Source organism: Eschrichtius robustus, chromosome 6, assembly GCF_028021215.1.
Source record: "Eschrichtius robustus isolate mEscRob2 chromosome 6, mEscRob2.pri, whole genome shotgun sequence".
Lineage (NCBI taxonomy): Eukaryota > Metazoa > Chordata > Mammalia > Artiodactyla > Eschrichtiidae > Eschrichtius > Eschrichtius robustus.
Genome location: NC_090829.1, coordinates 50,445,846 through 50,590,024, shown reverse-complemented (window position 1 = coordinate 50,590,024; position 144,179 = coordinate 50,445,846). Strand labels below are relative to the sequence as shown.

General features: G+C 42.4%; 1 protein-coding gene across 1 annotated transcript; it reads left to right on the top strand.

Annotated features, from left to right (window-relative positions):
• The first annotated feature begins 63,930 nt into the window (after positions 1-63,930).
• On the top strand, positions 63,931-132,454 carry SLC7A14 (solute carrier family 7 member 14). The gene is made up of 7 exons (XM_068547409.1): positions 63,931-64,234; positions 92,453-92,689; positions 94,284-94,501; positions 103,413-103,559; positions 106,113-106,321; positions 108,506-109,383; positions 132,132-132,454. The coding sequence occupies exons 1-7, from the start codon at positions 63,931-63,933 to the stop codon at positions 132,452-132,454; spliced, it is 2,316 nt and encodes a 771-aa protein (XP_068403510.1).
• The last annotated feature ends 11,725 nt before the right edge of the window (positions 132,455-144,179 follow it).

Genomic DNA, 144,179 nt, shown 5'->3' with positions numbered 1-144,179 from the left:
GGTCATAGAGATAGTGTATGGCATTACTGAATTCCAAATCCAGTGCTCTGTTATCCCCAAACTCCTCCTACAGATGATCCACATCTGACTGACATCCTTTGTAGAATGAGGATAAATAGATAATATTTCAAAGGAGAGAGAGGTAGAGAGGGAGTGAGAGGGAATACAATAATATATTCCTACTCTAATGGGCTTTGTTGAAGTTGCCTCCCCCATATCCAGCTCCCCTTCCTTGGTAACCACCCAATTCCCCCATATAACTGAGGGGAAAATAATTTCAAGTCTGGCTTCAGGGGTAGAATATTAATTGGCATAATCCAAACATCTGGTTAAAGCTTTGGTCAGAAGGGGTCATATGAAAGGGCTCATAGGAAAGAAAGGCTTGCTCTCTCCTTCTGGATAGCATATGATGCAGATGTGGAGCCTGGAGCCATTGCAGCCATTTTGACACCATGAGAAGAAGCCCTTTCTGATGACTGTGTTAAGCCACTGAATCAAACAAATCTTGAACTCTTGAACCATATATATAATATGATAGATCAATCGAGCTATCTATCTATCCATCCTTGTCCTAAAAAAGATCTAAGGCAGACATAGAGTTATAAGAGCCATAAATTTCCTTTATTTTCAAGTCAGTTTGAGTTGGGCTTTCCTTTACTTGCAACCAAATGCATCCTCACTGATACATACATGCATACATTTATACATTCTTGGGTAAAAATGAAGTACCCAGTGCTCAGTGGCAGCTCCAACTAAGCCACCCCAACTCCAATGCTTTTGAACATAAATAACTTGGAGCCTGGACCATTGCCTTCTGTCACTTTTCAGATTGACAGCTGGAAGCAATTTGCCAGTCTTCTTCCTTCAAGCAGCCCTTTCCTCTGCTAGTTTCTTTTGGCACTAAAATAAAAGATATTTTCACCAAGTCAAAGTTAATTAGCACATTTAACATCTTCATTAAGAGTTTTTGAGTCCAGCAAGGTGACAGGTGGAGCTAAAGGGAGCTGGGAATCAGGTATGATATTTTGACAATTAATGACAAGAAGACTGATGTCTGGTAGCTGAGGTCATTGAGTAATTAACTACTGTTGATAGCATCTCAGAGCTAATGAGATAGTATGTTGGGGGAAAAACTTGCTAAGGTGTACAGCACTGAACAAATGCAAAGAGGTACTTTTAAGAACAAATTTAATCACTATTATCATTGTCAATATGGCAGTTCTTAAGGGTATAAAAAATCAGGCAATGCATTTTTCATCTTTATTTAAAAACAACGTTAATGGGGTCAGACAAAAATTTCTAGGCACAAGACCATGAATATTATGAGACATATTTAGGGATCTGATCACTGAAGACTGCATTTCCCCAAGTATGTTCTACTGAATAGTAACTTTAAGAAGAAAGGATTCTTTGAGCAATAAATTTTGGGAAATGCTCCACTGTTTTCACCTGCCTAGAATCTATTTTTCTCCTAATAACAGTGTCTTATCCCCACCCCCAGTCCATGTGGCTTATGTGGTACTAACCTCACCTCCCAGAACTATGGTGATCACAGGGCATAGACCAGTCAATTATCACCTTCCATTTCCCTGAACATAGTAATTAATTAATAAATGAGTAAATGACCTCAGTCAGTCCAGTGAGAGTCAGCCCTGGGACTTGTGCGGGAACTATTAGAAAAGAGATACTCTCCTTCTACTGGGGTTGTTAAGCTGGTAAAAAAGTGAGTCTGGGGGGACTTCCCTGGCAGTCCAGTGGTTAAGACTCCACGCTTCCAATGCAGGGGGTGTGGATTTGATCCCTTGTCGGGGAGCTAAGATCCCACATGCCTTGCGGCCAAAAAACCAAAACATAAAACAAAAGCAATATTGTAACACATTGAGTAAAGACTTTAAAAAAAAAAAGTGAGCCTGGGGCCACTGGTGGCCATTTGCCACCCTTGAGGAGAGAGTTTGGCTGAGGATGAAGCTAGCTCAGATACAAACAGAACTGACAGATGATGACAGACACCTCGTGATGTTCTCTCAGCACCTGGACCCAGCTGTGCCTGAAGTCCCTACCTTTTCATTTAGAAAGTCATTCACAGGGAAGACTGAAAAGGCCACGTCACAGCCACATTCTCCTTATTGCCCACTCAATGTCAGATCACAGCAAGCTAGCCAAACTGCTGGACGCCAACTTCCCCTCACCTCTGCCTAGTATTCATACACATACACGATCCAAAAAAAATCTCTCAGTTCTACTCAGCAACTCAGTTTTAGGCAGTTCTGTTTTTCCTCTTTTCCTTTATCACAAAGGCCCAGCTTGGTCACCATGCACATAGCCAGCTCTTGGGAAATATTTATTTGATGTTCGTTTAATAAATTCTCCTCAGGGCAGCTATTCTGAAGTTCTCCTTGAAAACTCACACCTCAGATTCTACCACTAATTTGGTTATTCAGAGTTTATTTGACTTAGTCAACAAATGACTGATATCTATGACCTCCTTGAACCCTACCTAGTCAGCACTCAATAAATGTTAGCCATTATAATTTTAATTTTTAAACATCTGGCCTTCTTGATCAGGCTGAAATCACTGCTCCGCACCCCCCCGCCCCCGCAAAAAAAGATGCTTTTTTACTTGCACCTTCCCCATTTAGTTCAAATAAACAGTTCCTCCAACATCTCTCCTAAACCCACCTAAGTCCCATCACGGGAGGCGTCAGGGCATAGCAATCATTCCCACATCTCACATCACTAAGGTTATTTTATGCCCCCCGCCACATAAACACAATATGTACAACTGCAGATTTCTTTATCTTGTAATTCACTTACCTGACATGGAAGAAAGCCTAATTCTTGAAAGATTTCATGCTATTCCCTTGGCTAGACACAGACCTTTCTCAAAGCCAGAGGTCACATCACCTTCCTGAATAGGGCAAACATTCTCTTGTTGCTCTCCTTCACACTGACACTTTTTCTCTTGTTTTATGAAGATTCCTAACCAGCCAAAAGCATTGGCATGTGTGAGATGGCACAAGTTTTATGCAGAGTTCATTTAGTAAAGAACCAGGGACGTTAAAGCCACTTAGAGAATTCAAAGGAGATGGGCACTTGTTTTTTAAACCAGCCATTGTCAGCATCTATTCTGGACAAAACAATTAAAGTCTTTAAGCTATTGTGAGATGGGATTAAGTTTGCCTCATTTCCCATTATAGCTTAAAGTAGTTCTTCTGATGATATGTTAATTGGTACAAATGTCTCCTAGACTAACCGTAGTGAGAAGAGCAGCAGCTGATTCAGCCAGGGTAGGGGGCTTGAGGTGCAGGGAGCAGGTGGGAAGGTATCAGCACTGTTACTGCACAGCCGTCATCATCCGCATCACCATATCTCCACATCAGAAGATGGAGAGCCCAGAGAACAGAAAGAAAAGCTCAAGACTGGAAACAGACCTCATGAATGAAGCAAACCTATGCAGTTACTCATCAGGACAGGGTACGAATAAAGGGAGCCATCCTTATTTCTCACAACAGTGTTTTTAGACATTACATCAGTGCCTCCTGTTTGGTCACCATTTTAACAGATGCCCAAGCCTCTACTGAACGCGCATATATAAACAGAGATCAAATTAAGAAAACAATTCAGTGTATATCCTCTGCAATAACACAGGGCTTGCCTAGATAATTAAAAGTGGGGCCTGTAGGGTCAGAACCTAGAAAGCAGTGAGCTCGTGTCTGGTTCAGGACTAGATCCAAGAGGCCGAGCCATGTTTCAAGATCTGGAAGTTCAGTGGTAGTTGCTCTAAACCACATGGAGAAGGTGTCCCAGACCAAGCTGCACACAGACCCAACAGCCAGGGCGAGAGTGAGTGGCCAGTCTGAAGACAGAGGGCTGCAGGAACGGGGATGACTGAATCTTCCAAGCAGGACATATACTGATTCTTGCCTTGAATCATCTTAAAGGCCCTCCTGGTACCTGACATGGACAATGAGACAAAAACCTTATTGCGAGGATAATTAAACACAACAACATTTTGTGGAAGGAGGGGGAGGCGGGAGCCAGTGAACTCTCCCTCCCTGGGATTCTGAAAACAGACATCTGTGGTTGAGGGTTTAAGCCTTCCCCAGCTGGGACTGGGAAGAGACAGAAACTGGAGCTTCATTCCCATTTCTAAATTGTCTTATCACCTTCATCTAATGTATTGGAATGCTTTATAGAGTCTTTGGTCTTCTTAAGAGCTTTAAGAAATAAGTAAATGGAATGAAATATTCTCATTTTCTAAAAGTCATTGAATTAAACAGGAGAAAGCTTATACACAGCAGGTGAATACATATCTTTAAAAGACTGACAATAAAATAATCACTGTTTTACGTGACGGATGCTTACTCAGAGGGTAGTGATTTGCCTGCCCATCTCACGAAGGGAATCTGCTGTGGACAAAATTGATTATACACGACCAGTATAATCCATGCTCCACTTGGTGGCAATAGCATGAGCTGTTGAGACTGGAGTGAGCTAACAATCCCATTAGTGTGAGCGCCATTCCTCTCCCTCCAATTCTCTCTGGTGCTTATTGACATTTTTGTTCTGTATGCAAAGCTGCTGCTGTAGCTGCTGCCTTGGCAGGCACTGCTTCTGTCAGCAACGTGGCCTTTCCTATGCACAAGGGTGGCTAAAAAGACCACCCCTGGACCCATAGTCATCCCTACGTTACCTATTGTTGTAGTGGGTCATTGGTTGGTGGCAATGGCAACAAAATGAAGTCTGCTACTGTCTGGGGCTTGGGAACCCTGCCGGTGGACCCAGGGACTCTTCATTCAGCGTAAGCTGTTCCCCTTCTCAGTGCTGCATTGGGTACGGCTGCTCAGCAGGCCCGTTCCCCAGCTGTCCCCAGGAGAACCCCATGACTCCTGGTGCATTGACTTGAGTCTCTGGAAGAGCTCTTAGCGGAAATCTGCTCCCATTCCCTCATGTTTCTGAAGAACAAATGGAGGCTCAGAACAGGAACCTACCATGGCTGAACTCACTCAGGTAGGTAGAGGGATCTTCTTATCGCTAATAACACTAAGACCAGACATTGACATTGAGCAACTACATGTGGTGGGCACTTTATGTATGTGATTTCCAGTCTTCCCCACAACTCTGCAGTTAGGCATTATTACCCCCTTTTACAGGTTGGAATACCAAGTCTCAGAGAACTTGAATGATTTGCCAAATACCACATCACTAATAAGCGGTTGAGTTTGGATACAAACCTAGGTCTGTCTGACTCCAGAGTCCCTGCTCCTTCCTACCTTGATCTGAACGGTACATGGGACAATTCTAGCCCCCATCACTCTCAGGCTCCAGAGCAAGACTTCCCAACACCCACACAGACCTTAACTATTACATCCTCCCCTCAATGGCTTCAGAAGCTTGGTCTCCCAGGCGTACTGTATAACCCCACATAGTAGCCACTATGGAATCAGGATGTCTCAGCTGTTTGTGTGCACGTGCCTACTACAACCAAGGAATTCCAATGTCAGTGTGAACAGGTAGTCCATTCTTCAGGACCAGTCGTGCCTTGCTTTGTGAGAGTGACTTTCTTAGACTTCCTGGGAGATTCTAGGCTTACAGTCTGGCATCGATCCTAGTTTACCCTCTGTGTTGATCTTGACAAGTTATATAAGCCCTCTGAGCCTCTGTTTCCTTGAGTGTAAAACAGGCCAATAACAACCTGAATGTTATGAGGACAAAATCATGTAAATATCCTAATACAGGGCCTAACATTTAGTAGGCCCTGAAGAAATGGTTGTTTCATCTCCTTTCCCTTGCTCCTCTTTTTCTCTACTCCTCTCTCTCTCCCAGTCACCATGGCCACTTTCCCTGACTTGGCCTATCTCTTTTGATGCCCCTGCTATCACCAAAGTTTCCTGGCATCCTGCATTCCCTCTGCCATTATACTGCCTTTTCCTTCTATATGATACAGAAGGACTAGGGGGCGGGGAGGAGGTGGGCTAACAGTGGCCCCATGGCCTGGGAACAGTGGATATGGGAGATCCTGAGAAGAGAGAAAAGACTGAGATAACAGAATCAAGGATTGTTAGTGACAGAAAAACTATTTATTTGGTAGAGATTTTTAGTGTTCACTGTAACTGATTCTACTCTTATTCCAGGAAGATGGAAGTATTCTTCTTCTCCACTTCCTGCTTGTAACTACCATTGAGTGGTGCCATGTTCTGGCCGATGGGTTGTGGGCAATAGTGACATGCATCACTTCCAAGCCAGAGCATTTAGTTGATGGTACAAGGTCCTCCAGCTTTGGTCCTGCCTGCCAAGGTCAACTCTGATGTATCATGTTGAGATGGGGCATCATAACATGGAATAAAGTGATTTACACGGAGCAGAACCCACAGTCGTCCACAGTGGAGACATAATGTGAACAATAAGTATTGTTATTTTAAGCTACTGAGAGTTTGGGTGTGACTGTTACCACAGAATAACCTGTAGAACACAGCAGTCCGAACCTTGACTTTCATGTCATAGCCCCTTGAAAAACAGTTTTTGAGGGCCCTAGCAGCAAGTCAGTGACCACACAGATCTTTTGGAAGAGAACCTAAGTAACTTTAGGTTATTTACAACCCCCAAGTCCTCACTTTTCTCATCTATAAAATAAGCGTTGGCATATCCCAAAATGTGGGACACATACCATCACTGGTACTTTGTTTTTTGTTTTTTTTTAAGAGATATGCTCCCTGTACATTCACAGTAATTATTTTGGAATCTAGTCTTTGTTTTCAGATTCCTGGGGGATATTTTTCTTTTTTTTTTTTTTTAAATTTTTATTTATTTATTTATTTATGGCTGCATTGGGTCTTCGTTGCTGTGCGAGGGCTTTCTCTTGTTGCAGCAAGTGGGGGCCACTCTTCATCGCGATGCGCGGGCCTCTCACTATCGCGGCCTCTCCCGTTGTGGAGCACAGGCTCCAGACGCGCAGGCTCAGTAGTTGTGGCTCACGGGCCTAGTTGCTCCGTGGCATGTGGGATCTTCCCAGACCAGGGCTCGAACCCGTGTCCCCTGCATTGGCAGGCAGATTCTCAACCACTGCGCCACCAGGGAAGCCCCATCACTGGTACTTTGGATCCTTGCTACTCAACAGGTGATCCAAGAACCGGCAGCACCAGCATCACTGAGATTGTGTTAGAAATGCAACTCCCTGGGTCCCACCCCAGACCTACTGAATCCAATTCTGCATATTTAACAAGATCCCCATATGATTCCTATGCACGTTAAAATTGGGAGAAATACTGATTTAAATGGTACTAGGATTCAGCACTAAATGACCTATAATCACACAGTGAAAAATTATCCTCTTCCACTTGGCTTTCAACGTTTCTGATTCCTTCATGGAGAAAGTCTCAGTTTGATGCGAATATATCTTTAACACCTCTTTAACAGTTGCTAATTTTCTTCTTCTTTTTTTTTTAATATTCATTTATTTGGTTACACCGGGTCTTAGTTGCAGCACGTGCGCTCCTTCGTTGCGGCATGCATGTGGGTTATAGCTCCCTGACCAGGGATCGAACCCAGGACCCTGCACTGGGAGTGCGGAGTCTTATCCACTGAGCCACCAGGGAAGTCCCCTAATTTTCTTCTTCTCATAAAGAGAAAGCAAGCCTCAGGTTCCTGGGCAGGCAATAGTATTTAGCTTGACCATAGGAGCAGTGTTTTATTTTCACTGTTCTTACTTAATTGATTATCTTGTCTATATGGCAACTGATGCCAGTTTTCTATTTAAAGTAGTGATAGCAACATCTTTAAAATAAATTAAGTGGAAAAGTGAGTGTATTTAAAGAAAATGTATAATAATTGGGAAGAAGTGTTTGCTTTAGTGTTTCCTTTCATGTCAGGGAACTCCATTGGTTTGACACTCCTGCCTTCTTTCCACAGCTTCATCATTAAGGAACTTTACTCATGCCGCAGGGTGTTGGGGTGAGGAGAGTTGCTGTATCTCTCTGTAAATTTGGGAGGAATGAAAAGAGCATGCTCAGGTCAGCATCCCCCTTCTTCCTCTTGGAATTTAAATACCCAGAGGATAATTACTCATAGATAATTTGCTTATAAATTCCCAGTCCAATTGTTAGAATTCTAGCAGCAGGTTATTTATTTACTATATCTTTATTGTGTGCCTGTGATATACTGGGTTCTGGTTCTGTCTTTTCTTCTCCTTTTGCTGCCCAGAAGCAACCTCTCCATTTAGAGGGCTCTTGACCAGCCTCTGGCCAGGCTGTCACAGTGGTGTTTTTGGTTTCTCAGCTTCTGAATCTGCTTAGAGGCAAAAGTCAGGGGCATTGATGAGCTTGGGATCCTTCTAGAAGAAAGCATCAGGTATTCGTCGTCATGAATCATGAGACAAAAACAGGTAATGGTCGTTAAGGCGTCTGGCCAATCTCCTGGTGGCCTAACCATAATCCATCCATGTGGGTCAATCATGAAGGATTTTATGATTACCCTGCTAATAATGTAGACTTTTCATAAAAGGCCTTGGGTAAGAGGGCACTGCCCCTTCCTTGGAAAGTAATAACTTGTGTGTTTAGGCCCCTGCATTTGCTTTTGTCAGTTCTCTACCACTCAACTAAAGTGGCACCCTTCGCTCCTTGTTATATCGCTCTATTTTGTTTTCATCATGGTACTTATCTCCACTTTTCTGTTTACTTGATTAGGGTCTGATCCACTAGGTCTGATCCATTAGGGTCTCCCTCCACTAGACTATAAGCTCAAGGAGAGCAGGAACCATTCTGTGTTGTTCATGACTATATCTCATGTGTCTAGAATACACTGAGTAAATGAATCGAAAGTCCCACATTCCAATTGCTGGAAAAAGAAAACTGGATGTGTACTTTCAAGACCTAATTAGCAGTCACTCTGCAGTATCATTGCTCAACCCTGGAACTGAGATACGCATTAATGGTTCCTGCTGTGTGTGGCTCTAAATGCTCCACTACATTTTTACCTACTGCATTTCTATTCATTGGTTCAGTAATGCTCTGCCTACAGCTGGAAACTGTCTGCAGTGTCTCATAAAGGCAGCAGTCAACAGGCAAAAGATAAGCGCTTGTAAGTAAAGGAGTAGGACCCAAGGGAAACCTTATCAAGAAATCGTTGTTAAGGTGTAACTTTCTATTGCAATCTATGCAAGATCTGTCCCCTAAGCTCCTTTTTCTGCCCTGTGCTGGTAAAAGTGACTTGGACATTGAAAACTGGTTTGAAAAAATTATTCAGAGTCCCAGAGCAACTTCTGGTGAAACTGTCCAAATTTTTCTGAAATTTACTCTCATCCAAGTAACTGCTCATAAAGGTACAATTTTTGAGGCAAAATTAAATTATTTCATGCTTATTCTTCCATTTCTCATGTTTCCTCATGACAACACAGAGGTAGGTAGGAGTCAGAGGTAGCATTTTACCAACCCTGGACAATTTTTTTTTAATGATATGTATAGGAGCATGAGTTGGCACCTTCTGGTCTTTTGGTGTCGCTAAATATAAAGAGATCCAAACTGACACTTTCTGAAGAATATTAAAAGGAAGTAAACCAGGAAAATGGACTAGAATCTGCTTACAGGTGGGAGAGCTCCTCAGGAGTTCCTGGTTTGTGTGAAGATTTCACTGGGTTTATTGGCAGTGGACTGGAGATTCTTATCACCATTCAAGGTGCTGATGATTAACCAGAAATTGCTCCTGGATGCTGAATATTTTTTTCTTTGAAATGAAACCCATTTTGAATTTCTAACCCAAATCAGTTTTACCTGCGAAAGTCAGAAAAGTGTAAACCCTCTGTCCTGAAATACAGGCACAAACTTATCTTAGATATTAAATACTCATAACCACTGTGATTGTGGCTGGTGTTGTTCTAATAATGAAAAGCCAGGAAAAAATGAGATTTAATCCAGAAATCCATCAAAGAAGACAGCGAAAATGAAAATACAGTGCTTGAAACACCACACCCCTTGAATTACATGCACACACACAGACTTACAGAAAAACACTGACACTTTAGTAGCTGCCCATTCCATGACAAATCCCAACTTCCTATCTCTTCATGACCGTAATGCATCTGGACTAGAATAAATTCAGGGTTTTCTTCAGTCTATAATGTTAATAGCTTGCATTTATTCGCTCTTTACCTTTCACGGTATGGCTTCTCATACTTTATCCCATTTGAACATTACAACAAGCTCATGGAGAAGGCAGACAGATGTTCTATTCTCATTGTAAAGCTGAGACTCTGAGAGCTTGAGTGACTTGCCAAAGATCATACAATAAGCAACTGGCAGAGACTGCATTAAGGCTCCAAACTTCTGATTCTTTAACTCTATGCCTGTCCTGAAATGTTTCATAGCTTCTTGGGTATCCCAGGAGATCTGATATACCCTGCAGAACTCTCATAAGCTCAAATTATGGGAATGTCTCAAGACTTCAGACCTGGATGCTGGTCCAAGGCAATAATAAGCTTAAGCTAGGTGGACTTTCCCAGACTGTCCTGGCACTGATTAGTCATTTTTCTGGGGAGAACCCAGGTCCTCTGAGCTAGAACCCACAACCTAAAGGTACACTTGAACTGCTCCATCCTAGGAGGGAAGTGTCAGACAGCCAGTATTCTTCTCAAACAGAAGCCCAGTGAATTTGTTTCCAAGGATGGAGAGTTACATCTCATCAGATCCCATGTATTTTGAGGGCTTGGACCAAAGATGCAAGAATTCATGTAGGTACTTTCCATCTAAATCAGTCTATTCAATGCATGTTAAATAATTCATTCTCTGATGGGCCAAACATGCCTGGGTTTGTACCATCTAGTCCTCATCCTTTTGAGACATAACATAGTTCTCATCCTAACAGAGCCAATGAAAAAATACAAGCCCCGTCTATATCTTGTCCCCACTCAGACGTTATCTGTCTAGGCTGAATGCACAGATACTCCCTTCTAAGTTTACAAAAGATACTTCCTTTCTACTGGCGCAAATCACAATCTCCTTGTTTTCCCAAATTTATTTTAACAGAGACAGGGGAAGGACTCTCATTTATTGAGTTCTAAATATGTGTCTAGCCCTGAGATAGGCAATTTTAAGAATATTATCATTTTTAAATTCTCATAATAGCTCTCTGAGGAGGTCATTTCACAGATGAGAGAAGAAAGGTTAGTAGAAGTTAGATACCCCCAGGGTCACATAGACCGAAATTCCTGGTCAGTCTTCAAATCTCAAATCCTCGATTTTTCTACTCATAAGATGGTGAGAATCCAAAGATAACCTTGGCCTACTTGAGCTTTGGACAAGGAAGAAGGTCTTGTCTTTTTTAGGAGGGGGGAGGGGAAATAAATCTCTCCCATCCTTTCTTTTCAGTAATGCTAAGGGAGGTGGAAGAAGTTTAAGAGCAGCAAGGGCTCCGTGAAGAAGCGAGGAAGCTTTCAGAGGGCAGGAAGCGGGTCTGGGTAGCCAATGCCAAGTCCAGCAGAGGTGGAGCTTCTGGCAGAGTCTGTGCATTCGCAACACACCGATACTGCAGAGTCCTGCCTGGCCCTTTCCCCGGACAGAGAGCTGCTGGCATCTCTTGACCCTCGGCCTCATATAGCCTGAGATACTGGAAGCGGCACCTGGAGGCTCAGTAGGCCAGGCAGGAGTTGACAGAAAGCGCGCGTGTGCGTGTGCGTGTGCGTTTGGGGGGGAGGGGGACGTCTGGTGAGAGGCTTCGGCTCAATAACGTAAGGGGTTGGGCAGCCCACGTGACTCCAGGAGGGCGGAGACCAGCTAGCTGGAGGGAGGACTGACAGGCCGCGGGGAGGGTGCGGGGTAGACGGGGCAATCTGCATAACTGGGGAGCTGTTCCGCAGCAGCGGCTGCCTGCTGCCTTCCTTTGGCGCCACCACCGAGCATCGCAGGAGGCAGGGCCGGGCGCTGTAAGTGCGGACCGCCAGCCATCAGCCCCGGCAGCCAGGTCATCGCCTCCAGCCCTCCGGTGAGTGAACGTCCCCCTTCGCCGCGGTCTGTCCGCCTCCGTGCCCTCTGCATCCCACCTGGACCCCCGCGCATGGGAATGATTGCCTCTGGTTGAATGAACCAGGGAGCCGGAGCCGCCGGGAGGGGGGAAGCAGGAAAATGGCGCGGAGGCTGAGGCGCGCCCTCGGGGAAGGGGTCTCCTGTAAGAAGGAAGGAGGCGAGTCGGGGTCTCTCCGGCTCTGGCCCAGAATGTGGCCTGGACAGCATCCGGGGTAGGGGGACGCCGGGCTCCAACTCGCAGGGCTACCAGGCGGGGCTGGGACGAATGCAGCTCCGGCACGGTGGGAGACAGAGGCTTAGGAGGGAGCCGCGAGCTGCGTCCGGGCCCCCCCGGGTCTCCACCGACGCCGGGCTCGTCCTGTCCCCCCATGCCTTGCACACACCGGGCTCGCACAGCTCGGTTCTCGGCCTCGGAAAGAGCCCACGGAGAGGAAGAGACGCTTTTCCGGCCGAAGCCCGAGGGGAGAGCAGGGACAGACAACGTCTGCCCTTTTACCAGAGAGCAAACTCTTCAAAGGGACTCTAGCTGAGCCCGGTGACCTGACCAGGCCAGTGCGCTCTCAGGAGCATCTGTCCCCAGAGAGCGGTGACACGCCAGGGGCGACGAGGAGGACGTGATGGGTGAAGTGTCCAGGGAAGCTCCCTGGCCAGAGGGGACAACCCTGGGGAGAGGATTCTCACCTGCAACTAAGACTCCTCTCTTCCCCCATGCCAAAGCACATCAGTGTCCTAGGAATCCAGAGGGCCAGAGTAGGGCAGTGTGGCCTTGCGGGACGCAGCCCCCAACCTCCTTCTCGCTCTTGAGTCACCCCCCCCCCCACACACACACACACAGGTATTTTGCTTTGTGATTGAACAGTAAGATAGAAGTCGCCAAATGACTAGAAGCGAAGTGAAGGCGGAGGAAAGATGCGGGAATGCTGGAACAGTAGAGCTCTCGCCGGCTCCCGGCGCTCCCCACCCCACCACCTGTGCCAGACTCGGTTCACTGAGGTCTTGAACTGAGAGGCGCAAAGGAACCGGCTCTTGGGAGGGATTCTCACCGAAGTGGCGGGGCCGGTCACTGGCCAGAGTTGACCAAGAAACACAGAATGATAACCCACCTCCTCTCCCCCCACCCACCCACCCCGACCAGAGTCCCCTCCAGGAAGGGGTCCGGGAGAACGCCAAGCGGCAGGATAGCACCAGTCAGGAGCCTGGACCACAGAGAGGATGGCGGGGAGGGGCGCTGTCCGCGGTGCTGAAAGTTCTCCGAGGCAGGGAGATAATCGTGCCAGGGGACTGGCGGCTCACCGCTTGCCAACATTTCTCCAAAGCAGAAACTGCGTTAGAACCACGTAAAGGGGGTCAGGTGGAGCAAGCGACCTAGAGAGATGGGTAAAGGTGCTATGCATTGCCTGGTGCTCTGCCTTCCCCCGGACCCCGCTTGTTAGGAGATTTTCCCCACTCCTGGGTAGAGGAGCAAGGAGCGGGTGTCACTCCAGGATCCAGCTTTGTGGTCTGCGAATGGGAAAGAATGTGACGCCTCGTTCTGTTTTCTCTGCCTGCGCTGTGAATCTTCCTGTTGGTAAAGCGTTGGAAACACAGTTAGGGTTGCTGTTCTGGTAAACACTTCTGTGGCTTTCAAGAACCAGAGAACTGTGAGATAGCACAAAGGAAAAGGCTTCATCAATGGAGAGACCGGGCTTTCTATTCCTGGCCAAAGTTTTTTCTCTCTTCAGCACCCTTCTCTCCCCACCACACGTTATTTACATCCTCTAGATATAGGTCTCTAAGCAGCCCGGTGTGTTTCTTTGATGAGTCTTTTACATTATGGGCTAGATGAGGAAGGAACTAAGCCAATTTAGGGAGGCCACGATAAGAGAATATTTACTAAAAACCTACTATCTGCTGAATCATATTATCTCATTTAAGCTTTACAATAGCTGCTAACCATAAGTTTCACAAAGTTAAGAAAACTGAAGTTACGTATGTCAAATCCAGAGCTTGGATTCAAATTCAAGTCTGCTTAACTCTGAAGTGCAAGCTATTTTCAGGCCTTCATTTTGGCATTTGGCTTTGGATAGCTGTTACTGGAGAATATAGCAAGAGTCTGTCAAAAGTAGAGGGCCTGCTTTTTTTTTTTCACACACACTACTCTCTCTTCCAAGCCTTTCCTCTTTAATCTGTTCACCCACCCACTGTCACTCACTCCCACCATACCAACTGCTTTTGTGCATGCTGCTTGAGACACCACTGTTCACACAACTTGAGCTTCAGGATAACAGAAACACATTAGACGACTAAAACAGCAGGCTTTCCTGAAAGAACAGCAGGGCTTCGGGGAATCTGGAGGATTAGAGCCCACTTGCGCTTTCATATTTAGAATTACACCCTTGAGTTAGAGGGCTGGAATAATCTTCAAAATCATTAAGCATCATTGTTTTACAAAAAGGAGAATTTGGGAACCACAAGATGGTTATTAGTCTAAGTCAGAAAACTGAAAGGTTAGGATTGGAATCCAGTTGACCTGACTCCAAGGCCAGTGCCCTTTCCACTACCCCCATGGTGCCTCAAATATTCTTCCATGCCTTCTTTGATTATCTTTGACAAGAACATCAGCATGAGTGAACTATACTCAGTAATTATAAACACTTAAAATACAAGCAGTCCTCACTTCTACTTTTTCTTCCTATTCTTTCCCCTTTGGTCTCACTATTCCAGTGTTGTCTGACCCAACATAACTGAGATACCTGACCCACCTTCCTCAGTAACTGTTCTCCCTATAGCAACAAATTGCAAATGGGGAAGATGGTGTGGCATTTCTTTGCTTGCCTTTATGTTGTCTATATTTCCTCTTCTATGATCTACTCTCAACAAATAATTTTGCCTAAATCAGTTACCCTTAGCATCTTCCTATGTTCTCAAAGGTACTTGGAAGAGGCCTCAAAAAGATCTAGGCAGAAATAACTGATCATCATAAGTGCTGATATCTATCAAATGCTAGCCACTATGCTAAGTCCTTTCATAACTCATTTCATTGAATTTCCACAATTCAGTCAAGTAGATAATTTCATTAGAGATGGTCCTAGAGTTCTAGTCTACTCTAACATACACTGGACCTGATACTCTATTCATTTTTGCTTGCTTCTCTTTCAGCCCACAGTAAAATCTCACCTTCATTAATTGGATTTTTATAGCCCTAGTAATCACACTGGAAAAATGTAATTTTTATATTGAACTGGATAGTTCTAGCCTGCTCCAATATGTAGAATTTAGAAATTCAAATCCAAATTCAATTCAAATGGCACTGTTCTGCTCTTTTGTCTCTTAATATTTATCACAACATATTCCTCCCATTTGTTATCCTTTACTTAGAGATCCCTTTATGTCTTCCCAGTGCTATTACTGACATTCTGCTTCAAACCCCCTATAGAAGCAATTAAGGCATAACTCATAATTAAATGCATAACTTCTATTATACCCTCACTGGGCGATCCTGCAAGGGTGCTGTTGCTGGGTTGCTCGACCCCATGAACCATAATCTTACACTGTCTAGAACCACTCTATCCAATATGGTAGTCGTTAGCCACATTAAGTTGTTTACATTTTAGTTAGTTAAAATTTACACATTAAAAATTCAGTTCCTTAATTACAATAGCCATATTTCAAGTGCTCAGTAAAACCGTATGTGGCTAATGACTGCCTTATTGGACAGTGCAGATACAGAAAACTGCAGAGAGTTCTACTGGACAATGTTGCTTTGGAAAGTGCTAAAATCATCCTCACAGCAACTGAGAACGTCAAACTGGGAATAAAGATTTGGGACTCTGTTTTGAAACATTTGCCATGAGAGGAGAAAAAGCTACTTGTGCCTAGGACATCCCCCAAAGCCCAAAGATGCTCAAGACAATAAGGCTAGCAAGGAGGACACGTCTCACTGAAGGAGCTGGTGACCTCTGGAGTTTGCTTCACATAGATTCCATTTTACCATAAAGTAAAGTAAAACGTTCCATTTTACTGTCTTACTGGTTTCCTGAATTCCAACTTAGAAATAACCTAGTGGTTCGTATTCAAAATTCAAGTTTATATAAACTTGATATATATATATATATATATATATATATATATATATATATATCTTATATATGATATATGTATATATTTGTCTTAAGATAGATAGATAAACAAATCTTAACAAAGTCTTAACAAAGGAATGGTAACTTGTAAGATACTCTGCCAGAGAAATAGCTGAGATATACTCTTAGCCTGATGCTGGTCAAGCATGCCACTCTCAGCCAGTTGTTGCATATGTAATTTTATCACTAAAGGGGAACTTAGGGAGATTGTCAACTCTGGTCTCTAGCAGATCATGCTGGCTTTAATTATAAATATCATTTTGGGAGGAACCATGGCTTATTCATTTCATGGGAACTGTGTATCTCTTGAAAGGGCTTGGATTTTGCAAGGGAGAAAATATTTTACCTCGGAACTGAAAAGAGTTTAATTTTCACTGTTTTTAGCTTGAGGGATTTAACTGATTTTACATCCCAAGAAGTAAATAGAACTGACAATGTAGCTTTGAAACTCTCGCTGGTAGTATACAATCATTCACTTAATCCATAAAGTAATTGAGGAGTGTCCTGTATTAGCACAGAAATGCTGTGGTCACAGGTGTTGCAACTCCTATAGCCTGGCACATGGGTGCTCAGTAATATTTGTTGAATTCAGACCATTGTTCCAGGTCTGTTCATGCCATACCCTCATCTAGCCAAGAAATGAGTATTCCCTGCGGCATTTTCCTTCAGCAAATAAAACAGGAGACAAACACAGAACATCAAATCTTACCCTGACAACCACCCTCCTAGCCCCTCTAGGGGCACAGGTAGTGATGGCCAAGACAGACTGCTACTGAGAACTGTGCCTTGCTGTCCTCTTCCAGGGAACAAGGGACACATCAGCCCAAAGGCCTTGCATTTCACTATGATGAGGCAATTTCAGAAACTTAATGCTTAAATGGAATTGTATGCTATTTTTCACTTTTACCTTAAAGAGATATTTATTTCCTTGAGAAAGTATTTGATTGGCCTTCAAGATTGTTGCAGGCAATTACTCTTATTACTAAATTCAGAGGGAGCTTAGCTTAAAATGAAAACACATATATTGATCAGAGGAGAGCTGATGATATCACAGTCTGGCAGGTCATAGAATATTATCCTTTTCCAGGAATAATTGGGCCTCCCTTTAAAAGTTTTAACTGGTGATTACTGACAAAAGTGAAAGAAAAATAGATCATTCTATTCTAGCAAGTCAATAAGCAAATACCTGGAATTAACTGATTCTCATTTGCCAAAGGCAAAATATTCCAACCCAATAAACTGTCCTACAAATGAGCAAGCTGGTTTCCATGGCCTGTTTATTTTTTAAATTGTTTTTTTCCCTTTGTTTGTTTTTCAAATAATTAGCAAATTAAAAAACAATTGCATCCAGGTGTTTGAACATTCTGATGACAAAATGTTTCTCATAATTGTAAAGACTTGATCGTTCATTAGAGAAAATATTTATACAATATATTATTGTGCCAATATTTTGTAACAATCACACAGCCCAACTGTCTTATTTTGCAAACAGAGAAATCGAGGCTGAGAATGGTCACCCAAGTTAATAGCAGAGGCAGAATCAAGACTTGAGCCTTCTCTCTCAATCCACTGCTCTTTGCATCTTTTAACATCATGCATCTTTTCATTAGTCATGAAAAATTTTTTTTTTTTATCAATGAGCTTAGCCACCAAACTTTTACCAGAGCTGCTAAGAGTAGGAAAGTGAAGGTATTTGGATTTCAGATTATTTTCCTTGCACCCCCAGGTGAACTACTAGTCAAGGAAAATCAACAGGTAGAAATTTCATGGGTAGAACTATGAACCAGAAGAAAAGCATTCAAAACTTCAGAATCTTTGTTGCAAGAATTTGAGCAAGGATTTAACTCCTCTTACCTTCATCATCTTCATCTCTAAACCAAGACATTTGAATTAAATAGTGTTTCAGGTCCTTCAAGCTATAACATTCTATGGTTCTATGAAATGAGGCCAAAGACTTGAATATACTACCTCATTCAGCCCAAATAATCAAAAATAAATGAAGATTCTTATTTTTACATCATTATTTATTGGAAGCCCTGACATTTCATGCTGGTACTTCACAAAGTAACGACAATAATAACAATGATGATGATCATGATAGCTAATACTTATTTGCACTTACGCTGACCCTAAATGTTGGTAATGTTATTATCCCCTTTTTACAGATGAGAAAACTGGATCCCCAAGTAGTTAAATAACCTGCCCAAATTCATCCAGCTAACAAGTTTGTGCTTTTAAGCACCATGCGACACTGCGTCTTTGAAAACCAAATAATCGGTCTCTCAGATAACTGATGTGCATCATTTTTAGGCCACTTAACACACAAGCCCCTTCTCTGGGGAATTTTTACTTTACCTACATTTTCTGGCTAGAAGAGCAATCAAGAGGGTAAATAGAACTTCAGGTCTCTGGTTCTGATTAAACTATATAGGGATCTGCACTGTCTTTCTGCAAGATGGCTCTTGTCCTTTTTCAAGTTAATCAATTGTTTCAGTGGTTCAGTACTGAATGTTGGGCTTTGCACGATGCTGCTTTTCCCAGAATGTATGAATTGCCTGCGTTGCCAGAAATGAATGAATGTTGGTGTAGGATTCAGCACCTTCTATGGCTACAAATGTCAGCCTACCACATCTTCACTGTTCACTAGAGTTTTCTGGATTTGCCTCCAGGTTTTTTACTCAGAGTGACAATCTAGACAGCTTTTAAGGCAGAGATGGAGAGTTTCCAGAGTGCCATTTCCTGGTGGTGGACTTCGGTCAAAAGTAAGACTAACATTTTCAAAATCATGTGTGAAATTCATTTTCTTCTCATTAACCCTACCTTACCAAATTAGTCAAACAGAATATATCACAGTATCTATCTATCTCACTGTGGATTTTAACGTGCACTAAATCTGCTCCTCATATTACAAGAAGGGCCAATGAGATAGCACTTTTTAAAACTCCTTATAAACCATAAAGTCTTTACGAAAGAAAGGAACAGATTTTTCATCCTTTCAGTTCTTCTCAGTCAAAAATAACTCTCAAGTTGCTGATATCCAGTCCTGAACTAGAGTTGACGGCTAAATCAAAGTCTTTAGGGTTAAGAAGATCTTCGATCTAAGCTTGCATGTCTAGAAAATGGCATTTACAATATGGGAGGCCTCCTGGTTTCTTCTAAAATCAATGGTTCTCAAACTCAGGTGCTATCTCACTAAAGGGTATTTTTGTTTGTTTGTTTGTTTGTTTTAAAGATTGATTGATTGATTGATTGCTATGTTGGGTCTTCCTTTCTGTGCTAGGGCTTTCTCTAGTTGCGGCAAGTGGGGGCCACTCTTCATCGCGGTGCGCGGGCCTCTCACTATTGTGGCCTCTCTTGTTGCAGAGCACAGGCTCCAGACGCGCAGGCTCAGTAGTTGTGGCTCACGGGCCCAGTTGCTCCGCGGCATGTGGGATCTTCCCAGACCAGGGCTCGAACCCGTGTCCCCTGCATTGGCAGGCAGACTCTCAACCACTGCGCCACCAGGGAAGCCCAAGGGTATTTTTTTTATTGTTACATACACTGGGGGTGGGTGTTACTACTGGCTTTGGTGCGCTGGGATCAGGAATGCTGAATATCCTGCACTAGACAGGACAACCCCGCACAATAAAAAAGAATCCTACCTGAAATGCCCATAGCACTCCTCTTCCACTGAGAAATAGTGCTCAAGGTGAGATGCTGTTCATGCTTCCTAGTTCCCCAATTGATACAGAGAGAATTTACTTTTGGTATCCTTCCCCAGGTGAAATTCAGCCATACTCATGTGAAGTCTACAACAGCTCAGAAGCATTACTGGGATTCCAGTAATTTTATAGAGAAGTAAAATATAAGGTCAGAGATCAGTGGTTTTCAAACTGGCCCCCAGAAGTTTATATAAGAAGCCCCTTCCAACTTCTGCAGGTGCAAGAAGTCCCAGTAGGGTAATATGCCCATATTGCAAGGCCCAGACTAAAGGTCGGCATTTGAGGACCCAAAATTAGCGAATACAATTCTGAAAAACACCACCTTTGCAGTTCACTGGAGAAACACTGGGTTATGCTCTTACTTTATGAGAAGCATGGATCTAGCTAAGCACTGGCACAATCCCTGCCCTCAAGTCACCAACACTCCAGCAGTCAGACATGTAAACTCCACCAATTATCTATGCAATGTGACATATGCTATAACATGTTATGAAGGAGCCTCCAAAAAGAGACAAGGGAACGATTCACTTCCATAGAGAAATTACAATTGAACCATACTTTGAATGATATATAATATTTTCTCATGTGGATAAATGAGAGGAAAGGCTATTGTAGAAATGGGAATAGCGTAAGCAAATTCTAGAAGTATGAATGAAAATGATATATGTGCAGACTGATGTGGTTAAGTAGAGACCTGGCTAAGAATGGTGAAAGGTCATACTGGAAAGACTCTGAAGAAACTTTAATACAGCTGAGTGGATTTATTTATTCAGCCTGGAGTTTATCCTTTGAACAGGGTTTTTATGAATATTTTGGGAATATCATTGAATTCAGGGCTGGTTCATGGCAGATATCAGAATCACGAAGTCTAATCTCACAGCTGGAAGGAACCTCAGAAATCATCCCAGCCAGCCTTCTCCTTTCCCCATGTTTTACAGTTGAAGTAATTAAAACCCAGAGACATTAAGTGACTTGCTCAAGGTCAGCCAGCAAATTAGTGACAGGAGACAGGATAAAGACTAGAGCCTAGTCTATCCTCTTAGTTCATAACATTTTGCCCTGCTCTGTACTGCCTTCAGGAATTTTATTCATCATTGGAGCATAATCCAATGTAACACACAATGTGATTATTAAGTATTTATGAAGCTCCAAGTTTTCCATAGCTCACTATTAAGATATGGTTCCTTCATAACAGCCAAGTGAGAGATCAGATCCTGGGCTGCTTCTACATGAGAATATTCTCTTCAGAAACGCAGACAAGCAGCATGCCCAACACATGGGCATGGCATTCTTCCCCCGCCTCACACACCCTCCCCGCCTCTTCGTTTCAAACTGCCAGAGATTATAGAGGCACAGCCTGAACAGAAGGCATCTTAATCTCTGGTGATTCTGTAAATAATATGCTGTTCATGCTTGCATATAAATGATCACAGCCTCTCTATTTTCTAGATGAGGGAGCCTTCAGAAAGATGAAGTTGCCTGCACACAGAGCATGTCAGAGGTAGGATTTCAGGCTCCAGAGCACCATCCCTCTTTGTAGCAGGGTTAAATTTTTCACCCATCTGCACACTCCTAATAATTTATCCAGGCTTATGGTCTTAAATTTCACCTCATAGTCAAGTTAGTCTGTGCGTATTTAGGTTCTGAGATTGCTTATTTCCCACTTGCCTTTCTCTGGCCACCTGTCATCCCATATACATCCAATAGAGATCATCTAAACCAATCCACTCAATTTACAAGAGATGAAACTCTCTCTCTGAGAGCCAGAGAGGTGAAGCCACTTGCTCAAGGTTGCACAGCTAAAAGCAGCACTGTGAACAGACTAGATTCTCTGGCTCCCAGTCCCAGGCTTTTCCCTCCACACCAAGCCGCTGCTTTCCAACAGTAGGTAACAGAGCATCTTCCCACTCTCCACACCCCCCATTCGCTGACCACCCCCATAAGGATGGATGGAAATGACTGACTGCACTGTGCTCAGATGCTCATTCCAGGACCTTGTTTAGAATACCCACAACTTATTATCGCCCACATTGTATTGATCCATCTATCATATTAAGAAGCTGGTTATGGAGGGAGGACACTTTCTAGTCTAGAGGCTATAAATGATTAATGCCATTAAGGTAGAGATCACCACAGAAAACAGTGTGCCCAAGAAAAAAGAGGGCAGGGTCCATGGCTCCCATCATTTGATAATGGAGCAAAGTTCATCCCAAATTCATTGTAAATGGCAGGTTATTAGATTCATAATCCCAGCGACCAGATAATTGGGTAAATGGATAGATTTAAGCAAGATTGGTTAAAAAAGAGTAAGAAAGTAAAAAAAGAGAACTCCCAAACCATTTCTGCTTCAGGGGCAAGGTGTTTTGCCCGAATTGATCAGCACGGTACATTTAATTTAATGTACACAAGGCTTACAATGATAGGGTTTTTCTTTTTTAGAAAATCAATGAAATTCATATTTTCTATATAAATTCATTCTGAGAAATCATTTAAAGACAAAAACAGGTGGTGTTTCAGTAAAAATTGTGTTGAAAAGAGAATGAGGGAAGAAATCTAAGAACTGGCTTCTCATGTAGGGTTTCATAGGGTCATGATTGTCTCACAGTCTGACCAGTCTTATTACGTATAGAAACTTGATTTTATCAGTTCTATCAAAAGTCTTCTAGCTCTGAAGAATCAAGCCATAATTCCCAAATCCCAAGAGGCTGATGTGTTAACTAGATGCCAATATAGTCACTTGCAATGCAAGATGCTTGTGAGTGTTACCCAGGTCATTCCCATCCTGGTATTAGGATAGCAAAAAAACCGAATGAGATGACTTGCGAGCACATCAGGATCAATGGAGTTGGACAGGCAGTCTCATGAAACTTGCCATCCAGGCTGCAACAAGGACTAGAGAATTCTTCCAAATTCCACTCAAGAATACCTTTCAGGTTACTGGAATGTTGGGCCCTTCAAATAAAGGGTCTTGTTTCCCCTTTCCCTAGTGTTAGAGAAACTTTGGGAAATTATTTCAGCGGAAGGTAGAGACTTTATCTAGTTGCCATGCATCCCCCATCTTCTGTTAGGATATTATTTCATACACGTTATAACTTCCTAACTCATAGTCTATCTTATACTTGTTACAGGCTAGTCTTCTTTAGGGAGTTCTGGTAGGTGCCCCAGTTTAACCACCAGTCATGAATAAGCCATACTAGTGGTTGGGTTATTTCTGTAAGGGGCAAAACTCTTGTACTTTGTGCTGATTCTGTTTATTCCTCTCCAGAGGGTGCCATGATCTGACCTTGCTCTGAGAGCACCAGATCTGGTTTATCCTTGTCAGTAATCTTCATGTGTGGACCCTGACATTTGAAACTGTATTCATTAGTCACTCTTAACACAGAAAACATTCATGGGGTGACTATGACTCATCCACAAAATGCCAAAGGAATCAACTTTCAAAATGTTTTTTAAAAATCAGACACCATTGTTACCTCTGACAGAGGTCAAACAAACCATTTTAACTATTCTTATTCTCCCCTTGAGCAGACTAGTTATCCTAGTTCCAAGCAGGCACAAACTACAACAGACTGTTTGGGATTCATCTTAAGTTCTTTCCGAGTCACACAGACTTTTGACACACTTTCTATTCCAGCATCAGAACACAGAGGAAGACAATATCTGAATGAGTATAGACTGTCGTGCCAGAAATAAATTCCTAATATAGATGACTAAAACATGCCACCATAGAACTTAATGTCAAAATAGAAACAAGACTTCTCTATCTCAATACTGTCTTCATGACTAGCCTGTGTTCTTCTTTTCTGCCCCCGAGACTATTCCAAACTACAGTTGTAAATAAATACTACGGTGTCAACACAGTACATTAGGAATCTGGGGAGAACCTGTCAGTTGAGTTTTGTGAGGTTATCTCTTTATACCTGTGATTCCAATATGGCAAGTTACTGAGCGTTCTTAAAGTCAAGGATAATTACATGGCTACATCATAATACTTCCGATAATAGTAATAACAGCTCACATTTACTCATTTAATCCTATGATATAGGTATTATTATCCCAATTCTACATATGAGAATTATTGAATTTAAATGACTTGCCCAAGGTCTCATAGCCAGATTCAAACACTGTGCCCTCTGACACCAAAATCTTCCCCGTTCGTATTACTCATCCACAATTTTAAAATTCTCTCTGAAACAGACTAATCCTAATATAGCTTACATGAGTGCATGGATGATAAGACTGACTTTGCAGCTGTACCTTCATGGCCTTATGAGAGGATTAGACCCAGAGGTCCAAAGACTTAGTGTGGAACCTTGGGCAAGTCATACCTTTTCTAGGCCTCAGTCACTCCATCTAAGAAAGAGAAAAATAGTGGCTCTTTATTCATTTAGTCATTCACTCATTCAACAAAATATACTAAAAACTGAAGCTACAAAGGAGAAAAACACAGACTAGGAGCTGCTAATAAAAATAGGAACCCCTGTTCAGACTACTGTTGCTAAAATTAAAACAATACTAAGTCCCAAGTGCCATGGGTATGTGGCGGATTGCATTCAGGATTGATTGTTTTGGGTTAGTTTCTTAATCAGCAAAGTGATTTGAATTCTTCTCATGTAACTGTCAACTAAACAAAACTACAGGCCCAACTGACCAATGTAATGCAAGTTACTACTTACAAAAACAATGGCCTGGATCCTCAAGGTTCCTGTGAATGGTTTCTGAAGACAAATTTGTCCTAAACGGTCAGCGATGCACAATACATCTCTAGACTTAAAAGAAATTAATACCGTAGAACTTCAAAGTGCATTTTCATTTGCCTACAGGAACTCATTTCTTTCAGTGAAGGCTGAGATTATGTGATTACCCCAAAACAAGAACATAGTACAGGAAGACTAATAAGCTGTAATGGGAGAACTGATGGCAAAAGGGATATTTATTAAGCAAAACAGGATGGGGGATTTGAAAGAAAGGGAAGTAATTTGAAAGGCCATTTTGTTGTTCAGTTTAAGAAAATTCTAAAGGTTAATCTTGCTGATGGACTAGAGGATATTAAGAAAATGTTGAATGAGAGAGTAAAAAAGAAACTTAAGTCAACCAAGGAAATGGAGGGGAAGGAAATCGCATTCTTCCTAAAGTACTTTCTTTTCAAAGGAAAAGTTGGGGTCGGAGGCACGGGGGCATTTGCTGGGCAGTGAGAAGTGAGATGCATTTCCCTTCCCCCAGTCAAAGTCTTTAACAGTGTCCCAAGCTTGAGAGTAAGAGGTATATCTCACACAAATAAGCAGATGGCTCTTTCTCAGTTCTGAATCACTCAATTTGCCCCCAGTTTTCAGAAGTCACTTGCAAAAGGCATCGTCATGAAGCCATTAACTAATGATCCCCAATTCACTAAGCCTAGAAGCCTAATTTATATACAGGAAACTATTTGGACTTTTAAGGTAGTTTTCTCCTCTTAAGACAAGGGACATCAAGCCTTTCCCAGCACATGAACAAAACAAAACAAACACAAACTCAAAAATCAAGGGGGAATCACAGTCATTAGAAAATGAAGTAAATTTGGACTTCCCTGGTGGCGCAGTGGTTAAGAATCCATGTGCCAATGCAGGGGGACACGGGTTCAAGCCCTGGTCCGGGACTATCCCACATGCCGCGGAGCAACTAAGCCTGTGCGCCACAACTACTGAGCCCGCATGCCACAACTACTGAAGCCCACGCGCCTAGAGCCCGTGCTTCGCAACAAGAGAAACCACCACAATGAGAAGCCCATGCACCGCAACGAAGAGTAGCGCCCCCTCTCTGCAACTAGAGAAAGCCCGCACGCAGCAACGAAGACCCAATGCAGCCAAAAAATAAATATTAATTAATTAATTAATGTAAGAAAAAAAAGAAAATGAAGTAAATTTGCCAGCCTAATCTCACAGCTTAGTGTGTCTGCAGGGCCAGTTTCTAGTCAAAAAGTAGGGTAATACCAGTTTGTGAGTGGAATGTTAAAAGGTAACTTATGGCTTGACTGCATCACATCACTAAGGGTGATCCATTTTAACTTTGCTTTAAATGTTAAAGCAAAGGCTTCAGGGTTAGCTTTTTGTTGTTGTTTTTTTTTTAGTGAACTATAAGGCGGTCCTCGCCAGAATTTGTTTGTTGCTCAGCTGCTTGGAGTTTTTTGGAGAAGTGTTTCATTACAAGCTCGATGGCTATAAGATTAGTAAAACTCATCTGTCCCGGACCTTGAATGCTGAGCTAAGATTAGGCTTTAAGTCACACACAGTGGGAGTCCCCCAAGGTTTTCGTACAGTGAAGTTGTGACCAGAAGAGTGACAGAAGGTTCTGGCAACAGTGAGTGGGATAGATGAGTGAGACAGAGAGAGGGTGGAAATAGAAAAGTCAAGTCAGGAGATTAAACTGGGAAAAACGTACAAGAAAAAGAGCATTTCATAGCTGTAGAATCAGGGGCCGTTGTTGCCATTTCTTGGCTGGTGTGGAACCATGTCGCCTGGATCCTGAGATGAGCACAGCTCCCACAGGACTGGGGGGAGAGAGCGCCCTCTCTCCCAGGCGTCACACCTGACTTGTGGCCCCCCTTTCTCTCAGCTGACAGGAGCCCCTCTACACTTGTGGTGAAAGGGTTGGTGGGGACAGGCAGGAGTACAAAGAGGGGGAACACCAGATAAGCTTTGCCGGCCTGGAACCAAAGTGGTGCCGAGGAGGCACCATGAGGAAGTGAAGCAGGGGCGGTGGTTTCAAGTCTGCCTCTCTCCAGCTGTATGTGCCTCACCTAGCACAGGTCTCTTTGCTTTTCTGGGCCTGAGATGCCTCCTCTGTAAGACAGAAAGGCTACCATGGATGATTATCATGGTTCTTTCCAGCTTGAAAATTTATAACACCAGCAGCGTGTTATTAAAGATGCATTTCACAGACCATATTCAATTCAATTCAATTCCAGCGTGGACCACTGTACAAAATGCCAAAGCTCCAAAGGGCTTGATTTCCTCTGTTTATTTTTTCTCCCTCCGTTTCTTGTATTTTTCCATTATTTTTCTGACAGAGTCATTTTCCCCTGTTCCATTTGTTTCTTCATTTTCTGGTGGCAGCAGGGAAGGGGCTGTTTCAATAAGACAAGAAACTAAGATCATCTGTTTATTGACAAGACAAGGAGAAGCCAGGGCCTAACCAGCCAGCTCTTTTCCACATCGTTTTGCTGGTGACCCTCAGCCCAGCACCAGCAAGAAGAGGAAGTTGAACTCACCCTCCCTTCTGACTTATTTTTTTTTTATCACTGCTTTCTCTGCCAAGCTGCAGGCTTCCAGATGTTCTAGGCAACTCTCTCCCTCACTGCCTGCAAGCCAAGCAAGGTGATGGTTGTCACCCCCTTTACCCTAGGAAAAGTAATAGAGAGGAGTTTTTTACAAGTCTTGCTGTAGTTTAGATTGACAATAATTAATATGAACATGCACATGTACACACACAGTCCAGCCTCCTATCTGCAACTGCCTCTGTTTAAGCTTGGCTTCCTGAAATCCAGCCACTCAGCAGGGCCATGGAGGCCTCACTTCCAAGGAAAGGACCGGACACTGAATTAGTCACTTGTCTTTTAGTCCCTTGAGCTATTATTGCATTTGAGAGGCATCAGCTCCTTGTCTTGCTCATCTCAGCTGAAGCTGAGCTCAGCTAGGGTCTCCCCTATTTTGCTCCTCTACCCCACTGCCACCCCCAGCCCAGGGCTTCCAACCCACTACTTCGGTGTCTCACTTCCTATACCAGTCTGGTTAATATTCCAAGGGCAACTTCGTTATCTCAAAAGAAAGAGAACCAGGATGGTATAGGAAGTGAGAGTCTATTTCTCCTGCTCCTCATAGGCTAAGGAGACTTGAGAGTTCCTCCTAACAACCCAGGATTCTGCAATGAGAACCAGATTATCGGGTGGCTAGAAACATTTTAAAAATAAAAACTTGATACCCAAGAAAGGCCTATGTGGATCTACATAGGGCCCAAAGCTGGAGAGATAAGGAAAGATTTAGTTGCCAAAAAAGTTCTATGGGAAATATAAGTTACTATTAGAATTAGAGGAGGCAGTTGGTCCAGCCCTGTCTCCTAGAGTAATAACAATAATATCTGTATTTTAATCTAGTACATACCAGGCACTTCATATATTGAATACATTAACATGAATTAGCACAATAATCCTATAAGGTAGGCATTTCTATGTGCATTTTTTAGATAAAGAAATCAAGGCTCAGGGACTTCCCTGGCGGTCCAGTGGTTAAGACTCTGCACTCCCAATGCAGGGGGCACGGGTCCGGTCCCTAGTCGGGGAACTAAGATCCCGCGTGCCGAACAGTGCGGCAAAAAAAAAAGAAAGAAAAGAAAGGAAAAAGAAACCAAGGCTCAGAAAGACTATAAACTATAACAGGTGAGGCAGAGACTCTAACACAAATCTGTCTGACTTCAAAGACTATAGTCCATTACTTCTGCAAAAGGATAAACTGCTAAAACTTAAACTTGATGAAATAAAACCAAAGTCAGTGAACTGGAGACAGACCTCCTGGGTCCTGGGACTACTGCCTGTAACCAGCAGTGTGACCCTGGGCACATCTTTTAGGTTACACTTTCCTTGTCTATGAACTGAGTTTCGGATCCAATTATTTCTTCCAGCTCCAGCACCTGGGAGTGTGCTTTCTAGTCCCTGCATGTCTCTTTCACAGGAGCCAGCAGCTAAAATCTTATCTCAGCACAATAGATCTCTAACAACAGGAAGTGCCACTTCAGAGGCTCTGGAAATGACTCAGAAAATCATTCTGTTCTCCAAAGAGAACCTATAATTTATATGACTGTGATTACCCACTGGTCAGGGCCAGCCTAGGTAACATTCAGCGCTGTTTATTCCACCAGCATTCCACTCCACGGCATTCTGATGACATTGGAGAGAGGATCTGTGCTCCGTTTTTCATCACCCATGTGTTAAAGGGGATAGTGACTCAAAAATGAAACAGGGTAAAAGATCCATATTACAACCCACACGAACCTCTTATGTGAAAACCCATTATGAGAACATGTTAATGGTAGGTAGGGCTGGGGTTATTTATCAGCAAGGAGTCTTCATTTAATAAAAGGAATCACCAGGATTCCTAAATAGTGTATGTTTACAGTCTGTCAGAGATTGAACTTGACGGAGTGATAGATACTAAATCCAATGCTGACTGAATGCAGATCAAAACCAAAGTGGGAACGTGTGTTATTTAATGTGAAAATAAGATATCCTGTTTGCAAAACTTTGCTTTACACACAACCATTAGGAACCAGTATTTGCTGAACTAATGTGAGAGTACATTTGGTATGGCAGGAGCCCCACAGGTATGAATCTATGCAGCGGGGTGAGGGAAGGAGAATGGAAAGTGGAGGTAAGATGTGACGGAGCCCCATTTTTCTGCTTAGAAAGGCATCATGGCAGTAAATATTGCACTGACTTTTAAAAAAACTGGAAGGATGTTGCTGGAAGAGAGGATGATATATGGTGCAATTCTTTGAGTTAAACAACCAAAAATGAAGCTTCATCTAAGCCATCTAGAATATTAGTAGGGCTCCTTTGGTCAACATGTTAACAATTAAAGAGAGTTTGACAAGCAAAAACAATATTTCTTGTAGCAAGGCCGGCAACCAGACAGCCAGCATAAACAATGCCAGCATAAACAATATTTCCCAGGAGGAATCAGGAAATCTTATTACTGCCTCTGTGGTTTACCATGTCCTGACCCACAAACAACAATACATTATCAACAACACACTGTGGATAGCCTTTTAAAGTTTATGTCACTTTTCCACATGGCATTTATTATTTAATCCTCTTCACAACCCTGCAGGGTACACAGAGCGAATATACTATCTTCATTTTGTAGACAAAGAAACTGAGGTTCAGAAAGGTAGAATGACTTGTCTAAAGACACACAAGTTTTCTACAACAGATTAGTCTAATACCCTAGACTTCTGACTCAGTCCAGGGCTCTGTCCACAATACCCCAATAAGATCTGAGGCTTGGGTCACCCCCAACTATATCAGTTTAAGTGGAAAACAGCTTATATATTTTGTGTGAAGGTGCAGACATAGCAACTTCTCACACTGGGAAGTTTGTGAATCAGTTAACAAATATTTGTGGCAAGAAGTTTGCTAGGTTGTATATTAACCCTGAAAAAGACTAAAACATAGGTCATGTCCTCAGGGAGCTGACAGCTGTGGGGCCTGGACTGTGGAAGGGACTTGAGGCCACAAGATGTATTACCAGAAGTAATATTAGCATCAATTAAGGCTCAGAGAATGAAGAGGTGAGTCAGAAGAAAAAACTGGGAGAGTGAGGGGAAGAAGGGTTATAAGACCCAGGACAGGGCACTAACACTTAAGGACTTGGCTTTGAAGGCACATGAAGGAAGGACTGTAGATTTAGGCCCTCTGGAAGAGGGGACTTGAAACTGAGACCCCGACACAGATCTAGGACCTTCAAAGTACCTCATTCTCCGTGAAAGGAGAGACAAGAAAAATCCTACCCACTGCATCAATGATCATCAAGGGAGCTTGTCTCTGCCCAGAGTTCTGAATAGAGAACAAAAAAAGTCTTGCCTGAGAAATCAAAACTTCAGCCTTTCCACACAAGGATGGAGTCCAGATTCACACTGCTCACTCAGTATGAGAATCCCAAGGCTGGGAATTTAACATAAAAATTGGGCCACAAATACCCATGAGGCACCTGGCAGAAGAAAAATGCAAAACAACTCCGGAAGGATACTCCCACAACCCAGGCCAGACAGGATATCCTAGATAAAACAAGCTCCACTGAAGTTTGCTCACAATCAAAAATTTAAAAACAGATAAAGAAATACTCCCCCATGAGTCAGAATGAGTAAACACAAAGAACTGGAGGTTATCCCAAGAACCTAAGATAATAGAAAATCTGGAGGAGACTGAAATAAATGTGTTTAAAATAATTTAAAAACCAAAAGAGGGGCTTCCATGGTGGCGCAGTGGTTGAGAATCTGCCTGCTAATGCAGGGGACACAGGTTCGAGCCCTGGTCTGGGAAGATCCCACATGCCGCAGAGCAACTGGGCCCGTGAGCCACAACTACTGAGCCTGCGCGTCTGGAGCTGTGCTCCGCAACAAGAGAGGCCGCGACAGTGAGAGGCCCGCGCACCGCGATGAAGAGTGGCCCCCGCTTGCCGCAACTAGAGAAAGCCCTAGCACAGAAACGAAGACCCAACATAGCAATCAATCAATAAATAAATCTTTAAAAAAAAAAAAAAACAAACAAAAGAAAGTGGGGAGGGGACCACAAAGAAAGAACAAGATGTCATGAGAAAAAAAATAAATGAATTTGAAAAAGAACCAATTGAATTTTTAGAAGTGAAAATATGGTCACTGAAATTTAAAGCTTAAGGAAGAGATAACACATAGCTAGAGAGAGAATCGGTGAATTGAAAGATTTTAGGCAACTGCACAGGATGCAGTAGAGAAAGATAAAAGAGCTGGATATATGAAAACACCATTAGAGATGAGAAGAATGAAATGAGAAGGCCAAGCATTTATCAAGTAGGCATTTCAGAAAGAGAAATCAGAAAGAAAAAAATATATGTGTAGGCAACAATGTTTGAAAATGTAATGCCTCGGAATTTTCCAGAATTTCATAAAGATATGAATTCTCAGGTATAAGGATAGCCACCAGTTCTGAGCAGGGCAAATAAAAATAACGTCATACCTAGATACATGTGATAAACTTCAGAATGCCAAAGACAAGACAAAAAAATCCTAAATGTACACAGCAAGCATAAAGAGATTACCTAGAAAAGAACAACAGTGGACTCTAAGCATACTTTTCAATAGCAACAATAGAGACCAGAAGACAGCAGAATAATATGTTCAAAATGCTGAGGGAAAATAACTGTCAATTAGTATTCTATACACTTTTAGAGTAAGGCTGAAATAAAGACATTTTCCAACCAATATTAGGATACTTAATCACTCAGAGACCTTCAATAAAAGAACAACTAAAGAATATTCTTCTATGGCTTCCCTGGTGGTGCAGTGGTTAAGAATCTGCCTGCCAATGCAGGGGACACGGGTTTGAGCCCTGGTCTGGGAAGACCCCACATGCCATGGAGCAACTAAGCCCACGTGCCACAACTACTGAGCCTGTGCTCTAGAGCCCGTGAGCCACAACTACTGAAGCTCGTGTGCCTAGAGCCCATGCTCTGCAACAAGAGAAGCCACCGCAATGAGAAACCTGCGCACCACAACCAAGAGTAGCCCCCGCTCACCGCAACTAGAGAAAGCCTGCGTGCAGCAACGAAGACCCAACGCAGCCAAAAATAAAATTAATTAATTAATTATTTAAAAAAGGAACATTCTTCTAGAGGAAGAATATTGAGACCAGAGGAATAATGAGCAAAGAAAGAAATTGGAAACTTGTGGGTAAACCTAAAGAAACACCTCCCTGTCAAAAATAAATAAATAAACAAAAATAAAGGATAATGGCCAAGGCAGTGCAGACTTAGAAACAGGGTAGGAATATAATAGTAGCCAACAATTACACTGAAGAGTGAAGGAAATTAATATGAGCAAAAGGAGTTAAAGGCACTTGTTCCATGCAGAAAGTAGGGAAAGATATTGACTAGCTTCATATTTTAGGTCAATAAATTAAGGGTAACTAACAAAAATAATAGATGGTATATAATCAAATGAATAAAAAGGAAAATGTATTTTTTATTCATTTGATTAAAAAAGGGGTAAAGTGGAGAGCAAAAAAAAAAAAGACATGGTAAATACATAAGACAAAATAATACAGGGGAAATAAATCTAAATATTCCAGTAATCCAAAAATATCAACATATTAAATGAGTAACTTTAAGGTTCTAGGGTGGATTTTTAATATTTTATTTAAGGGATATACTTGAAAAACTAAAGACATAGAAAGGTCTAACATTAAGGGATAGAAAAATATAATCAATATTTTTCAAATACTAACCAAAAGAGGATGTTATAGCTCTGTTAGTATCATACAAAATAATTTTAGTATAAAATATAAACAAAAATGATAGTAACATAATGATAAAAGGAAAAACTTATCAGGAATATATAATAATTCTGAACCTGTATACCCCTAACAATATAACTTCAAAATATATAAAGCAAAAGTTGTCAAATGCATAAAATTCCCAAATGTGAAAAGCTATTAAAAAATTTTAGATGTAACATAGTAAATCAACAATACTTCCATAAAAAATTATTTGTTTTGAAAAATAATGTTTAGATAAACATATAAAATAAAATCTTTATTGTGTCAGAGTAAGGAAAGATTTCTTACATAAATCACACACACACACACACACAAAGCAGATCATAAGGGAAAATACTGATAAACTGACTACATTATCATTAAAGACTTCTGTACAAAAGACACTATTTAAAAAAAGACAAGTCACAGAGTCATTATAGCATTATGAGCTACATATGACATATTAGAATGCAGAGTGAATGTTAAGATAGAAAAGAACACTAGCTCTCATAGCTCATTTCTTTCTTGTAAGTGTAAGAATAAAAAAAAAAGTTTAGGGAACTGGCTGGTACTGTTTTTTACAGGTCAACACTACACAGTTAAATGTGTATGTGTACGTGTGTGTGTCTTTTCTGTTACGTACTGTTCTAGACACATGGTGAAAGTGGTTATATATGTGACTCAGGCAATATCAATGTGTAGGCGAAATAAAATAAGTCAAACAGATTAACTGAATATAATATTCCACTGGAAATTAAAAACACCATACAGCTATGCTCAGGATTTCCTTCTGTTATGGAGAAGAGCTGCAAATGCTAGGCCACTCCCTGCTCTTGGTATTGTTTTCCATAAACCAAAACTTTGGTCCATCATGTGTAGATTATGAGGGGCTCTGTGGAGAGGCAATGCTTGTTTTGTTTCTCAGGGAAGAGGCTCATCTCCCAGTTAGTTGACTTCTTTTGGTTTTTTAACATAGAAGTTGTTTTAACCAAAAAATTTTTGAGGAGCACAGCAGTACTGGATAAAGAAAACCCAATCCCCATAGCTCCTTTTTTTGGGGTAAAATTTCTCTCCTCAGTATTTTCACAAGAATTGGGAGACTGAAAGCATTATTCCAACTAAATTCTCTTTTGAAGCAAATTTTACGTTAGCTATCAGAGGTGGAGAGAAGCATCAAAGGAGGTCTACAGTTGCCATGATATTTTAGCACCTTCCATTTTAGATTCTGAAAACCATGCTTCATTGGAAAGAAAAATCTCTGTTTAATTGAGGATTCTGTCAGCAAAAGAAGTGCAAGAGCTGTAAGTCTCCTTGACACCACGATAAAATGAACATTTAACAAAAAAGAAAAGAAAGCCACAGACCTACAGAAGATACAGTCAATGCATTTAACTATCAAAGAATTAGTACAAATCACATGTATTTTAAAATTCCTACAGATGTATAAGAAAAGAAACAACAGCACAGTAGAAAATGGGCAATGATCAGGAACAAGCAATTCACAGAAAAGGAAACCCATGCGGTAAAACAAACAGACAAACAAAAACCATGAAAAGACCTACTTAACAAATTGAATAATCAGAGAAATGCTGAACACATTAAACCCACTGAAGGCTTTTCAAACCTATCATATAAGCAACAATTTTAAAGCCTGATAACACTAGGTGTTGGTGAGGATGTGCAGAAACAAGAAGTCTTGCACGTTTCTGATGGAAGTACCAACTTCTGCAACCATTTCAGAGAGCAATTTGGCGGCTCGCTAGTATCTAGTAAAGTTAAAGGTCCCCCCACTTTATACCCAGCAACCCAACCACACACGGAAGGAGACACACACTGAAAGGATGTTCCCTGCAGCATGTTTTGCATTCGTGAAAAAAGAGAAGCAACCAAACTGCCAGCATTAGGAGAATGAGTAAATAAATTAGTAGATTTGTACAGTAAGATATTACACCTGAGTGAAAATAGATTACCTAGACCTAGAGACAGATCAACCTCAAAATTAAAAATTTAAGTGAAAAAGCCAGTTGATACGATTTTTAAACATTTCAAACACAGACAACACAATAATCTATAAGAATACAACTTACGTGGTTAAAAAAAATGTTTAAAACATCCATGGGAATGATGTGTACTATCTCCAGGATAGTAGTCACCTCTATGGAGAAAGAGGGAAGAGATGAAATAGGAGAGTCTTAGCTATTAACTGGTACCTTTTATTTATTTTCAGAAAGAGAGATCTATAGCAAAATTGGTAAAATCTGTTAAATAGGAGTGGCTATCATATTGCTTTCTATACTTTTACGTATGTCTGAAATATTTCATAATTTAAATTTTTTTATGTTTTGTTTTAAAATTTGAGGCACTGTGCCTAGTCCCATATCAGAGCAGCAAGATGGCCTCACTGAGGTTGGGGGATTCGAGAAAAGTCCTCCTAACAATTCATGAAAGAGAGTGGAGGGGGAATTCCCTGGAGGTCCAGTGGTTAGGACTCTGCACTTCCAATGCAGGGGGTACAGGTTCGATCCCTGGTCGGAGAAATAAGATCCTGCATGCCCCGCAGCGCGGCCAAAAAAAAAAAAAATTGTCATAGAAAAGAATTCTCAAGTCCCAAGAGAAAATAATTTTTTAAAAAAGAGAGAGTGGAATTTTGGAGGTCACAGTCCTACAGAGAGAGATGAGGGATGAGACCATCGGGTACCCCAGGCAGGGCTCTCGCACACCTTGACCAGCCCAGTCCGATCCGTGTTTGTTTCTTCAGAGACTGGAGATCCCAGCAGCTACAGCCACAGGTGCTCTGTCATGGAAGGAAGTTCCTGGTCCCAGTGGATGACTCAGCCTGGCCAGAAAGTTGGCAGAGAATGAGCTGGTCCTTCTCACCTCTGAAATGCCAGTGGACTGAAAGGGTTCAGTTCGATTTGGTTGTTAATTACACACTGTGTGAGACTGGAATCTCACCTAATGAAGCCAACCATAGTCTGGCCTCCCAAATTCAAGAGGGGAGGGGGAGCGGGGGGAGAAACTCCGCATGTGTCAGTTGAATCTATTTGCTTGTTTTATAACCCAGGTATTAGAATTAGTAATTTTTTAAAAAAATCTGTGGCATTCAGCTAGAACAGGGATTAATCAATATCCCATTCTTGAATCAAGCAACCTAATGAGTGTTCAGGGGTGAAAAATTTTTTGCTAGAGAAAAGGAAGGAACAAAAAATTACTCTGTGAATGCTATGTCCCTTACATGAAAACAATTTTTAAACTGGTATAATGGTAGGCATGTTAAGGTGGTAGACTATAATCTTCTTCCTACTTTCTAAATTTTTTACAATGATAGTTATCAATTTTATAGTAACAAAGTTTTTAAGAAAAAAAGAGTAACATTGTATTTCTGAAATCAGAAATACAGTTCTACTGTATTTCTACTGATTGAGAGAAATAGATGTTTTCTGGTACCCAGAAGAGAATCTTACAATCACTTAAGAAATCAATTTGAATTAATGACATTCCACCTTTCTAAAAGAGAAAAGAATTACATTCTATCTTCTCCCCCTGAACAAATTTAAAAATTGAAACAACCCTTTGAAATCAAATGTTCTGTTTAAACAGGCCCTTTATCAGCATTAATACTAGCATTGGTAGGAACACATTAATTAGTAATTTTGTGAGGCACAAGTTTAGAAAGCACTGTATGTCACTTGTGGTTTTTACAAAACAGACTTTCATGCAATTAGACTCCTATATAAACCTCCCAGGACCGTCATTTAGCCAGGCAGTTACTAGCATGAAAATCAACAGTTCCCCAGAGAAAACCGTAATTCAAAAAAACACATGCACCCCAATGTTCACTGCAGCACTATTTACAATAGCCAGGTCATGGAAGCAACCCAAATGCTCATTGACAGATGAATGGATAAAGAAGATGTGGTACATATATACAATGGAATATTACTCAGCCATAAAAAGGAACAAAATTGGGTCATTTGTAGAGATGTGGATGGACCTAGAGACTGTCATACAGAATGAAGTAAGTCAGAAAGAGAAAAACAAATATCACATATTAATGCATATATGTGGAATCTAGAAAAATCGTACAGATGAACCTGTTTGCAGGGCAGAAATAGAGACACAGACATAGAGAACAAACATAGGGACACCAAGGGGGGAAAGGGGGAGTGGGATGAATTGGGAGATTGGGATTGACATATATATACTAATATGTATAAAACAGATACCTAATGAGAACATGCTGTATAGCACAGGGAACTCTAGTTCACTTCGCTGTACAGTAGAAACTAACAGCATTGTAAAACAACTATACCCCAATAAAAAAAAAAAAAGAAAGAAAGAAAGAAAATCAACAGCTCACATCCTTTAGCTGAACAGGGCCACACACAGGGAGAACTATTTATATCAGGACTAAGCACTATTATAAAAGGAAGGAATTGCCACCCCTTCTGCTTAGGTGTAAGGAGAAGCTTAAACAAGCCATTCTTATACTATAACCTTATATTTACAGCCAGTGAAAAAGCCCAGTCATTGAAATCCAACTTTGTAATTCTCCATTGAGAATGACATTATAGGAAAAACATCATGTTTAACTCTGTCATTTGACATTTTTCATTCCAAGTGGGTGTGTTCCCTATTTGAATTTCAGCCACACAGTCTTATTACTGACCTACTCATATCTACCATGGTGATCTGAAAATAAAACTGGCTATTTGCCCAGATACCTCAGTGTACAAAACACAGCAAGTTAGAAGTAGAATGGGGATTTAGAACTTGAGAATTGTAAATCTGAAAGGGAATGTAAGTAGTTAATCCCTCCCACCCTGCCTTTTTATTTTCTAAATTGAGAATACCAAGGTTCCCAGCAGTTCTGCCTGAATTGGGCTGGTGCAGTTTCCCAGTGACTTGAACACAGGACAAGGTAGTATGAGATGCCCTAGGGGAGCTCCTCCCTGTATTCCAGACTTATCCTTCTTGCCCCCATTGTGTAGTACAACCCAATTCCCCCTTGGCTGTCAGGACCAATCAGCCCAGCCAACACACTAACCCCCTTCCTTCCCTTTTGATTCAAAGACATGAATATTACCCAAGATTACAAAACTATTCAGTGGGAAAGAGAGAACTAGAATTCAGAATTCACTCTTGTCTCTCAACAGATAGTAATTAAACGGCATTTACTGATGCTTACTGTAAATCCTGCATTTTCTAAGCAAGTTCCTCGGAGCATCTCATCTAATCCCTACAATAGCACTTTTAGGGAAGATGCTATTATTACCCCCATCTTACAAAAGGAAAAACTCAAACCGAGATGTGGAGAGCTCAAGTTACAAGGTCACACAGCTGATCAGTGACAGAGCTGGGATTTGAATGGAGGTAGTCAGATGCCAGATCTCCACTCTTATCCTCTAGGTCTTACTACTTCCTTCCCATCTAGGTCTCCCAACCCAATGCCACTTCCACTACACAGGCTCAAAGGGGTCCTACCGCTTCATTTCCGGCCTCAGCACCCAGCACGGAGTCTGACACAGAATCGGCGCTTGGTTAGAGATTGATAAATAGGATTGAACTTCTCTAGGTAACAAAATTAGGCAACTCCAGAGGCACTGTTCTTAAAATCAATATGGAATTACATAACTCAGGAACAGTGACAAATTAAGGCTGATTGAAAACTTCCTGGCCTGAAGCCATGATATGATAAATCATAAAAGGTTTGGTTTGTGGGTTTGTTTGGGTTTGTTTCTTTAGTACTTCCAATGTGCCTGCACTGTACTAAGCACTTCACGTACATCATTTTATAGAATTGCTCACAACAACCCTGTAACGTAGGTGCTGTGATTATCCCCAGTTTGCGCAGCCTGCGGGGGCTGGAGTAACTTGCCCAAGACCATGCACTAGTATGGGGTAGAGACAAACTTTTAACACAGAAATGTTTCATTCCAAAGTGTGCACTTTTCTACTATAAATATAAAATATGTGTTAATCCAGCCATTTTGACTATTTTTTCCCATGTGGCGACTCACCATTTACTGTGCTGATGTTGAAAAAGAGGATTAATACCTTCCTTGAAGAGCAACCCTGTTATATCAAACTTGTGTGGCATCATCCAGGGCACTAAGTGATTCACTGAAATGTGCGTTACAAAAATAGCATGACAATTAAAACCCACCACTACAAGGAGCCCTACATATATTATCCCTTTTAGCCCTCACATCCAAGTAGGCATGATTAATAGTGTTTACAAAAGAAGACCTGAAATCCAGAGAGGCAAAGGTACTTTGCCCGAGGTCACACAGAGGAGCAACGGTAGCCAGAACTAAGGGAATGCAATCCTGCGGACTTCCCAACTTGGCATACTGCCTCCCGGCATCTAACCCCAGTCCTTATACAGGCTGCAGGCCGTTCTGAGCCCCATGGGACATTAGTTATCTACGTGAGAAATGGGCTGTGATCCCAACTATTTATGAATATCATATCTTAAATATATGTTGTTAGCTAAAGTTAGTTGTTGAAAGATACAAAAACTTTCGAATGGCATGCCTTAAAAGGTAATATAATTCAATGCTTCCATTTTACAGATCTGAAGAAACTGAGATCCAGGGAGGTGAACTGTCTTTTAATTCAACCAACAGTTACAGTACACCCACTTCGGGCAGAACTTTGTGCCAGCTCGCACAGGGTAGACACATGTTAGTAAAGGAGATAAAACAAATATGCCAATTATTAAAATAATAGGCAGAAGGGTTATAAGTAGCCATCCTCTAGGAATCTCTTCAAAGCAAATATAAAAATGTGGTCAAAAATGTATATGCAAGCAAGTTCATTTTGTATTATTTATAATAGTAAAAACTTGATAGAAACCTAAATGCCTAACAGTACCAACAATAGATGAATGATTACGTTAATTATGGCACAACTATATCATGAAACATTGAATAACCATTCAAATCATATTTTATAAGACTATTTAATGATCTGAGCAAATGTCCATAACTTAATAAGAGGTGAAAACAGCAGAATCCTATATTGTATGTACAGTTTGAGCATAATTTGGAACATTTTGCACCAAAATGTTAACAGTGGCTAATTCTACACAGTGGGATATGGGCAATTATTATTTTCCTCTTTATTCCTTACATTTTCAAAATTGTCTACAATGAGCAGGTATTACTTTCATAATTAGCTAAACAAGCAATATTTTTTCAAAGTGCTTGGCAACCTCTTCCAAGATTACTTTCCACTGGAGCCATCTGAGAGTAACACAAGAGTAGGCTGGAAAGGCAGACTTGGGCAAATAACCTGCTAAGGGCCTGAACTTCATTCCTTTTGCATCAGGACCCTGTTAAAGGTTTCTGAGCAAAAAGGTAATAACTAGGGCTGGGCTTTCGGAGCAGCGTCTGCCGTGGGGCAGAGGATAGAGAGGAAGGAATTGAAAGCAGAAGCCAGTCGGCTGTCAGAAGTGGTTAGGGCAGCCGTAGCTCATGAAGGCTGAAGTGCATGAGGACTGTGGGAAGGAGGGGAGCTGTGCCAGAGACACTGCACAGGATTAGTGCTGCCCGTTTGTGGAGAGGAAAATGCTGAACATCAGTTAAAATGCGGTTTCAACATGGCCCTTTGGACTTCGTACTAAATAAATGAAACATAGGCATAGAAGAGAAAATATCGAATCAATAAACCCTGACAAAAATCATTTCTCCTTAGCTTAAAAAGCCAGGAGCTGCCATCTGACTCATGGTTAATTTCGTTCCGGTCATTCTGAATTGTGTTATTGACGTCACGGCTGTGCAGTGCAACATGTAATACAATCAATACTCTAATTACTCCCAGCCATGCCAAGCACAGTCCTTGGACAGAGGAGAAGAGTTGGCAAACTCCTCACCATGTCTTGTTTACCCTCTTCTTGCTCTTGTCCTCTTTTTTTTTTTTTCTTTTTTAGCTCTGAAATCTGCAGTTTTCCCCAATGACTGACTATCAAAGTCACACCACGGAGGGGTTAAAAACACTGGAGGGAAAGTTACTGGAAGCATGTGCACCAGAATATTCACAGTGCCATCTGTAGGCAGTGGAATTCATGGTGATGGATGTTGTTTCTTTTTACTTAACCATATTTCTTAAGATTTTTCCAACTAGTGTGTATTAATTTTGGAATGAAAAAAAATCATTTAAAAATGTCAAATCATGCAAAAAAAAAAAAAACTTTTATCAGTGGCTTGGGCATCAGAGCAGTAGCAGGAGAACTGGTGTCCAGGGTTGACTCTAGTGCCAATGTTTGCAAATAAGTAATTTAAACACAGCAGCTGCCACTTCAGACAAACTTATTCTTCCAACTGTTCCCTGAACTCTGGCTGCTTTTAGGTCCCCAGAGCTTCCTCATCTCTCCATAGCCTCTAATTATTTTCCATCAGACATTTCCACTTTCCTTGAATAACTCACATGGGGCATTTGGGTATTAAACCACCTCTTTCCTAATGGAACCAAAAGGCTTTGCCCCATCATAGAATTTCTAGCATTTGGAAGACTTTCTATTGTTGTTGTTGATGATGATGATGATGATGATGATGATGATGATGATGAAGTTGATATTTTTACCTGGAAGCTTCCTTTTCTTACTCTCTTGAATTACACATATAGACCCCTGTCTATCTTCTCAAATAAAGGTATATGTGTTATATAAATAAGTGATAATAAATCTTTATGAGCTGCAAAGCTAAACAATGCCTCAGGAGAAACAGAGCAGTTAGTTTCCTGAGGAATAAGAACTTAGGGGAGTACCCTGAGAAAACCATAATTCAAAAAGAGTCATGTACCAAAATGTTCATTGCAGCTCTATTTATAATAGCCAGGACATGGAAGCAACCTAAGCATCCATCAACAGATGAATGGATAAAGAAGATGTGGCACATATATACAATGGAATATTACACAGCCATAAAAAGAAACGAAATTGAGTTATTTGTAGTGAGGTGGATGGACCTAGAGTCTGTCATACAGAGTGAAGTAAGTCAAAAAAAAAAAATGGTCATGAAGAACCTAGGGGCAAGATGGGAATAAAGACACAGACCTACTAGAGAATGGACTTGAGGATATGGGGAGGGGGAAGGGTAAGCTGGGACAAAGTGAGAGAGTGGCATGGACATATATACACTACCAAACGTAAAATAGATAGCTAGTGGGAAGCAGCCGCATAGCACAGGGAGATCAGCTCGGTGCTTTGTGACCACCTAGAGGGGTGGGATAGGGAGGGTGGGAGGGAGACACAAGAGGGAGGAGATATGGGGACATATGTATATGTATAACTGATTCATGTTGTTATAAAGCAGAAACTAACACACCATTGTAAAGCAATTATACTCCAATAAAGACGTTAAAAAAAAAAAAAAGAACTTAGGGGAGTACTGAGGATTCACTCTTGCAACAAAATTCACTGATCCCAACAGTGTACCAGGCAGTGTGCTTCGGACTGAAGTGGAACCAGAGATGCCAAGATGAACAAAGCCCAAAGTCCAAGCGTGTTCCTTGGGAACTCAAGGAAGGGCACCGCCAGCTGAAGAGGGGACCCACAAGGCTTCCAGAGGAGCTGATGGAGCTGGTTCTGGAAAAGGAATGTGATTTCCAAAGAGCTGTCAGTGTGCGCAACGGAGGGGCAGCGAGTAGTGGCAGGGCCAGTTCCGTAGGCCAGGTGGCGTACAGGACAGGGATCTGGAGGGTAATCGAGCTGATGAGCAATGCTGGAAGGCTTGAACTTCATTTCACAGAGCATAAGGAGCTATTAAAGGCTTTTGAGCAAGGAATAACCTGGAAAGACTCATATTTTAGCCACGTGGGAGATGGGCTGGAGAGGCAGAGAAGGAAAAAGGCTGAAGGTACAGAAGGTGCCTTTAGAGGAGTGGTTCTCAGTGGGAATATTGCTTCCTGAGGGGTACTCTAGAAATTTATGAGACATTTTAACTGTCAAAATGATTGGAGGGCACACTGGCATGCAGTTGGCAGGGGCTAATAATGCTAGATGTACTGCAATGGGCAGCATAGTCTCACAGAAGGAAGAACTGTCCTGCCTCTCACGTGACTTTCAAATGCCCCACTGGACAAACATACAGGTGAAAAACCTGTTGACAATTGTCTGAGCCCAGAACATAATACCATTTTACATGCAAATACTATGCATAAATTTTATATATGCCATAAAGACAGGCATACAGATCAATGGAACAGAATTGAGAGCCCAGAATTAAACCCTTACATTTATGGGCAAATGATTTTGACAAGGGTATCAAGACAACTCAATGAGGAAAGTATAGTCTTTTCAACAAATGGTGCCGGGGCAGCTGGATATCTGTATACAAAAGAATCTTACCTCAAACCATATACAAAAATTAACTCAGAATGGATCAAAGACCTAAATGCAAGAGTTGAAACTATAAAAGTCTTAGACAAAAACATAAGCATAAATGTTCATGACCTTGGATTAGGCAATAGTTTCTTAGACATGACACCAAAAGCATAAGCAATAAAAGAAAAGAATAGATAAATTAGACTACATCAAACCCAAAAACTTTTGCATTGTAAATTATACCATCAAGAAAGTAAAAAGACAGTCCACAGGATAGGAGGAAATATTTGCAAATTATATATCTGATAAAGATCTAGTATTCAGAATATATAAAGAACTCTGAGGTCTCAATAATAAAAAGACAAATATTCAATTTTAAAATGGACAAAGGATTTGAGTAGACATTTCTCTAAAGGAGATATGCAAACAGATAATAAGCACATGAAAAGATGTTCATTAGTTATTAAGGAAATGCAAATCAAAACCACAATGAAATATCAATTTATACTCTCTGGGATGGTGGTAGTAAAAAAGATGGACGATAACAAGTACTGATGAAGATGTGGAGAAACTGGAAACTTCCTGTGTGCTGGTGGGAAAGTAGAATGCTGCTGCTGCGTTGGAACACAGTCTGGCGGTTCCTCAAAATGTTAAACATAGAGTTGCCATATGACCCAGCAATTCCACTCCTAGTATATACCCAACAGACTTGAAAGCATATGTCCAGACAAAAATTTGCGCACAAATGTTCACAGCAACATTATTCCTAATAGCCAAAAAGTGTAAACAACCAAAATGGCATCAACCAATGAGTGGATAAACAAAATGTGGTATATCCATACCATGGACTATTATTCAACCACAAAAATTAATGAAGTTCTGATACATGATACAACATGGATGAACTCTGAAAACATTATAAGTGAAATTTATGACACAAAAGGCCACATATATTATTGCATTTATATGAAATACTTGAAAAAGGCAAATCCATAGAGACAGAAGGTAGATTCGTGGTTTCCAGGAGTTGGGGGAAGAGGCAATGAGGAGTTACTGCTCATGGGTATGGGTTTCTTTAGGGGGTGATAAAATGTTCTGAAATTAGACAACTGTGATGGGTATGCAACTAAAAACCACTGAATCATACATTTTAAAAATGAATTTTATGACAGGTGAGTTATACCTCAATTTTAAAAATTTATATGTGCTGAATTTTTCAGAAAGGCAACTAACATACAAATCAAGGGCAAGTGGTATTAGGTTTAATTTGGAAGTTTTCAGAAAATCACTTCACTCACAAACCCTCATCGGTAGTATTTGGATCACCAATAGCCCACAACTTTGTTACTTGTGGCTGTTGAGATCACCCTGGGCATAGATGCAAGTTTGAGTACTTCATTATGTTGTGCTTGAGCATTTACAGTTTGAAGAGCATTTTTATTATAAATTAATTGCCTTCTAGTTCTTCATACTACGAGGGCATTATATTGATTTTTCTTAAATAATGTTTGTGGGTTAATTATATTACCTATGAATTTCATGTCAGTATAGGAGTGGGTGTGACTCCCCATCACATTAATAATGTAATGTGTGCTATAAAGAAGCTGGCACTGAGGCTAATAGAATTGAGGACGTTGACCTGTTTTCAAATCAACCCCTCATTACACACATACCCAGTCACAACCATCATTTAATTATAGCCCAAGATCTTCCTCTTTTCTTCATTGAAGCCTTCACCCATTAGGCCTCTGCCCCTGCAATTAGAAGATTTCCTGTAAAAAGCTTAAATTGCTTTTCTATCTTTGCTCTCATTCAGACTCCCCATGCCTCCGTGGGTTTGGGGTAAGGTGATTTTTCCTGATTGATCTACATGTGCTTTCTCCCCTGCTCATGTTTTAAAGTATAGTGTGGAAGTGACCACAGGCACCATTGTTTATTCTCAAAGGATGTAATCTTCATGTCACTGTTCAAGCCACGTGCCTCTCTGTAGGATGTCAGGTGGGGATAACTGTTAGTATTCGTAATTTCTGAGATCCTAAATAAGTGTCACATTGGGGACATTTAAACCAATTTCCTCAGCTCTGGCTGAGTATAAAACCTGTAGAGGAACAGCCTGGAGAGGCAGAGAAGGGACAGAAAGCCAATGTCCAAATCTGGACCTAAGCTGTGCCATCATTCACAAGTCACTTTATGTCTCTAAACCTCTTTTTTTCATTTTTAGTTTAGGGATATTAATGCCTTACTTCCTGCCTTACAGACTTACAACAATTGAATGTGAAAATATTTACTAAGTGTTTTGCAAGGAATGTCAACTCATGTATCCATTCCTGTGTTGCCAGAAGTCCTGGCTTGGTGCTGGGGACACTACAGTGCCCAAGACAGACACAGCTCTGCCTTCATGGAACTCAGAGACTAAAAGGGACAAACTCTAATGAATAATGACACAATTAATTCATTTATTCCATGGAGTGTTCAAAAGGAGAAGTCTGGGGTGCTATAACAGCTTATAGAGGGGTGGATAGGACCAAACTCATTCACAGATCAGAAATGATGCTCAGGTGAGGGCTGGGGGTCAGTAGGAGCAACTTAACCAGAAGTTTCAAGAGTCTGGTCTGTGATTTTGTTTAAAATACAGATTCTTAGACCCCAACTCCCAGAGATGTGGAAAAGCCTGAGGAGCTCTGTTTGTGCTTTTGGTTTTTTGAGTTTCCTGGGTGATTTCTCATGTGCAGCCAGATGTGGGAACAACTGACCTCAGCAAAGAGTGGGGAGGATCAAAGCAGGTAAACAGAACAGCTACTGCAAAGGCCCAGAGGTGGGATTGAGTCTTGCTGCTAGACGCAGACCAACTGCACAGGCAGAGGCATTTTCTGGAAGCTTCTTAGAAATGCAGAATCTCGGGCACCATCTCAGACTTACTGAGGCAGAAACTGCATTTTAACAAGATGCCCAGGTGATATTTACATACATGTATGTAGCCAGGAGCACTGGGTAGGAGAAGGCAAGAACTCTGGCTTATATATCTTGGTATTGTTAGCACCCAGGACACATTAGACACTCTGTAAATGCAGCCTGAATCAAGTTTTACTGATGCAAATTTTTATTTTATGGGAACTGCCAATTTCAGAAGCTGTTAATACTGGCAGAAAGTGGGTACAGGCATATGATACTGAGGAGTGTGTAAAGTGCCACAATCTTTTGAAAGGACAATCTGGCAAAGGCACCAGAATGTAAAAGATGCATACCTAATTAACTTGGCAACTCCAGTTCTAGGAACTTAGGGCAAAGGATTATACGGAAATGTCTGCAAAATATACGTCCACTGTGGCATTGCTTATGAGAGGAAAATAATGAGAAGAGCTTCAATTTCTATTAAAAGAAGATTAAACTAATTGTTGAATATAGATGTTCCTCTGTGATGGAATTACATCCCAAGAAACCCATTATAAGTCGAAAATGCATTTAATACACCTAACCTACCAAAAATCACAGCTTAGCCTGTTGTAGCTTAAATGTGCTCAGAACACCGGACTTCCCTGGTGGCACAGTGGTTAAGAATCCGCCTGCCAGTGCAGGGAACACGGGTTTGTGCCCTGCTCCGGGAAGATCCCACATGCCGCAGAGCAACTAAGCCTGTGCGCCACAACTACTGAGCCTGCGCTCTAGAGCCCGCGAGCCACAACTACTGAGCCCACATGCCACAACTACTGAAGCCCGCGTGCCTAGAGCCCATGCTCTGCAACAAGAGGAGCCACTGCAGTGAGAAGCCCACGCACCTCAACGAAGAGGAGCCCCCGCTCACCACAACTAGGGAAAGCCCGCGTGCAGCAACGAAGACCCAACGCAGCCAAAAAAAAAAAAAATGTGCTCAGAACCCTTATATTAGCCTACAGTTGGGCAAAATAATCTAACACAAAGTCTATTTTGTAATAAAGTGTTGAATATCTCATGTAATTTATTGAGTACTGTACTAAAAGTGAAAAATAGAATGGTTGTGTGGGTTCAGAATGATTGTAAGTGTATCAGTTGTTTACACAGCAGCTGACTGCCACTGCCCAGCATCAAGAGACAGTATTGTACCACATACCGCTAACCCAGGAAAAGATCAAAATTCAAAAGTTGAAGTATGATTTCTACTGAATGTGTATCGCTTTCACACCATCATAAGTCAAACCATCGTAGGTTGGGGAATGTCTGTATACATAAAATGAGCAAATCTTTGCAGCTCTTTAAAATGATGTACATCTACATTAACCGTCTCGATATCTCTGATACACTAAGTGAAAGAAGATCACAAAACAGTGTCTCAATTTTGTAAAAATATATACATATGTGTGCATGCATGTGTGTGTGGTTAAAAAGAAATAGTAGTAGTTTTAACTTTTTTAGATCTCTTTAAATTGAGATTATAATAGGTATATATTGTTTTGTTTACAGGAGATGGAAAATATTATCACGTTCATAAAAGAAAACAAAACCCTCCACTTCAGAAAGTGGAACCGACTCTATCTGGCTTGTTGAGTCACCGCAGGAGATAGTGAGGAGGAGAAGGAGGAACAGGACAGGGTTCTGATGTCCTGAGGTTGCTGGTTGCTCCATCCAGGGTCTTAGTGCATTGGAATCACCAGGGATCCCCCCATATCACTGATGCCAGGTTCCCAACTCAGACCAATTAAATATAAATCTCTTGGGAGTGGAACTGGCTATTGTTAGGTTTTTTGTTTTTTTTTAATTTATTTATTATTTTATTTATTATTTTTATTTTTGGCTGTGTTGGGTCTTCGTTTCTGTGCGAGGGCTTTCTCTAGTTGCGGCAAGCGGGGGCCACTCTTCATCGCGGTGCGCGGGCCTCTCACTGTCGCGGCCTCTCTCGTTGCAGAGCACAGGCTCCAGAAGCGCAGGCTCAGTAGTTGTGGCTCACGGGCCTAGTTGCTCCACGGCATGTGGGATCTTCCCAGACCAGGGCTCGAACCCGTGTCCCCTGCATTGGCAGGCAGATTCTTAACCACCGCACCAGGGAAGCCCCTATTGTTAGTTTTTGAAGCTCCCCAGGTGACTCAAATTGTTCTAAAAGATTCTAAGGCTGAGAATGTCTGGGGGTCTAACATGAAAGACCAAGGAGATCTGTGTATCATCCACCTGCATGTGGTATTATTCACGGTGCTATAGCTCTCACCAACAATACTAGTCCAAGTCCAGCCTTTAGGCAGAAAAAAATGATTTGACAAGTAAAAGGCTGAACCAAATCACCTTCTAGAGACAGCTGAGTATCAGTGTGAGGGGCCCCCCTCTGATTGCTTTATTGGTGGACACACCAGGAAACAGCATGGTTTGACAGTGGAATTGCTCCAGGAGGTGGCTTGGAGGTCTGACTGGGAATAGAAAAAGCTTCTGTTTAAAAGTACAATGCTAGATTTCATATCTTGAGAAGTTATAAAATGCCTTATCCCTTTCTCCTTCTCTATTTGTACTACCACGTGAATTTGTTCCCTCTAAAGAAGTCAGTGGAAATGAGAACACTAATTGACGTCATTGCTCTGAATTTTTAAGTACCATCAGGTTGGCTGTAGTTGCATAACTCAGTCATCATTTGAGATCCACCGAGTCCAGGGTATGTCACAGGGGAACAGGAAGCATCAAGGAGACTCAAACACAGATGCCCTTCCTCCCCGTTCTTCAATGTCCTAAAAGAGTCCTCCTCAGTCTCTTCTCAAGCTGCTTTCCAACGAACTCCTACTTTCCAGGTCATTGGAAATACTGGCTTGCTCCTCCCCACCAGGAAACATTAGATTCTGCCTCCCGTCTGGGAGTTGGATGAGTCTTGTCTCCAGATAAGACAGCAATAGCATTTTGTGATCAGATGGGCAGACTGTTATCTGAAGAAGTCACAGCGTTTCTTCTCTACTGGTGCCAGAAAGGATTGCCTGGGTGCTTGAAGCCTGGGTACACTAGTATTTGAATTTGGGCTTTCTTTGTTGAATAGAGTTCTGTTTTGTCTGTTCATGCCCAATAGTTAAAGTGGGGTTTCCTATTTGCATAAGTTCTAAGTCACTAAAGTAACATAGAGGAAGGCAAATCAATGAAATGTTAATAGTTATTGAGAGATTACTGGGTACAAGACACGGTGCTTGGCTCACCATGGGTTAACATAAAGTTGGTTTATTCAAAACTATGCTTTAGAAACATGACAGTCTCCCAAACCATACATGATTGTCTATTTTTCTTTAATAATACTGTTAGCTAATGGGAACCTAATCGAAAGAAGCTTCTTTTTTAATTTTATTTATTTATTTATTTATTTATTTTTGGCTGTGTTGGGTCTTCGTTTCTGTGCGAGGGCTTTCTCTAGTTGCGGCAAGCGGGGGCCACTCTTCATCGCGGTGCGCGGGCCTCTCACTATTGCGGCCTCTCTTGTTGCGGAGCACAGCCTCCAGACGTGCAGGCTCAGTAGTTGTGGCTCACGGGCCTAGTTGCTCCGCCGCATGTGGGATCTTCCCAGACCAGGGCTCGAACCCGTGTCCCCTGCATTGGCAGGCAGATTCTCAACCACTGTGCCAACAGGGAAGCCCGAAAGAAGTTTTTGTTCTGTTTTGTTTTGGGGTGTTTTTCTTGGTGGGTGAGGAGTTCAAATTAAAGAGCAAAGCTGGAGGTAGATATAACTTTAGTACTTTTAACCAAAGACTGTTTTGATTTGGAGGCATATATTTTGTTACCAATGGTAAAAGAATTAGGGTGGGTTGAAAGGAGGAATAACCAAGAAGAAAGAGACAACAAAATAATAGTTTGAGGTAAGCCCTTAAGAATGTTAAGAATGAGTACACTACTTATTTCCAAGCTGTTCCAGTTTAGTCAATGAAACTCTACAGGGCCATGCCACATCCCCCAAACATGTAGCATGATGTTCTGTCTCAAAGTGCTGTTCTACTGTTACGGCATTAATAATGAAGGAAGGGAAAAAGAGACTCTTTGATAAGGGTGAAGGAAGAAAGATAGGCTTTCTGATCCGGTTTGGAAAGAGATGAAGAGCCAGGAGAGTGGATGGGGGTCAGAGGCGGGGGTGTATCTCTGGTGACCACAGCACGTGGTTTTAGAGGCTGGCAGCCTGGCTCTTCCATGTTCCAGCTTCAGAACCTTGGATAAATCCTCAGCTTTACTGACACTCACTGTCCTCTTCTGGAAAGGATACCACCACCTTTCTGATGTTTTTTGGAAGTTATTAAACACAGACTCTACACCTATGTTTTCCAGTATAATAGCCACTAACCACATGTGGCTATCTAAATTTAAATCATTAAAATTAAATAAAATTTTAAATTCAGTTCTTCAGCTGCACTAGCCACATTTCAAGCGCCCAATAGCCAAGTGAGGTTGTAACTACCATACCGGACATCACAAAGAACACTTCATCACCACAGGACTCTGCTGGACATTGCTGCTCCAGATGGGCCACTGCTCTGGAGATACAAATCCTGGGTTCAAATCCCATATCTGCCACTTGGTAGCTGTGTCACTTTGAATAAATGCCTTAACTGTTCTGTACCTCAGTTTCCTCATCTTTCATTTAGAGATGGTTAAAAATAAATCTCCCTCACCGGGCTGTTGTAAGAATAATATATATATAAATCAGTTACAATTGTGCCTGGTACATAGTAAGCATCATATAAGTGGTGCTATTCTATAAGTGAATTGTTACCCAAGATAGGATATGGGCAGCATCTGGCACATAGAAGGAGATGGGCAAATATTTCTACCTGACGTGCGATGAACAGAAAAGGCAGAGAGGGAAGACCCTCTTTTTTAAGCACTATGACTTGCATTTTAGACATATAACCATGTAACCTCCCCGTTTTTAGCCTCATGATAAACGACTCTCTTTTTTGTCTATTTTACCCTATATCCATTTGCAACAGAATGAAATCCAGAGTTCAAAATAACAAGGGGGCTGTTTTAATCTTTTTATGTGTCCCAAAGGGAGTTCATCCCTTTTTACTTGGAGATTTTCACTAACTAAATAGAATGCGGTCCTAGTCAGACCCAAACCACAGACAGGAAGAAATTACACTCTCAGCCCTTGCCTATGACAGGTGAGACCAATTAAGTGTTCTCAATACTGGGCTCTGAACAGAGAGGCTCATTTGTTGGGATACTCATCAGTTGTCAAAATATGACACAGAGTTTGACCCACCCTACCCCGCTTGGTGCTAGAGAGACTGTACTTCTTTATGTATCTCATTGATGCAGAATATACTGAAATGGGTCTTCTGGGGCTGGTTCTGAACACCAGACACCATGGCCTTCTCTTCTGGAGTAGACAGAGAAGAGTAGGTCACATCTGGGCTGGCGTCTTCCGGGGAAAGGGAGGAGGTCAAAGGCTCCAGGGCAGCAGGTCCACCAGCCTAGCTTGGAAAAGGGACTTTACACTTTCTACCAAGCTTCAGATCTCAGAGAGGGCAACAGTCTCAGACACATCAGTTCCAAGTACGGGTCAAGGTGCATGGATGACCAATAGTCCAGATGGACCTGAAAGTTTGTAAACCATCTAATCCTCTACCTCAAGGAATATTTTTATTCTTGTTTATATTTTTAAGTAGATTCTCCCATTTCTTTTTCATGTTGAATGAAAGGGTGTCTTTTCCCCTTCTAAATCACTCTTTCAGCCAAGACATTCCAGCATCATGGCATAATGGTTTCTTGATGTTGACTCACACTGACCAATACATGGTTACTTGTAAATATCATTCTATGATTCCATTTAATAGTAGACCCCATATTAAGGACTAAAAATGTACCAGCAGTGAGGATCTTCTAGAGGATGCATTCTTCCTTTTAAAATCCCATTACACTAAAGAAGAAGAAGAAAATCACAATAGCTTATTCCTAATAGGAGGTCATCATCAAGCTTGCACACTACACTACACTCAACCCATGGCTCTCACTGCTATAAGATGAAATAAGAGCGTTTGAGAAGGAGGATGTGAACAACAGTGTTGAATGCCTCTGACAGGCCAAGGGAGGGAGATGAGGGCTAGAATATGTCCATTGGATTTAGCAACACAGAAGCCACTGATTATTTCAGCAATGCAGTTTTGGTGGCAGGGAAGATACAGAAGGCAGAACAGAGAAGGCCAACGACTGACAAGATATGAAGAAGTGGAGACAGCCTGGAGGACAATAGCTAAAGTGTGGCAATATCTAAAGAGGGCACGGCAGTTTGGGGGAGGAGGGGTGTTTTTACTTGTTTGTTTGTTTTTTGGGTTTTTGTTTGTTTGTTTTTTTAACATCTTTATTGGAGTATAATTGCTTTACAATGGTGTGTTAGTTTCTGCTTTATAACAAAGTGAATCAGTTATACATATACATATGTTCCCATATCTCTTCCCTCTTGCATCTCCCTCCCTCCCACCCTCCCTATCCCACCCCTCTAGGTGGTCACAAAGCACAGAGCTGATCTCCCTGTGTTTGTTTTGTAAGATGAAACTATCGAGAATAATTCGAGTTCTTAGAACAGTCCAAGAAATTATCAGAATTAGCTGCCTTTGGGGGGTGGGGGATAGTCAACCCGGAAAGAAAGTAAACCAATCTAAGAGAAGCCAGGGTCATAGGGCTGAGGTATTTGCTTCGGGGGCAGATTCTATCTTCCTGTATTGGCCTGAGCTTTGTGTAGCAACTGGGAGAATCCTGACTCCAGGCTCCTGGTGATTCCAATCTGCTGTGTAAGGCTGATTCTGTAACCAAGTCAGAGCTCTCCTTGGAAATTCTCTCCAAATTTCTATCTATTTCCAAAATTCTATCTCCAAAGTGAAGAGTGATAATGATAATATTGGCTAATCTAATTCCATGAGGGAAACAGATCCTAAAACAGTTCCCCATAATGGAGATGCATGGAAACATAACTACAAAAACCGAGGATATATCTTCATTGCCAGGAACAGGAACAGGCTGTTCTGATGTTCAATTAAACATTTTTCCCTGATTAAAAAAAAGACACATGCTGACCACAGAAAAGATGAAAATAGAAATCATTCCTAATTCTACCACCTATTGATCCCTCCTTTTAACATTTTAGCACTCTGCCTTCAGAAGAGAATGAAATTAAATCGTACACTGTACAGTTTATATCCTTTATTTTTGTTATAGTTGTTTTAAGTTAATATATTCTGAGTAAATTGTTATGTCATTAAATATTATTTTAGAACAATATTTTATTGGATGCTTAAAATTTTATTCTTTGAATACCTCATAATCCATTTAACTCTGTCCCTATTTTTGGCATTTAGATTGTTTCCAATTTTTACCACTATAAATGATATTGCAGTGGCCCTTGAAAAAAAAAAACAGTACTTCTTTTGCACCTGATTATTTTCACATGATAGATTTATTTTCCAAAAACATTTATGTCAGCTCACACTCCCACCATCAGTGTACTGAAGTATCATTTCTTTGACCCATTTCTTTGATCCATATTACTGAATATTTGTATTTTCATTAACAGTTGCTATTTAATGTGCTCTATGAGGAATACATTTGAATTCAAGAACTTGCAGTTTACAAAAATTTTAACTCAACAGCTTGGAAGCAAGCACTTTTAAGTCAAATAGCTTGTAGGTTGGAAATTCATTTACAAGTCCCCAAATGGAATCTGGCATTCCTCTGTGAGTGAAGTGCTGTTGGCATTGAAATGTGCTCTCCCAGTTTTCAGATTTCCTAATGAACAGACATGCTGATAGTCAGGAAAGAAACCTGCCTCCAGAGAGGAGTTCTCTGGGCTGTGGATCCAGAGTATACCCCAAGGGCCTGCAGATCCACAAACCCTGAGTGGGTGCTATCTTCCAAGTAGACTCAGAAGCTAGAAATGAACAGTATACCCACAGGGCAAAGTGACCTCCATTTTTCAAAAACATATTAAATTCCAGGCTGTCAAAGTTCTCAACTATTTTCCTCCCAGATGAAGGAAAAAAAAAAAAAAAGCAATGAAGCAAACTAAAAATTATACCTTCTCTTCTATGGTGCATACTCTATAATGTATGAGATATTTACTGCTCTGATTGGGTAAAAGACTGTTTGAAGTCTCCAAGGAGCTATTGTACATGAACCATCTATATCAAAAAGTACAACTCTAAACTTAACTAGACGTAAATGTTTTAATGTTAAATATTTTAATATTATAATATTGTGGATTTTTAATTCAGTCTTCCCTTGACTTAATTAATATTAAAGGATCAAAAACACAGAAATGTTACTTGTTTATAACTAGGTAATATAGATAATTTGGTTTTCCAAAGGGATTTGTGAAGCCAGTCAATGAGTTTAATCATTTGTAAAATCTGAGACTTGAATTAAATGATTTCTGAGGTTTTGTGTTCTTTGATGTTATGCACAAAGGGTACTCAACAAAGGAAGTCATCTCACACTGTAATAAATGTCTCAAGAGAACACGGATTATTACAAACTCCTATTGTAAATTATATCTTTTATAAAGAAATATTTTATGCCAAATATTCTTTTTAGCTGTGGAAAAATCTTCAGTCTGCAAACAATTGTTGATTACCTACTGTTTGCCAGTCCCTGCTATGGTCCCTGGGGATTCAAGAAAGAATGAGACAGACAAATCCATACCTTCAAGGAGTTTACAGTCTAGAGAAAGGATACAGACAATGAAAACATAACTAAATAAATGTCAAGTAGGGATAAATTACTCAAAAATAAATGGATGGATAAATATATAAGTAGATGACAGATAGATAGATAGATAGATAGACGATAGAACTTGAGAGAAAGAGTCTGAAAGACCAGGGCTACTTTTAGCCCAGATGATCCTGGAGGGCTTCTCTCTGCAGAGGTGACATTTCAGCTAAGACCGGAATCAGGAGAAAAAGAAAGTCGTGCAAAGACCTGAGATAGGAGATTCCAGGTAGGGGAAATAAGTGCAAAGGCCCTGAAGCAACAGAGAATTTAGTGTGTTTCAAGAACGGAGAGGAGGTCAGTGGACCAAAAGGGAGGGTGGCAGGCAATGAACTCTGAGAGGAAGTAGACACCAGGTCACTTACAGCCCTGTAGGCCATTGTAAGGAACTTGGATTTTATTTTCTTTCCAAGACAAAACCATCCGGGGGGCTGTAAAGAGATCCAAGCCTTCAGGTGTATAACAATCTGCGGCAAGACACAACTTAACATATGCTGAGTTGGGGGAAATCAGAGAAGAGGAGCCCCAAGTGGTTAACATACATTTAATGACAGATGGGATATGAGCTGAGTGCCAAAAGAACATGAAAATACGGATAGCTTTGGGGAGGGAAAGAAGCAAGAAGCAAAGGCTAAGAAGTAAAATCTTGGTAGTCAGTGTTTACTTCATCATCATGCCTGTCTTCCTGGCCAGCCTGGGAGCTCCGAGAACAAGGGGGGCATCTTCTTCCTCTTTCTGTCTCTGCATCTTGCACACACGATGCCAGACATTTAGTAGGTGCTCTGAACCCATTAAAGGAGATGATGTGTATTGAAAACAGTACAAACCCGGAGCAGAGAGGGGTTGGGTATGTGGCGTCAGGCTTTGCTGAGAACCGAAAGTTCATGAGGCGTGTATAATAACCTACATCGATAAAATTAAGATTCTGTCCACTTGTCTGTTTATTGTTGTATCACATACAAACGGCCGTTATCAAAATTTGAAGGATCTGCTTGAAATTATCTGACTTAAAATGCAGACTCTTTAGAATAGTAGAAATTTCCTTTGGGGGCACTGGAATGAATCTCAGAGACAAGAATCTCCAGAATAACTGAATCAAAGTACAAAGAGGCCTGGGTATGGGTTAAGACACAGTGAATAGGGAACACAAAAGGAGTTTCAAATATGGGCTCCAAACCCAAAGGCACAAAGCTATCCAAATTGCACTTATGGATTTGTGAGGGAGCTTCTCATATGAGCAACTCTATTTAGCATATCCAGGGAGAGAAGCTGCAGGGATGTTATCTACTTAAGGATTTTCCTGAGCGACGCTGAGGAAGCCAGCTGGTTAACAATGAAAAGTGTTTATTAGACTCCTGCAAGACTCTTGCTTCTCCAAATTAGGATGAAGAAATTCCCACTGAAGCCAAGTTGACAGGAAAAGTTTTGAGGAACATTAAACACCCTCAGCTCCTTTAAAGGAACATTACCACATAGACAACTAGGTGAATGCCTCGTTATCCTTCGGGGATCATCCCAAGCCTGGCATGACTGTGATATCATACAAAGAAAATGCAGGCAGCTCTGTCCACCTTCTTAAATATGAAGCAGTAGGAAGAGCACTGGCGTGAGGTCAGGGGGAGGAAGGAGGGGAAGATGATGTCAGGTGGGGATATCCTCCCTGCCTGGGTGTTGGAGGAGGAAGTGACATATACATAAAACTGAATCACTTTGCTGTACACCTGAAACTAACACAACGTTGTAAATCAATTTAAAAAATAAATATATATTTTAAAATATATATCAGAAAAAAGATAGATGTCATTGTCTTAACATATTGAAATTTAGGATTGCTTGTTACTGCAGCAAAAGCTGATTAATGCAGTCAATAACTTTTTAGAAACAGGAAAAGAAATAGCAAGCTTTGTAAAGGAAGCCGAAATGATACCACCTCTTTTGCATAGCTATTCAGTTGTCATAGATTCAAATTCTCCTTTAAAAAACATTCCAAGCAAAACAAAGCCAGCTGTGTCTGAGACCTCACATACAATGTAAATGGGCTAGCACACTGATAAGTAACGCGGTAGGTGATCAAGAAATACCTCAAGTGGACTTGATCAATCAAACACTTAGCAAAGACATAACTGGGAAGATTGGCAATCTGAAAATCAGGAACCCTGGTTTTAAAGCCAGTTGTACATCTGAGTGAATTTGTCAGGCACCAGCATTGTATGATTTAGGAGGTTCATGCGTGCGCGTGCACACACACACACACACACACACACACACACACAGGGCCAGACTGATCAAAAGCATCTCCCTTACCACTCTGTTATGGTCCAAAAATGTCACCATGATAAACTGCAGCCTGCCCAAGAAGTACAAATCAGAATGTGATTGATCTAGAAGCCATACCATGTGAGACACTGCTGATCACTGAAGAAATTGAAGACGTTTAGTCTGGGGAAGACAAGACTCCAAGAGATATGTTAGTTGCCTTCAAAAACTTGAAGACTTTCCTATAAACAGATTAACCTTAATCAGTACAGATACAGAGAACAAAACTGGGGACAACAGGAGAAATTTACCAGGACACAGATCTCAATTCAATTTACTAGGGTGTTCTGTTCGGACGCCGCAGACCCTGGGATTCACATATATCTGACCTGTATCTGGCCATCCCGTGTAAAATCATAGTGACTGACAGGCAAGTGACTCCGCAGTTGGGATACGAACTTAGAGCCATAACTGGCAAGTTTGGAAGAAATAGAAGAGCAACAGAAGCCAGGACCTCAGCAGAGAATCTGCCATCAAAGACTGGCTGAGTGAGCCACAGTAAGCCACAAGCAAGAAAGTCAGAAGGAGGTCGTGCTTTCAGGGATAGGGTGGTGACTGTAGGTGAATCCACCATGCCCTAGCCACCTTTGTGTGTGTGCATTTTGGGCAGAAAAGTCAAGGGTGTAAAGGAATGAGAGCAGATATAACATCCAAAGGTCCAAGCAAATCGGCTGAGGACACCCCTTTAGATAACAAAACACGGGAGAGGAGAAAGCCCTTCCCTAAAAGCATGAAAAAGGCAAGCATGAACACCTAGGGGTGAAATACCAGGGTGTACAGTCTGCAGCCATAGAATCCAGGGGAGCTTCAGCAGAGAAGAGCCCTGGGTAAGGGCTGGGCAGTAGGCCAAAGACGCTCTGAGAGCTGCCTAGGGAGGTGGGAGGGGCTGTCAGCAGTCAGGGACAAAAAGACCTGGTCATCGGCCAGAGGAGGGTGATGCTGGCAGGCTGCCGCTTCCTGGCAGTCATGTATGCCAGACACTGTGCTAAAAGCTCCACACACATTAACTCCTTCGCTCCTAACCAGCCCTGCGAGCTAGTTAGTGCCCTTATTATCCCATTTTATAGATGGCAAAACTGAAGCATGGAGAGGCTCTTAGTGAGTAAGGGCAAAGCCAGACTTTGAACCCAGGGGACCTGGCTCTTGAATTAGGTTCTTAACCAGGAGCCAGGAGCTCAGCCCAGAGGAGAAGCAGCGGGGCTGGTGGGGAGGAGGGCTAGCACACAACCCAGGGTACAGGAGTTGGGGGCGGGGCCTCAGAAGCCTCCTTCAGATCCTGCAGTCACCTGGAGGGGCTCATCAAACCTGGCACTTTCAACTGCAACCTCCTTTTGCCTGGGGACATCGATTAGAAGAATTTTGTTGCAATCCTAACTGTTGAACCACGTGAAGGGGCAGCTTCCACCAGCCAACGTTCCTGCTGCTCCAGATGTTCCAGCAAAGGCTGGACACCAGCTCGTGGGAAGTGTCAGGAAGGGATTTCTGTAATCCCTTAGTGTATTTGCAAAATCAGGCAAGAGTGATTTGAGGCTGTTTACTGTTTTGTTAGCCTTCGTTTCCTTCCTCTCTTCACCTCCAAACGCCGGCTCCAACCTAATTCAACAATCCTACCTAGTCGGTGAACTTCCAAGCCATAATTATTTTCATCCTCACACAAACCTGCTCTTACTGTCATTATACTTGGAGCCCACTGAACCCTCAAGCATGCCGCCAGACACCACAATGATGACTCCCTTCTCCCAGGGGCCCTGCAAGCCTTCCTTAGCAATAGCTGTGAAGTATTTTGAGAAACTTGAATTAAAGTGCTAGAGAAAGCACAACACACATTTATTGCTCATCTTGGAAAGACAACAGCAAAAAGCTTCCAAAACTCTCTTTGATTAACATAATCTGGGGGTAATGAATATGGATATTGTCAATAGTCACTTAGAAGCATGTTTTCTTTTGTACATTTTGTTCTCTCCAGTAAATTTCCAACCAAGAAAGGAAATGCCCCAAGCCCCTGTTTGCACCAATAAAGCAATCACTCAGAGGAATTACATGGAGGGAATGCAGCCAGGAAGGAATTCTACCACCTTCAACCTTTATTCTAGTTGATTCTCTATGTTTTCACCATGATTTCTAATTATCTACCAAATTGAAATTGTCACATCCCTAACCAGCCTGGTTCTTTTCTCAGTGTCTCTGTGACAGTTTCTGAGGAAGGGCTGATCAGGACAAATATCCCAAAGGGTATCTCCAGATCCACAGTCACCGCCTGCAGAAGACTGCTGCTGAAGGGCCCAGTTTCCTGCCCAGGAAGAGAAACAGGAAGTACCTGTCGGCCTTGGGACCCCACGTGGAAAATGGCAATGGGTCAGTCAGGGTTCTCCAGAGAAAGAGAACCAATAGGATTTATACAGATACATATGAGGGGATTTCTTACATGAGGAATCGGCTCACATGTTATGGAGGCTAAGAAGTCCCATGACCAGCTGTCTGCAACCTGGAGAGCCAGGAAAGCTGGCGGTGTCATTCAGTCTGAGTCGGAAGGCCTGAAAGTCGGGAGGGGCAGGTGGTGTGAGTCCCGGTCTGAGTCTGAAAGCTCAAGAACCAGGAGCACCAGTGTCCGAGGAGAGGAGAAGATGGGTATCTCAGCTCAAGCAGAATCAGTGAATTCGCTCTTCCTCTGCCTTTTTGTTCTATTCAGGCCCCCAGCGGATCAGATGAAGCCCACCCATGCGGATGAGGGGATCTTCTCTACTCAGTCCACCGATTCAGATGCTAATCTCTTCCAGAGACTCTCTCGCAGACACACCCAGAAATAATGTTTTACCAGCTACTTGGCATCACTTAGCCCGGTCAGGCTGACAAGTAAAATTAACCATCACAGGCAGTATCTGGTTTTCTACACCAGCACTTTAGTCACTACTCACAGGGCAGTGGACCCTAACTAACCCTGCTGTGCTAGAATCACCTGGGGAGCTCTAAGGATCTAAGGAATCCCTACATCTATGCCACACCTCAGACCAATTAAATTGGGATTTCTGGGGCTGAGGCCAGGCACCATTGTTCCTGAAAGACCCCCAGGTAATTCCCCTGTGCAGCCAGGTTGGAGAACCATGGCTGCCCTCAGCAGCAGGTCCGCACCTCACTCCCCTCTGTACTGATACATCTGTCCTGGCACTGACGCATCATCGGGCGTGAGTCTTCAGTTAACTGCGCAGCAGCTACAATGAGCTTTTAAAAATGTAAATCGTATCATGTTGCCCACCTGAATAAAACCCTCCCATGGCTTCTCATGGCTCTTAGAGTAAACACGAACCCCTTGTTTTGGTTTGAGAGACCCTCAGCAGTCTGACCCTGTGCCCCTCAGGCAGGAAAGCCAGGAATAACAGCTTGGCAAGTGGAGCCAAGGCCCAGCTCTGCCCTTATGGGCTCCATGACTTTGGAGAAGTTAGTGGACCTCCCCGGTCTTCTCTGCCTCATCTGTAAATGCAGATTTAACTAGTTGACTCATGTAAAGCTCTTACGTGGTACCTGAATCCTCTTCGTCACACTGTCCCAGTGTCACTCAGTTCCCAGAGCAGGCCACCCCGTCTCCCCGCTGGCCCAGCTCTGCAAGACATTCTCCCCTGACACCTGGCATGACTGGCTGCTTCCCGTCACTCAGGAGCCAATGCTGTGACCACAGAGACCCTCTCGCCCTTTCATCACCCTGCTTGACTTCCTTTATAGCCTGTATTCATTTGCTAGGGCTGCTATAACAAAGTATCACAAACTGCAAGGCTTAAGTAACAGAAATTTATTGTCTGGAGTTCTGGAGGCTGGAAGTCTGCGATCAAGGTGTCAGCAGGGTTGGTTCCTTCTGAGGGCTGTGAGGAAGGCTCTGTTCCAGGGCTCTTTCCTAGCTTCTGGTGGTTTGCTGGCAATTCTTGGTGTTCCCTAGCTTGTAGATGCATCACCCTGATCTCTGCCTTCATCTTCACAGCTCGTTCTCCCTGTGTGTGTGGCTCTGTGTCCAAATTTCCTCTTTTTATAAGGGCACCAGTTGTATTGGGTTAGGGCCCCATCCTACTGCAATGTGACTTCATCTTAATTAATTATTCAGTACATCTGCAACGACTCTATTTCCAAACAACCTCACATTCTGAGGTACTGAGGATTAGAGCTTCAACATATAAATTTTGGGGGGACTCTACAACATACCCCTTATCCCTCTCTAGAATGATCTGGTTTTATTTTTCTATCTGTGTGTTGAATTGTCTTATCTATCTTCACTGAATGTTATTGTTGATACTGTCTGATTTTTCTGCAATGGCCATGCTACATACATTTGTAATATGAAAAATAAGAAAAGACAAGGTTTTCAGAAAAAAAAAAAAACCTTCTCCCTTGCATTGTGATTTGGGTGACCATCATCTCCAGTTCTAGACTGGAAACTCCACCAGAGCAGGGACCGTGTCTTTGCATCCCTGAGCCTAACATCATGCCTGGCACATAACGGATGTTCAGTACATGCCGGCTGGGTTGAAATTAAATAGATATGTACACTGATTTCCCCACAAGAGCTCAAGAGCGCAAGTAGAGCAGTTGTTCTTGCAGCCTTCCTGGTATACATTTTCTCACAAATCTGGAAATCTTAAAAAAAAAAATGCTGGCACTCTAGGCTTTTGAATGACTCTGGTATATACAGTGGCACTATCTAAATGTACTGATATCTAAGATGTCAAGAATTAACACACAGCATGAAGCAACACTGTCAAATTTAGGAGGAAATTAAAGCAGTAGGTCCATCACCCAACCCCTGTGAACCAAACTGCTACGTTTCACCTGATTCTTCTAATTAGGTTGTATCTACAAAGCTTTTAGAAGTGGACAAGTGTTACATTAAGTGCTAAGTGGTATTAATTAATAATATGGGTAGATTACACTGGCTGGAACTTGCCGTAAATGTAAATGTCCTAGGCTTATCAGCACAGTACTTTGAATCAATGTTCCAGATGTACTTTAAAAATTCTTTATAGAATTTTATGAAGCTTCTGGCTTCCAAAGAAAGTAACTTCATACAATCTTGGCATTTTCTAACTTGACAAAACTTTAGAAATCATCTAGTACAATAATTCTCAAGTCTATCAGACCCAGCACCTCATTTTTGTAATACATGTTTTGATACACCCCTCTTTAATATCCTAAAGCAAAATTCATGGGTAACCTGCCTGTATATAACATATTTCAGTATTTAAACACTCAGGCAAGTACAGCTGTCATCATGAGATGCTTGCACTATATGAAAAAGTACTGTAAACGTGCCAGTTTCAAATGGCAGGCTGTTACAGGTGTGCTGAATGGGTGGTGCAGCACCATGGGTTGCACTGAAAGGCTGTCTTGGTTTTCTAAAACAGTGATGAACTCCACTTAAGTTCAAAACTAAAGAATTTACAATCTTCCTTCAATTTATTCTATAATTGTCTTCCTGGAAAAGTCAAGGTACTTGTCTATTAAAACCCTCCAAAATAATCTCACGTGCTTATATGTAAAACTGAGTTAGGTTTTAGGTTCAGATCATCATAACCAGAATTTTCACCTACGAGAATGTCCGGGGCTTCCCTGGTGGCACAGTGGTTAAGAATCGGCCTGCCAATGCAGGGGACACGGGTTCGATCCCTGGTCCGGGAAGATCCCACATGCCGCAGAACAACTAAGCCCGTGGCCACAACTACTGAAGCCTGCGTGCATAGAGCCCATGCTCTACAACAAGAGAAGCCACTGCAATGAGAAGCCCATGCACCACAATGAAGAGTAGCCCCCGCTCACCACAGCCGGAGAAAAGCCTGCGCGCAGCAACGAAGACCCAACGCAGACAAAAATAAAACAAATTAATTAAAAAAAAAAAAAAGAATGTCCGATATCTGAAAATGGTACGACACCATCCCACACTTTTAAGATCTCTGGGGCCCACCAACCAAATGCCATGAACACTCCCCCTACCCCAACCTGTGAGAGCAAAAAAATTCTCAAAACATCTTCATTTCATCTGAGAACAAAGTTCCAAGACAATCCCTTGGGGTGGCACTGCCCCTCTTGAGAATCATAGATCTCACAAATCCTCACAAATGAGGATTTGTGTCCCCAGAGATTATGCCCAAGAATCACAGACCAAGTCTCGGCAGAGCCAGGCAAGAAGCACTTAGAGTTTGACAGAAGAGCATTTTCCACAGGCCAGGCATTGTCTTAAGCTCTTTTTAGACAAACACTAATTTAATTCTCACATCGACACAAGGCAGGAGGCTTGATTATCCCCACTATGCAGTAGAAACTGAAGCACAGAGATATGAAGTAACGTTCCTAAGGTCCCAGAACCGTAAGTAGCAGAGCCCTGACTCAGACCACCCTCTTCATAACGACTACGCCACACGGTGCAAACTACGGACTGTCATTTAGGACTGGAGGCAAGACAAAGGGGGAAATCCAACCCTCCTGCATTATAAATACACAGGTTAGGTCAGTTCTACCAGTTCAGTACACTGACCTCCATCCGTGCCTTCAAGCCATGGTTTGTTTCCCACTTGGTCTCATCTTCCTTTTTCTTGTGTTTTTCCTGCAGACATTCATTCCCAGGAGAAGGCTGCCCTGGGTCCCTCTCGACCTTTCCTAAAAGGGAGATCCCTGGTCACTAGATGAGTTCCAGAAGCATCCACTAAGGCCTCTGCAGCCCTCTGCCATCAGTTGACCTTCACCACAAGCCGTCTCGCTCAGGATGAGTGGCTTCCTCGCCTCCCTGGACCCCCGGCGAGTGCAGTGGGGGGCTGCCTGGTACGCCATGCACTCCAGGATCCTGCGCACCAAACCGGTGGAGTCCATGCTGGAGGGAACTGGGGCCACCACAGCACATGGCACCAAGCTAGCCCAGGTGCTCACCACCGTGGACCTCATCTCGCTCGGAGTCGGCAGCTGCGTGGGCACTGGGATGTACGTGGTGTCTGGCCTGGTGGCCAAGGAGATGGCAGGACCCGGCGTCATTGTGTCCTTCATCATCGCAGCCGTTGCATCCATATTGTCAGGTAAGCGTCTCGTGCAGGCGCAGGCCTGTGGAGAGCGCGCCTGCAGGCCTGTTCGTCCCACTCTCCTAGAGTATTTAGTGGTGAGATGAGCGAAGTGGCCATCATGCTCCCTTTTTGCCTTGACTACCAGGGAGTTCAGCGCTAGGTTTTGGCTCATTGTAGTGGCTTCCTTTTTCTTTGGTTTTTCGATCCAAATAAATATTCTGTTGCCTAGCCATTGCCCAACTTCTCATTCCCTGTCATGTCCTAATGGCTCTATTTTTATTCTGTCTCCCTTTCATGAGAAGATAGGTCAGTCCTTTCGTGGGGGGTGGATATAGCCAGGATATAAATAATAAATACTGGATAGGCAGAGTAGCAAAATGACAAGTCAGTAAATCTGATGTGATTGGGATTTGATGAGCCTCAAACTGGCATTGTGATCTCCAAGCAGGAGGAAACCGAGTTAGGAAATAAAGCCATTGTGAGAATCACAAAGCACCGTCTGCCACAGCACTTCAACAGACTGATATTCTGCAGAAGTAGCTCAGCTAGCCCCTTCTCTCTCCTTGAGAAAGAATCATAAAACTCGTTTGTTTGTTTTTTTTAAGGAAGTACCAGGACTTACATGGTGATGATAGTTTGTGAAATAGCTCTATTTCCTTTTCCTCTTTCCTCCTCTTCTCTTGAGTTGGAATCCACAGTATCTTCCCAGATGCTGGGGATGGGTCAATGGACACCTTGAAAAAGAAAGAAAAGGAAAACTTCCTGCTTCTTGATGGTTATACTGCAAAAGCATGAGGCTTTGCTGGGTTTGGGATTGGCAGATCACGTGGGTCAACTCATGTCTTGGCAGTGAATGTTGTGGCCTCTTCAAATGTTTCTGGAGAAGTAAAGATGCCAACTTACATTGGGAGTCCTGTGTACTAATGCACACCATCACAAGAAGAGTTCTACATTAGTATCGTACATCCAGACTAAACAGTCTTCATCCATGTGGGATGCACAGACTAGGGATACGTAACCAGAAAGTGCACTCGTTTATATCTGACATCGTTTTAATGTGATGAGGAAAATACTTCCAGAACCGATTTTATTTATCTCCTGTCATGGCTTATATCCTTGTTGGTCTTACCACTATCTTTTCCTGAAGTCATTCTCTAATATGCATGAATATCCTAATAATTGAGATTCCTGCAGAATAGAGGATTTTTTCCTTATAGATGAAAATAAATTATTCACATGAATAAATTCTGTGGATGCTTGAAATTCTATTAATATTAACCTGATTGCAATCATTTTCAAACTTGTTTGGCAAGGAAAGTATTTGGGGGAAGGTGCCAGATTCTTACTCACCGTAAATTTATAAATCTAAAAATGTTAGCACATAGAACAGAATAGCAGTGGTAAGACAAAAGACAGGCATGTAACCAGGGAGTCCTACAGAGGGCGTAGGGCAGACGGTTCAGAGTCCTGCCTGGTCAATGCAGACTGCACAATCCCCTCTAGATCCTATCCTATTAAGGCCCAGTCCCCCAAACCATGACAATTCCCACAAATGAATCACCCACATCTTATCCTTCAAGGTGCTTCATTACATTTAGAAATTAGAACAAGGCCCAGTCACATTCTGGGAGCCTGTCCCCCTGACATCGTGCTCATGGGCGCTGTGTAACCTAGACTGGGGATATGGAGGGAGTATTTACACCACAGAAGTTTGCAAATGCTATAAATCAGAGTTCGTTTGTTTGTTTGCTGTTTGTTTTCAGAGAGTGAGTTGTTAAACATTTACCAGCACATCACTGAACCAGCTCCACCGAAGGCCCTGGTACTGGCCAGTAATTGGTGCCTTCACCACGGCACCAGGTACCAAAAGAAAGCCCTGCTTCTGTCCCAGTAGGGGTGCCCCTCTCTGCACATGGGCTCACCCATAACACTTCTCTACACTTTGTAACTGACATCTCCCAGCTGAGGCCAGCCAGAATCCTCCTAGAGCCCCCAGCCAGGGACAGGACCAAAATAACTGTGCCAAAGTTAGCATTTTTATATCAGGTTTCTTCAACCAGGCCTCTCACTCTATGACCCTTTGTCATTAAACCAAGGAAAGTCCCCCTCCACCCTCTTCTTTCCACTCCCACACCATCATCTCCGTATAGCTTCTCTCTGGACCCAACTTCCCACTGCTTCTCCATGTCTGCACCTATCTCCAGCAATAACTGCTGCTTGGTTGCAAGAGTAGAATAAAGAAAAAGTTGGGATTGACTAAATTTAGCTTTTCCCAGGCAGAGAGAGAGGGGGAAAGAAGCAATGGGGCTAGGAATACTAGAAAAGGAAGAGGAAATACTGCTGGACCACACAACTTAGGTTGGATGAAAAGGGAAGTGAGAACATGAAGGTAGTGGTGATTTATGAGAAGTGGTAGGATCGATGAAGACTGGTGTTCTCAATGAGGTCAGGAAATCACTGAAGTAAAAACACTGAGAAAGTGAACTAGAAGATAGAAGTGAAGTTGAAGAGTAGGATGCTTGAAATTAAGATTTCAGAGTGGTAAAGTAATCAGTAACGATAAGTTTAGACTTGGAACCTGGCTCAGCCACGGACCAGCTGTGAGACCCTGAGCAAGTTCCATAACTTCTCTGAGCCTCAGTTTCTCCACCCTGAAAGTGGTGACAATAATACCTACTTCATAGAGCTGTTGTAAAGACTAAATGAGGTATCTGTAAAATGCCCATACAACACCTGGCACGTAGCACCTATTAAGTGGTTATTATTATTTTGTGCGAAACCCTATATTAGGAGCTTGCCATACGTCATCCCATTTAAGACTCATAATATCTCTTCAAAGTAGGTTTTATTATCTCCAGTTTTACATATGAGGAAACTGAAGTTTAAATAACAGAAGCTAGATTTGAATTTATTACGCCAGCAATATCTCTCAACCCTGACTATGAATTTAAATTACTTGGGGAATTTGCTTCTGAATAATGGATTGGGGGAGGGAGGCTCAGCTTTAGTGAGTTATAAGTACATACAGTAAAACTGACCCTTTTAAATATACAATTCTATGAGTTTTGACCAATACATACAATTGTGTAACCTCTAGTACCATCAAGATACAGAAGAGTTCCATCACCCCCCAAATAATTCCTTCATGTTACCTCTTTGTGATTTTCCCCTCCTGCCACCCCCAATCCCTGGCAACCAGAGACGTCTTCTGTCTCTATACTTTTGCCTTTTCCAGAATGTTATATAAATGGACTCATTCAGTACGTAACCTTTTGAGTTTAGTTTCTTTCACTTAGTATGATGCATCTAAGATTCATTCGTGTTACATGTTATCAGTGAGACGTTACACTTTATTTCTAAGTAGTATCCCACTGTATGGATATTCCACAGTTTGTTTTTTTTTCTTTTTAATTTGTTTTATTTTTTCTTTTTATTTTTTGGTTCTGTTGGGTCTTCGTTGCTGCGCACAGGCTTTTTCTAGTTGCGGTGAGCAGCGGCTACTCTTTGTTGCAGTGCGTGGGCTTCTCATTGCGGTCACTTCTCTTGTTGCAGAGCAGGGGCTCTAGGCATGCCGGCTTCAGTAGTTGTGGCACGCGGGCTCAGTAGTTGTGGCGCACAGGCTTAGTTGCTCCGCGGCATGTGGGATCTTCCCAGACCAGGGATCAAACCTGTGTCCCCTGCGTTGGCAGGTAGATTATTAACCACTGCACCACCAGGGAAGCCCCCCACAGTTTATTCATTTACTAGTTGAAGGACAACTGGGTTGATCCAGTCTGGGACCATTATGAATTAAGCCATTATAAATATGTGTACAGGTTTTTGTGTGAACACAAGTTGTCATTTCTCTTGAGTAAATACCTAGGAGTGGACTTGCTGGGTTGTGTGGCAAGTATATGTTTAACTTTATAATAAACTGCCAGAGCTTTTCCCGAAGTGGCTATATTATTTTTGATTCTCACCAGCTATACATGAGAGTTCCAGTTGCTCTGTTCCTTGCCAGCACGAAGAATTGTCAGGTGTGTTTTTCTGTGGTTGTTTTATTTGTTTGTTTGCCATTTTAGAAGGTGTATAGTGATATTTCAGTACGGTTGCAATTTGCATTTCCCTAATTATGAATATTTTGAGCATCTTTTTACGTATTTATTTGCTATGCAAATATATTCTTTGGTAAAGTGTTCAAATATTTTTCTCATTATTTAATTGGAGTCTTCATTTTCTTATTAACTTTTAAGACTTCTTTATATATTTTGGATACAAGTTCTTTATTAGATATATGGTTTTGCAAATATTTTCTCTCAGTTTGTGACTCATTTTAAAATTTTATTATAATTTCTGTTCATTTCTTTTTTAAAATACCGATGTTCAGGCTCTACGCCCTAGAGATTCTAATTCAGCTGGACTGGGGTACAGCCCAGGAACTGGCATTTTTTAAAAATTCCCCGGGGAATTCTAATATGCAGCCAGGGTTAAAAACTACTCCACTATAGGAACCAGGACCTACTTCTGGAATAGCCATGACCTACAAGAAGAGGAAACAGGAACTATTTGGCCAGCAGATTCTTCAGAGACTTTTGCCCTTGTGGCATCATCTCCCATGAGATGCAAACCAGCTTATAACATGAAACAAATCTAAGAGAGAGAGCCACTTTCTCTATAATTTGACAAGACCCAAAGTTACAAAAACTTCCCAGGGACTTCCCTGGTGGCGCAATGGTTAAGAATCCGCCTACCAATGCAAGGAACACGGGTTCAATCCCTGGTCCGGGAAGATCCCACATTCCGCGAAGCAACTAAGCCCCATGCACCACAAAAACTGGGCTCTGTGCTCTAGAGCCCGTGAGCCACAACTACTGAAGCCCACGCACCTTGAGCCCGTGCACCACAACAAGAGAAGCCACCGCAATGAGAAGCCCTCGTACCGCAACTAAGAGTAGCCCCCGCTTGCCACAAATAGAGAAAAGCCTGTGTGCAGCAACAAAGACCCAACGCAGTCAAAAATAAATAAAATTAAAAAAAAAAAAAGAAAACTTCCCAGGCTCCTCCTACCGTTCCTGCCCCAACACCACAACTGCCACAGCCCTATCACAGGTGGAGGGAAATTTATCAGAGGAAGCAGCCTGTGCTGTAACCTTTACCCTTGTCCAAAAGGTCTTATCTACTCTTGAATAGCTCAGCAGCCCACAACCAGACCCCGTGCCCATGCCAAACCTTAAAACCCTTTTGTATATACCAGACTGTATAAACCAGATAGGGGAAATGGTTTTTCTTCCTGGTTCCCACTGACAGCTTTGTTGCAAGATGAGGGATGGAAGGAGGGTAGTTTATAGAGGTTCTCTAGTTCACTGGCTTGGGATGAAACACAAAGCAAAGCCTCCGTGTCAGCGACACCTGGCTATTAAAAGTAATCTGCCCCAAGAGGCTCCTATGAACGGAACGTGAGTTGAGAAATAAAACTTGTTTATTTCCAGTTCTTTTAATATTAATAAAATTGAACCTCAAACAGAGTGTAGGTCTGAATGACTCCTAAGCTCTTGCACTGTCTACAACTACCCTTTCAGCCCATTTCTCAGGTGGTTTTGGTAAGGATTAAATGACAGTAAGCATGCATAGTATCAGTCCCCTGCCCAGTACACAATACCAGTAATTTTTATCATCTGCTCATGAGAAATAGTAGCAAAAATCTAATAAGATATGGTTTGGGAAAGCTGTATTGAGTACCTACCATATGCCAGTCCTGGAGCAATACCAAAAATAAATAAGAAATCGTCTCTACCTTAAAGGACCCATCATCTCCATTAATGGAGATGAATGCTAAACCTGATAAGTAATTATGGCAATAACAGTAATGATAATAATAATGATAGCAGCAGCTACCATTTACTGAGCACTTACTGTGTACCTAAAGAGTTCTAATTGCTTTACACATTATTTTACTCAATCTTCACAACAACCCCATGTGTAAGTGGTGTTATTTTCCTCATATTACAGATGAGAAAAAGGAGGCTTCTGAAACCTTTGGTAATTGGTTTAAGGCTCTTGTTTAAGAGGTGACAGAGCAAGGAATAGAGTGAAAGCAGTCTGACTCCAGAGCCCTCTCATGAACCACTCTGCTATTCTGCTACTGTATTAGCAGATTAGGATTAGGTTCAATTGATACAGCAGAAAACTAAAAATGAAAGATAATTTCACTTCTCTCTTGTATAAAACAAGTCTGGAGGGAGGCTGCTACTGTAGCTCTGCAGTCATAGGTAATGGGGCCCCTTGACCTTTCTGCTCTACCATCTGGATACCTGGCTTCCATCCTCAAGGTGACTGCAAGATCCACGATGGCTGCTGAAGCTCCAGTCAATTTGTCTGAGTTTTGGAAGGCAGGAAAGAAACAGGAAGTTGAGGCAGGTCATTTCCCACATTTCTGTCCCTTTTTAAAGAAGCTTTCTCATAAATCCTTTCCTATAACTTCCATTTATATTGCTTAAAACCTGAACACTTAAGATACAGCAAGTGAGATTGAGAAACGTAGTCTTCTGACCGGGTACATTGCCAACCCAAGTATTATAGGGGTTCTATTGGTGGGAAAGACAAGGAAAACTAGCTGTCACTGCCACATCTATAATCAATGCATAGCCCCTAAGCCCTCCAGTTTGCTGATGTCAAGTGGTTCTGAAACATTTAAGAAAAATTTGTTCTGATTCCCAGTAATGTACAATCAGAAAATCTAGAGTTTCCCTCAATAAACCTAGAGAGTTGTGAAGCTTACTTCCTCCTAGTTCCTCCAGCTCTGACTCTCTGCTTCCATAGAGTCTCTGTCTCCACTCCATGTTTCATCGGCTTCTGCCCTTTTCTTCACTTCATCATCCAACTAGATGATACCCAGCCCCTCCCGTCCTCCAAGTAACAGCAAGGTAAAGCTGTATGTGCAGTGAACTTTATGGAAAGTCTGGGCCAGAGATAGGCGATATAATGCAGTCCATCCCAGCAGACAGCAAGCTTACGATGGAATATCTCCAATTGGCTACTCCAATTCTCCCTGACTTTAGAGAATGTCCACAAACCCTCTGTTCTTCTTGACTTCAGCCTCCAGCCCCAATGATGGGCAGCCTTCCTCCTTTAAACTGACCTTCTACTCCCTCACCTGCTCACCGTCAAGCCCTAAAACTCTTGTTCGTATCTTATCCAGAGCAGTCTACATATCTTTCTATCGCCCTCCAAGTTCATCCTGGCCATTCTCCAAAGACTATCATCCCCTAACCAAAATGGTCCACCAGGATCATTCATTTAAACAAAGTGAGTTCTAGAAGGAGGGATTTGGGGGCCAGGGCAGGAAGGTTAGAGATCATTCTGTAGTCATTGAGAAGTTCAGTGGCGTGACCAGATCTGTCTTTTGGTAACACAGTGGGGAGAGAACAGAGGTGGGGAATCTGGCAGTGTGCATATTGTACAGAACAGGCAAGAGACTACGAGGCTCTAGGCCCTGAAGTGGGGGCGGACAGGAAGCCTGGGACGGAGAAGAGGATCTGGGCATGGCTGGATGAGGGAGGGTGAGGGAGAAGGATAGATGCTCTTTCTAGCTGAGAAAAGGCACATAATAAATGAGAATTTTTTGAGAAAATGTCATTTGAATAATGGATTTACAATACCATCCTGGTGAAAGAAAGTGAAGGCAGAAGCAGAAAACTCTAGAAAAGAGCCCCGCCACAGAACACCACGAGGTACAGTAAACTAATCTTTGTGTTCAGAACACTGCATACAGTGCTCTCGTGTAGCGCCTCCTCTCCATCCCCACCAAGCCAGTGGAAGGAGGGGTGATTTTAGTTCTGCCCTCAGATGAGAAGCCAGGAGGTCAGAGGTTAAAGTAACTTCCTGAGAAGCAGGCAGATATTTACTGGCAGAGCCAGAACTCAAATCTAAGACTGCAGGACTCCAAAATGCACGGTCCTCCATTTCAGCAAGCTGACTCTGAGATCTTTAAAGCAAAACACTCTTTCTCATTCGATGGGGATTAATAAATTGCAATGGATGAAACGGTCTAAAAGGCAGTAAAGGACCCTCACACCGAGTAGTATGTTTCTTGGCACTCTAAGTTTATTGTTCAGCACTGCGGTTGATCATTTGTATTTCCTGCCATCCTCACTTGCTCTTTAGCATCTTCTCAACCATCATTAGGTGAGCCCTGGTAACTGAATCCCTGGAGAGGTGGTAAGGAGTACAGAGCTCTTTCCCACAGACGAGGCTCCCAACTGCCTCCCTGGGCTTGTTCTGCAGACCTTCGCAAAGTTTAAGCAGAGTCTCCTCGTTCCAGTGTTCATCTCAGGTTGGATTTTCATGCCGAGGAAGATCGCTAAAGATTTAGGATCTATTTAGATAGTCTGGTGAGTTCCTTTGTTTTGTTTTTCAGAACAGACCATTTTCCCCTCCCCAAATTGAAGCCAGACCTGAGAGGTGACCACCAGAAGGGCTGGCCCTTCTGCAACCTATTTTCAATGACCTAAGATCACTCATTCATTCCACAAACTTGCATTTATTTGTTCCCCCAAACATATCTGAGAACTGCTCTTAACCACACTGGGGGGCGGGAGAGGCAGAAATGCAAAGTGGGTGAGAGGGTAGAGAGGAAATGCAAAGATGAACAAATTCAGGGCAGTCTTCAAGCTTCTTGAAAACTAGCTCTCCAAAATATTGTCCAAATACACAGCTGTAGGTTGAAATCTTAATAATGATGGCAGCTGCCCCTGATGTTTGTAAAGTCTCCAAGACATAAGTTAGTAAACACTCAATAAATGTTAGTCATTACTATTATTATTACTATTGTTTTCATTATCATTAGGCAAATTCTGTGCCCTGGGCACCATGCATATACTACCTCATTTAATCCTCTCAGCCTCCCTGGTAGGTGATAGTAGCTTTCCTGTAGTATGCCCAATCATAATAGCTAGGCCACTGAGCACTGATAACATGCCTGGCACTAGCTGAACACCAGCTGCACAGTCCTCTCAACAAATCCTACAAAATAAGTACCATTGTCAGATTCATTTTGCAGATGACAAAACTGAGGCTTGTGGGGGATGGGCGACTTGTCCGGGGCAACGAAGCAGTCAGCGGCAAAAGGCAAGTCTAAATTCGATTCTGCCTGCTCCAGAGACTGTTCCCCCCATGTTGCTCCATGCAGACACACCCCCTCAAAAATTTAAAAACTCGCCAGAGAGAATCGAATGAATCAAGGAAACCCTCATTCTTGTTAGGGTTTCAAAAGAGCCTGTAGCTCATTCTATGCCATTGATTAGGAGAGCACTTTTCTAGCTCAAAACTTCTGTAACCCAGGTCATGAAAATGACTTCTAAGCTCAGCGGCTTTCTGTCACCTGTCAGCAGTGAGAAGGGTGTTGTGAAGTGCATGTAGCTCTTCTATGTGGGGCTGGATTGACAGCCCTGTAGGAAGGATGTCAGTTACCAGTTCAGAAAAGGTGAGCGCAGTTTAATAGAAATATGCAAGTTTCTCAAATTGCTGATTGTGAAAATGAGTTTCCTCCAGCAAACCCAGGAGAAACTGGGCTTCTTTTACATCTTCTCCAGCACTTGCTGGGGTGGACAGTGCATACCGAGAGCCCCCAGCACGGCTGTGAGAGGGACTGACCGCCGGCCCTGGGCTCAGCATGGCAGGGTGCCGCAGAAGACAGGAAAGAACTCCGAGACAAAGGGCTTGGCATCGATCGATGCAAAGAAACAAGACAGGCACACGTGAAATAGTCATGAGAGCTGCAAGAGACAAAGGGCCTGGGTCAGAAGTCAGGACACTTGGGATCTAGTTCCAGCTCTGCCCCTCAGCAGCTCAGGACCCTGGAGCAAGTCATTCACGCCTCTCGACCTCAATTTCCTCCTATGCACCATGAAGAGTTCAGATTAGATTGCCTGTATGAGTTAGGGTGAAAAAGAGAACTCAGGGAGCGGAAAGATTTGTAAAGAAAGGTCCAATGCCTCAACTCCCCACACACACATCCCAACACCACGTAGCAGAGGAGCACCAGGTAGTATCAGAGCAATTAGTCCCAGAGCTGACCTACCTCACTTCAAGCCCTGCTCGGCCATTTACTACTTGTGCAACTTGAAAAATGTACTTAACCTAGACCTTCCCAAGCAGGTTGCCAAAAATTACAGGTGTGCCAAGGTACTGCTCCCTCAGCCCTCAGGGCAGCAGGAGGTGGCAGAGGCCCGAGGCTACTCACCGCTACCTGGGAACAGCCTCTTCCCTTTACACGTGACCTCCTTCCCACATCCGTACAAACGTCATTTTCTAGGTGTATTCTGTCAAGTGGAAAATACTGGGAAGTCCTGAGAACCTGTCTAGATCCTGGATTCATTCTCTGTAAATGGAAAATATTCTGTCAAGTGGAAAATATCGGGAAGTCTGAGAACCTGTCTAGCTCCTGGACTCATTCTCTGTAAATGGAATAATGATGGCCTCAGCATCATTACTATCTTGTGAGATTAAGATCGAGTATGTAAAGTGCTCAGTAGAGCTGGTGCACACAGTAAATGTTTAGTAATGTTTGCTCTTATTTTTATCACTACTACCACTACTGCTGGCCAGATCGCCAACCTAACAAGGCTAGGTTCGTTCTCAGTGCAAATGAGCAGGCCTTGGTTCAGATTCTGAAGCCCCTCAGCGCACACCTAGTAAAAGACTCAGACCCGCCTCCTACTCACCCTTTCTCCAGATAAACCCTGGGCAAAAAGCATACTTTTGTTCCTGAAGGTATTTGCCCAAGAGGAACTCTCATCTCTAGAGGGACAGTCCCCTTCAAACAAGCTGTGCTGCAAAACATACAAAAAAGCTGTGCCTCAAGAAACAAGTAAATAAGTACATAAGAGAATTACAAATTGTGGTAAGTGCTCCATGGAAATTAAACAGGGTACCAGTGCAAAGTACTCTCTCTCTCTCTGAACAAGTGATATTTAAGCAGCCTCCATTCTGCGCACTGAAACAGGGGCTAGAGGTGAGTCAGGCACAACAAGCAAGGATAACCGCCTGAGACAGGAGTGCTCATGGAAACTCATAGAGGAGTTATGCCTCGCACCAGCTCCTGCCCTCGGGGCTCTGGGGAAAGGCAGACTATGTGCAGAGTCTAACTGGCTGGCCACAGCAGCTCAGGAGCTCTGCATGTGCCAGCCAGCAGCTCTGAACACCCTGCCCCACTCGGTGCCCCTCCTCACACTGCCAGGTCACAGAGGCTGGTGCTAAAGGCCCATGGCCAGCCGAGTGAATCAGGGAGGCCACTGCCCCTACCCCGGAAAATTCCACCAGCCCTGGCAAGGGGGTGAGATCACCAAAGCAAAGGGGGTATGAAGAGAAAAGAACAAAGGGCAGAACTTTGTTAAATGGCTACAATCAGATGGAGATGGAGAAATCAAAAGCAATAATGGAGAAAGAAAAATGTAGGCAGAGGAGGAGGAGTGAAACTGAAGGAAGAACCTATTCTTACACATGGAACTGAAGAAGGTGTAAGCATTGGCATCCCAAGCTTCAGGGACGCTGATAAACGGCCTTTCCAGTTGACAGCCTGTGGATTGGAGCTGCCAATTTCTGGGGTACAGCATAGACAAACACCGTAATACAAAGGGTAGAGCTGGCATGGAGAAGACAGAACAGCAAGCAGTAAAGTGAAACTCTGATTTAACAACCCAAGAAATGCATTCATCCTAGACACAGTCTGTGCCTGTGCTTTATTGAGTGTCCATGGGTAGCTGTATGTGTGTGAAAAGCAATGATTTGCTAGCATGCATCACAAACATTTCATACTCTACTTCACCACTGGCCATATACATAGACCTGGCCCTCAAAGTCCCTTGCAAAGTAGTTGAAAACATATAAATATATGTATACATTTACATAAATATGTACGTATACACATACACACATAAATATATCTTTATATCCTATCAACTCTTCAGGAATTTCCTATTCTGTAATAAATTCAATAATAGTCCTTGGTTATTTATCTTGAGACTTTATTTACAAATACCCCAGTTTATAATCTCTGAGGCTTTGTAAAGAAAATAAACAATGCAATGAATTTCTCTTATGCATAAAACATAGATACAAATGCCTGCTCCTTTGCAAACACTTCTAAGCATGTTTTAATTATGAGAGCACTCGACACAATAAATCAGGTCAAGAGCACTCAGTGTTTTCCCTGGAGGGCATGCCTCTGTCCAGAAGCCACCAACATATCCAAGGGATTCACTGTTCCGTTCACTGGAGTTGTCTTGTAGAAAAGTCAGCTAAAATCCCACCATTGCTATTGCATTGGTAGGGGCTGTCCAGTTGGAAGCAATCCATTAGGACCATCTAGGTGAGAATCTAGGAAGAACAGTTACCCCAGATCCTGGTCAGCTGTGCCCCAGTACTGTTTACCATGCACACCATCCTTCCATCCTCATGGACCAGGAGGCAGCAACACTCACTCCTTAGAATACGAACTTCATACTTATGCCCTACAGAAGGCCAAACTCTTCTAGAGTTTGTGGGCTGGAGAGTAGAAAGGGCGAAGGAGAGGGAGGGAGGTGAAAGTGGTACGTGTTTGTATCCCAGGAGGGAGGACAACTATAATAGAAAGAATTAGGAGCTGTAACCAAATCCCCACACCCAGAAGATTCTAACAACTTCCTGAATCCTGAGTCTCTGGTCCTCCCTCTCTGCATGTTGGCCCATTTTGGAAAAAAGTCAAGATGGCACCCCTTTTAGGAGGGGTTTCTCATGTCTCTGGGAAGGTCCTCCACTGAGAGCAGATCCAGGCCCACGAGAGATTCTCTGGGTCTCACCCTCCTGGGCATCTGCCAAGAACGCAGCCTGTCCCAGTGGAACCTGGTCCCACGTGATTGTCAAATGGGCTGAGGAGGCCACACAAGGGCTCAAGTGTGTTCTCTTAGCACTCTCTTTTAGCCCTGCCCACTAAATGCTCAGGGCAAGGGAGTGATGGCCTGGTCCCCTCACAGAAGCTTCTTAGGACTGTCATCTCTGTCAGCGCGACTTTCCTCTGCTTCAGAAATGGGGGCGCTGCCTACTCCTGGAGAGATGAGCTGGAAAATCTTTGACTGGCTGTCACTTCAGTGCCTGCCCTCCTTGCCTTTCTGCACAAAGCCTTTTTGGCTCAGTCATCAGAGTCACCTGGACGAGGGGCAGTAGGTCTCATAAAGAAAGGCTGAACAAGAAAATGGGAACTTTCTCTTCACCCTCACAATTTCTAACAGGATTTGTGGAAAAGAACAGATGTTTCTAGATTAAAGATTAAGAACCTAGAAAGAAATTTTTCCAGGTTTTGATTTAGAAGTGAATCAAGCACACATAGGGCTTGGTCTAGATTCTAGATGACTTCTCTGCCAATGCTGAGTCTCTAAAACCTTCAGCCAACAATACTTGTTTCTAATCTCTTTTATCCCATCTACGAGGCAAAGGCTCCTGCAAAGACACTCCAGAAGCTACTGCTAAGTAAAGCTCTCTGATATCCTTTTCCTCAACTGTAATAACCGCCACAGCTCCCGCTGGAGGAGTGCCGGCCCGTGACAACCTGCACAGCAGGCATCGCCATCGCCAGTTTCCAGATGGAGAAACTAAGGGTCAGTGAATTGGGTGACTTGCTCAAAGCCACAGTTAGTAATAATTCTAGTTGCCATTTATCAAGCACTTACTGTGTGCAATGCACTGGGCAAAGTGATCTGTGTGCATTATCTCATTTAATTGTTATAAGCACTCTCTGGGTCTCTCTCCAGAGGCTGTGTGTCTTCTATGACACCTCACGGCTTCTCCTAAAGCAAAGAGGGGCTGCTGATGGAGGCCCCAACATTCCCTCGCAGCTTACCTGAGCATCAGATGAGGAGCCATGTACAACGGGCCTACCATAGGTAGATGCCCCAACACATGTGTCTTTCCCTTTTGTAACATCTTTTCCCCTGCAAGGCTCTCTTTGATGTTAACCCAAGGTCACCTACATAAAAATGTTATGAGCAGAAAAAAGGGCAGTTCTAGCCCACCTGCCACCTCAGCAATGAAGAGGGAACAATCTGGGCCAGAAGATGGACTCAGGAACAGCTAACCCTGTGAATTCTTCAGTTGAAAGCAACCATATGATCTTTATTATTATCATTACCATCTTCATTATCATTGATAAAGCAATAAAATGAATGTACACTAATGATGATATTAACAATAGCATGACCAGACAATATAATACTGGAATTCATCATGTTATGAAAACTGTACCTTCCAATAACCTCTAAAATATTTTCAAAGGGGAGATCTAGACAAGAGAGTAAACAGATAGTCTGGTCTTATTTCATAAGTAAATTAATAAACTTCCTTGACCTATTTTGGGGGTCACTTCTCTGACTATGAGGACAGCTTCTTTCCTTCCTGTTTATATGTTGATATATTGGTGCAGCAGGTTGGGGAACTTTCCAGTTCTCTGCTTCCTACCCAAATTTAATTGGAGGCCTGTCAGGTTCAGTAAGTAATAGTGTCACACACCCCCTGATTGAAGATGCCACCCATTCCCTAAACACAGGCTCTTACTGTCCACCTGGGACCCGCTTTGGCAGAAAAATTATGGCGTTCCCAGACAAACTGCTTTTCTTCCAGATGCATTTGTAAAAATTGCCTGGGCTTCACTGACAGGTGATGGAGTGACCAAGGTTACTCAGGTAGAAGAGACAGTCGAAGTGGGAGGGAGAGAGAGCCTGATGGATTACTCCCTGAAAAAGAAACCCACAATTTTCTTGGCTGATCAAGACCATTGGGAAAAGGACATTGGTGCAGGATCACAGGGGGCTGAATAGATGTTTCTCAGAATCCAGCAACGTGCTTCTTAAGGGGGACAGTGATGATGGGGATACTTCATTACCAGCATCTGGAATTCAGTGCTGCAGAGAACACAAATGTTTCCAAGAGAATTCACACTCTATTTCTCTCTAGGGTCCTGTGATTTCTCCTTATACCCCACTCCCAACCTACTAGCAGTACTAGCAACCATATCAGTATACACAACATGTATAGCCCTGCTGTGAATTTATTAATGGAACAGAGATATTTTAAGAAGACTACGAAAATGAGTAGGAAATGGGTAAGAACGATCTCAGCAAAATGCTGTCTTTGGTGAGGACTTCCTTAAAGACATGTTTGGGTCTAAGTGGTGAGTTGCACTGGTGTCATCCAACGGCTGATTCCTTCCTGAGTCTAGGAGACAGAGGATAATTGGCACTCAGGAGGAACTGACTTCACTGACAAGGAATCGCTGACAGATACAACATGTTCAAAACAACCAATCGGGCCTGTTATCTGTGACCTGTGGCCGGTCACCCCAGGCAGCCTCCTCTGAGCAACACACAGGCTGGGACTGATTCCAGAGGCCTGAATGAAACTGCAGAGCTGGCTAATTGTTTTCTTGGACGCTCCTCTCCACTCCTTCTCATACCTCCTGACGCCCTTTTCTCTATGGATAGTCCTTCTGGCTGCCTGAACACCGCACTTCAGAACTCAGGGTTGCAGTTCTTTAAAGCAGCCCATGCACTTTCCCCCACTCCCTGCAACTAATATCTCCTTTCTCGTTTTCTTATAATTGTTGCTTTTCTGGTCTGTCCTCGCCACTAGACTATAAGACCCACAGAAAAGGAACTGTATTCTTCCTATTCACCTTTAAGTCCCTAAAATCTAATATAGATGCATCAAGATGGCACCTTATAAATGTTTCAGATAAATGAATGAATGAATTGGAAAGCTCCTAGAACTGGGTATCAGGAGACTTCCATTCTAGCCCCTGCTCTGTCATTACCTGAATATGCAGCTTCAGGTCTGGGGCTCGGTTGCATCCTCTATCAAGTAAGAAAACCACCCAGATGAGCAGCTGATACCCCTCCCCACCCCGCGCTCAGTACAGCCTGTGGGTCCTCAGAGGATAGTCAAAAGCTCTGGGGAGGCGTGGGATGCGGGAGATCCCGGGCAGACGAGCCTCAGGTCTCCTACTGTCTCCTCAGACAGAGCACCCTGCTTTCACTTATTTATGTATTAAGCTCTCAAATAAGACTTTGTGGGCAGAGTGGGTTTGACAACCAAGAGAAAGCTGTACGACTATAGTAGATGAACCGTCCGGTCCTTTTCAGCTAGATTCCCCCAACCTATTAACCAGGTCCCGCTCCCTCAACACTCGATCCCGGTCCACCTCTGCAGACTCATCATCTTCAATCCCCAAAGCAGCCTATACGTCATTCCAGCTGTGCCCTTTCATCTGCCTGAGACCCCCCCTTTCCCATTTTGTTCTGCCTGGGAAAGCCCAGCTCACCCTTCAAGATGCAACTCAAAAGCCTCCCCGCTTCGTTTCCCCACTTCCCCGGCAACCAGAGAACCATGCTCCCTCAGAGCCATACTCACCCCACGGGGCTCCCAGAGCACCTCAAAAATACCCTACAGCGTTACATACCAGCCGCGTGGAATCTTCCGGTTATTAAGCTCTTTCCCGATTAGAATATAGACGCTTCAACGTCAGGAGACCTGCCTTACTCTCCGTTTAAGTCTCTGATACTCACCACAGTGCCTGATTTAGTAGGCACTAAAAGGAAGGAAGTTAGGAAGTCCGAAGTTATTCAGGAAATTAGTAAATTCGCTGATAAGTAGGTTAGGGAATTAGTCAATATGTTAAACTACACGGTAATAGGAAAACCTCTCTTTATCTGAGTAGAGTAATTGGTGTTCAGGTGTAAATAACCACTAGATTTAATCTTCCCAGGCCCAAGTACACTTTTTTTTTTTTGGTTACTTTCTGCTTTATAACAAAGTGAATCAGTTATACATATACATATGTTCCCATATCTCTTCTCTCTTGCGTCTCCCTCCCACCCTCCCTATCCCATCCCTCTAGGTGGTCACAAAGCACCGAGCTGATCTCCCTGTGCTATGCAGCTGCTTCCCACTAGCTATCGGTTTTACATTTGGTAGTGTATATATATCCATGCCACTCTCTCACTGTGCCCCAGCTTACCCTTCCCCCTCCCTGTATGCTCAAGTCCATTCTCTAGTATGTCTGCGTCTTTATTCCCGTCTTGCCCCTAGGTTCTTCATGACCTTTTTTTTTTTTTTTTTTTTTAGATTCCATGTATATGGGTTAGCATATGGTATTTGTTTTTCTCTTTCTGACTTACTTCACTCTGTATGACAGACTCTAGGTCCATCCACCTTGCTACAAATAACTCAATTTCGTTTCTTTTTATGGCTGAGTAATATTCCATTGTATATATGTGCCACATCTTCTTTATCCATTCATCTGTAGATGGACACTTAGGTTGCTTCCACAAGTACACTTTTAAAAAGTACTTATTTGTCTGATGGCTTTCTTTGGTGGAAGGAAGAGGGAAACGTATTTCTCAAGTGGAGAAACCCTTCTCTACCTTTCACCTACCGCCAGCGGGATCTCTCTCCCTTACACCCTCTTAGGGTGGAGAATCTTTGCTTCCTGGTCCTGAGAGGGTACTAGAGAACCAGGGTGGGCAGGCTGTGAATGACAGGATGACATTAGACGGGGAGGAACTTGCAGAGATCATCTTAACTCTTGGGCAGCGCTGGCTTAGGTACAAGTTTAGAAAGTTCAATGTTGTTTGTAGGCTCCCTGGGAGTATCTAACCGAAGCCTGGCCTATTATACCTATATATGATAGGACCATAGACTCTCGGAGTTAAAAAGAAATTCACACTGAAAGGAACCAAACTCTTCTGAACATCACATCACACAATATTTGGGGTACTCACAAAGGGATTGATAGAGAATGTTTCAAATATGGAATCTTCTGGTATCTTGTCCCAACCCACTTTTCAATGTGTAAATCCTAAGTTTGACTGCTCTTCAGGCTGGGAATTACTCAATTTAACCAAAAATAGTTCTAGGTATGGAAATAAAACAGAATACTAGGGATAACAAAATGAGAACAGAGGTATGTTTACAATATACTTCAAAGGTAGATAACCGAAAAGGATATCAGAGTTACAGGCTACGAGGAACCATTCCTATTCTCTCTAGTCCTGCAGAAATGAATCCTCCATACTGCTCGAGGACTTGCCATTTCTGAACAACTCTAATGGGAAAACTTCCGTCATGTTCTCTGCAGCATGCTGTCGCTCGCTGATGGCCATCTGCACCCCGACATTGTACTCTCTATTGATTTTCTCCAGCTACACGGTTATACTTTTGGAATCAATATGCCTCTCCCTCTCCAACCACTTGATGAATAGCCAAGGAATGCAAAGTCACTTTGATAATAGCATAAGGCAAATATGATTGGGAAGGTAACTCTGGGGCAAGAAATTTTTGAAATGCCTTACTAAACTGAGTAGAGATTATTTATAAACTTCTCTCACATTTAGAATAGTGATTCTCCATCCTAGTACACCAAATCAACTTTAGATAATAAATACACTGCAATTCTTTTTCTACCATTCTGCAAAGCAAACTAGAGATAATGTTACCTTCCTAAACACTAACTTTTTTTAAAAAAATCACCATGCCCTTTGTATGGAAGATAAATGAAAGAAAAGTAATTTCTGATAAAAATAATATATCAGCATGTGAATGCTGGGGCATAAGTACATTAGGGAACATAACAGAGTCGTCAGTTGCCTGCCGTCATTTGTAGAACCACTATGAATGCAACTGCTACAAATGTACCTTCACATAGGTGTGCTGTTTGCTGCTCAAAGACCATGAGTCTTGAGCTGCTGCTGATGTGGTTTTCCCAAATGATGAGCAACTCCTGGTAAATTTTGAGACAAAACAAATTACAACTGTCCCTCAATCTACCCAGTTGTTACATCCCAGGAAAATTCAATGTATATAAAACCATACCAAAAAAACGCTTTGTGTTAATATGTAAAATGAAGATAGATTCAAGCTCAGAAATCATAAACAGTTTTTCTCTTACATGAATGTCCACTGGGACCTTCGGAATCATGTAAGACACAAGACAATGCCTCATTTGGTGGGACAGTCCCACACACTGCAGAATGTCTAACAGCCCAGGCTCCCACCCATTTAATGCCATGAGTGCCCACAATAATCATGTGAACCACAGACACCCTCACAGATTTCCAAAATTTCCCCTAGGAGGCAGTACTACCTTTCCCGAGACTACTGGCTTGCAGTATTTCCTACAGGGTTTCCCCCATTGACCCAAATGATTAAGAGTTGCTTCTAGCTGTAAAATCAAAGAACAATAGCATGAGAAAGTAGCCTGAAGCTCATCTAGTTGGCCCCCTCGTTTTACCCATGTGAGGTAAGTAACTTGCCTTTGGACACTCGGTTACCACATAATCTAGGATGAAAAACAAGGCTTCCCTTTCCGTGGTTTTTATTTCTCATTGAAATTAGAAAGGTACCCTTGAATGTGTCTCTCTTACACATGAGATAGTTGAAACAAATGATGAATGACTAACAACATTTTCCAGTTTTTTTCCAGGATACTTGGGGTTGAAATCACTCACTCCTGACCACTGAGCTTCAGTGCCAAGCTGGAAACTTTCTAGTGTCCACCAAAAGCTTGGATTCCTGCATACAAATAAATCAGAAGGCTTCAAAAATAAAATCCCTCACAATGTGTTCAAAATGAGAATGTGCCCCAAAGAATGATTTATGGTAGCAGAAATTGTCTTACATGGTTAGTGGCTAATTTATTGTCCCACTGTTCTCCCCAAACTCCAGTCATCAGGATCCAAGCAGGTTTGGGGAAATGAGTGACTAAGATTCTATATGTTCCTGCACCGTGCACAGCATAGGGCCTCTTCCTCCGATCCAGGAGATCAAGGGGCAGGTCCCTTCACAAGACCTAAAGAAGACTTGGCTCTTTGCTAATTACCCTTGGTCAGTGGGTTCTGATGGTGAATTGGGTGTTTTTTAATTTAATTTGTCATATCAAATATTAAGGAGAGAACATTTGACTACCCAAACTTCACAATATTGGCTCTCTGAATTAAATTTGCAATCAAACTGATGCCCATTTCAAAAGCATTCCTTGGACAAATTCTACTTATAAGCCTTGTACATTATCAGGTGGTAAATAAGGATGGAGAGAAGAAGCTCACAGAATATAAGAATTATTGGGTATATAGAGATTGGTTCAAGATGGCAGAGTAGAAGACCATGCTCTCACTCCCTCTTTTGAGAACACCAGAATCACAACTAACTGCTGAACAATCATCGACAGGAAGACACTGGAACTCACCAGAAAAGATACTCCACATGCAAAGACAAAGGAGAAGCCACAATGAGACAGTAGGAGGGACGCTATCAAAATAAAATCAAATCCCATAACCACCGGGTGGGTGACTCACAAACTGGAGAACACTTATACCACAGAAGTCCACCCACTGGAGTGAAGGTTCTGAGCCACACGTCAGGCTTCCCAAGCTGGGGGCCTGGCAACGGGAGAAGGAATTCCTAGAGAATCAGACTTTGAAGGCTAGCGGGATTTGACTGCGGGACTTCGGCAGGACTGGGGGAAACAGAGACTCCACTCCTGGAGGGCACACACAAAGTAGTGTGCATATCGGGACCCAGGGGAAGGAGCAGTGACCCCATAGGAGACTGAACCAGACCTACCTGCTAGTGTCGGAGGGTCTCCTGCAGAGGCAGGGGGCAGCTGTGGCTCACCAAGGGACAAGAACACTGGCAGCAGAAGTTCTGGGAAGTACTCCTTGGCGTGAGCCCTCCCAGAGTCCGCCATTAGCCCCACCAAAGAGCCCGGGTAGGCTCCAGTGTTGGTTCGCCTCAGGCCAAACAATCAACAGGGAGGGAACCCAGCCCCACCAATCAGCAGACAAGCGGATTAAAGTTTTACTGAGCTCTGCCCGCCAGAGCAACAGCCAGCTCCACCCACAAGTCCCTCCCATCAGGAAACTTGCACAAGCCTCTTAGATAGCCCCATCCACCAGAGGGCAGACAGCAGAAGCAAGAAGAACTACAATCCTGCAGTCTGTGGAACAAAAACCACATTCACAGAAAGACAAGATGAAAAGGCGGAGGGCTATGTACCAGATGAAGGAACAAGATAAAACCCCAGAAAAAGAACTAAATGAAATGGAGATAGGCAATCTTCCAGAAAAAGAATTCAGAATAATGATAGTGAAGATGATCCAGGACCTCAGAATAAGAATGGAGGCAAAGATTGAGAAGATGCAAGAAATCTTTAACAAAGATCTAGAAGAATTAAAGAACAAACAAACAGAGATGAACAATACAATAACTGAAATGAAAAATACACTAGAAGGAATCAATAGCAGAATAACTCAGGCAGAAGAACGGATAAGTGACCTGGAAGACAGAATGGTGGAATTCACTGCTGCGGAACAGACTAAAGAAAAAAGAATGAAAAGAAATGAAGACAGCCTAAGAGACCTCTGGGACAACATTAAACGCAACAACATTCCCATTATAGGGGTCCCAGAAGGAGAAGAGAGAGAGAAAGGACCCGAGAAAATATTCGAAAACATTATAGTCGAAAACTTCCCTAACATGGGAAAGGAAATAGCCACCCAAGTCCAGGAAGCGCAGAGAGTCCCATATAGGATAAACCCAAGGAGAAACAGGCCGAGACACATAGTAATCAAATCGGCAAAAATTAAAGACAAAGAAAAATTATTGAAAGCAGCAAGGGAAAAATGACAAATAACATACAAAGGAACTTCCATAAGGTTAACAGCTGATTTCTCACCAGAAACTCTACAAGCCAGAAGGGAGTGGCATGATATGCTTAAACTGATGAAAGGGAAAAACCTATAACCAAGATTACTCTATCCAGCAAGGATCTCTTTCAGATTCGATGGAGAAATCAAAAGCTTTACAGACAAGCAAAAGCTAAGAGAATTCAGCACCACCAAACCAGCTCTACAACAAATGCTAAAGGAACTTCTCTAAGTGGAAACACAAGAGAAGAAAAAGACCTACAAAAACAAACCCCCCAAAATTAAGAAAATGGTAATAGGAACATACATATCAATAATTACCTTAAACGTGAATGGATTAAATGCTCCAACCAAAAGACACAGGCTTGCTGAATGCATACAAAAACAAGACCCATATATATGCTGTCTACAAGAGACCCACTTCAGACCTAGGGACACATACAGACTGAAAGTAAAGGGATGGAAAAAGATATTCCATGCAAACGGAACTCAAAAGAAAGCTGGAGTAGCAATACTTATATCAGATAAAACAGACTTTCAAATAAAGAATGTTACAAGAGACAAGGAAGGACACTATGTAATGATCAAGGGATCAATCCAAGAAGAAGATATAACAATTATAAATATATATGCACCCAACATAGGAGCACCTCAATACATAAGGCAACTGCTAATAGCTATAAAAGAGGAAATCGACAGTAACACAATAATAGTGGGGGACTTTAACACCTCACTTACACCAATGAAGATCATCCAGAGAGAAAATTAATAAGGAAACACAAGCTTTAAATGACACAATAGACCAGATAGATTTAATTGCTATTTATAGGACATTCCATCCAAAAACAGCAGATTACACTTTCTTCTCAAGTGCACATGGAACATTCTCCAGGATAGATCACATCTTGGATCACAAGTCAAGCCTCAGTAAATTTAAGAAAATTGAAATCATATCAAGCATCTTTTCTGACCACAATGCTATGAGATTAGAAATCAATTACAGGGAAAAAAACGTAAAAAACACAAACACATGGAGGCTAAACAATACGCTACTAAATAACCAAGAGATCACTGAAGAAATCAAAGAAGAAATCAAAAAATATCTAGAGACAAATGACAATGCAAACACAATGATCCAAAACCTATGAGATGCAGCAAAAGCAGTTCTAAGAGGGAAGTTTATAGCTATACAAGCCTACCTCAAGAAACAAGAAAAATCTCAAATAAACAATCTAAACTTACACCTAAAGGAACTAGAGAAAGAAGAACAAACAAAACCCAAAGTTAGCAGAAGGAAAGAAATCATAAAGATCAGAGCAGAAATAAATGAAATAGAAATAAAACAATAGCAAAGATCAATAAAACTAAAAGCTGGTTCTTTGAGAAGATAAACAAAATTGATAAGCCATTAGCCAGACTCATCAAGAAAAAGAGGGAGAGGACTCAAATCAATAAAATTAGAGATGAAAAAGGAGAAGTTACAACAGACACCGCAGAAATACAAAGCATCCTAAGAGACTACTACAAGCAACTCTATGCCAATAAAATGGACAACCTGGAAGAAATGGACAAATTCTTAGAAAAGCACAAACTTCCAAGACTGAACCAGGAAGACATAGAAAATATGAACAGACCAATCACAAGTAATGAAATTGAAACTGTGATTAAAAATCTTCCAACAAACGAAAGTCCAGGACCAGATGGCTTCACAGTTGAATTCTATCAAACATTTAGAGAAGAGCTAACACCCATCCTTCCCAAACTCTTCCAAAAAATTGCAGAGGAAGGAACACTCCCAAACTCATTCTATGAGGCCACCATCACCCTGATACCAAAACCAGACAAAGATACTACAAAAAAAGGAAATTACAGACCAATATCACTGATGAATATAGATGCAAAAATCCTCAACAAAATACTAGCAAACAGAATCCAACAACACATGAAAAGGATCATACACTACGATCAAATGGGATTTATCCCAGGGATGCAAGGATTCTTCAATATATGCAAATTGATCAATGTGATACACCATATTAACAAATTGAAGAAGAAAAACCATATGATCATCTCAATAGATGCAGAAAAAGCTTTTGCCAAAATTCAACACCCATTTATGATAAAAACTCTCCAGAAAGTGGGCGTAGAGGGAACCTACCTCAACATAGTAAAGGCCATATATGACAAACCCACAGCAAACATCATTCTCAATGGTGAAAAACTGAAAGCATTTCCTCTAAGATCAGGAATAAGACAAGGATGTCCACTCTCACCAATATTATTCAACATAGTTTTGGAAGTCCTAGCCACAGCAATCAGAGAAGAAAAAGAAATAAAAGGAATACAAATTGGAAAAGAAGAAGTAAAACTGTCACTGTTTGCAGATCACATGATACTATACATAGAGAATCCTAAAGATGCCACCAGAAAACTACTAGAGCTAATCAATGAATGTGGTAAAGTTGCAGGATACAAAATTAATGCACAGAAATCACTTGCATTCCTATATACTAACAACGAAAACTCAGAAAGAGAAATCAAGGAAACACTCCCATTTACCACTGCAACAAAAAGAATAAAATACCTAGGAATAAACCTACCTAGGGAGACAAAAGACCTGTATGCAGAAAACTATAAGACACTGATGAAACAAATCAAAGACGATACCAACAGATGGAGAGATATACCATGTTCTTGGATTGGAAAAATCAATATTGTGAAAATGACTATACTACCTAAAGCAATCTACAGATTCAATGCAATCCCTATCAAATTACCAATGGCATTTTTTATGGAACTAGAACAAAAAATCTTAAAATTTGTATGGAGACACAAAAGACCCCGAATAGCCAAAGCAGTCTTGAGGGAAAATAACGGAGCGGGAGGAATCAGACTCCCTGACTTCAGACTATACTACAAATCTACAGTAATCAAGACAATATGGTACTGGCACAAAAACAGAAATATAGATCCATGGAACAAGATAGAAAGCCCAGAGATAAACCCAGGCACCTATGGTCAACTAATCTATGACAAAGGAGGCAAGGATATACAATGGAGAAAAGACAGTCTCTTCAATAAGTGGTGCCGGGAAAACTGGACAGCGTCATGTAAAAGAATGAAATTAGAACCCTCCCTAACACCATACACAAAAATAAACTCAAAATGGATTAGAGACCTAAATGTAAGACTGCGCACTATAAAACTCTTAGAGGAAAACATAGGCAGAACACTCTTTGACATAAATCACAGCAAGGTCTTTTTTGATCCACCTCCTAGAGTAACGGAAATAAAAACAAAAATAAACAAATGGGACCTAATGAAACTTCAAAGCTTTTGCCCAGCAAAGGAAACTACAAACAAGACGAAAAGACAACCCTAAGAATGGGAGAAAATATTTGCAAATGAATCAACGGACAAAGGATTAATCTCCAAAATATATAAACAGCTCATGCAGCTCAATATTAAAAAAGCAAACAACCCAATCCACAAATGGGCAGAAGACCTAAATAGACATTTCTCCAAAGAAGACATACAGATGGCCAAGAGGCACATGAAAAGCTGCTTAACATCACTAATTATTAGAGAAATGCAAATCAAAACTACAATGAGGTATCACCTCACACCAGTTAGAATGGGCATCATCAGAAAATCTACAAACAACAGATGCTGGAGAGGGTGTGGAGAAAAGGGAACCCTCTTGCACTGTTGGTGGGAATGTAAATTGATACAGCCACTATGGAGAACAGTATGGAGGTTCCTTAAAGAACTAAAAATAGATTTACCATATGATCCAGCAATCCCACTACTGGGCATATACCCAGAGAAAACTATAATTCAAAAAGACACATGCACCCCAATGTTCACTGCAGCACTATTTACAATAGCCAGGTCATGGAAGCAACCTAAATGCCCATCGACAGATGAATGGATAAAGAAGTTGTGGCACATATACACAATGGAATATTACTCAGCCATAAAAAGGAACGAAATTGGGTCATTTGTAGAGACGTGGATGGAGACTAGAGACTGTCATACAGAGTGAAGTAAGTCAGAAAGAGAAAAACAAATATCGTATATTAACGCATATATGTGGAAGCTAGAAAATGGTACAGATGAACCGGTTTGCAGGGCAGAAGTTGAGACACAGATGTAGAGAACAAACATATGGACACCAAAGGGGGAAAGCGGCAGGGGGTGGGGGTGGGGGTGTGATGAATTGCGAGATTGGGATTGACATGTACACACTGATGTGTATAAAATGGATGACTAATAAGAAAAAAATAAATAAATAAACATAAAAATAAATTATTGGGTAAAGATGTGGATCCTGCACTAAAGAGAATAAGTTAGTTACCTCCTAAGCCCTTCCTTATACTGCCCTTAAAAAGAAACCTACTCTATGTGCAAACTCAACTCCCTTCAGGAGAAAAGAACACATAAGTTACACAAGTCCGCCAAGCATCCAAGAAAATATCACCAGGTCTCACACTCAGCACTTACACACTCTATACCTTCCTTATAGAGTTCCTCGGGCCTTCCTTCTGACACCACTTCCTCTTAATTTTAGACTCACCCTAACAATTTAAACATCAGGTGTTGGAAGCAGCAATTTAGAATAGGAGAAGGTCAGACTGCTCCATGTAAGCCTTGCAACAGCAACAAGAAGAAACAACTGAGAGTCTGACCTCCAGGAAGTGGATGAAAACCATTTTACAAAGTGGAGGGAAGGGGGATGACATAGGAACTCAAGATAAATAGAAGCCTAGGCCATTCAAGGTAGGGACAAACAGCTTTGCTAGCCTTGAGAGCATCTCCATAATACAGGACAATACAGTAACTAATGTAAAAGAAAATTATGTTCAATATATTTTGTAGCAAAATTCCATATAACAATAGAATCTTTGATTGTTAGAGTAGAAAGACACTTAAGAGAGCATCCCAGCCTAATGCCTTTACTTTACAAGGAAGGAAACAACGTACAGGGGTATACAGGTTCAAGGTAGAGTTGAGACAAGAGGGCAGCCCAGCTGGTCCAGTGCTCCTTCCACACGGACGCCCTGACACTGATGCCACTGAGTGGAAGGGAAAGAGACAGTGCATCACATTTAATCATTCATTGTGTCCACGCTTTTGACAGCTGTTTTTGCTTCCTTGCATTGATTTTACTCCCTTCAAAAGGAGAAGAAGCTTGCTCTCTTTAGTCACAAAAGTCACAAATTTTTCCCTGATTTGTGATGAGAGAACCTCAAGGTTGGCTCTTAACAAAACTGGGACTGAAAGTAAAGCTTACTTTGAGTTCCCTTCTACCTCCTCCTATATCCCACTCCTGGTGTGTTTCCTCCAAGCTGTCTTATGTCTGTCCTTCCACTTGGTACCCCACCCGCTGGCCCCAAATCCAGAGTTCCTAGTACAATGTAGAATATTCTCCCAACTTCCAGAAGTTTGGTGTATTCCCTGTCTCTTTCTAATTTGATCTCTAATTCTATAAAACAAAAAAGTGAGGCAATATACCAGTGTTTCTCAAATATAAGTGGGGAGCTTGTTAAAATGCAGATTCCTGGTCTCCATCTCCTGAAACTACAATTCAACAGATGACTCTGGTGGAAGGGGGCCCTGACCCACTTTGGAAAACACATGGCTTCTGCTTGCCTCTCCAGCCTCGGATCCTCCCAGCCCCCCCAGGCACAACCCACTCCACCCGAAGCTTCATACTCTCTCTCCCCACCATGTCTTTGCCTCATGTTCCACCTTCTGAGTGCAATTAATTCCTCCGCATACCTCAAAACCAGCTGAGGCACATGTCGTATCTCTGCTCTCCTTGTTCCTGTACGTCTCTGCATTATTGAGCTTATACAGCCTACGATGTGAGCTGATTTCCTGGTATAGCTCCCCTTGAAGGCAGGGCCCTGCCTCACTTGTCTTTTTTTAGTCCCGGCACTTAGCACCCTCCCAAGCACACAGTAGGCACTCTAAAAGTGTTCATTAAATTATCTTGTGTATGTGCTAAATTTCCCAGTTAATAACTAGTCATTTATTTATATTTGCATTGTTATTACCCGCCCACCCACCAGTATAGTACAGGATTTTCGAGGGTTGCTTGTGGTATCACTCTCAAATGAGGAACACCTTTTGTAACAGGTAAAAATGAAAGAGAAGAATGCTAGCATAATCTAACCCTGGTGCCATCAATTGTGGGGTCATAATGAGTTAGATCCATGTTCACTCAGGATATCTGACACCTAAGGAACAATGACAGAGACACATACGATAACCGGGAGTTTTCCTAATGAAGAAGTTCAGCTTCTAATAGTTCCTTAGAATTAGTTCTGGCATTCATTCAGGTTAAAAAGTTTTCCAGAAGTGAAGCTGGAACACATTAGAACTTTGAATTGATTCATTTATATAAAACTTTGCCTATTTGTTCTAAGATCCCAGAGATTTCCAGTATTTTCTACCCAAGATGGTTAACCACCAGAAGTTTAGCTCATCTCCTGAAATCCATCATCCATGTGTGTGTCCCATGCAGGTGTCTGCTATGCAGAGTTTGGAGTCCGCGTCCCCAAGACCACGGGGTCGGCCTACACCTACAGCTATGTCACTGTCGGGGAGTTTGTGGCGTTTTTCATCGGCTGGAACCTGATCCTGGAGTACCTGATTGGCACCGCGGCCGGCGCCAGCGCTCTGAGCAGCATGTTTGACTCACTGGCCAACCACACGGTCAGCCGTCGGATGGCGGACAGCGTGGGGACCCTCAACGGCCTGGGTGAGACTGCCACAGACTCTAACCCCAACATGCAAACTTGCTGAGCCAAATAAATGGGTTCCTCTTTCAGGATGCAATTTGGCAAAATGTATCCAGGGCCTTAATACATCTTCTTTTGCCAAGTAATTCCCCTCTGAATCTATCCTAAGGAAATTATTCTAGTTTCCATAAAAGCTTTATATGAAAAGATGTTCATCACAGCCTTATTTATAATAACAAAAAATTAGAAACAGCTTAAATATTCTACAATGATTACATAAACTAGGGCAGCATATTATATAGCTAGCAATTAAAAGGAAGACCAGGAAGACTGCTGTAATAGCATGGAATATGTTTTTGATGCGATGTTGTATGACAAAGGATACAAATTGGATGTGCATCATGTTAGTAACTATATAAAAATAAAACTAATACAGGAAAAAGAACTATAAGGAACTTCTCCAGTGGTTTCCTTAGAACATTTTTTAAATTTTTCATAAATAAGCATGCATTAATTTTTAAATAAGAAAATATATTTCTAAAAGAAACAGAATGGATGAGTAACCGAAATGAGTGAATACTAAACAGTCAGAAGCTCATGTAACAAATACCTTGAGACTTCAGGCTCTGAGCCTCACTTACCATCCACTTTCCATCCTGATGTCTGACTATCCCTTTACATTCAAGGGAAGCTAAACAGCAGTTGAGGGAGCTTTGGGGTCTTGCCCCAGAACTTCCAGGGACTAATTCAGTGGCTGCGTGCAAGTCATTTGACTTTGGTGCCCCTATCTCAGAAGAACTGACCAAAATGCTGAGCACCTAGATACCATGAGAAGATAAAAAATATGAAGACCACATTTTCTCAGTATAATGATTTCATAGAATTTTAGGTCTGAAAGTGTCCTCCAAAATCAGGTAGCCCGCCCTTTCACTTTACAGATGAGGTCCGGAGAAAGGAGGCACTTGCCCAAGGCCACACAGCTGGTTACACGCAAGAGTTCAGCTGAAATCCAGGAGCGTGACTGCTGAGGCAGTGCCGTCTCCATTCTATAGAGGGCAGGAGTCCACTGGCCAACAGACAAGACCAAAAAGGCGGGGCATGTTCCCCGGCCATCTTCTCCGCAACCACATTCACTCAGATGGAAAGAACACCTTTCTTCCAATAATTTTCAAAGACACGTATTTCTAAATTTGCTAACAAAGAGAAATTTATGGACTATAAACTAAACAACAATGAAGATAAAACAGTTCAAATAACATGTCAGATCCATGTATACATCTGAATGTCCTGGGACAGTCCTGATTTTGGATGTTCCATGCGATGGTTCCACAGGCACTGCTGTAATTGTCATATCATGTGTCCCAATTTTTGGTCCAGGATATTAGGCCACCTCACCTATACACCAAAACCTTCCCATTTGCAAACAGACACCTGTGGACCACAGTGGAGGCGAACACACACACACACACACACACACACACACACACACACACACAGTTCCTTCTCCCTCTGTAACAAACTGACCCCCTTTCTCTGAGCTGAGTGCAGATGCACCGGGGTAGGCCTGGGAGTTCTTCTCCCTGGACAATATTAGCTCATGTCTTTCCACTCTAGGGAAAGGAAAACAATCATACCCGGACCTTCTGGCTTTGGTGATCGCAGTCATCGTCACCATCATTGTCGCACTGGGGGTGAAGAATTCCGTGGGCTTCAACAACGTACTCAATGTGCTGAACCTGGCAGTGTGGGTGTTCATCATGATTGCAGGCTGCTTCTTCATCAACGGGAAATACTGGGCTGAGGGCCAGTTCTTGCCCCACGGCTGGTCAGGGGTGAGTTCATTCCTAAATCCCAGTGTACCTGTTGCACGCTCTGCCTTCCACCCTGTGACAGTCTGAGACATACTTTCAAGAAGATGCTGCTTGTGTCATAACCTTCATGGCACTCTTTTCATCACCTTTTATCTGAATTTAATTGGAATGTTCTGAAGAAGTGGTTCTTTTTTATTTATTTGTTTCACAAACATTTGAGATCCGATTTTATGTGGAAAACAACAATAGACTTGAAGTTTTGGTCACTTGCAATATACCTAATATTACGCTAAGTGCTCTGCATATAATATCTCATTTAACCTTCCTAATAACCTTGCAAGGAGGATATTTACATTCTGGTCTTACAGATGAAAAAAACTCACACTCAGAGAGGTCAAATGGCTTGCTATTAAGCACACAGTGTAAGTGCCCAAGTCAGGACCCAAAGCCAGGACTGTCTGACTCCACAGCCTGTACATGAGCAGCTCAGTCCTACAGAATCTCTCTACAGTCTATTCAGACAGTCCGTAAATACGCAAGGCAGTAAAGGAGGCCGGGAGAGTGGGCGGGTGAGGAAAGCATGAGTGTTGCCTGGGAATGCAACAAGAAAAGAACAGTTTTCAAATCTAATCCCAACATTTGACCCAAGGTGGAGAGCCCTGCTGCAGTCTGAGAGCAGAGAAGCCCACCTGGTGTGGTCTGGGGGTTGGCAAGAGAGTGCGCTGGACCAAAAGGACATTTTCAGATCTCATCCCTGTGATCTGATGGTGTGGTTTATGCTAAAGAAAGATGGGAAGGTCCGAGTGGCAAATTCTTTATACTGAGAAGTACTAGTTCTAAGTCGCACCTGGATTCTTTCTCTAGCACGACTAAAAATGCTTACTTTACGGATTTATTGGTAAAGTTCACCAGCTCATTCTTCTTTATTTCAAATAGTAGAATATAAATCAGAGAATTTTGAGTTAGAAGGGATCACAGAGGTCACCTGGTCCCATCCTCTCACTTAACAGGTAAATAAACTGAGGCTGGGAGAGGCACACCCACCCAGAATCAGTGACAGAAGCAAGTCCAGGATTCCACCCGTTTTGCTTTTGTAGTTTTTGCTTACACTGGTTTTCCTCCAAGAGGTCCAGGGACCAGAAATAGCTCTTGGAGAACACTCAAAATAACTTCTGTGTATTCTAAACCATGCCACGCTGTTCAATGCAGAGAAACAAGCAAGGAAGCAATTTAAGCCAAGATTTCCAGTCTTCTGCTTATCAGTAAGAATTCTGCAGAGTTCATCCCTCCCCCCTGAAGTGAATAAATCCTAAAACTGGTTAAAACCAGAAGAAGAGACAAAGAAACACTGTTAACCCCATTCTGGATTCCCAAGTCTATATTTTCTTATGATACAAATCGTTCCCTTCCTATCAAATAAGAAAACAACAAATTATAATAATGAAAAAGAAAGAATGTTTTCCCAGAACTCAACTGCATCTTCATCATAGCACATGAAAATGTTCTCACCATTTTCTTAACAATGTAAGAAATTACTGGGTCATGGACCTACTACGAGACTTTGGCCAACAGTTAACTTCTGTGCTTTCAGGTTTTCTCATCTATCAAGTGGTAAAACTAATGACAACCAAATGTTTGCAAAAAAAGAATAAAATCTTAGATGTCTTTATGTGCACACTGTGTGGTTAGCAACAGCAATCATGACAGGAGGAAGCAGCTAGAATTTACCCACTACCTGCTGGGTGCCCAGCATTCTGCTCTAGGAATATTATCTCACACTTATAACAAAACTTTAAAGCAGGTGCTGCTATCCCCAACTTACAAATGGAGAATTCAAGGCTCAGAGAAGCTGGGTAACTTGCCTGAAGTCACTTAGCTAGTCGGTGCCAGGACTGAAATTCCCACCCAGGTGTGTGGCTCCAAAGTCCCTTCCACTACACTGAGTACCTTATGTATGATGACCCTTCCCTTCTGAGCCTTCTTTTAAAAAAAAAGTAAGAATGTAATTAATCTGACATGTTACATTTTCATTTCCTTTAAGCCTTCACAATGTCTTGGGGTCTTGGAGCTAGAAGGAGCATTAAGATGGGGGTATAGTTAAGCCAGCCCAGGCCAAATGTGCATTTTTACTAAGACATCATATCAAAGCAATTTGAAAACTCTTCTTAATTACTCAGATCATGCTTAATTTTCAAAATCTTCCTAATAACTTATCTAAATGGCACACACTGTAGTCTAGGCCCCATGTGAAGACTGGAAATAGTCAATATCCTCTGTGTAGATACCCTTTGCCCATGCTGAAGAAGATGAACCAGTCTTTTAGCTCTTCCTTTTGTGCTTTGTTCCGGGGTCTTTATTCTCTTTGCGGGGTCTCCTCTCCCTGCTCAGGGGCTCCACATCCTTCCTCAGTCAAGAGCTGCCTCATCACGGAAGGAGCTGATCAAGCCAGGCTTAGGGGCTTCCCATTTAACCCAATCCCAGTTCTCACTAGCTTCTACAGCAAGAAAAGAAAATTGGAAATCAGGCATAAAAAAGAAAGGAAGGATGCCATCCCTAACGATTTTTTCCTTATGACATACTCTTTCACATACACTTTTCATTTACTCTTCACCACAGCCTTGCAAGATAAGGACAATGATCTCCACGTTTATATCGAAATAACTGAAGTTTAGAAAAGTTAAGATCACAGATCTAGACTGTAATAGAGTTGAAATTCAATCCCAGTCCTAGATGAGCCAAAGCCCTTATTTACTCCATTACGTCCAGGTTTGCACGCATCGAACCAGCTGTCTTTTTTGGCACCTTTGGCCACTGACCTCACTCCAACCCAAACCTGCTACCTGGAGTAGGCTTGTCATTGGTCACCAAAAAAGCTTGGCGGGCATTTTGGATTTTTCGCTGCAAATCCATATTCCCTGCAAGAAATTCAAATATATGTCCTAGGGCTTCCCTGGTGGCGCAGTGGTTGAGAACCTGCCTGCTAATGCAGGGGACACGGGTTCGAGCCCTGGTCTGGGAAGATCCCACATGCCGCGGAGCAACTGGGCCCGTGCGCCACAACTACTGAGCCTGCACGTCTGGAGCCCATGCTCCGCAACAAGAGAGGCCGCGATAGTGAGAGGCCCGCACACCGTGATGAAGAGTGGCCCCCGCTCGCCGCAACTAGAGAAAGCCCTCGCACAGAAACGAAGACCCAACACAGCCATAAATTAATTAATTAATTAATTAAAATATATGTCCGAGTGGCTGTGCCTAAAAACATCACTGAGCACAAAGGACAGCCCAGTGTGAAGATGCTGCTGACGCATCCTCCCTGCTATCCGCCTGGCCCTGGCTTTCTGCCTTGTACATTTCCTCCACAGCCGACTGCCTAGACCTGTTCTTTCTCGACTTTGGTTTCAGGTCGCTTTTCCAGTCCAGCAAGGCCACTTTGAATATGGATGCTGTTTTTTAAGATCTGACACCTTCTCATGAGCATGTCATCCACCAAGTGAATAAACACCCTCCCTACTCTGTCATCTGACGATTGTCAACAAAATCGAGTTGCCTACTTGGCAGCTTCATGAACTTCTTCACTCCTTAAGGAAACTCTGACCCCCACCCCTGGCGAGGGGACTAGTGCAGAGCTCGAGTCCACTTTCTTCCTCGATCCCTTTCGGTAGGACGGGATGGAGGAAACCACTGTGGACAGAGCGGTTTGTAAGGATACCACTACATGACTTGAAACACAATTTTCAAGGACTCTGAAAGAGTTAAAGAGCAATCCATCCTCCGGCCATGGACCCCTGAGAAGCCTACTCTTTCCCTGCTCCAACCACTTCCTTCCAAAGAAAATAGCATAAGGAATGGTTTACTCACTTACAGGTTCTGGGTCAAATGCTTCTTTGGTCTTGAAGAGCTTAAGAACAACAAACATTTTTTTCCCTATATCAAGTAACTGCTGGCCCTCAGCTGAACCCCTGCTTCCATCTGCAATTCCTCAGCCCTCGAACATTGTTGCATGCGTATTCGCTATATGTTATTTGTTCTCGATGCTATCTTATGGTTTCTCTTTAACCAAATAAGACACTCTACCAGCACAAATAGCTCCCAGGAAAATGGTTCAGAGCAAGTATTTGTGGGGAATGCCGACAGCCTCCAAACAAAGGAAAACCTGTTTCCCATGTCTCCACATTTGAATCCACTTGTTGGAACCTATTAGCACATTCCACTGTCGCTGTGGACCGGCTGCTAATAGATCTGGAGCATGAGGGTGGTAGGAAATGCTGTTAAAGTTGGAGTTTTGTCTTGTGACCTTGAGAGTGAATTATAAAAATGTGCCTAATTATCTCCTAGGCACATGTGGCAGACACGCCAAGGCAGAATACAGAGAGCTGCCTCATCCTAATGCCTCTCAAATATCAGCAAGGCACAAGGGCCAGCTTTTAGGGATCCCAGACGCTGAGTAGCAGGCCAGCAATGACGTTCTTGTGTCAACTAATTAAGCAGCGGCCCGCCAGCAACTGAGGCACGTGCTGTTTCCCCACAAACCTCTGTAGAGGGAAGGAGCCATCTGGATCGCCTGGCTGAGCAGCTACACCAGGTGGACTTTGGAAAGCAATTTCCATTAATGTCATCAAATAAAAATCAATACTGGTTTTTTTTATTTATATAAAACATTAAAGGAAAGTTAGGATAAAGTACAGATGAACCCAGAAACACACACACACACACACACACACACACACACACACACATTTCACCCATCAATTTAATTCACAGATGCTCACCCCTAGGTACCACACACATTCTTTCATGCATGGAAGTGTATCCTAATCGTAAATACAAGAGGCCGGATCTGAGATCTGGGTAGAGTGAAGTGGAAAGCAGTTTTAGTGGGTATTTGGGTAGAGACACATCCATACACAGTTTCATTTCGTGGTTCTTTTGTATTTACCAGAGATTATTTGCTTACAAGGAAGAAAAACTCACTCTAACTCAGGTACAAAGGTGACCCTATTTGCTAATTGTATTATCTTTTCTTACATAATCTGTTTCTTTAATTTATATCTTGTTAGGTCAGAGTCTGTTTGATCTTGGCAGGTGCGCTGATTTTTCCCCATTTGCCCACAGTCCCCAGATCCGTTCTCTACCCCTCATGCTCTGTTCTGTGCTCCAGAAGACCCCCTGCTGGTTGCTCCCTGTTGGGTTTAGCCAATAGGCAATATCATCAGAAGGTGAGAAGAGAACAAGGCCAGGGTATTTCTTCCTCACTTCTTCCCAGCCTTGACCCCTAGAGTGCCTTCATTGAAATCATTCATTTGAACCATCTGAATTAAATTCCGTGTCCTGCCTATCACAGTCGAACCTCCAGATGTCCTACCTTTGATCTGTTTAGTCTTTCTTCAACCATAATTTCTTTCTAGTTCTACACGTGCAAGTTCAGGCTAACAGACATTCTCTTTGCAAACTTATTCTCTCTCTTCCCAACTTGATCATAGTTAATTTTCTGGTATCTAATCATTATCAGTAATTGCCATCCATTCTTTCATTCATCTGGGAAATAGTAGCATCCTTGTTTTACAAATAATATACATAATTATTAATCTTGTTCAGTTTGTTACCACAGTCAAGGTAGCATTTCGGGTCGTGCAGTGTCCTCTAGACTCCAAGCACCAGGAAGTCAAGAGTACTCAGAGTACTTTTTGCACATAACTGCATCCACATCACCAAGCACAGTTCCTGGTTCATGGGAGCAGTTAATAAAATGTGTCAAGTTCTAAAAGAAAAATAAGGAGGAAGAGGAGGAGGAATTTGTGCCCTTGGTTTCATCTGTTCTAGAAAAACTTATAATAGTAATAAAATACTACTGATAAGAGGAATATTTATTAAGTACGTATTGTATTCTATGACTGTGGTTGACCGTATTAGCTCATTTAATCCCTGGAGCAATCCAACGAGCTAAACACGATTTTTATTTCCATTTAAGTGATAAAGAAAATGAGACCCCAAGGGGTTAGGAACTTGTTCTAGGTCACCAAGCTAGTACATGGCAGAACCAACCTAGGTCTGACAGTCTACAGAATCTGCACTCCTAACCAAGTCCTATGCCACCCATTTGCATGGCTCTGTGATTCCCTCTGGAGCCTTCAAAATTGGAAGGTGTCCCTCCAATTCTGTCTGGAGGTATCTTCCACTGAGTCTTCTTTTTCAGTTAAACATCCCCTGGTCCTCAGTTAATCTTCATATGGTACGGTTTACAGACCTCTCACCTTTTTCCAGGGTAGATTGGCCCTATAGTTCTTATTTAGGACCTTCCTACCCACCTACCCTCAGCAGGGAGCTCTTATAGTATCTATGACCTTTCCATCCAGCACTGATCACACCAAGTGGGCATGGCACTGTAGCCCTGGGACATCCTAATCAGGAGCAATGCATCTTCAGACTGATTGTCAGAAAAGGTCACTGTATGATTTACAAGAGGGTGTGTGTGTGTGTGTGTGTGTGTGTGTGTGTGTGTGTGTGTACGGGAAAAAAGATGTTAAAGGAAGAGAAGACAGGACTGTTTTCTGGAAGCTGTCTTAAAGCAAGGCTTTCCTTGATTGGAGCAGCTTAGTGAGCCTACAGTCCCAGCAATCATTCATCCCTGAACGCCAGAGACATTTTTTAGACAAATGAAAATAAGCACGTTTCCAAACCTGTGAACCTCCACGTATGATGAGGTGAGATCTGTTTGACCTCCTTGTCTGGATGCCAAAGACACTTTCCACATCCTCAAATGGAGGACTTTGCTGGTGTGAAATTGGGAGTTATCTCCTCTCCCAGAAAGTATCCCCCTGGTGACAACTGCTTGTTTGAGAAGTTCTTCCTATTAGAATAGATCAGGAGTTCTTAGATTTCTTTGTGTGCAGTGGACTCCTTGGCAGTCTGGTGAAGCCGATGGACTCCTTCTGAATTATGTTTATACTATGTATAAATTGTGTTTATAAATGAATAACCTAATTACATAGGAGTTCGAAAGAAATCAATTACAGTTAACCTCTGAACAGCACGAGTTTGAACCAAGCGGTTCCACTTAGGTGGATTTTTTTTCAAAAGTAAATACTACAGTACTACACCGGTCAGTGGTTGGTTGAATCTGCAGATACAGAACCACAGATATGAAGGAACCGAGTACATGGGGGAACCACAGATACAGAGGGCCAGTATAAGTTATACTCAAATTTTCAGCTGTGCTGTGGTCGGCACCCCTAACCCCCATGTTGTTCAAGGGTCAATTGTATATTGAAATATAGTTATAAAAATATTTTTAAATTGTGATATAACAATGTGCTTTGTTATTAGTGCTTTAAATATTAATATCTATGTCTAATAACTGACATAAATTGGAAGTCACAATGAGCACAAGTGGTATTTCAAGATCTCTGCAACAACTAATACGATGGGAAAATAGCTGATTGCTATTGGTGACAAAGTCACAGGTACTGTTAGTCACCTACACTCATAATTGAAAGAAATGATAACATTCAGTTGAAGGGTAGTGAAAAGAAAGATGTATTTTTTTCTCTGCAAAATTCTCAGACCCTCCCCCACGAATTGCATGAACCCCAGAATAAGAACTTCCAGTTAGAGAACTGAAGCATTAAAGTCCTGACAGGAGAGACTGTAGAAGAGACCAACTCATTTTACAGATGAGCAAAGGTTGCTTTTGAAAGTTTGAGACGATCTTCCATTTTGTGATGTTCCTTGTAGGTTCCTGTTCTCAGTATTTTGTCTTTTACCTATTGAGAAGTCAGTAGGAAAGGTAAGAGTGAAAATTTAGGGACAGGTGTCTGCTTGGCACGTGTTTAGAATTTCATCATTTAAAACCGAATATGGAGAAAAGGAAAAAATGGTCAGTCCGCAATGAGCCTCACTCCTGGACCCCTGGCTAGAGCTTGCAGGTTGCCAAATCCCCTCACCCCATACACAAAAGCCCAGAAAAATCTCTTTCATCTTCCCCAAATGGGACACCCCCAAGCATTCAAAGAGGCACATTTCTTACTTTCAGCTGATAATGAGAATGCTAAGGTGGGAAAACATAATTTAAACTTCGATAGATTCTTCGGAAGAAAGTCACACGCTCCTCAATGGAAGATTTTCACTGCTTGACTCATCAAGTCACAACCACCCTTGGGATCACATAGGCTCCTGTCAGACAGACATCCAGCAGATGTCACTGGATACCATCTCCTCAGCTTCACACTGCCTCACTCCTCATCCTTCCCCTGCCTTGTAGCCCAACAAGGCCACTCAAGCCCCCAAAAGGAACACTAAAATCAAATTGTCTCTACCTGTCTTCCCATGAAAGACACTACACGATTTGAAGATCTGAAAATCTTTTATATCATTTCACATCTGGAAGATGCCTTGGAAATGATCTACCAGGGTCACTAATGGTAATTTGGGCAGGACAATTTGTTCAAAAGCATCTGAGCCCCCGACACTAAATGCCAGAAGCGCCCACCCCATGTCTCTGTGGTGGTCACAAGTACCTCCCTACATTTCCAAACATCTCCCTAAGGGCAGTCATACAGACCCTGGTTGTGACTGAGAACCACTGAATGAAAACAAAGCACAGAGAAGTTAATGAGTTTCCCAAGACATAGGGATAGCCAACTTATTGATTTATTTATAACCCCACTTACTTCCAAAAATTATTTGAATGTGCTGAATGACCTAGTTTTTATTTGGATATAATTCCTCTTATCTTCATTTTACACATGGGGGAATTTCCCAGTGTCACACAGCTAGAAAGTAGAGATCAGAACTCAAGCGTTTAGCACAAGTTCCACCATGTTACTCCTTCTACCACTCGGTACTGTTTGCCGGGCACCAGGCAATTCTGGGGACCACGTCAGGCCCTGGTGCTGCCCTGACACTTTGAGTCTGATAAATGTCTTCATCCCTATAGGTGCTGCAAGGAGCAGCCACATGTTTCTATGCGTTCATTGGCTTTGACATCATCGCCACCACCGGAGAGGAAGCCAAGAATCCCAACACATCCATCCCTTATGCTATCACTGCCTCCCTGGTCATCTGCCTGACAGCATATGTATCCGTAAGTACCAAATGCTTGTGTGACCCTCCTCATGGCCTTTTCATATTTGACCTTAAAATGTGGCTCTGGGACTGGGTTTCCTTCTGTCAGGAAGTAATCCTTTACTTGTGCCTTCTCGGTGTTTGTACGCATATGTTTCGTGTTGCTCCCTCTTTTTACACTGGCTCAAGCTCACCCCACCCACCAATGACAAGGAGAAAATCAGGGCTCCAAACTGGAGACGGGAGAAGCCCCAGGTCCTCACTTCAGCCATGGCCCGCATCCCTGCTCCGTCCTATGCACAGGCTCTTGGTGTCCGCTGCTGCCCAGGGGAGAGTGTGCAGGGAGTGGGCTGCCGTCCAAGGAGCTCAGATCCCAGGCTGGCAGTAACGGGCAGGTGTGCAAGCAGAGGCACTGTGGGCCTCTGCGCACCCTTCTCAATGCTCTTCTGTCTTCTGGGAGCTTTGTGGCAGCAAAGAGGCAAGACTCTCCCAGGGTGGGGAAAGAGAATTCATCATCCTCTAGAAATGCTTCTCCCTTAACTCTCGGGGGTGGGGGGTGCCGAGTGGGAGGAGATGTAATTTCTTTCTGCTGTTGCTCCCTCATTTTACGCTGGCTCAAGTTCGCCCCTTCAGGTTTCCCTGCCAAGGGAAGTCCTTAGAATGGAGCCTTCAGGCTGTCTCCTGAGGATCACGCCCCTCAGACACTCCTCACACTTCTGATGTGTCATGTCTCAGCTCCCATCCCAGAATTTCTATCACAGAAATAGTTCAGCCACATGCAACATCCCCCTCAGCCCCTGGCAACGGAGAGGACCAGCTGGTAAGCTGACAGATGTGTGCTTACACAAGTCGCCCCAAGTCCTGGGGGTCCCACTCACTTCAGTCACCACAATTATCATAGAAGGAGCCAGCAGCCGGGGTGCACCCTGTCAGCCCTGCCGCTCCTGCTGCCACGGCGTGCGACAAGAACCTCCTAACAACGCCGACCAAAAACACGGGAAAAACACCTTTAGCAACAACCTGAAGAAACCAGGCCAAGGGATCATTAAGGCAAGCTGCAAAACAGGATTGTCCTGGAAGCCAAAGGAAAACATGAGAGCAGCACTGGATGTGGTTTGCCCACCCAAATCTTTACGGATGGGTCAATTATCACCACCACCCCCCCCGCCGCCGCCCCATGCACACACATGCAACTGGCTTCATCTTATCCAACCCTGATGATCCCTGCAGACAGAATGTCCAGGAACAGCTGGGGGTGGGGGAAGCAGGCAGGGGTAGCAGCGGAGACACTCTGCTCTGCATTCCCCCTCCTACTCCTCCCTCACACCTCCCCTCCTCCAGGAGTCAGCCATTGTAGCACACACAGTAAAGTTAATAATCACAGCTCCTTCCTTAGAACAGTGCTTTATAGACTACAGAATATGTCTACACATCTACCAACTTTTGCCCATCCTAATCTAATGTGGGCAGGAGACACTCCGAGAGTTGCTGTAAGAATCTATCCCTCTCTCCTCAGGTCTACCCCGATGTTGCTGGGAAAGATTCCCTTTTAGAATGCGTGGGCCCTAACCATGCCTCAGGGGTTGTTTGGTCTTGTGTTGGTCAGCAGGCTGCCTTTCTACCACCAGGAAAAGAGTCAAATTGCTGGGCTGTGGTCATTCATCCTGCTGTCCTCCCTAGTGGCGCACGGCTTCACTGGAGGATCTTGGCCCCTGAGAAATAGGCAAAGAGGTGATCTAGAAATGAACCACTCTCTCCTTTTCAGGCTCTGGACTCCCTCACTGATGCCATGATTGGCCTTCACAGGCCAGGGGGCACCTGGTCTTATGACTGGCAGCTCCATCACCTGGGGCCAATTATGACGGGAGGGATGTTACAGCAGATCTATGACGTGTGAGGAGAAATAGGTCCTGGTTAAGCAAAGCCATAGTGGTCTTATAGCCCACAGTAGCACTGGATTCCATCCTGATGCCATAATTTATTTCTTGGCCTGCCTGGTTCCTGGGACTGAGCTACAGAGAGGAAATGGAAACATGAGTCCCGTCAGTTAATCGGTTGTGGATCTCCTACGCATTTATCTTTAGAGTTTTGATCGCTGGTCTTTAGGGTAAGATCTAGTACAGTTAAGATCCTGTAGGACCCTGAGAGTATAAAAGAAATGAGACTCTTGTCCATGTGGACATGGTGCTCATGGTCACTGCCAGGCCCTGGCTCTAGTGACTTTGGCTGCAGCTCCTTCCATCGGATAATATCTGCCCTTCATTGAACTATCAGTGTAGCTCTGCTTTCATGGAGCTGAAATACCTGCAGACTTATCCCTCAGATACAAAAGGGTCACAGAGAGATATTACAAATGATCTGGTCTAGTCCACTGAATTCACATGTGGGGAGAAAATACTGAGACCAAGCGTTCCAAAGGCCAAATAACTGGTCTAAAGTAAAGGCACGTGCCAAGAAGTGGCAGATCCAAGCTCCCATGCAGGACCAGGCCTCTTTCCTCTCCTATGGGACCTCCATCCATGCTTCAGACAGACCCCTCCACCTCCAGCCATGTTTCCTCTTGTTTTAACAGGTGAGCATGATCTTAACTCTGATGGTGCCATATTACGCAATTGACACGGAATCCCCGCTCATGGAGATGTTTGTGGCTCGTGGGTTCTATGCTGCAAAATTCATAGTGGCCATCGGGTCAGTTGCAGGACTGACAGTCAGCTTGCTGGGCTCCCTCTTCCCAATGCCGAGGGTCATTTATGCCATGGCTGGCGATGGGCTCCTTTTCAGGTAAGGGGTATGCTCAGTGGCATTTATTCTATTCTTCCATGCCTGCCCAGGGAGACTGTCACCCACTGTCAGCCTGACTGTAATTTTGATGTGAGTACCTGTCACATAGACAATGGAACTTGTCATATATCTTGGCAAAGGGTTTGAGTGAAATTAGTTTAGGTCCTAAAACAGCCCCTCCATTTGATTCTGGGTCCCTCAATCTAGCAACAAACTAATATGTCCCCCCAATGGCCCCCTCCCCTCTTATCTGACATTGTATAAAGATGATGAGTGCCAAAATGCTACATTGGGTGGCCTCCAGAAGGAAGAACCCATCCCAGGGGCATCTGAGGCTTGCCCTCACATTGAGGCCGGACGACTACCCCTCTGAAGCTGAAAAAGTTCACAGTTACAATTAAAGAGAGGATAAGACCGTCTGAACAGAGCCTAATAACAGTGGCAACAATTGCTACCATTTATTGAACATTTGTGTATCCCAGGTATATGGTATCCCATTTAGTCAGCACAATAACTCTATTTTACAGAAGAGTATACTAGATGAATATACTCAGAGAGGTTAAAAAAAAAAAAAACTTGCCCCAAATCCCCCAGCTGCTGGGTGGCGGGGTCAGGATTTGAACCCAGGACTGTCTGACCCCGACAACCAGACTTTTAACCACACCAGTATACTGACACTTCCAGCCCCCTAAGCTGGCCATGAAGTAGCCTATCTGCCCATGGTACAAGGGGATGTGGCACCATCTCTTGGTCCCTAGTGTGAACTGTGTGAAGAGCTTGCAGGGAAGGCATTCTTCAAGCGCACAAAACAAGGAGTAAACCTCCAAGGAGCTCTCAGGAGTGCAGAGGGATCCAGCTCAGGGACTTTATCTCTGCCATAGGCTGTCACATTCTGCACCGTTTCCTCCGCATACCCCCTGAGGTCACCACTGCGCTGTGACCTTGGGGGAGCTGGAAAGATCAAGAAAAGACTGACTAGCTATCTATTTTATATTTGGTAGTGTATATATGTCCATGCCACTCTCTCACTTCGTCCCAGCTTACCCTTCCCCCTCCCCGCAGCCGCATAGCACAGGGAGATCAGCTCGTGCTTTGTGACCACCTAGAGTGGTGGGATAGGGAGGGTGGGAGGGAGATGCAAGAGGGAGGGGATATGCGGATATATGTATATGTATAGCTGATTCACTTTGTTATAAAGCAGAAACTAACACACCATTGTAAAGCAATTATACTTCAATAAAGATGTTAAAAAAAAAAAAAAAGAAAAGAAAGGGCTGACCATAGTGGAGGTGTGACAACTTCACACATCCAAAAGGTTTTTCAGCTATTCAGGTTTTTTTCTTTGGAAAACCAAGAGGAAAGATGCTGGGGCTCCGAGCACAGTTTATAGTCTTGTTTGAATCATGGAAATAAGGGAGGAATGGAAGAGGAGGGAGGAGGGAGTGCCAGAATGAAAGAGGAGGAGGGCGGGAACCTACCTAAGCCTCCAGGAACTGCTAAAGAAGGGTGCCATTCAGTCACCCTTGTTGGTCTTCTCTATCTTCTCCAGTTAGTAAGTGGCCGGATTTAGCCTTCATCCAGGAGCACATGTTCTCAATGACTGTACTATTTTGCCAACCAAATCCCTGTACTTCTGTTGTAGAGCAAGCGCTTCTCGAGCTTTGGCATAAATCAGAATCCTCTGGAGGTTTTCTAAAGCGTAGAGTTTGTTGGGCCCCACTCCCAGAGAGCCTGACATGGTAGGTCTCAGGTAAAGCCTGAGAATACATATTTCTAACAAGTTCCAAGGTGATGCTGATGCTGTTGATCCATGGACCGCACGTTGGGTCAGACAGGTGTAGAGGACCCCCAAGCGGATGTATGACTTCGCCAAGTATCCCTTCTTCATAGCAAAACCTATGCTCAATTTAGATTTCTGAGAACCCCCTAGATTCAATCAACCCATCACATCACATAATGAAGTAGGAATTTTAATAAAGAAGTTTGGCTCAAACTCAAGGAATTAAAGTAAATTCTGTTTAAATTATATTCCGGGAACCGAATCCTGGGGTAGGAATAGCAGCTGTATTTAAAGCAGTGAATCCAGAAGTAAGCTGGAGAAGCAGGACCAGGAGGTGTTAAACCATGTTGAATCAATCCCCACGTGTAGCTCACCGTGAACCCTCTGCTTGCCCCTCCCTTCAGGTTCCTGGCTCACGTGAGCTCCTACACGGAGACCCCAGTGGTGGCCTGCATCGTGTCAGGGTTCCTGGCGGCTCTCCTCTCCCTATTAGTCAGCCTGAGAGATCTGATTGAGATGATGTCCATCGGCACCCTCCTCGCCTACACCTTGGTCTCTGTCTGTGTCTTGCTCCTTCGATACCAACCAGAAAGTGACATTGACGGGTTTGTCAAGTTTTTGTCTCAGGAGCACACAAAGAAGAAGGAGGGCATTCTGGCTGAGTGTGAGAAGGAAGTTTGCTCTCCCGTGAGTGAAGGGGAAGAGTTTTCCGGCCCAGCCACCAACACATGTGGGGCTAAGAACTTACCATCCTTGGGAGACAATGAGATGCTCATAGGGAAATCAGACAAGTCAACCTACAACGTCAACCACCCAAACTACGGTACCGTGGACGTGACCACAGGCATAGAAGCCGATGAAACTGAAAACATTTATCTCATCAAGTTAAAGAAGCTGATTGGGCCCCGTTACTACACCATGAGGATCCGGCTGGGCCTTCCAGGCAAGATGGACCGGCCCACAGCAGCGACAGGGCACACGGCGACCATCTGCGTGCTCCTGCTCTTCGTCCTCATGTTCATCTTCTGCTCCTTCATCATCTTCGGTTCCGACTACATCTCAGAGCAGAGCTGGTGGGCCGTCCTTCTGGTCATTCTCATGGTGCTGCTGATCAGCATCCTGGTGTTTGTGATCCTGCAGCAGCCAGAGAACCCCAAGAAGCTGCCCTATATGGCTCCCTGCCTCCCCTTTGTGCCTGCCTTTGCCATGCTGGTGAACATCTATCTCATGCTGAAGCTCTCCACCATCACATGGATCCGGTTTGCAGTCTGGTGCTTTGTGGGTAAGCAACTTCCTTTGAAGCCTTGAGAGTTCCCTTCTAAGGCCTTGATCAGGCATATCTCAAAATTACCTCCTAGCTGGACTGGGCATCACTATTCCGAGAGAAATCTGGCTGGTTCTATGGATCCCTACTTCCTGCTTTAGAGTCAAAATAGCCAGTTGTGCCCTTTCTGCCTGTTATGGTCTTGGTTGTTAGTTTTGAAGAAAGATACTGATCAATCCATCACTTCATTGAATACTATTACTGGATGTTCTTTTGGTGGATAATTAGTATCATAGAAAGTCCACTTAAAATGAATCCACATTTTTAAAAAGGACAAAAATAACATAAAAATGAGGGTGGGAAAGGCTGATTGGAATTCTTAAAAACTAAAAATTATGAAAAATTTTATTTATCTTACGTTCAACAAAATTAAAATAGCAATCATGCCATGTTTTCTTAAATGAGCAAACTATGAATTAAGTATGGGGTTTTAGGCACAGTTTTTTGACAGAATTGTATCATGGCACCATTTAACAGCCCGCACTTTTTGTTGACTTTGCAAAATATTCAAGTTTTTCATTTTTTCCCAAGATCTTTCTTCATCCTTTGATATTCCAATCATTCTCTTGGGAAGTACCCATCATACCATCATCCTTGTTGCTTTTCTCTTCTTCTATTGATAACTGATAGGACTCTGTTGGGTCATCAACGTCCACAGCTTTGAGTGAATTACTATTGCTCTCTCTAAACTCACTTTCACTGCCTTCAGGAAGTCCTGTATCATTCCCAAGATTTCTAGTTTTCCTTTGGGATCAATTTATATTATATTCACATTACATGTTTATCCTATATGACCATCACTGATGTTTATGAAATTGCTAGGGATTGGTGCTTGTGATAACTTGAGAGGGATATTTAAGTGAAGACTAATTTTAAAGTTCCTTAGTTATTATTTTTATATTTCCTATACAACTTGGTAACCCTGGGGTCTCTGGCAACAAATACTTAGCTAAGGAGAGTCCTTAGGTGCTTTGAGGAATAGGAAAGTAGAGAATAAGTAACTCAGCCTTAAGGGAGGCAAGACAAATATGTGTGAATCAACCAGCCTGGGCAAGGCAGCATAGAGAGTCATTGAGTTGTAGCCCATCCACTCCTTGAGGTCAGGGATATGGGTGTTCAACCCGGTGACCTCTATGCTGGAACATAGTTCGTGCTTAATAAATACTTCTCTATGATTGTAAAGCACTCTTCAGATGAAAAAAAGGAAACTTCCAGTCAGAATAGCTGGAAAGGACTTTAAGGAGGTAGAATTTGAACTGGGCCTATAAGACAGGATTTAGGTAGAGGGAAGTGCGGGGAAAACACAGTATTCAAAGGAAAGAACATATGTCTCCCAGAAGACTCCTCACATCCGAAGGCCATCCTATGCTTTCCTGTAAGCATTTTGTACCAATTTTTCACTACCCTCAGCCTCATCCCTTGTTAGACTTTAAGGGATCTCTTGAGAGGACCCCACCGACTCATCAAAGTTCTAAGCACTTATATGATTTATTCACAATCTCTCTTTTCTGTTTAAACATTTTTCCACTGGAACTAGAAGCTAACCAATGGAAAGATGCTTTATGGGTAGAAATGAATAAAGTGGGTAGAAATATTACAGTCATATATTTGTCAAATGAATGAAGGCACAGACACAAATACACATGAATTTATTCATCTTTTCCTGGACTATTTAAGCTAGAAGAAGCCTCCAACATCTAGTACAGTGTTACCCACAGTGTGGTGACCATTCCATTGTTAACATTTGGACTGATTTTAGAGAGTATATGAATGAACTTTTTAAAATATTATATGATTATTATTCACTTTCACAAATACTAGAAAAATATATACATTCACATGAATCTGGTGATTATTTTTAAATTTTAAAAGTGAGTCAAGGAGATTCAAGATGGCAGAGAGTAGGTGGACGTGGAGTTCATCTCTCTCCACGGATGCATCAGGAATACATCTGTAGATGCAACAATTCTCACAGAACACCAGCTGAAAACTAGCAGAAGACCTTGGACACTGGAAAGGACTATAAAGATCCCTGCATAACTGGGTAGGATGGAAAAAAAGAAGGGAGAAGGAGGAGGAGAGGAGGAGGGACAGGACCTGCACCCCAGGGAGGGGAAGCTGAAGCAGAGGAGAGAGTCCCGAATTTGGGGAAACCCCCTCTCTGACGGGAAATAGACTGGGACAGAAGGGAAGCATTAGAGGCTGTCGGAAGAGGGTGAAGCGGCCAGTCTGTGGCAGACAGGACAGAGTGAGAAATACACAGACGGTCCGTACTGTGGCCATACGTGCCTGGGACTGGGACGTGTATTCACAGGTGTGCAAAGGGGCTGGGAGCTGGTGCGTGGGGACTGGAGAACAGGCTCAGAGCGAGAACTGCTGTTGGCTGTGGGGAGACGGACTGAGGGGATGGGAGGGAGGAAATCTGCAGCAGGGAATGCCTAGGGAGGAAGACCGGACTGCCATGGAAGCAGGGTGCTATTGCTCACACACAGGGGGAGGAGACACTACTGTAGCCTCTCTCTACCTACACACCGGCACCTGCCAGTGACAATAAAAGAAGCCCAGGGGACTTCCCTGGTGGCGCAGTGGTTGGGAGTCCGTCTGATGGTGGGGGGACACGAGTTCGAGCTCTGGTCCTGGAAAATCCCATGTGCCGTGTACCAGCTGGACCTGCGCGCCACAGCTACTGAGCCTGCGCTCTAGAGTCCGCCAGCCACAACTACTGAAGAGCGCGCACCTGGAGCCCATGCTCCGCAACAAGAGAAGCCGCCACAATGAGAAGCCTGCGCATCACAATGAAGAGTGGCCCCTGCTCGCCGCAACTGGAGAAAGCCTGAGCACAGCACGAAGACCCAACACAGCCAAAAAATAAACAAATAAATAAAGACATTTATTTAAAAAAAAAAAAAAGAAGCCCACTCAGGGCTGGCTCTTGTGCGCTGGCTGCTGAGCAATAAAAAAAGCCCCCTCAGGGCTGGCCCTCATGTGCCTTACGCCAGGCAGCAGAAAAGGCCCTCATTAGGGCTCTTGCACCCGTGGCCGCCGGCTTCCCTGCGCATTTGGTGCACCTGGGGCTCCCATGATCCAAGCAGTCATACCACCTCTGCGCCTGGTCCTCACAGGGGCAGACCCAAGAGCTCCAAGGCAGACTCAGGACAAGACTCCTGTAGGTGGACCACGTACAGAGCTGGGGATAAAACCAAAGCTGAACCCCAGGGATGGGGTGACCAAGGACGAAGATGGAAAATCTTTCCACCAGCTGTACAAGCTGCAGATTAAATCCCCACAATCAGTTAGGTAGACCCTGCATCTATGGAATATCTGAGTAGACACTGAGTGTTCCCACAAATGAAAATGGTCTAGCTCTGGCAGCTGTGGACGTTGGGGGCAGCACACACAGGAACTAGGCCAGGTCAGAGCCTGAGTGGTCCCCACAGTGCCCACAGCAGGTCCAGAGACCAGCCGGGAGGCAGAGGGGGGGCTGTGGCTCACAGCGTGTGCAAGGACACTTACAGCAGACATCCCACGGAAACATAATTATCACTATTGACTTTATTATGTTTTGATTCATTCTGTTGTTGGTTCTAGCTTTTTTTTTTGGTTTCTTTTTCTTTCTTTTTTTGTTTGTTTGTTTCTTGTTGTTTTAGGGGGGTTTTTTTGTTTTGTTTATTTAGTCTTTTGGGATCTCTGTTTTATAACTTTTTTTTTTTTATACATTTCTATTTATACTTTGCTTTTCTGTTGTTCTGTGTTCTTTTCCCTTATTTTTTTCTTCCTCTTTTTCTTTAATATTTTTCTTTTATATATATATATTTCTATTTCTACTTTGCTTTTCAGTTGTCCTGTGTTTTTTCCCTTTTTATTTTATTATTATTATCTTTTTAATCATTTGTATTGGTTTGTTGTTTCCTTGCTTTATTCTTCAGTTGGCACACTGCTTTGGTTTTGTTTTTAGGTTATGTGTTTTTGTTACTTTTAATCCTAATTGTTTGATTTCATTTTTGAATTCTTCTATTTGTCTGGTTGTTCTCTGGCTTTTTGTTTTATTTGGCTCTGTTTTTGTTTCTTTTATATGTGTGTTTCCTTGTTTCTGTTTCTGTTTGATTTTGTTTTTACCATTTCTCTGGGGTTTTGTTTGTCTTTTTTTTCTTTAATATATTTTCTATTTTTTAAAATATCTGTTTCTATGTTGTCTTTTTGCTCTTCTGTCTTATTTCCCCTTTCTGTTTTTCTTTTTTTTTTTTTTAATATCATTTTTGTTGGTTTGCTTTGTTTCTTTGCTTCATTCTTCAGTTGGCACTCTGCTTTGGTTTTGTTTTTTGGTTTTGGGTTTTTGTCAGCTTTCTTCTTAATTGTTTGATTTTCTTCTTGGATTCTTTTGTTTGTCTGGTTGTTCTCTTGCTATTTGATTTATTTTGTTCTGCTTTTGTTTCTTTTCTGTGTGTGCACGTTTCCTTGTTTCTGTTTCTGTTTGTATGATTTTACTTTTTACCATTTGTCTGGGGTTTTGTTAGTCTTTTTTTTTTTTTTTTCTTAATCTCCCTTATTGCCGGGACAAGCGACTTGTGGGGTCATGGTCCCTCAACCAGAAGTCGAGCCTGAGGCTCTGGAGTGGGAGCACTGAGCCCGGGATGCTGGACCACTAGAGAATTCCTGGCCCCAGGGAAGATTAATTACCAAGAGCTCTCTTGGAGGCCTCTTTCTGAATCCAAGACCCAGCTCCACCCAACTGCCAGCAGCTCCCAACGCTGGACACCTCACACTAAACAACAAACAAGACAAGAACAAAAACCCACCCATCAGCACACAGACTACCTAAAGTGATACTAAGCTCACAGACACCCCAAAACATACCACATGACATGGCCCTTCTCATCAGAGGGAAAATACTCAGCTTCACCCACCAGAACGCAGGCACCAGTCCCTCCCATCAGGAAGCCTACACAAGGCACTGGACCAACCCCACCACCGGGGGCTGAGAACAGAAGCAAGAGGAACTACGACCCTGCAGCCGAGGGAAAGGAGACCTCAAATACTGTAAATTAGACAAAGTGAGAAGACAGAGAAATATCTTATAGGCAAAGGAGCAAGATAAAAACCCACAAGACCAAATAAATGAAGAGAAAATAGGCAAACTACCTGAAAAAGAATTCAGAGTAATGATAGTAAAGATGATCGAAAATCTTGGAAATAGAATAGAGAAAATACAAGAAACATTTAACAAGGACCTAGAAAGACTAAAGAGCCAACAAACAGTAATGAACAACACAATAACTGAAATTAAAAATACTTTATTTAATTTTTTTAATTAAATAAAAAATACCGGAATAACTGAGGCAGAAGAATGGATAAGTGAGCTGGAAGATAGAAAGGTGGAAATAACTGCCAGGGAGCAGAATAAAGAAAAAAGAATGAAAAGAATTGAGGACAATCTCAGAGACCTCTGGGACAATATTAAGCATACCAACAACGAATTATAGGCATACCAGAAGAAGAAGAAAAAAGAAAGGGTCTGAGAAAATATTTGAAGAGATTATAGTTGAAAACTTCCCCAACATGGAAAAGGAAATAGTCAATCAAGTCCAAGACGTGCAGAGAGTCCCATACAGGATAAACCCAAGGAGAAACATGCCAAGACACATATTAATCAAACTAACAGAAATTAAACACAATGAAAAAATATTAAAAGCAGCAAGGGAAAAGCAACAAATAACATACAAGGGAATCCCCATAAGGTTAACAGCTGATCTTTCAGCAGAAACTCTACAGGCCAGAAGGGAGTAGCAAGATATATTTAAACTGATGAAAGGGAAAAACCTACAGCCAAGATTAGTCTACCCAGCAAGGATCTCATTCAGGTTTGATGGAGAAATCAAAAGTTTTACAGACAAGCAAAAGTTAAGAGAATTCAGCACCACCAAACCAGCTTTACAAAAAATGCTAAAGGAACTTCTCTATGCAGGAAACGCAAGAGGAGGAAAAGACTTACAAAAACAAATCCAAAACAGTTAAGAAAACGGTAATAGGAACATACATATCAATAATTTCCTCAGATGTAAATGGATTAAATGCCCCAACCAAAAGACACAGACTGGCTGAATGGATACAAAAACAAGACCCATATATATGTTGTCTACAAGAGACCCACTTCAGACCTAGGGACACATACAGACTGAAAGTGAGGGGATGGAGAAAGATATTCCATGCAAATGGAAATCAAAAGAAAGCTGGAGTAGCAATACTCATCAGATAAAATACACTTTAAAATAAAGACTATTACAAGAGACAAGGAAGGACACTATATAATGATCAAGGGATCAATCCAAGAGGATATAACAATTGTAAATATCTATTCACCCAACACAGGAGCACCTCAATACATAAGGCAAATGCTAACAGCCATAAACAGGGAAATCAACAGTACCACAATAATAGTGGGTGCCTTTAACACTCCACTTACACCAATGGACAGATCATCCAAACAGAAAATAAATAAGAAAACACAAGCTTTAAATGACACATTAGATCAGATGGACTTAATTGATACTTATAGGACATTCCATCCAAAAACAACAGAATACACTTTCTTCTCAAGCGCCCATGGAACATTCTCCAGGATAGATCACACCTTAGGTCACAAATCAAGCCTCAGTAAATTTAAGAAAATTGAAATTGTATCAAGCATCTTTTCCAACCACAACACTATGAGACTACATATCAATTACAGGAAAAAAAAACTGTAAAAACTACAAACACATGGAGGCTAAACAATACGCTACTAAACAACCAAGGGATCACTGAGGAAATCACAGAGGAAATCAAAAAATACCGAGAAACAAATGACAATGAAAACACGACGACCCAAAACCTATGGGATGCAGCAAAAGCAGTTCTAAGAGGGAAGTTTATAGCAATACAACCCTACCTCAACAAATAAGAAAAATCTCAAATAAACAACCTAACCTGACACCTAAAGCAATTAGAGAAAGAACAAAAAACCCCAAAGTCAGCAGAAGGAAAGAAATCATAAAGATCACATCAGAAATAAATGAAAAAGAAATGAAGGAAACAATAGCAAACATCAATAAAACTAAAAGCTGATTCTTTGAGAAGATAAACAAAATTGATAAAACATTTTTCCAGACTCATCAGGAAAAAAAGGGAGAAGACTCAAAGCAACAGAAATAGAAATGAAAAAGGAAAAGTAACAACTGACACCACAGAAATACAAAGGGTCATGAGAGACTACTACAAGCAACTATATGCCAATAAAATGGACAACCTGGAAGAAATGGACAAATTCTTAGAAAACTACAACCATCCAAGACTGAACCAGGAGGAAATAGAAAACATGAACAGACCAATCACAAGCACTGAAACTGAAACTGTGATTAAAAATCTTCCAACAAACAAAAGCTCAGGGCCAGATGTCTTCACAGGTGATTTCTATCAAACATTTAGAAAACAGCTAACACCTATCCTTCTCAAACTCTTCCAAAATATAGCAGAGGGAAGAACACTCCCAAACTCATCCTACGAAGCCACCATCACCTTGATACCAAAACCAGACGAGGATGTCACAAAAAAAAGAAAATTACAGGCCAATATCACTGATGAACATAGATGAAAGAATCCTCAACAAATACTAGCAAACAGAATCCAACAGCACATTAAAAGGATCATACACCATGATCAAGTGGGGTTTATCCCAGGAATGCAAGGATTCTTCAATATATGCAAATCAATCAATGTGACACACCACATTAACAAACTGAAGAATAAAAACAATATGATAGTCTCAATAGATGCAGAACAAGCTTTTGACAAAATTCAACACACATTTATGAAAAGAACTCTCCAGAAAGAGGGCATAGAGGAAACCTACCTCAACATAATAAACTCCATATATGACAAACCCACAGCCAACATCATTCTCAATGGTAAAAAACTGAAAGTATTTCCTCTAAGATCAGGAACAAGACAAAGGTGCCCACTCTCACCACTATTATTCAACATAGCTTGAAAGTTTTAGCTATGGCAATCAGAGAAGAAAAAGAAATAAAACGAATCCAAATTGGAAAAGAAGAAGTAAAACTGTCACTGTTTGGAGATGACATGATACTCTCTATATATAATCCTAAAGATGCCACCAGAAAACTACTAGAGCTAATCAGTGAATTTGGTAAAGTAGCAGGATACAAAATTAATGCACAGAAATCTCTTGCATTCCTATACACTAACAATGAAAACTCAGAAAGAGAAATCAAGGAAACACTCCCATTTACCACTGCAACAAAAAGAATAAAATATCTAGGAATAAACCAACCTAAGGAGGCAAAAGACCTGTATGCAGAAAACTATAAGACACTTACGAAAGAAATCAAAGATGATACAAACAGACAGAAAGATATACCATGTTCTTGGATTGGAAGAATCAACATTGTGAAAATGACTATACTACCCAAAGCAATCTACAGATTCAATGCAATTGCTATCAAATTACCAATGGCATTTTTCACAGAACTAGAACAAAAAATTTTACAATTTGTATGGAAACACAAAAGACTTCGAATAGCAAAAGCAATCTTGAGGGGAAAAAAGTGGAGCTGGAGGAATCAGGCTCCCCGACTTCAGACTCTACTACAAGGCTACAGTAATCAAGACAGTATGGTACTGGCACAAAAACAGAAATATAGATCAGTGGAACAAGCTAGAAAGCCCAGAGATAAACCCACACACATATGGTTACCTTATCTTTGACAAAGGAGGCAAGAATATACAATGGAGCAAAGACAGCCTCTTCAATAAGTGGAGCTGGGAAAACTGGACAGCTACATGTAAAAGAATGAAATTAGAACACTCCCTAACACCATACACAAAAATACACTCAAAATGGATTAAAGACCTAAATGTAAGGCCAGACACTATAAAACTCTTAGAGGAAAACATAGGCAGAACACTCTTTGACATAAATTGCAGCAAGATCTTTTTTGACCCACCTCCTAGAGTAATGGGAATAAAATCAAAAATAAACAAATGGGACCTAATGAAATTTAAAAGCTTTTGCACAGTAAAGGAAACCATAAATGAGACGAAAAGACAGCCCTCAGAATGGGACAAAATATTTGCAAATGAAGCAACAGACAAAGGATTAATCTCCAAAATATACAAGCAGCTCATGCAGCTCAATATCAAAAAAAAAAACCCAATCCCAAAATGGGCGGAAGACCTAAATAGACATTTCTCCAAGGAAGACACACAGATTGCCAACAAACACATGAAAGGATGCTCAACATCACTAATCATTAGAGAAATGCAAATCAAAACCACAGTGAGGTATCATCTCACACTGGTCAGAATGGCCATCATCACACAATCTACAAACAATAAATGCTGGAGAGGGTGTGGAGAAAAGGGAACCCTCTTGCACCGCCGGTGGGAATGTAAATTGATACAGCCACTATGGAAAACAGTATGGAGGTTCCTTAAAAAACTAAAAATAGAACTACCATATGATCCAGCAATCCCACTACTGGGCATATACCCTGAGATAACTATAATTCAAAAAGGTACATGTACCACAATGTTCACTGCAGCACTATTTACAATTTCCAGGACATGGAAGCAACCTAAATGTCCATCGACAGATGAATGGTAAAGAAGATGTGGCACATATATACAATGGAATATTACTCAGCCATAATAAAGAACAAAATTGAGTTATTTGTAATGAGGTGGATGGACCTAGAGTCTATCACACAGAGTGAAGTAAGTCAGAAAGAGAAAAACAAGTACTGTGTGCTAACGCACATATATGTAAGCTAAAGAAAACGGTACTGATGAACCTAGTGGCAGGGCAGGAATACAGACGCAGGCACAGAGAACAGACTTGAGGACACAAGCGGGGAAGCGGAAGCTGGGATGAAGTGAGAGAGTAGCAGTGACATATATACACTACCAAATGTAAAATGGATGGCTAGTAGCAAGCTGCTGCATAGCACAGGGCGATCAGCTCGATGTTTTGTGACGATCTAGAGGGGTGGGATAGGGAGGATGTTAGGGGGGCTCATGAGGGAGGGGATATGGGGATGTATGTATACTTATAGCTGACTCACTTGTTGTACAACAGAAACTAACACAACCTTGTAAAGCAATTATACTGCAATAAAAGTTTTTTAAAGAGTCAAATTGAAGAAAAAACTAGTACTAGTACATGTGCCATATGATTCAAAGTAATAATTAACACTTATATAGCTCTTGCCACATATTAGCCATCATTCCAAGGACTTTACTTATGTTAACTTATTTAATCTGCACAACCACCTGCATTTCACAGATGAGGAAACTGGGGCACTTGACTGAGGTCACACAGTTAGAATACAGCAAAGCCAAATTAGAACTCAGGTGTGTGGGTCCAGAGTCCATGATCATAACCACTATACTAAAAATGTAGTATATGAATATAAATAACATATAAATAAAGTTTGAGAAACACTGACATGGTCCACCACTTCCCCACTTCGCCCTCTCTCAACCTTACAGATAAGTAAACTGAACCTCCAAGGGGTTAAATAACATTCTCAAGGTCAACAGGAATAACAGGAAGTTAGTCATAGAGCTATTACTACAATCCAGAATCTCCATGCTCAGATCTGGGGCTCCTACCTCCCCACCAGGGTGTTTCTGAACAGACCTTCTTATTTGCTCAGAATGTTTGATATGTAGTCTGTGCAGATTAACACATAACATCAGGGCTGGCTCCATGGGTGGATGATCTGTGCAGTCACACAGGGCTCTGCACTTGCTTAATGCTCTGCTGCTGTCTTCTTGAATTCTTAACAATTTTTTAACCAGAGGCTCCATGGTTTCATTTTGCACTGGGACCTACAAATTATGTAGTCAGTCCTGCATAATATCTATGTTACTGGAGAACCAGAGGAATTTTGCAAAAGTGATGAGGTGGCAGGAACCCACTGCCTATGGTTTTGTTTTTTTGTTTTTTTGATACAAAGGTACATTTTATTTGAATTGTTTTTTAATGTTAGCATATCTAAATTCATATATGTAATTGGTTTACAGTTTTTGTTTTTGTTTTAATTTTTATTAGAGCATAGTTGCTTTACAATGTTGTATTAGTTTCTACTGTACAGCAAAGTGAATCAGCTATATGTATACATATATCCCCCCTTTTTTGGATTTCCTTCCAATTTAGGTCACCACAGAGCATTGAGTAGAGTTCCCTGTGCTATACAGTAGGTTCATTAGTTATCTATTTTATACATAGTATCAATAATGTATATATGTCAACACCAATTTTCCAATTCATCCCACCTCCCCCTTTCCCCCTTGGTATCCATGTTTGCTCTCTACATCTGTGTCTCTATTTCTGCTTTGTAAATAAGATCGTCTACACCAATTTTTTCAGATTCCACATATATGCATTAATATACCATACTTGTTTTTCCTTCTTACTTCACTCTGTATGACAGTCTCAAGGTCCACCCACATGTCTATAAATGACCCAATTTCGTTCCTTTTTATGGCTGAGTAATATTCCATTGTATATATGTGCCACATTTTTTTTTTTAACATCTTTATTGGAGTATAATTGCTTTACAATGGTGTGTTAGTTTCTGATTTATAACAAAGTGAATCAGTTATACATATACATATGATCCCATATCTCTTCCCTCTTGCGTCTCCCTCCCACCCTCCCTATCCCACCCCTCTAGGGGGTCACAAAGCACCGAGCTGATCTCCCTGTGCTATGCGGCTGCTTACCACTAGCTATCTATTTTACATTTGGTAGTGTATATATGTCCATGCCACTCTCTCACCCTGTCACATCTTACCCCTCCCCCTCCCCATATCCTCAAGTCCATTCTCTAGTAGGTCTGTGTCTTTATTCCCGTCTTGCCACTAGGTTCTTCATGACCTTTTTTTTTTTTTTCCTTAGATTCCATATATATGTGTTAGCATACAGTATTTGTTTTTCTCTTTCTGACTTACTTCACTCTGTATGACAGACTCTAACTCCATCCACCTCACTACAAATACCTCCATTTCATTTCTTTTTATGGCTGAGTAATATTCCATTGTATATATGTGCCACATCTTCTTTATCCATTCATCTGTCGATGGACATTTAGGTTGCTTCCATGTCCTGGAAATTGTAAATAGTGCTGCAGTGAACATTGTGGTACATGTAACTTTTTGATTTATGGTTTTCTCAGGGTATATGCCCAGTAGTGGGATTGCTGGATCATATGGTAGTTCTATTTTTAGTTTTTTAAGGAACTTCCATACTGTTTTCCATAGTGGATGTATCAATTTACATTCCCACCAGCGGTGCAAGAGGGTTCCCTTTTCTCCACACCCTCTCCAGCATTTATTGTTTGTAGATTGTGTGATGATGGCCTTTCTGACTGGTGTGAGGTGATATCTCATTGTAGTTTTGATTTGCATTTCTCTAATAATTAGTGACGTTGAGCATCTTTTCATGTGTTTGTTGGCAATCTGTATGTCTTCTTTGGAGAAGTGTCTATTTAGGTCTTCTGCCCATTTTTGGATTGGGTTATTTTTTTGATATTGAGCTGCATGAGCTGCTTGTATATTTTGGAGATTAATCCTTTGTCCATTGCTTCATTTGCAAATATTTTGTCCCATTCTGAGGGCTGTCTTTTCATCTTGTTTATGGTTTCCTTTGCTGTGCAAAAGCTTTTAAATTTCATTAGGTCCCATTTGTTTATTTTTGATTTTATTCCCATTACTCTAGGAGGTGGGTCAAAAAAGATCTTGCTGCAATTTATGTCAAAGAGTGTTCTGCCTATGTTTTCCTCTAAGAGTTTTATAGTGTCTGGCCTTACATTTAGGTCTTTAATCCATTTTGAGTGTATTTTTGTGTATGGTGTTAGGGAGTGTTCTAATTTCATTCTTTTACATGTAGCTGTCCAGTTTTCCCAGCTCCACTTATTGAAGAGGCTGTCTTTGCTCCATTGTATATTCTTGCCTCCTTTGTCAAAGATAAGGTAACCATATGTGTGTGGGTTTATCTCTGGGCTTTCTAGCTTGTTCCACTGATCTATATTTCTGTTTTGTGCCAGTACCATACTGTCTTGATTACTGTAGCCTTGTAGTAGAGTCTGAAATCAGGGAGCCTGATTCCTCCAGCTCTGTTTTTTTTTCTTTTTTTTCTGAAGATTGCTTTTGTTATTCGAGGTCTTTTGTGTTTCCATACAAATTGTAAAATTTTTTGTTCTAGTTCTGTGAAAAATGCTGTTGGTAATTTGATAGCAATTGCATTGAATCTGTAGATTGCTTTGGGTAGTATAGTCATTTTCACAATGTTGATTCTTCCAACCCAAGAACATGGTATATCTCTCCACCTGTTTGTGTCATCTTTGATTTCTTTCATCAGTATCATAGTTTTTTGCATATAGGTCTTTTGCTTCCTTAGGTAGGTTTATTCCTAGGTATTTTATTCTTTTGTTGCAGTGGTAAATGGGATTGTTTCCTTAATTTCTCTTTCTGAATTTTCATTTTCAATGTATAGGAGTGCAAGAGACTTCTGTGTATTAATTTTGTGTCCTGTGAGTTTATTAAGTTCATTGATTAGCTCTAGTGGTTTTCTGGTGGCATCTTTAGGATTTTCTATATATAGTATAATGTCATCTGCAAACAGTGACAGTTTTACTTCTTCTTTGCCAGTTTGGATTCCTTTTATTTCTTTTTCTTCTGTGATTGCCGTGGCTAGGACTTCCAAAACTATGTTGAATAATAGTGGCAAGAGTGGATATCCTTGTCTTGTTCCTGATTTTAGAGGAAATGCTTTCAGTTTTTCACCATTGAGAATAATGTTTGCTGTGGGTTCATCATACATGGCCTATATTATGTTGAGGTAGGTTCCCTCTATGCCCACTTTCTGGAGAGTTTTTATCGTAAATGGGTGTTGAATTTTGTCAAAAGCTTGTTCTGCATCTATTGAGATGATCTTATGGTTTTTATTCTTCAATTTGTTAATATGGTGTATCACATTGATTGATTTGCATATATTGCCTTTGGAGTCAGACAGCCCCAAGTTCAATCACAGCTCTGCCACTTCCTGTGACCTTGGGAAGTTCACTTAACTCCTTTGGGCCTCAGTTTTCTCATCTGTAAAAATGCAGATAATTCTTTTAGCCTTGACCTAGTTGCTGTTTGGGGCTTAAATAAGAAAACATCAGAGAAAGCAGTAAGAAATATTGTTTTGCTGCCTTTCTTTTAAAAAGCTAGAATGATTCATTGTCTCCCAGACTAGCTATCACATGCCAAAGTACAACATGAACCTGTTCTGACTCAGGCTGCCTTCTCAGTTATGAGGCAGAAGAAAACTCCCAGAGAACCTTTTGTAATCTTGCTGATAGCACAAACTTCAAACTAGCTCCAGAAACTGATACTCCTTGGCATGTGAGTATGCCACCCTGCAGCTTGGGCTGGCCAGACAGAGGGCAATGAAGCCTGCAGTTTAAGAAGCACCCAACTGCTAGCTATTAACTGCTTTGGTATCATGATCTTTGAAGGCTGGAATATAAGTAAGTTTCACCTAGAACAAAGATTCTCAACCTTGACTACACAACAGAATCATGAGAGTTGCTTCTGAAACACTCTATGACCAGGATCCCCTCACAGAGATGTTCTGATTCAATTGGTCTGGTATGGCCAACTATTGGGTATTTTTAAAGCTCTCTTAGGTAATTTTAATGTGCAGCCAGGTTTACAATGATCTAGAACAGTGGTTCTCAAAGTGTGGTCCCTGACCAGCAGCATCAATATTATGTGGAAACTAGTTAGAAATGCAATTTCAGAGCCCATCCCAGACCTACAGACAGAATCAGAATCTCTGAGGGCAATTTAGATTTTAACAAACCCCCCAGGTAATTCTGATGCATGCTCAAATTTGAGAGCCACTGATCTAGAGAGAAGAATAAGAAGATATCAGCAAGAAGGGCAGATAATTTAATTACAAAACTCCCTATTTTTGGATATATAGAGTATATCCATCCCACAACCCCAAATTGGCTTGTAAATTTTTTAACTATCTTGTAGAATAAATATCCCATCTCTAAACATCTGAGCCTCCAAAATGCCAGATTATTCTTCTTAATCTCTCTATTCATAATATAAGTTTCCTGGGGAGAATAGTAGAGAGATTTCTAAACGGAGCTTAAGAAACTTCTGCTACTTTTTAAAAAGATTTACATGGTTAGGCTGAGTCATAAGTTGATAATCTTTTTAAACACATTTTTTTATCCAAATTTCTCTAAATGAATCTTAATTACAGCATTTTTGTGACAATGTTTTGCTAAGCTTTTGACCTTGAGAAGAGCACAATTCACAGCGAGAAACGAGGCACGGTCCTAACTAGACACCCAGCACTTGTTTATCTTCCTTTTGACAAGAGAAATAACACAAATAGCAAATGTTTAATAATCCCCAACAAAATGAACACAAAGCGGCCTTCATCTACCTTTTCTCTTCGATGATGCAGTTTTGTAAAGGAATACCTCAGGGGTTGGGCAGAGGTTCAGGGAATATGAAACTAGGAGGGACCAGTAAGAACACTGTACAATGGTATTTTCCAGGCATGTGTCAGGTCTACTGGTCCCTGTGGGCCTTTACTGTAAATGAATCATCTGTTAGACCAGCTGTGGGCGCCCTTACTCTGGAGTCTGTCAAGTTTTCATCTGGAAGTTTTTCAGTCCCTCTGAGGAAAACAAATTACCGTCTATAGCTTTAGAGAACAGATAGGACTTGTGATTTGGGCAATGGACTTCATAAATCCTGTACTAAACCACCACTATCCCAAAGAGAAGGCATACTTTATGGTCTTCGCCTGAGCTCTCATCTGAAATCCTATTGGAAACTGACCCAAAGCAGCCACTGTGATGAAGGGAAGAGGAGGGAGAGAAGGGGGCCATGAATTCGACCTGAGAGGGCACCAAGATAAACAAATTCCTGATGATATGTCCCATAAATAAGTTTGAAATTCTCCTTGTAGGAAACAAGAAAACAACTGGCAGCTTCAACATCAAAATCATGTTCAGAAGAGCAAGAAAAATCATGGAGGCCAGAGTGAGGATGGCCACAGGGCCAGGGTGATTCCAAGAGGGAGGGAGGGAGGAGGTGAATCGTTCAGCAGCTGAGGCTGCCTGCTGGCAGAGGTGCTGGGCTACACAGCGAGACACCTGGGGAGGAGGGTGCAGCTGAGAATGAAGGGAGAGGAGACCATGGCAGTGGAAGGCCCTGGAGCAGGTGTGTGCCGTGCACCCTTAACAGACAGCGCTGTGAAAGAGTGGGTGATGGGCTTCTTTCCCTCAGCATTACATTTGTGAGATTCATCCAACCTGTGCTTGTAGTTTTAGTTTGTTCATTCTCCTTGCTGTCTAGCATTCCACTGTGTTGATATGCCACAGTGTATTTATCCATCCTGGTGTCCATGGATATTTAGCATGTTTCTAGTCAGGGCTGTTAGGAGCAGAGCTGCTACGAACATTCTTGTACATGTTTTCAGTGGACACAAAGACACATTTCCCTTGGGCTTCTGTTGAGTTAGAGGTGGAACTGCTGGCTTGGATTACTGGACTTTTTAATATGTCTTTAGACAAGATTGCATTCTGTCTCACAGCCATTATACTCAACAAATAACATGAGGGGCTCCAGCTCCACTTTGCAGGTGGGAAACTGAGGCATAAAGAATGTGACTTTATGTTAGATCAGCTGCAGGGCCAGAAGAGAAGCTCCCCCGGTCCCCATTCCATCCTGAGCCTGCTTTTCCTGGCCACACCATATTAAACAAAACTTGTTATTACAATCAACAGGGCTTGTGAGTATTTTAAAAATAACCAGCAAAGTGGGAGCTGATGGGGATTGTGCTGGATGGGAGGCCACCTTCTCATTACCATCTTCGTTTCTACATTGGCAAGTGTCTGTTTTGGAAAGTTGATCCCAGAGTAGCAAAAATAAAAAAGCCTCCGGGCATAACAAAGCGCCTCGTTATCTTCAGCGGGCAGGGCTTCCTGCTGGAAAGCGTGCACCAGGAAGAGGCTGCTCTACCCAGCCTGAGGTCAGGTGGCCCACCTCTTTTGGCCCTGAGTGTGGAGCCATGTTCAGAGGACAGGAAGCTCCTGGGGGACTCCAGAGGTCAGGGACCTTCTTCATAACCTGAGCTTGTTCCCACAGGATTGGAAATCTGTCTAGAGCCAGGTCACCCAGGCTCTTTTCAGCATTGAGTTTTTGTTCTGGATTTCTCCCATATGACTCAGAGGACCCCCTACCCCTACCCCTCTCACTTGTAGGTTTGAGGTCATTTGCTTAATTTGCAAAGGATGGACCGAGACAAGTGGAGTAAGTAGGTGTTTCGCCAGCTGACACTGAGGTGCCCTGAACTCGTGAAGGCAACTTGGCATCCCGAAAAGCTCTCTGGAGGCCCCTGGGTAGGATGGGAGCAGCCCTCCATTTAGACTCAAGAGATGTGAGTTCTGGTGCCATTTCAATCCCTGCATATTGCACACTTCTTAACTTCTCTGGGATGATGGACGAGGAAGTGTGTTTGTATAAAGGGCCTTCTGATCACAAGGTATTCTGTTACATAAAGAAAGCCCGTTCAATTGCTGAAGGCACGATTCCTCATCTTGTCTAGCCCGAACCTCTCAGGCTAGACAAGATGAAGACAATATGGCAGGCATATTCTCCACCCAGGAACTTCTGTCCGGAAAAGAAGCCAGAGCCTCCCTTTGAATACATCCCTTCAGCGCAAACAGCCTCTCACGGGACTCATTGCCATTACTGGGTGCCCAGTACAGCCGTGTCTGCTGTTAAAATATTGCAACACGTCTGTGCCTGCTGCTAACTAGTCACTGCCTTGCGTGCTTCCTCCCCTCCACGATCCAGCAACTAAAAAAATAACTCCAGCCCAGCAGGGGGGCCTCCAAGACCCTGCTGCAACACAAAAGCTGATTCCCTTCTGATTTTTAACATCACACCTGCCTTTCATTCATTCAGATGTATAACTACAAAGCAGTGGATCTAAGTTTTTATGGAACTGGAGAATTAAGTACCCAAATAGAATAAGTAAAATTATTTATCAATCAGCCATCTTATTCTTGAGGTTTGGTTCCAAATGACTTCTGGCTTATGCTAAAAGCAAATCTACTTTCAAAAGATAAAACTTTGCCATCTGTAAGGGTTTACAAAAGAGTAAACCCAATCCCAGTGACAACCTAAATGACAGGACCCAAAAACTATTTCAAGCAATGATAGCATCACTGGAATAAGTATATAGCTTCAAAAAGTGAAGAGTTTATCCAAACATAATAATTTGGGGAAATTTTAATGCTGCTGGATATCAGAGGATATTAAGGAATTTTTTAAATAAATTTCTTTTTTTTATATAAATTTATTTCTTTATGTATTTTTGGCTGCATTGGGTCTTCGTTGCTGCACGCGGGCTTTCTTTTTAGTTGTGGCGAGCGGGGGCTACTCTTTGCTGCGGTGCGCGGGCTTCACATTGCGGTGGCTTCTCTTGTTGCGGAGCACGGGCTCTAGGCACACGGGCTTCAGCAGTTGTGGCGTGAGGGCTTCAGTAGCTGTGGCTTACGGGCTCTAGAGCGCAGGCTCAGTAGTTGTGGCGCACGGGCTTAGTTGCTCCGCGGCATACGGGATCTTCCCGGACCAGGGCCCCGTGTCCCCTGAATTGGTAGGCGGATTCTCAACCACTGCACCACCAGGGAAGCTCGATATTAAGGAATTATTATCAGTTTTTAGATGTGATAATGATACTAAGTTAAGGTTTTTAAAGGAGTCTATTTTACAGATACATACTGAAACATTTACAGATGAAACAGGATGAAAGGGGTTTGTTTCAAAATAATCTAAAGAGAAAGTGGTAGGGGAGTGGGTGTCAGGAGGGAGCGGGCTAGCGATGAACACATAGGCTTTTTTATACTATTCTCTCCACTTCTTTATGTTTTAAATTCTTCAAAAGTAAAGTTCAGCAAAATTGTTTCCAATCAGTCTATACCTCCCAGCCACCCCTGGTAGGTGGGAGAAATAACAATTGGAAGCAGCCTGGATTAGGACATGGAGGACCCGGAAGGATCCACAGTCCGAACACTATCTAAACACCGACTGTGTAGCTGTGGAAAGTCCTGTATTTCGTCTTGTGCCGCAGTTTCCTGTCTGTGAAACGCACATAACCTTAACCTACACACACACACACACCCCATTCTGAAACAGGCCAAGAGGAGTCTAAACAAGACAACATTTGTAGAACAGTTTGCGTTCCTTGGGAGAAAGGTGTGACATAAAGGATGCATCACTGTAGGACCTCAGCACCCAGAGGGGTTGTGTGAAGTTTTGTTCAGATGATTCAGGATTCCCAGAAGCTCCCCACAGATTTTTCAGAAACGACCTCATGCTTCGTTCTCTAAGCCAACTGAAAAAAGGAGCAGAAACAAAACACCCTGCTTCTACACAGGAGGCTTTTAGCAGCTCTGTTTACTCCTCCAACACAAAGCCCTTGTTTATGTGTGACAGATGGTAATACATGTTTCTCTCTTCTCTCCACCCCCGCTCATTTGTTCCCCTCTGTTCCTTTGTCCCCCTCCATTCTTCCTTTTCTCCAGTCCTTCTCTGCCTCACACTACTTTTCCTGAACTGATTCAAGGGCCAGGGAGAAGGATAAAGGCAGACAGAACGCCAAGCCCTAGGAAAACGCATTTGCCCAAGTCGGCTATTCATGCTGTCAGGCTGATGCACACAGTCGATTCTTGGTTCACAGCACTCATATTTGAAATGTATTTTTGAAGACAGAGTGACACACCTTTGAAACTGTAGGGGGCTCAGAGCAAACATTAGAAGGCCCATAAATATTTATGTGGTAGGTTTCCATGGATTGCTTTCCCAAAGTAATCACAGACGACACATTTGCGTACAGACACACACACACACACACACACACACACACATCCATACTCGTGTTCCTTCCAGGCCCAGCCACTCCCCAGATAGAACCTAACCTTGTACTGAATATTTTTGCGCTAGGCACAGTCTATAACGCAGCAGGGGAGGGGGTGTGAAGGGCTGAATAAGCCACAGCCTTCTCTCTACCCTCATGGAATGCTGCTGCTGTCCCTCACAGGCCCAGGCAAGTGACTTAGTCGTTCCCAGCCTCCATTTCTTCATCTGTAAAATTAAGGTATTCAAATAGGTAAATGACATAGACTCTTTTCCAGCTCTAAGTATCTATGATTCTATGAGTAATCACACCAAGGCTCCCAGAGAATTCCCATAAACCGATCTACCTGACACCCCAATACTTGGCGGGGACAGGGGAGGGTTTGTCAGAATAGATGTCAAACCAGTGCTCGAATGATGACCCGTATAGTACAGAAGAGAGAAGCTAGGGGCAAAGGGGGAAGGAAAAAATGGTAGTAAGTTTAGTAGGGAAATAACATGCTTATAAATAGGATCCGAGAAGGGGATCAAAGAGGAAAGAATTGATGTAATAGATACCAAGCTGAAGGAGAAGGCAGCTTTGGCACCTGCCTGTATGTCTAAGAGAAAAGATAGCAAGAAAGAAAAATTGGGCATAAGGAGGTGTGTGCCTGACGATAAACTCAGTCTCCTGAAACAAACACGCTTCCAACAGAGGCATTCTCCAAGCAGCAGCATGCTGGCCCTTTTAAAAGAGGCCTCAGTTTGGTGCCTTGTTCTACACAAGGATAATAACTATCCCCCATGGCCACACCCACCCCCAGACAAGAAAGAGTAAAGATCCATGCTCAGAAAAAATGAAGTCGCTATTTGAGAATAGCTACGTCTGCAAATGATTAACTCCAGGATTTATTACCAATTAGGACTATAAATCTCTGCTTACTTTGGCTCCTGTAAAGTTGATTTCACTGGGGGATGGGGGGGAGAGAAATCCAAGCTTAAAAAGACACACTGCAAATTCAAAAGGCAGCAGGATACCTCAAGCACCAGAGCGGAAAGCAGGCTTCACCTTGTGGTTCTAAGCAAACAGCCCAGCAGATGCCCACAGAGTTAGCAAAGTCAAAGAGACTAGTGCCACCGAGAAGAGGGCGTTGGGGCCTGGAAGGAGGGTGCATAACCGAGGGGCCCCCAGCGGCCAGGCCACAAAATGGCCAAAGTTGGCAGCGAAGCATGCGCATCAGGAGTTGTTTTTCTGTTTGTTTGTTTTTCTGGCCACGCCCCACGCAGTTTGTGGGATCTTAGTTCCCTGACCAGGGATCGAACCCAGGCCCGTGACAGTGAAAGTGCAGAGTCCTAACCACTGGACCGCCAGGGAATTCCCACATCAGGAGCTTTAATGTTCCTGATCTCAGGGGTTCTCAGCCTTGGCTGACCACTGGAATCACCTGTGAAGCTTAAAAAACACCTATGCTTGGGTCACACTACAGACCGATTAAATCAGAATCTCTAGAGGGTGAGGCTCAGGTATCAGGATTGTGCAAAAACTCCCCAGGTGACCCTCCAGGTGCAGCCAGGGTTGAGAACCACTGCTTATCTCGTTTCCTCCTCACAGCAACCCCAAGGTATAGGTACAATACTCTCATGGTTTCAGAGAAGAGAAAGCTGAGGCACAAAGAGGCTCAGTAACTGGTCCAGGGTTACACAGCTAATAGTGACGGAGGCATGATTTGAACCCAGACCTCACACTCTTAACCATCACGCCCCATGGCCTCCAAGGCTATGGTTCTCAGCGTTCCAGGCCCTGAGCCTTCGTGGGCTTTTCAAGGTAGAAAATGGGGCCTCTCAAACTATTTTCATATATCTTTTCTTAAAAATCCTAATAGAAATGAAACATTAGCCCATATTAATGCTACGTATTAACTAGGAAGGCAGGTTTCTTTCCTTTGCTTGGAATGAGACGGTTGCACTGGACACTGCATGCTTATCAGGAGTTCTCATTCATTCCTTCAACAAACATTAAGTGCCAGTTTTCTGCAGAGTCTATAAAATAGAACCACCCTGGGCAGATAAGCACACAACAGATATTCTAAGGGCCGAAACAGTGGCATGCACTAGACACTGTGAGAGTCCACAAAGGAAAGTGGACAGCTGAGTGGCAGTAATGTATTATGACTTTGGTGAGTGAAAAATGGCAAAGTAAATCGTAGGATCATATATGCATGTTGCTACGTGGTGAAATAAAAGATGGAGTCCCTAAGTGCAGGTATGGGATAATAAGATGCTATGAGAAGGTTGGGAATACACTGCTGGTGATCCGTAACTATTTAATCCAGAGTAGAAAATGCAAATTCCTGGCTAGCACCCACTTGAGTACAGCGAGCTAGATGTCAACAGGGGAGGGGGGACTGAGGTGACCTCAAGAGCCCCTATCCTAACTAAAGAGGCAGCCAGTTCTCACCTCCAGCCAAACGTCTCCATATCGGAATGTGGGTACAGCGTTGTCAGTCCTTCTGACTTTTTTCGGGGAAGCTGTAAATATGGGTTGCTTAATGCAAGATCTCCCAATTTTTAAATGGCATCTAATTCGAGTCTTTTCAATACACTGTGTAGACCAAAGAAAACACATCCAGCACCAGCTCTGCTTTCACGATTGAGAGTGAGCTCCCTGCCTGACCCGTGGATCCTAAAGCAACTGCTTTTATCCCACCTGTGCTTCCCCCCCCTCCCACCTACAGGTATGCTCATTTATTTTGGGTACGGCATCTGGAACAGCACCCTGGAAATCAGCGCCCGAGAAGAAGCCCTGCACCAAAGCACGTACCAGCGTTACGACGTGGACGACCCCTTCTCAGTGGAAGAAGGTTTCTCCTATGCCACAGAGGGCGAGAGCCAGGAGAACTGGGGCGGGCCTGCCGAAGACAAAGGCTTCTATTACCAGCAGATGTCAGATGCACAGGCAAACACCCAGACGAGTAGCAAGGCGAAGAGCAAAAGCAAACACAAACAGAACTCAGAGGCCCTGATTGCCAATGATGAGTTAGATTACTCTCCAGAGTAGGAGCAACACGCAAGAAATGTGTAGAAATGACGGTGATTTATTTTCAGTAACTTAACCTGTGGGCTAGAAGGTGGAAACGTCTTTGGCTCTCATTTCAAAAACCCAGGCTTCCCCAAAGTCAGTCCCCAGTCATAGCCTGTCATTTGCCAGTTCTGCTCTTCAGGATAGTTCTGTCCAAGGGCTTAACCCAGGTCCCATAGCTGGTCCCCTTGTAAAAAACAAAAACAAAAAACAAAAAAACTAAACAAGAAGCTACATCTTAGGTGCAACCATCAGAGCTGATGGCAGCAAACGTTTCCCAGGCCTTTGCTTTGCTGGTTGAATCTTTTCGCTTCTTACTAAGGCCCCAAGAAGCAGGGAGTAAACTTCTTGGACCACACTGAGGCTGCAGCTCCTCCTGGAGATGTGCCAAAGCAGGCAGGGGTGGGCACAAGGCAGCATTTCAACCACCTGAGACCACAAGGGCAAAGCTCTGTTCTCAGCATGCTGGGCTGAGAGCTGCTCCCTGAGGCCAGGCGGCAAGTGGCACTTCCTCAGCAAGCCACATTTTGTTCTGAAATCTCACAAAAACAAATTCATGGGGATGCATGCCTCTTGTTCTTCGCCAAGGTTCTCACAATCTCCCAACTAGAACTTTAGGACACAGCAAAGGTCAGGGACTCTGAGACCATGACCCCAAAGATTTCAGACTCACCATAAAGCAGTCATGCAGACCCAATAATATGGTGAGAAGCACCATCAAAGCTCTACTTAAATGGCCAGAAAAAAAACAACAACAACTGAATAACCATCTCTTGCAGTGAAAGCCAGAAGGGCATTGGCAAAAATTAACTCTCTGTCATGCCTTCTCTTATACCAGACTCTAAGCTCCTGCTGATATGATGAAAGAGGGCAAAGTAGGAGCATGATTTCATGGCACTAATATACCTTGAAGAAGTAGGCTGTTTGTTTTATGATCAGATAAAAAAGCTTTACAAGGAGAAGTGACCCAGCCACTGAGATCACATTGCAAACTCTACTTCAGATTTCTAAAATTATAAATTCTGTAGTTTTCTGAGATATGCAACCACTTGATTGGTGGGTGCTGCTCTGAAAACAAAAATACTGAAGCACAGCTACTTAGTAACTGCATTCCATGAGATCACATTTCACTTCTGAACCTTATTCCTCTGGAGTAGCTCACTTTTAGATGCGTATTTTTCCTTTTATTTCCCAAAGTAGTTTCACTGAAGCCAGAGAAAAATCTGGTAAGGTCTAAATCTGGGCCATAGAGGGGCTCTTAAAGGTATTTTTTCAGAAAGAAGCTGGAAGAGAACATTTGCAACAAGAAAAAAACACATGGTCTATGCATTCTAGTCCTGGGTTACAGGGATTCCAACACTGCCTTGAGATGTGCACGCATGTATGTGAAGGCACAATTTGGATCAAGCTAAAATCTTTGTGAGAATTTCCTGAAAGGGAGGAGCAATAGCAAATTCTTTGCTCTCTCTGTCTCCTGGATCTAGAGTTATGCCAAAAGTTTTCCAGAACATCAACTAATGTTTAAGTCTATTCTTTCTTAAAGGTTGAGGTTTGTGCCACCTCGGCATGTTTCAGGATTATAAACAGGAGGCAAAAGCACATTTTTATGCAAAACTAACACTGATCAAGAATGTACCAAGTCTTAAGCAATGCGAATAAAAAGAAATGTAACATCTGTCCTTGGAGGCTCACAGCCCAGGGAACGAGGAGCACCAGAGCCTGATAAATGTAGATAAAACAACCGAACCTGACAAGTCCTCTTGGTTGATGCCCTGGGCTTTAACATAATATTTTTTAAAAGATCAACTGAAACTAGTTTTTTAAATAAACTGCATATCCCACCCACAGCCAATGTATGCCATTTAAATTCGAATAATTACTGTTTCCAGATCTTCTTTTTCATTCCTCTATATTAAGTGTTTAGAGCTCTGGTTTCCTGAGGTCATTTTTTCCTTTTAATGCAATGCTTGGCAATGCCATTTTTCTCTCGCCTAAGATTAACCATAAAGATACAGTGCCTGGTGTGTGAAATACATCCTTGGGGATTAAATTCGCTATCAGTAATTTTTGTGAAAACGAAGTTTCGAACTGGTCTTAGGACTCAACAAATCTGCCTAGTTTAAATATGATCTGCTAAACTTGAGACACATCCAGACAGATGGGATGGGGCTGTATTCCTTAAAAGTGTTCAAAGAGAAATATGAATGCAAAAATAACAAAATCTTAACGTGAGTGAAAGAGCTTCCTTTTACTAGTAAGGTGTAGGTATTAGCGTAACCATTGTCTGGTGGCAGACGTATGCAGTTTCTGCAGCATGAGAAGAGAGAAGGCATGCTTTGGTAAACCCCGTTGGTACTGATTTCTGGAAGGCCTTCTCTAAATCACTCTCATTTCAGGAGTCATTTCTCACCAGTAGCATCTGTATATTTTTTTAAGCTTTGCTCTCGTTATTGCTCTAAAGTTGATCAGTCATTTCACCAGTGACCTTGGCTTTTAAAAAAAATTAGTCAATATGATAGAAAAAGTTTTTCAAGATAAATAGACATGTTTTTCCCTCATGTTTCCCAGCCTCTGTGAAACAGTCCTCGATTTCACAATGCAGTTTTCAAATACCATTAGCCACTAGAATGATTATAGTAGCGTTTCCTAATTAATTTTCTTAAGACCATATTTGTGGGACCACGTTATAAGTAAGATCACCCTATAATTACCTCAGAAACTTAGCCCCTTGAACAGAGTCCAAGAAAGACCTATATTTTACTGATTCCTCTGTAGCAAGAGCTCTTTCAGTGAGATTTCATCATGTGGATTTATGATTTGGAGGCAATTACTTGACTTTTTTAAATTGTATGCTCTTTATTAGCACTCTGCTTCATTTCAAGAGGATTTCAGGTGGCTATAAAAATACATATAATACAAAAAGATTAAGTGAGGAACTGAGGCAAATAAAAATAGAAGTAGAAAGGATAAGACAAGGCTAGACGTGTATTTAGTGCACAAATGCAGAACCTGGACATGCATTGCTAGATCTGCCAATGAGGAGGCAACTTAGGAAATAATGGAATTGTTGGTAATGACAACAAGAAGTATTCCTGGATGATAAGAATAAATCCTTCCCCATGAGGGCAGAGAACTGCAATACCACAGATCACTGAAACCCACAGATAAGCTTCAGAGCTAGATTTTACCAACTACATGTGCCTGGCATATAGTGGATGTTCAATAAATATCTGATGATCAGATGGATGGGTGGATAGATGAATGAAAGGAAAAGGAAATATCATTTATTCAACAATTTTTTTGTGGAGAGCTTATTATGTGCTGTAGTGGTTCAAATATCGAAGAGACCTCCCTCCATTGGAAAGATCATAGAGAATGCAGCCCATAGAGTTGAGCCTTGTGGGATGGGGAGAATTTTGCCAGGTAGAAATGAGGGAGACGTCTGCCAGATGCAGGATCAGCATGAGTAAGGTGTAGACTGTGGCTAACAGCTGTCTCCTGACGAATAATTTCTACTGTGCCTCCTTCAAGGGAAAGCAAGAAGCTAGTTTGACAGGAGCACATGATTTGCATTTAGAACTGTAGGAAATAATGCTGAGAAGGCAAGTCAGGGCTCACGCACAGATAGACGTGAATGTTGAACTGAGCTGGCTGGCTCTCCTTGGGTGAGGAAATGATGAAAGTATGAATCAGGGAAGGCTGGACTTTAAGAAGCTGGGGCAGTGGCTTCATCTGCCTAACAAGGAGCTAATAAATTACATACACACTCCCAAGTTGATTTAACATACCTAAAGGGGGAAAATATCCATACTTAAAACAATGTATGATTCTTCCTTTGAAATCCTGTCTGATTTCATCAACTTAGGAGAAGTATAGTCATTTAACATGTGGACAGACAACACAAAGTTATTCCCAGCCACTTTAAAATTTTCAACAGTAAATTTAAACAACCAAACCTAACAACATTTTATATCTATCTAACCTGAACAGTAAAACCGCAGCTCAAGATTTTACTCAACTTGAGTGTAAAGCCACTTTGTGAAAGGAAAGGAATGATAGAATTAGGTCAAGAATCCAGTTCTACTTCTTAGTAACAAACTAATAGCTAATCAAATGTCAACATAATGGTCATGATGAGCCTCTTTAATAAACAGGGGGGGAAAGGTTGTTGAATTTAATGATCCATCTTTCTCTAGAACCTGTGGGTTGGTCAGGATATAAACCTAGTAATATTGGGGAAACAAAGCACAAACTCCTTCAAAGAAATGTCTTTCCCCCATTCTGAAAAGAGTTGATGAGCTTGAACTCCTTTACATCCCACTTTTAAATCTACTTTACAAGGGGCCACCTCTTCTCCGCATTATGAAGAGAAGCTAGATGAGTTTGAGAATCTGTCTAAAAGACTAGAGGAAATTGCTGTCCCCTTTCCCACTAGATTTTAGCAGGGCCGAGATGTCAGTGGAAGCCCACTGAGGGTCACCCACACGTTTACTAATTCTGTGTCTCAGATTAGAATGTCTTGTTGGGTGGAGATGTCAGAATGTGTCTGAAGCCACAGCTGGGGTCAACTCACCGAGTCCTGGCGGCAGTTAACAGTCCACGCTGGGATTTAAGCCCTCGGGCTAGTGCGCACTCCGAAGACCAGCTTAACTTCTTATGCTGGAGGAAAGGGCGGAGCAAATTCGCCGCCCTCCAAATTCGCCTCGTGGCATTCGCACTCCCTGGCGTTTAGAACAAGACTTGTCCAGGAAGGTTTTTCTATCTCAAATTTCCACGGAGACTCAGTTTCTCCCATATGCATGCACCTCCCGCACGCTGAGCACCCCTCTCCCTACTGGCAAAGAGAGGCGCCAACGGCTAACCAATGGTGGCGCCGACGTGAAAGAGCCAATAATGTGTAAGGAAACAACGCGCAAGCGCAGGACAGCATCCCAACGCGCAAGCGCAGGACGTCATCCCAACCCGCAGGTCCCGCCGCCAGCGGGAGCTTAGATGCTGTTTCCCCAAAGGAGTTTGTATTTCTCAACTGGAATGGTGATGGGTAGCAGAAAGCCCCTTTCGTGTACAAATTTGTTAGTCCTGTGTCTACTTTTATTGTCTCTAAGACTTTTGAGGAGAGGCTCTTGTAATTTTTCCCCCCCTCAGGAGCAACTTTGTTTCTTAAAGGCTTTCCTCTTCTTGCCCGGCTTGAGTAACTCACTCGTCGTTCTGAAATACCTAGGCACTTGCCTTGTGCCATCACTACTTCTCTAAGAAAATGTTTTCGTTTTTTAGGACTTAAGGCCCAAAAGGGATTAGTGGAAGTTTTGAAGACCATCAAAAGTGAACATATATTCTGTAGCATCGACTAAAATAGCGTTAGAAATCATTAAACAGTATGCTACGTGCATGGAGTTACAAAATTCACATAGGGCCTTCGCAAAGACAGCTTTGGGCTTGAAGTCTTCTGAAGGCAGGTAGCTGTAATTTCTTATTCTATGAGAACGTTTAGTGCATTTTGATACAATAAGGAAAGAAAATGGCTTGATATTAGAACTAGGAAACAGGGGCAGCCTGGATTTTTTCATTAGGGACTCCCTCTGTGCTTTTTTTCCCCGTTTTCCTGACATTGACATTGGTGGCATTGACTAACGGGAATTGTGCGTCATGTGAATTTCCCAGGAAGTGAAGACTGTGAAGGACTATGTTCATTCTGAGAAGGCTGCTCCTTGTACATCTACTACTAATTGGTCGTGGCAGTTGCAGGTACTTTGTCTCATTCACTCACGCTTCCAGAGGGTAGACTCTACCCTGGAAATCATAAACACCCACCTTCCAAAGCGAAAACACAGTTAATGCTACGATGGCGCGTAAATACCTCAACCATCTGGGCTGATAGAAGGGGCTGCAGGTCTTTTAAAGAGCAGCTATAGTCCTCATCCCATATAGGCACACCATCTAACCAGGACTCACATTCTAGCTTTTCTCACTGTGGAAAAGAAACGTTACTGTTTAATTCATATCCAAAGTTATAAATACAGCTTGTAAATTTTACTAACGTGTTTCATTTTTGTTTGGTCCTTGAGAGCTACAACTTGCTTTTTTGCAGATGGTAACTTCTGGTGTTGTTCTCTGCTTTTTTTTTTTTTTTTTTTTTTTCTGGTATGAACTTGCTGTATTTGTTAAAGTTTGTTTTGTGGTTTCTAATTCCCATTGGTGCACTGTACAATGGGGTGTGTAGTGTCATGAAGAAAGAAATAATACGCAGCTATGTTATGAAGTGTGTTTTATTTTTAAATGACTGTGATGTTGACAATATATTGATTTATTAAGACACTAAGGGAAAATTCTAAATTTACCAAAATGTGTATATTTTAATAAATGCATAAAGCTTTATTGTGTGCCTTTAAATTTAAAAATGGGTTTATAAAGAAAGTCAGAAACAAGTGTCTTACTATAAAATATCCATAATAATGTAAAGCTCTTACACAGGAGATGACCAATAGAAAAAAGAAAAGAAAAAGGAGCTTTCCCATATTTTGTTACCTTAACCAGTATCTGAAGTCTGCTACTTTCTTTCCATCCTAAAATGGAGATGAATAAGTGAATCTTGCCTTAAATGTTTCAATTGTCCTTTGTAGAAAAGCCAGATAAATGAGCTCATTTTTTGGAACTAATTGCATTATTGTGGAAAATTCGTTTTCAGAATAAAAATATTTTAAAAATTACAGCTAATCGACTATTAAAATTTAAATTTGAAGCAAGTGCCATCCTACCTTATAAAGTTCACTTTACTTCTGTGAAGAAACTAAAATTCCGCTTTAGCAGACTCTTGGGAGAACGTGACGTGATTCTGTCTCCCTCTCACCATTTTCCTCCAACAAGGTACAGGGCTCTCCCTGGGACCCTGCTCACTACAGTGCCTCATGAGTTACCCCATTCCCAGTTCCAGCTCCCAGTCACAGCCACACACCACTCCACCCTCAGCACCATGGAACGTTCGAGTCATTGCCCTCCTTCATTTTTTGGACAAATTGCAGGAACATTACCTGCCTATAGTCTCAAACCCAATTAATGACAGTAGCATTCATTTATTTTACTTTTTGATGGCACAGGTAGTGACACCTGGAGAAAAGGTAGAGGGGCGTATCAGGGTCACATATTACCCACACTACGTGAGATGCGAAGAAACTGCCATGTCTTTATCCTACAACTCCTTAATCTCCCTTGCAAAGGTTCACCCCCCTGGGTGGCAGGGGAGAGAAAAACAAACTTTCAATATATTAATTTATGGAATCACAGTTGCCTTCCAGTTTGGCCTCTTTTTAGATGATCTAGTCTCTTTGGGATAAATTCTCCATCTTCTGGATTCCCTCCCTTCCTCCCCCTTGCTTCTCTCCAAAATGGCATCTGGGAACAGAGCCTATGAGATCTCCTAAGAGGGGGGGAGTTGGGGTGCAGATGAGAACTAGGGTGTTCTGGACCCTTAATGGACACTGCTGAAGAATGGTTACCGGGATGGCTCCCTGGACAGATGACCACTGAAGAACGACTGGCCATGGGGGTTTCATGATGACATTCATTTCCAAAGTCCATAGGCCCTTCTTCTCCTTAGCCCACACGCATTTAACTCCAGAAAAGTTTCTGCACATTGATGCCTCTTCATACGGACTCCAGGCCTTTGCTGGTCCACTGAGGCCTCAGCATTTCCACATTAGAACTCACTGCACCCCACCCCACATACCCTCTGGGCCTGGGGAACCAGGAGCACCACCTGGGGCTCAAGTAGCAGCCACTCCCTTCACTAATGATGCACCATCATTTCTGGGCTGTGTTCACGGAGGCTTACAGCCAGTGGTGTGCAGCAGCCTGCGCATGAGAATGATTAACTTTCTGTGACTTTTGTGAGTCAGTTCCTGAAGCAACCATTATTTTTTTTTTGAATTTTATTTTATTTATTTTTTTAAACAGCAGGTTCTTATTAGTTATCCATTTTATCCATATTAGTGTGTATATGTCAATCCCAATCTCCCAATTCATCCCACCACCACCACCCCCGCCCCCCTGCGCTTTCCCCCTTGGCGTCCATACGTTTGTTCTCTACATCTGTGTCTCTATTTCTGCCCTGCAAACCGGTTCATCTGTACCCTTTTTCTAGGTTCCACATATATGCATTAATATACGATATTTGTTTTTCTCTTTCTGACTTACTTCACTCTGTATGACAGTCTCTAGATCCATCCACGTCTCTACAAATGACTCAATTTCATTCCTTCATATGGCTGAGTAATATTCCATTGTATATATATGTGCCACATCTTCTTTATCCATTCACCTGTTGATGGGCATTTAGGTTGCTTCCATGTCCTGGCTATTGTAAATAGTGCTGCAATGAACATTGGGGTGCATGTGTCTTTTTGAATTATGGTTTTCTCTGGGTATATGCCCAGTAATGGGATTGCTGGGTCGTATGGTAATTCTATCTTTAGTTTTTTAAGGAACCTCCATATTGTTCTCCATAGGGGCTGTATCAATTTACATTCCCACCAACAGTGCAAGAGGGTTCCCTTTTTCCACACCCTCTCCAGTATTTGTTGTTTGTAGATTTTCTGATGATGCCCATTCTAACTGGTGTGAGGTGATACCTCATTGTAGTTTTGTTTTGCGTTTCTCTAATTATTAGTGATGTTGAGCATCTTTTCATGTGCCTCTTGGCCATCTGTATGTCTTCGTTGGAGAAATATCTGTTTAGGTCTTCTGCCCACTTTTGGATTGGGTTGTTTGCTTTTTTAATATTGAGCTGCATGAGCTGTTTATATATTTTGGAGATTAATCCTTTGTCTGTTGATTCGTTTGCAAATATTTTCTCCCATTCTGCAGGTTGTCTTTTCATCTTGTTTGTAGTTTCCTTTGCTGTGCAAAAGCTTTTAAGTTTCATTAGGTCCCATTTGTTATTTTTGTTTTTATTTCCATTACTCTAGGAGGTGGATCAAAAAAGATCTTGCCGTGATTTATGTCAAAGTGTTTTCTTCCTATGTTTTCCTCTCTGAAACAACCATTATTAACACTTAACTTCTACAAACTTACAATTAGTTATATTAAAAATAAATGTGATAAATACTCAAAACTAATTATTTTATTACATGTAACCATTATCTATGCTCTTGAGGTTATTTACAACTGTTACATCTGTATGGGGGAATTCCTATATAATGATATGCTATTACACATTTCTTCCCAGCTCCATGTTCAATGAGTTCACATTGATAGATTGAAATCAGCCACGGTGGAAGTATTTACACTCTGCAAATTGGCATATGCTGCAAAATCAGGATTGGTTTTTGTTTTTTTGGTTTTTTTCCAGAGAGCTATTAAACATTTATAAGCACACCATGGCTTATATCCTTTCCAGCTAAATATACCATAACCCTTCTGATGTTTTCAGGTGTTCTCACTCCTATCACACCCCTGCACACAGAGCGGGGAAAGCCTGCACAGGTATTTTTCCCTCTCCGTCTTACCTCTATTTCTCCTCCTCTCTCCACCATCCAGCAAGACCATCAGGGGCTGGCTTTCCACTCTTTTTTCCATCTGCCAAGGATTCCCCTACATATTATCCTCCTTCCTGGGGGCAATAAGCCTTGTAATTTACTCTTACTGGTGGGAGGGTTGCCCATTTGCCTGTTTACAAATAGTATCCGAGAAGAGTCACAGGGCAACCTGGAACTAGGGATTATCAGGATCAAAAATAATTGAGTTGATATACCAAAATACAACCTCATTACATGGGTCTTAAAGTTGAAATGTTATTTAATAACAACTACTGGCGACTATGTGGGGAAAAGGAACACTTGTGCACTGTTAATGAGAAAGTAAAATGATGCAGCTGCTGTGGAAAACAGCTTGGCAATTCCCCAAAGTATTAAAGATAGAACTACCATATGATCCAACAATTCCACTTCTAGGCATATATCCAAAAATAATGAAAGTAGATTCTCGAAGGTATTTGTTCATAGCAGCATTACTCACCATGGCTAAAACATGAAGGAAACCCAAATGTCCATCAATGAATGAATGAATAAAGAAAATGTGGTCTCTACATACTGTAGAATATTATTCAGCCTTAAAAAGGAATACAATTCTGACACATGCTGCAACATGGAGGACATTATGCTAAGTGAAATAAGCCAGTCACAAAGAGACAAATACTATATGACTCCACTTATATGAGGTACCTAGAGTAGTCAAAATCACAGAGACAGTAAGAAGAATGGAGGTTGCCAGGGGCTGGGGGAGGGGAGAGTGCAAACTTATTGTTTAATGGATATAGAGTTTCTGTTTGAGTTTGGGAGAGGATGGGGTTGATATTTGCACAACAATATGAATGTACTTAATACCACTGAACTGTACTCCTAAAAATGGCTAGTACAGTAAATTTTATGTTATGTATATTTTACCATAATTCTAAAAATTGAAAAAAAATTAAAAGGTTATTCAGAGTATTGAAGCTGTTTTAGAGGCATCTTCTCCTTAGTCTGTAACTCAAAACCATTTTAAAAATTAAATACCCCATTAGAAATTTAAGAAATCCCTATATCCCAAACATTAAGTTGACAAACATTAAATTGACAGCTTTTGCACATGTTATTTCCAACTATTAGCAGTTCACTGACTGGCAATGAGAGTATTTTCTGTGTCAAGTTCCCTTCCTCTCCTTAGCCCACATGAATCTACCTGAAGATAAGTTCCTTGCATTCTCATATTGGCCTCAATCAAGTCAAGAAAAACTCTAAGCTATGATGCTCAGAGAGAAAAAAAACTCACACCCGCATTTCTGTCACCTAGAAGTTTGAATTCTCCAAGCTTTTATTTCATATATGTGTAAGCCTGATGCTTACCCATCAGAGCCATTTAGGGTGCTTTCAGGAAGGGATGAGCCCTCTGGAAGTCAATTAACTGGACAGGATAAGCCCTGTGGCAGGCTTTCCTCCAGAGAAGGGAAATACAGATGATTTGTGACACTAATGAACTTCAAACCCAGCAACAGGAATACAATTTGGAACAGAATCCAAAGAGGAAATAGTCCATCCAAATTCAGTTCTGGTGACTGGAAGACTGTAATTGAATTTCTTTCCTAGAGGAGACACTCCTCACAGGGCAGGTGGGGAGGGGGAAGGGAGTTTCCTAGCAATGGGTTTCCCTGTTCTCTGAAGCTCTGTGTTAGAAGCAGCCCCTTTAATATGCTGGAAATAAGTTCAAGGTGTGGATACAATGTCCTCAGCTTTCTTGCCCAGCCGCGTTGACCTTGTACTTAAGGAAGAGGAGATTGGGCTAAGCAGCTATGGTGGAGATGGTGTGCGGGAAGGTGCGCTGTGAGCTTTGAGGACCAGCAGAGGACCCTGTGTGCTCCCTGATGCCCAAAATGCCTCCCCTGGAAACAAGGTCTGGCATTCCTCAATAAGAAAGAGATCTTCAGATGCCTTCACAGTTAACGCCCCTTGCAAGAAGAAACACAGTGTCTCAATTCATCCACATTGACATATGAGTGACTGATATCAGTTCTTTCCCAGAAAGCAGGTTCTCACAAGTCATGAGAAAAGATTATGAGGTCTCTGGATGCCTGAGAAAGGATTAGGGGACTCCAGGAGGGGAAATGGCACAGAAGGGGGAGGCCAGGGCCCCAAAGACACACATGGCCCCATTCACTTGACAACCTTGCCAAGAG

Excerpts from the sequence above, each read along its gene's own strand:
- SLC7A14 (XM_068547409.1), top strand. The coding sequence starts at position 63,931 with ATGAGTGGCTTCCTCGCCTCCCTGGACCCCCGGCGAGTGCAGTGGGGG. Across the intron at positions 103,560-106,112 it reads GCCTGACAGCATATGTATCC|GTGAGCATGATCTTAACTCT; the intron begins GTAAGTACCAAA and ends TTGTTTTAACAG. Across the intron at positions 106,322-108,505 it reads GGCGATGGGCTCCTTTTCAG|GTTCCTGGCTCACGTGAGCT; the intron begins GTAAGGGGTATG and ends CCCTCCCTTCAG.